Source organism: Camelus dromedarius, chromosome 7, assembly GCF_036321535.1.
Source record: "Camelus dromedarius isolate mCamDro1 chromosome 7, mCamDro1.pat, whole genome shotgun sequence".
In the NCBI taxonomy this organism is placed as follows: Eukaryota; Metazoa; Chordata; class Mammalia; order Artiodactyla; family Camelidae; genus Camelus; species Camelus dromedarius.
Window position 1 is genome coordinate 47,984,762 of NC_087442.1, and position 144,179 is coordinate 48,128,940.

Below are 144,179 nucleotides of genomic sequence, written 5' to 3' on the forward strand. Positions count from 1 at the left end.
GGAATAACACGCAGAACACAGTTTAAGTGTTGTTTCTTTTTTACTGAAAGTTGCAGTACTGAGGGATTCGGAAAGAATGGTTCTGAAGGAGTTAAATGTAGTGGCAGGTAAGAGGAAAGCTGCTTGGTACATTTATAATATCAGTTTCATTACATACAGAATCACATTTGATTTAAGAGGTGGGTGATGGCAAGGAGCAATATTGTCTGGAGCAAGATTTCTTTGGGGTAGATGAATGGGAAGAGATTATTCTGTGGTATAGATGTTCGAACTTTCACTTTCTTCCTTTGGCTCCTCCTCCCCATTCTAGCTTTGGTTTGTTTTGTTCTGATGGTTATTGAGCAGTATTTCTAGGTTTATTTTCTGCAAAGTGGGCAGGATTCCCTTTTGGGGATGAACATCTTTTTGGAGGACAGAGGGTGATGTGCACAATTGTGGTTTCTCCCTCTTCATCTGTGCTAAAGCACCTCTTAACAGTGCCTGGAGGCTCACTCAAATGAAGTCAAAGGCTGGGTTTCACTTTGAACCAAGGGACAAGCTTCCAGCCTTGCAGATCAAGGTAGAGTTAAACTAGTTGTTGACCTAGAGGTCAGGCCAGCATGTATCAGTCCACCCTCTGGAGACTGGAATAGGGCTGCAGCTCAGTCCAGCTTTTCTGGTGACTTGCCTCATTTCTTCCCCAAACTTGAGTGTTTCTTCCTTATCCTGCTCTCTCCTTTTCTGGCTCAACTTCTTTTTGGATGACCTCTTTTGCTTAGGAACATGATTGTGATTTGTTGAGGTTGGACTATCAACAAAAATATTTTTGCTAGAAACTTCATTTAAGCAAATGTGATGAGTTATTCTTCTGTATCAACTGATATTAGAAAAAAATTCCTGGATCGGTTTGCCCTCCTTCCACTCTCCTCTTACCCCAATCTTGGTATAACTTCTCAACTGGGCTTCCCTTGGGGACAGAATGCTGAAATTAAAAATTAAAGACAAGCAGGTGATGAGACTGGACTCCTGAGCAGGCAGATCGATAAGCCTGCCATTAACATTTTTATCTCCCTGTGGATCTTTTTGTGAGATTATTGAATGGAATGTTACCGAAGGCCTGTGGAGGAATTTTTTAAAATAAATATTTAATTTTAGAGGATTAGCTCAAAGGTCAGATGATCTTTTAGGCTGGTAAATTAAGGCAGGAATTTTACAGGGGGAAAAAAGTATAGATCTGCTTATTCTCTGGTTGCCTAAAATAGTAGAGATGAATATAACAAAAGAAATTCTACATTTTGCTCAATTTTTCATACAAATAGCCTTAGAGGGGTTAATTTGATGCAAGTATTTTGAATAAATGGTTTTTTTTTTTTTTTAAATTTTCCTGCTGACTTTTGCTGCTTTTGTCCAAACAGGCATTATTATTTCTCCTACACCCCTAAGAAAAACTCAGGTATGATGTAATCTCTCTTTTTCAACATATGTTTCTGTAGTTGTTTGCTTTTTTCCCTTTTCTTTAAAAAATAGCCCAGCAGGTTAATTCTATCACTGTCTTTAAAGAAAACCGTGTTAAGTAAGGAATCAAAGGGAGTGAAGAATACTCATTTTAAAGTTAGTTCTGTCATTCTGGGTGGCATCTTTTGAAGACTTCTCTCGATAGACAATTGTTGCTGTTGCTTAAAAATTAAGATTCAGAATTTGCTTTCGCCCTATTTATTCCCTGCTTCCGGATTAAAGGAGAGCCGGCAATTCCTTGCTGTCCTGGGCTCCAGTCGCTGCAGTTTAAGGGGATGCGCGTCAGTGGCCATCTCTTCAGGTTCGCAACATTCCCTGTGCGCAGAAGTGTTGATTTGCTTAGCGGGGCGGGGGTTGGGGGGAGGAATCTATTCTCTTTGGTCCCTGAGCGCGTGTTTAATTTAATTTAATTTTCTGCGGAGTCTCCTGGCGGTGAGGAAGCAGCCTTGTACATTTTGCTGTGGTTCCCAACGACAGTCAGGGCTTCTGGAGCTCTAGGGACAGGGAGGAGAGCTTGGGGTAACTGGGAACCAGAAATAAAGCGCCCGCCCAAAACTGCCGCTTTTCACTGTTCTTTCAAGTTCATTGGGATTCCTTTTAAGACCACTCCCTAACTTTTTACTTCTCAGGCAAGCACTTCTCGCCGCGCGGGAGGGAATGGAGAAGCCCTCTGCTTCCCTTTGCGGGGATCGTAGCTGAGGTCTGCGCTACTCCAAGTTTTCCTCATTCTCTTATTCAAGAAATTTAAGGGGAGGTTTTGAGCCCAGGAGAATTTCCCAGCCTTTCTAAATGATACCCCCTCTTTCCTCTCCCGACTCCTCGACATGCCGGCTGCTCTCAGAAAGACCCTTGGAGACCGCCGGGAAGAATTCGGAGCCGGCGAGCTGCGTTATCCGCCGTCTGGTTGCAGCAAAGGGTGGGGCGACAGTCAGAGGTCCCCGCGAGCTCCTGCCCCGGCCTGCCGTCCCGCTTGTGTTGCAGGCCCTGCCACCGCCCGCGCCGCCCGCGCCGCCCGCGCACACAAAGGCGTCGCGGCGGCCTCCGCCAGCTGCGCGGACAACGAGCGCCACCACGTGCCCCGGGCCGGCTCTGCAGCGCGCCGGGTGCGGGCGACACTGGCCCCACCAGCCAGCGCTTCCGGAGCTTCTCTGGCCCCACGCTAACCCATCCTGGGAATCGCCGCGGTGAGCCTCCCCGGCGATCACTTCCTGGCTCTCAAAAGACTCTTGGGCCGGACATGGGTGGGGAATTCCCTTCCCTTTTCTTGTCTCCAAATCCCTAGCATCCTCCCGCTGCCCTCGGTCATCTAAGTGCCCGGATCCTGAGACCTTTGTCTCACCCTCTGGTGGAGTGGCAGACCAAGAGCTGTGTCCTGCTGATGCTACCCGGACCTGCCGCGGTGTCGACCGGCCACGGTCGTTCTTCCCGAACTTATTTGGATTTCTCTATTGGTTTTAGCGACGACTGTGCTCTTGGCCAAACTGCTCGGTTCTCTCCACCACCCCTCCCCCCTTATGCCCCGTGGCGTTGGACAAAGTGCAGCGTCCTCCATCGGCGGGAAGTTTTATTCTTGTCATTTTATTGTGGGTTTGCCAGACTCGGATGAAGGAACTTGCGCACCTCTTCTCACACAGTTATCATAAGAGAAGCAAAATCAAGTCTGACTGGCTGTGAAAATTCTTCGTCCTTTTTGATTTCAGTAATCAAAAAACAGTTTAGCCACTTCGGTGACTACTTGGGAGCACCTTATCGGTACATATAGACATATAATGACTGTACTTGTTTAACAGAACTCATCTTTTCTTTGCTGCGTAGTACCTTAAAACCCAACAACCAACCTCTCCTGGGCTTTCTTCCCCTCCCTCCTTGCCCTTCCACCCTTCGGGCAGCAGGTTTTTGCGGAACATAGCAACATTCTTCAGGCCCCATATTTCGTGACATCTTAAGGGGAGGATGGATCAAACCCTCAGAAAAGAGTACCATACTCCTTTTAAAGATCTTTACTTAAAGAGCACACTCGCAGCTCCCTGAGGAGCCTCAGGAACAGAGCAGGCAACTAGTAAACCTCCTCCCGACCCCTGACCCTCTTAGGAACCTTTAGGACGTAGGCCCTTTGGTCTTCAACGCTCATTGTCCAGATTTGGATACACGGGTTCCGCTTTGTACGCTTGAGGTGTGCCAAGGATTAAACCTGATTTTTATTTTTGGTTTTGCATGCAGTATCTATAAGCGTTTAAGGCACTCTGTGATGGGCTGCAGTATAAAGCATTTTCCTCAATAGTCAGAGCTGCACACCTGCGTGTGATATGACTCCGTCCACGTCCTTCCTGTGGTTAAGTCCACGGGCTCCACTGACCCGAATCCCAGTAGCAGGGAAAGGACGGATGGTCTGCAATGAGTGTCTCGCGTGCCTAGCCCCTGAAGCTGACGGTAGAAGCAGTCTGGCCTCCGGGAGCTCCAGGATATAGTTGACACATCCACCTCCGGAGCCCTCTCTCTTAAACCAGCCGACGACGCGGCTCGCCCCCTCCCCGCCCCGCCCCCAATCCTCTCTCCAGGGTCCGGAAAGCCAAGAAGTGCTGGAATGTCTCGTTCTCTCACCCTATTGTGCCTAGGTGTTGCAAACCACTGGAGGACAGAGCTTCCTGCTTTGATCTAAAGTCTCGGTCATTCTTTAGCACAGAGGGGTGAGTTTAAATTAAATTTCTTTCTCTGCTGATAAGTTCTAATGGGCCTCAGAAGGTGAATAATTATGCAGTAACATTTCATGGGTTGTTGGAGTGGGAATTCCCACTGCGCTGTCACCAGAAACAGCATTTCCTCTGTACGCTCAATGCTAAATGAAGCTTTGCAAGTAAGCTACAAGTGTCTTTCAAATCTGCGTGCGGATGATCTCATCCTTCCCTGCTCTCACCTTTCTTGCCTCTCCAAAGCAGTTTGGCGTCACTTATTAAGTTTTATTTGTGGCTGAAAAGTACTTAAAATTTTCTACTAAAGGATCTTATGTTTGACTGTAAAAATTTTTTTTGCTTTGATGATTAAATATGCATTCCTATCAAGACAAAGTACACACTGATGAAAGCTGAGGCTGCATTTTCCTGGAAAAAGGCAGACGAAACACCTGGGGTTTACCTCCGAATACCTGGACTTAGTCTTGCCATCTCTCTTCACTTATTTTAGTGAATTAGTGCTTTTTTTGCTTGCTTCCTGAGAAAAAGGGTCAAGACCTGAAGCTGCTGCAATCAGTGTTCTGAACCTACCTGGTATGCAGTTCAGAAATGGATTTAACGGGGGAGAGGGAAGTTAAAAGGAATAATGCATTACTGCTTCATTCAAAATAGCCATCTACCTATTAGCAAATATGGGCTTAGTTCTTTAAGATTTTGATTTATATTTAATTTTCCTCCATGACAGATAAGAAACAGCATCAACACTTCAAATATTTAAATGGATCACGACATTTTGACAGACATTGAAAATCATACTCAGCCTAAATCAAAGAAATCTAAATTTGTAATTTAAAAGCACAATGGAATTCTTTATAGTTTTTTAAGAGAAAATCCTTTATACTCCATTCACGTTAGTGTTTCATTGCAGAGCATTTTCCCTGTTTACTTTTTTCCCTCTAAATTTCTTCCTTTAAATGAACCGAGCTCCCACAAGTTTTAAGATTTCTAAATCAGCATACAGAAACTCGAGCCTGCTTATCAAGTTTTCACTCCTCTCTTGGCAACTAATTTGAAAGGGCCCAAACAATGAGTTGATTTACATTATGCTCATTTCACCCTATATTCTATGCGAATGTTGAAAATAAAGCTCAATAATTCACCTGAGGTTACCTTTACATCTTTGAGGGAACTGATCCTTCCAGCTTTAAGTTTTTTAGCCACTCCATTTTAAGCACTGTAATAGAAGAAAGAAAAATGTTGTTCCCTCCCCCTCTCTCAGAGTTCAGGTGATTGTCTAGCGCAACTGAAAATAAAGGATTTGTACTGTCCATTTTGCACCCAATTTAATGTCTCTAATTATTTGAGTACCCTATCATCAAGTTTCCCATCATTTCAGGAAGTTTTGTGCTCATTCTTCTACACTGATCAATGCTTCATTTCTTTCTTACCTATCTATCCCTTATTTTGGTGTTTTTTTTTTTTTTTTAAATAAGCACTTTCCTCTTTCAAGTAAATAAACAATGGCCTTTGTAAGTGAGCGGGAACCTAGTAGGTGAAAATGCATTTAAAAGGTTTTAACACTGATTTAGTGATGTTTAAAAAATTATCAAGTCATATATACTCTTTAACAAAATTTGACTATAGATATATGAAGTCTCTAGGAAAAATAATTATTTTTATAACATTAAATTACATTTATCCCAAGCTTTTAGGAAAATAAGGTTCTTGTAGGTGACAGTTCAATAGCCTTTGTACTATGAGGCAAATTAAATTTTCCTTTTTCTCCCAATAAATATTTGGTTCAAAACTGTAATGGTTAAATTAGACTAAGGTACACATATATTTCCTATGCCCTCAATAGTGACATATTTTAGTTTATTATCACAATTTAATGTTGTAATAATAATGAACAGAAAGCAGTGAAACAGTCTTGTATACATTTTAGCAACAGAGCATTATATATTCTTCAGTTGCATACATTTTGTAGAAAGCATATGATATAATTTATTTAGTATATGGTATAATTGTTAAATGTGAACACACTTTGCTAAGTGACATGTTCACCTAAATGTTTTAATACATATACCCAGGAAAACTGGAAACACTGAAGTGTTTCATTCTTAAAATTCCACCTGTTGTTTGCAGAGAAAAACTTTAGTTTCAAAAGAGAGGTATAATAGTGATCCCCATCATAGAAAAGTGGTATTTATGTCTAAGTGGTTTGGAACAACTTTTATTATTTTATATTCCAAAAGCAGTGGCAGGTTTTTTTTTTTTTTCATTTTTTAAAGTAAACTTTTCACTTTGTTATAATTTTAGATTTACAGAAAAGTTGTAAAAGTAGTACAGTGGACTCCCATGGTTTTTCTCTATTGTTAACATCTTACATCATGATGATATATTTGTTGAACCTAGGAAATTAATATTGGTATCTATTTTTTCAAATGAGTAATTAAAGGCAACAAATGCCGCACTGCATATCAGTCAGTAGTAGATTGGAGCTTAGGAAAATGCTGACCTTTTTTTGCTCAGTCCTTATGGCTACTGCACCTTTGCAGAGCATGTGAGCTACAACAGCAAGTTATGCAGAAAGCTATTCCTCAGGGATATGTTTCTAAAATATTGTTTCTTAGAATGAGAAGTTTTTAAAAATTTCTTTCATAGTTAATTAAAATTTAAGAAAATATATTTACTTCAACTTGCATTTTTATTTCATGCATGGAAGCATCAGATTAAATTTGGGGTGGTTGACAGTTTCACTTCAAACTACCAAAAATGTTTTATTTGTAGCCTTAGCCTAGACCTATTTTTTATTCTGCGATTTAAAATGACTTATTTACTCATTATTATTGTCCATAATGTAGTAAGTACAAAATACGAATAACCTAGTGATTCTATTTATTTCCTCCATATTTTTCAAGTTAAATTTTAGGGTTATTTTTGCTAAGGAAGTGACTTTGTCAGAGTATAAATTTAAAACCTAATGGTTGAGTCTTTTTTTTTTTTTTTTTTTTTTTTGAGTAAAGATAACTATCTCCTACATTCCAGGGAGCAATATACTTGTATGGCTCTTTGCCTTGTTTAAGTGAGATTATAAGGAGTTTCATAAAAAAAGAAATTTCATAAAAAAGGAAAGCATTCTTTATTTATAATGTATTTTCACTCTACCTAAGATTGCTGGATAAAGTACAAAATACACAGTTGAATATGAATTTTAAATAAACAACAAATAATTTTTTGGTCTAAGTATGCCCCATGCAATATTTAGAACATAACTATACTAAACATGATTTTTTTTTGAAATTCAAATTTAACTAGATGTCTTGATTTTTCATTTTTTTCTTTTTGAATGAAATTCACGTACCTATAAGGACATATCTGAAAATAAAAGGCAATAATAAAAAAACAAAGTAACTCATGCCTGCTCATGAAAATGCTAGGGATAACATTCTGTATTTTAAAAGGGAAATGAAAGCCATAATAAAGTTAAAATTTACTTGTTATCTGTAGAGTGAAAATATAAAATTGATTTTCCTGTTACTCTTTCCTGTTTCTTATTTTCCAGTTTGTTTGGTTTCATTCTGGGTGATCTCCACACATTTAGACTATTCGTACTACTCTGACATACTAAGAAACTACACTTACCTAGCTTTCAAGAAAGTATTATGCTAATGTGTACTGGTCAGCACTTCCATACTTCTTTCTAATATTAATGCTATAAAAAAGAAGGTATCTAAAAAACACCCTAATTTCTACTGATTAGATTCATGCAGTTGAGATACTGAAGTTTTGCTCTGGCAAATTCTATTCCCCAGGTACTGTACACCAACCCCCTGGTTTAATTGCTCTTACTTAAACTGCCTAAATGTGGACTCCTATATTTCCAGAATGTATAAACTGTAGCAGCAGTACTCCATATAAAATTCAGTTGCTAGGTATTCCATAAATTATAGCAAAATAATGAAAAGTTAAAGTTCTCTAAACCAAGAGAGTTTGTTCTTTCTTCTGTAGAAGCATTGCTATAGGACAAAAGGTATTACCCACTTATTTATTCATGACATTTTCTCAAGAAGCAATCTATTATTCGAATATAATAGTTTTCTTTCTTGTGATTCATAAATGAATTAATTTAATTTTTCTAACAATTTCCTATCTTGATAATTATTGTTTGTGAATATCCTCAGAAATAATGAGTAAAATTCTGTGTAGCTTATACGGAATACAAGCTAATAAGTGAGGGGGAAAATGAACCTGGCATCTAAGGTTTATCCATCTTGCCTTCACACAACACAGACTAAGTAAAAACAACATTAATAGGCCATGTATGCCAATCAGATAAATCATTAAGAACAATATAGGCAGTCTTTCACCCATAAAAAGGGAATTTATCAAGGACCCAGGATTCAAAGGTAGCCACCCATTAGATTTTGCTTTTACCAGACAATACAGCTATCACTGTAAGGGCTCAGAAGAAACTGATAAGTGGGAAGTGTAGGAAAATTTATTTTGGAGACTGCCTTGATGGTAGCACTCCCTGGAAAATTAAATTGTGAACAAGTTCTTACAAAGTGCCCTACTTTTTTCCCCACTACTTTGTTTTATAAAACTAATCAGCCATTCATTTGGATTGATAAATATTTTAAAAAATATAATTACCTCTGTGAATTTTAAGGGAGGCATTCACACACAAATACAAATTTGTCAAATCATATTACCTCCACCTTAATCCAAAAACTTTCCATTTCAATAGTTTTAGACTTCATTTTTTTTTGGAGACTATTAGATGCTCTCTGAAGATATTCTAGAAAGTACAAGAAATTGTGAAGAAGCAGAGAAAACATATTATCTTAAAGCCACTTCTGAGATACAACAACTATGTCTTATCTTTTTTTCTATGTTTTTTTTCTTATATATATATATGTACAAAAGTGTAACCTGCTTTTTTCCCCCTTTAATATTAAAATAAATTTCCCTTACTATTTAAAATTATCTGCAAACTTTATTTTAAATGGTTATAAAATATTGCATGGACCTCATATATCAAAATTTTACTACTTTTCTAATACTAGGCATTTAGTTGTTTCCAAATAATTGAACATCCTCATGCATGACTTTTTGTTCTAATTCCTGATTATTTCCTTGATACTAAAAGAGGAAGGAATTCTTGAGTGATAAGAACATTTTAAAGGCTCTAGATAGAGATGACCAGATTACTGTCCCTGAAGTATGCAGCAGTTTATACTCTAGCAAACATCAGATGAGAGAATCAGTCTTAAGTGCACTGAATTCTTAATGTTTTCATTTAATAAGGAAGAAATGAATCTATTGCTTTAATTTGCAAATTTTAGACTCCTAAACCTTTCTTCTAGACTTTGCTTGCCATTTTTATTCCCTCTTTTGTGAATTGTCCTTCCATGGTTATGCCCTTTTCTGAATGAGTGTCCACCTGATTGCAAAATCAGGCAGATGATCTGAGCCAGTGGAGAACATTCTGGGGAAAGAGTGCTGGCTCTGGAAGCAGAAAGTCCTTTTAAGCCTTTGCACCATATAGTTCTCTTAAACTGTAACCCACAAATCAGTTTCCTTTTGTTAGTATTACATTAACTATGGGAAGTGGGCAGGATGGAACCTTACATATATTGTCATTCTACAAAAGAATTTTGGAAAGCAACCAGTTATATTTCCCAACTAAGAGTGGACACTGTTTTTGCTTTGTCACATGGTACTAAATATAGAATCACTTGAACATGTTAGCCATAACTGGTTGAAAAGTTAAAAAAAAAAGATTAAATCAATGAGTTTATGGGATCCCCCCCCCCCACCTCCGCTGCCAAATGACTTAAGAATTTTACAGTTTATTTTTTAAACTGAATTAGCCAGACGTTTTGGCCTCTTGATTGAATGAAGCTACAGCTCCTTATAGATAATGAGTCTGATTTGAATCAGCTGTTGTAGCAGGACAAAAAGATTTAAAATTCTGTATTTTATGGCCATTGGAGAAAATAGTGTCCAAGAGTAAAGTGAAGTCTACTTAATCACTAATTAATTCTAAGTTAAAAAAATTTTTTTACATAATTCTATATAATTAAGAGTTATTCTTTAGCAAGCTTGAATTTTTTGTAATACCTACATGACATATTCATTAGCCCTTGAAAGGAATGCTTAAATACAACCACTAAAGAGTCTCAAACTCTTGAGTTGTTGGGAGAAGGGAAGGAAGACGATGGTGAGTAGACTGGACATATATCATATCTCTAATATAGCCTCAGCTTGTAGTGGAGATAACAGATCTCATAGTGATACTTTAAATGATATATTTGCTTTTGTTAAAAACTTAAAAAAAATCAAATCAACAAACACTGTATGCCTACACTGTGTTCAGTACTTTGGGTTAAAAATAAGCCTTGAGCATGATCATGAATCACAGTCATAATTTGAGGACTTATAATTGTAAAACAAAAGTAAAATATTTCTTGTGTTGTTTCTTAAGGAAATAATGATCATTTGAAAAAAAATCACCCCATCATCCTGACCTGATGACTCTAAAATTAACTATTTAAAAATTTAAGAATATGAAGGCATTATAGTATTATAATTTAAAAATGCTCAAAGTGTGTTAAAATAACTTAAACTTTGCTCTGTGAGTGTACATGTATTTAACCAGAATTAAGACCAATCTATTTCTCTCTAAAATTGTTATAAGGGGACAGAGGTTAATTTAGTTTGTCCTTCAAATAAAGTTATTTGATCATTAAGTAAATTTAAGTATTCTATTGTGTATAACAAACTAATGGAGCTCACTGGTTTTGCTAAATAGACTTTTGTAAAACAGCTCTTTCTTCTAACTATATCTAGGAAATTCTGAATACACTGAAGAGAGACCACCAAAACAAAAAAGGATGCTAGAACCTATGTGTTTTAAAAACTATACTGCAACAAAGAAAAAAAGTTAACACTTATTGGACCTCATTAATTGTTCTATCCATGCTCAAATTTACAACTTTTATTCATGAAGCCTATATTTAAAGTGGCTGATTTTGGGGACAGGTTTTTTTTTTTTTTTTTTTTTTTTTAATTCTGGTCTAGAAGTAGGGCTCCCAACTTTGTTGTTGTTATTGTTAACAAGCCCCTTTTGACAATTTGATACAGGTTATGGATCTTATCTTTAAAATATGTTCATTTCAACACCTCTTTGACTCCTATAAATGGACACTAGATTTAGAGTTAGAGGTGTACTGCTGAGTCCTTAGTTTGTATGCCCTACTAAAATGTTACACATTTGAAAAGAATTTTACTTGAGTAAATCAAAGACAGTGTCTTTTATCTCTGGTTCTATAATCTCCCTTGAAAAAAATTAATGAGGACAAAGGAGACTGGAGTTTCTGTGAAGATTTCAATTTTTACTGAAGGAGCAACTTGAAATACGTATAACATCAGGGAAAAACCATCAGGGTTTTGTCCTCAGATTTCAGAAGTGTATGATTAAAATTTTGTGATGTTTGCACTTCTCTTGCTTGTTCAGTATATGATGGGTTTGTGATATACTAGTGGTCACTCCAAATGTTTTAATTTTGTCTAGGTTAATGTTATAGGCCTTCTGTTAATATGGAAATACATAGACTTTTATAGTCCATCACTAAACATCCCAATTTTAAAATAATTTTATTACTGAAGCAGTATTTATTTTTACAATATTTGGAAAGTCATTCATATGAATAGGAGCCTCAGTATAGTTGAGCAAACCTGAACAACTTTTAATGACACCACTTTAGCCAACACTACCCAACACATATGTTACTTTTTTTTCCCAGTTGCAACATTTGTAAATCTGTCTTGGTTTTTGCATGATACAGCTATCAAGATCTTTTTTATCTTAACCAAAGAGAGGAATGATACATCAGCAAGTGGGTTGCAAACGGAACAAAAGAGTTATGATAAACACCCTGAAAATAAAGATAGCAGGGATGATTCAACAATGAGAGACAATCTATGTAGATATCAGGGTCTAATCTTCCTCTACACTTGTGAGTGTGTGTATCTGAAGGTAGGGAAGACTAAAGGGTTGTGGGGAGAATGTGCTATTTATCCTAGCAGCTATGTTTTTAACTCTTTCAAATTGTAATTGTGTTGTATACGAGAGAAATTTTTTCAGAGTGTGGGTGGTCAGAAAAAAAATCCACCTTCACATCAGAATGTTAACCAAAGAGGAACCATGCACCTTTTATTTTTGCACTGTAAGGAGGAGGCACATAGCAAATTGTTTTCTATGTGAACAACTCAAAAATATTACCTTACCATGTCCAATTACATCTTAGAAGGATAATAGTTTAGTCGAGTGTGGATTATAAAGTCAGATTTTCTGGGTTGAATCCTTATTCTGTCACTTCCCTGGTGTTTGACCTTAGGAAGTTCCCTTAGTTACTCTGTGCCTCAGTTTCCCCATTTGGTAAAGTTGGAATAATGAAATAAATCCTGTTTTCAGTAAGTTAATGCCTATCAGTCTCAATCATATTGCCTAACAGATGACAGTACTCAATGAATGAATTTACTTTTATAAGATCTATATAAAAACTATATATAGTATATAAAAACTAGAACTTATTAACTCTAGCTTATTTTATATCATTGATCTTATCATTGCTACTACTAATGACAGGAAATGGAAGGCATTCTTTTTGTTACTTTGGAGGTTTTCTCCTTTCTCCAGTCCTGTTGACCTTGCTCTTATTTGAAGAGCCCTTTTGCTCCTGCTTTCCTTTGGTGTCCTGTATATACCATCCTTTGAGAGACAGACCTTTTCTTTTTTTGCTTATATGTTGCCCTTAACCCATCTCTTCTCAGGGGATATAGCTCTAGGAAACTGGGAAGTAAAGGAATTTATGAAACTAATGTAGGCAAAGGTGTAATTCTACATTAACTGGGGCTATGGAGCTAGGAATTTACATTTAAATTTGTACATCTTTTATTAGGCTTTCTGAGGATTTGGTGGTGGAATATTTCTTCCTTCTAGTCCTAAACTGATTGCTAGAGTGTATTACATTCTTTATTGCTTAGGTATTTTCAAATAGATTTTTTCCTCTTTCTTTAGTTCGCTCTTTCTCCCTCTCTTTTTTAATTTACAATTGTCTGGAATGTTCTGGTAATTTAACGACTTCAACTCTTTTCCTAGAATCTCTTCTTGACTTTCAAGTGGGCAGAAAATATTTTAGCCATATATTACATTACTGTGATGTAGTAATCACAGCTGATCATCAATAAAATACCTTCATTCAATAGCAAATTTTACTTGACTTATAAAGAATAGCATTCCATCATTTACTACGTCTACACAAACACAGATCAGTTTATGAGAGACCATTCTTTTCCTTAGTCTAACAATGCAGTAGTGATTACATTCATTTAGTTTTTTGCATCTAATTGTCTAACTTTTCTTTTTCTGAAATCTCAATAAATAAACATTATCTTTAAGCAGATCTTCAAGCTGTTCAAAAAGAAAAGCATTTCAGTATGATTAAACTGAACCTTGATAATTAAGTATAAATCATTAAGAAAACATGCCTAAGAAACTCAGTTACATTGGTGATGCTCTTCAGCATATTTTCAAAGACTATGATTATGCTTTTGTCTAAGAAGGGTGCCTCTTTCAAAATTTTTTTAGCTTGGAATTCTCGTATTTCTGCAATTTTGCCCATGTAAAAAGTGCCCAAATCCACATTTATACATGTAAGTAAACACTAAAGGAAAAACATATCTCATACCTTGGGTGGAATTCAGTCTTTTTCCAGTGGTGTGAATGTACAGAGTAGTTTTAGGGTTTGGCTGGTTAATTTAATTAGACCATGTAACTACCCCCAAAACTTTAGTTTGATTCTCACATTGCCCTGTGAGTATATTCCTGTGAGCAACGACTGCACCCTCAATTCAGCTAGCCATCTTCCTGAATAAATTGTGGCCAGAAGTCCTCGGTGCTATGATGAAAACTGTGTGGGCTCTGGAGTTAGACAAGGGTATGAATTCTAAAGCCCAAGCCTCAATAAGTTACTTAATTTCCTTAAGCTTCAGTTTTCTTCTCTTTAAAGTAAAGTAATAACCTATGCCATTATAGGATTGATATGAGGACTAGAGAGACAATGTATGTAACGTGCTTATTCCATACCTATGTGAAAAATTTCCCCCCAAAATGTTAGCTCTCATTAGAAGCAGTAGTTTAAAATGGTTTTAGGAAAATTCAAAAGTGTACTGATTCAGAAGTATGTGAAAGCTCATATACTTACAATACAAAGGATGCTTTTCCCACTTGCTAGCACATAAAACTATTTAATGGAAAGAGGATAAGGTTAAGAAAGTAGAGCTTGGTATAAACTTCTACTTAATAAGTCTGGTCTCAGGATAAAAGGAAATGCCAGCAGTAGCAGAACCCAGTAGCAAAAGTGAAGAAAGACAAACGCATTCCAAATCCTGGCCTAGTAATGAGGATAGGCACCATGTTACAGTGGAAAAAGCACAGGGCTTAGAGGCAAGATATGTGAATTCTTGCTCTCTCATTAACATATAGTGAGGATGTTGGATTGGATGTTTTCAGAGTTCTCTTTGAGCTTTTATTCAATAGAAATCTGAGAAAAATTGTCTGGTATTCTCCATGGAATAAGAGTTTAAATTGACAGGCTTTGTAGTAGGCTGAGTAGTGGCCCCTCAAAGATGTCCACATCTTCATTCTTGGAACCTGTGAATATGCTAACTTATATGTCAAAAGGGACTTTGCAGGTGTGATTAAGTTAAGAATCTTGAGATGGGAAGATTATCCTTCATTATCTGTGTGGGCCTAATGTAATGACAGTCTTTATAAGAGTAAGAGAGGAATGTCAAAGGCAGAGAGAGATGGAGATATGGTGAAGGAAGCAGAGATCAGAGGGATGCAGGCCACCTTCTAGACGTTGAAAAAGAGCAAGGAATAGACTTGTCCCTAGAGCCCACAGAGACTGATTTTAGGCTTTTGACCTCCAGAAGTGCAATGTAATAAAATTGTGTTGTTTTAATTCACTAAGTTTGTGGCAATTTTTTATAGCAGCAATGGAAAAGTAATACAGGCCTTATCAGTGTGGTTTTGCTAAAAGGAGGCAAGTTGTGTTACCTGAAGTACTATGTAGACATTTGATGATCTATGCATTTTTTTTAATAATTATGACTTTTAAATAAACTTTTAAATTTCTGGTAATTATTACTTCCAGTTTTCCCAGTTTCCTCCCTTAACTAGTTCTTATGAATGAACTTTCCAATCAATCTATGAGTCCACTTCACTAACCCTCTTGGAATAATAGCTCAGAATTAAAACAGTGAATACATAGGTGGACACTAACAGGTAATATTTTCATACAATAGGTCACATGCAAAGCACTCTATATGTACCATGAAAATGACACATTAAGTAGGCTAAAAACCATGTTATTAGTTATGACCTAAGTTGACTTAAATAAAAACATACCACAGCCTGTTTTAATGAGTGGCAAGATATAAAGGGGATTGGTTGGATTAGCTATAAAACAGGTGTGACATGGTGGTTTATTTTCGTTTCATTAATATCTGTGCCTTATCCTTGCTACATTATTTCTATTCCACTGGCCCCCTCAATGGTATTTCAATTATTTTAAGACTTGACCTCCTTCCCAGGAAGGAAAGGAGGTGCAAAGGATAAGATGTGGCCATGGCTGAGTGCTACTATAACATGTTAACATTTAAAGGACAACTCTGACAGATCCTGACCTCTCTGGTCAGCTGCCTGCACTGTATTTAGGGCTTTCTGGGCCAGGTATTTTAACAGTCCCTTGTCCCTCCCACCTTTTTTCCCCTACTGGTGCTTCATTTTTGTCTCTTGTAACATATTCAAGCCCAGAGGTAAAGTAGAAGCAGAGGGCAAGAAGGCCTGGACAAGTTTGGATTGAGGTCAGCCTAAATAAGTATTAGGCTATGAATCATGACTGGCAGAAGTCAGTGTTTTCCTGAGACCAGGAAGTCCTCGAGACTAGGGAAGAAGGTAGACTATAGGGAGAAGTCTTATGAGAAATTAGGCCCACAAGGATCTAAGAGGAATTTGGCGAGGTACACTCAAGTACTAAATTATTTCAAAATTAAATACATTAAACCAATTCATGCACTATGATAAAAGACTAAATTAATTAAATTAAAATTAAAGTTAAGTAAAGTAAAATTAAAATTGCTATGTGAATTGAAAGAAAACATTTTTATGGACTTAAGCTAGCATAGAATAAAACTAAACTATCCAGTGGGTTACCAATGATTGATAATACCCACAACAAGGAGATGCCAATATGTGATTGTTGAAGCAAAAACAATTTACAATCCACCAGCTCATCTTTTCAGTAAAATATAAGTCTCATTTTAGTATCAATGATGCATACCTGCTATGGTAGATATCTTTTTGAGGTGAATTCCCTAGTATTTATTGAATATAATTTCTAAGACACTGTAAGAAAACACGTTTTAAATTTGCTGATTTGATGCCCTGAATAATGTGGCATTCATTACTTAAATCTCTTAAGTAAATATCAAATTGTGAACTACAAACCTGAACACATTGTCATTTAATAATTAATTTATAAGAGCTTAAATGAGTGATTTAAAATTTAAAACCTAGATTCAAATCTGGTAAAGTATCTTTTCACTTCTTTTTTTTAAGGTAAAAGTCTCAATTCCTAATTTAGCTTCTTTTTCAATTATAGAATCCCCTGCTTTAAGAAAAAGCATAGGGATTAAAAAGTCAGGCTTACAAAACTGGTAAGATTTGTATAAATGAGTGTTCATTTTGAAAAAATTCCTACAAGTATTCTTAAAATCCTGAGCTTACTGAAATAGTTCCATAGCTGGTTGGAATATTTTTGGGGACAAGGTGTTTTGATTCTATTAAAAACACTGTTAATTAAAATCATATATTTAAAAGAATATTTTAAGAACAATACAGCAATTTTAAACTTTTAAATTGTGGCAGTCCCTAAAAGCAGCTGGTCTCTACTTACTTTCTTTCTGCCTTCATCAGTTGATAACCCCACAGATCCTTGTATATTATTTGGGACCCCAGTTCTCAGCATGGTTGCTTGTTCCTGTGAAGGCAGCTGACTTTAAGAGAATGCTGCCTGTGGAGCATCCTTTAAAATATTTTGAATAAAAACGCAAATTAAACAGTAGTTAGGGCTGTTAATTAGAAAAGTGTTTTACTGACCTCTGTAGGTATTGCTGTGGGATTGCTATGGATAGACTCAAGGGGAAAGTTGGCATTGCTGTATTTGCTAATCTAGGAGACATTACAAATTGGAGCCTGAGCTTGTCCTACTCTGAGGATTTAAGCATATCCATACTGTAATGCCCTATCCCTCCTGCCCACCCGACTCTGGAAAGAGAAACCACAAAAAGCTCTACAACCACACAGAGCAAAAGGGCCACAAGGCTTCCAGTGTCAATGCTTTTAAATGATACATCTGTTTCTCAATCCAACCCTATTTTTATTCTGCATTTTTAAAAAAGTGGCTTAATATGCAAATGGTTTTTCACAAGATTTCAGATTATTGGCAGAGTAAACTTTAGAGAGACTGGTTCTAAGTGTTACTGTAAATGGAAGAAGACACAATTAGGAATAGAGATAAAAATCACTGGGTGAAATTACATATTGAAGTAAATGGAAAATATGACTCAGTTTACCAATATTGTTATTTACACAGAATTTTTAAATCATACACATATTAAAGTACATATAAAATTTAAACAAGTTACTTGATTTAATAATAATAAAGACATTTAAAGTTTTTTACGCATAATAAAATAGCTCTTATTTTAAGTAAATTAAGTATTCATACACAGGTAAGTCTGTGATTTATTCTGCCAAACCCAAAGCTCGGAATAATGATATCTTCAGAATGGATCATGTGAAGCATTTCCACTTACTGAAGTGGAAGATAACTACCTAATTCTGCCAGAAATTTTACATTGTAATTCTCTCCATCCCCCTGACAAAGGCATATAATGGGATTTTGGGAAATAGTGGATATTTATTAAAAGAAGCATTGACAGAGATAAAATGAGAGAAAGTCCTATGGTCTGGAGAAAAGGACTAGCTCAAAATACTCTAATATGTGCTACAAAATTCGGGAAGTTCCAAATTAAAATCATTCTTCCTGCAATGTCACAGACCCAACTACAACTTACTCCCTCTTTGCTTAAAATCTTCCAACTTAATTAACTGGGCACTATATTCCCAATGTTATAGCAGAAGTTGATAGGAAAAGAGAGTGACTTTGCAGCAAACTGCTTTATAAGCAAATATGCTTTTTTATAAAGTGAGGGACATAGGCATTATCTCACTTAAATGAGTTTAGCAAGTTTTTGTTTCCTTTTAAAAATCTGAGGGGAAGATGGTGTGTAAACAGAACATGTCCGTACACGAATAGCATGATTCTAAGTATTGATACATGCAATAAAAGAGATCAAAGCCTGCCAAATAATTACTAAGTACTCTTTCTTTGCATTATACAAAGATCAAAATATGTGCTAAATCTTCAACAGCATCACTGCACTGACTGTGCATTTACTAATTTAAAATACATATCTCGATTTCTCAGGAGCTCTTGATGAGTTCCCTGTTCCTTTATTTTTCCATTGTGCAGAACCACTATCAAATCTGCATTCTGTATTGTGGAGAGTCTGTGAGCCACCACTAGGCATGTCCTCCCCTTACTGGCCTTATCAAGGGTGTGCTGAACCACCTGGAAAAGAGAAGGACCTGTGATTGCCAGCTTGGGTTAGATGCTAATAATCTTGCCCAAGTCAAATTGGTTAAGGTAATCTAGTAACTTTCATTGTGTCTATGCTATGCTCCAAGGAAACTACCTTACTTTGTGAAATACCCTACTCAACAGAAATCTAGAAAAAGTAATTATAGACACATTACATGAGGCTTTTAATTGGAAAAGATTTTGTGACAATTAATAAAAATTAGATGGTTGTGTGTAAGTTAGGGTTCCAGAGTCAAAGCCAGAAAGTAGTATTTCCATACCTAAATGAAATTGTCTAATTTACTTATTTCATTCCTTCTCATAGTTGTTTTTTTGTTTTTGTTATGTTTTTTTGTAGATTTTAGTTGTAAAACTGTCCTGGCTAAAACACCATCTCAGCTACAATGAGGATATAATGTTGTATATGTGAAATGAGACTGGAAGGTGAAAACCAACATTTGTTGACTATATAAAATATTCCAATGATAGATATCTCATTAATAACTTGCAATAACCCTGTAAAGGGTATTTTCATTTTTCTGATGAGTAAACCAATATTTGAAAAGTGCAGGTCACTTGATGCAGGTCACACTGCTAGTTACTGATGAATCCAGGATTATAGCCCAGATATGTCTAATTCCAAAAGTCCTGTTGTTCCTTTCATAACACACTGTCTCTTTGGAAATCAAGAATGAGAACCATTTATAAATGGCAGTCATGTGGTGATTAATCACATGGGCTCGTAGGTCAGACACCCTCTAGGAGAATTTAAGGAAGTGACTTAAATTTTTTAAGTCTTAGTGTGCTAATCTGTAAAATGAGCATGATAATAAAATAAGCTAATTCATCAAGCTGTTGTAAAGATTGAGATAATAGCATATAATTAGCCATTGATAAATATTAAAGATTATGATTCACTCAACCAAGGTTCATTTAACAAATAAGAACTTACTATATACAAGAAACAACCAGGGGACAAGGACATAGCAAAATTAAACATCTGGAGGAGCTTGCAGTGTAACTCTATTGTTACATGTCTTTTTGCTCCCTCCCTTCCTTCTTAAACCAAGCTATGATTGTCTATAGAAGGTAGAGTAAATAGCAGGCCCCAACAATGCAGTGGAGATCAGTCTTTTATACATGTGGATTGCCTTATTATTTTATTTGGCATCATTAGGATAATAATAAAGTAGGGAAGTAATTTTCCTTGGGCTTTTTTCTCAAGTGGAGAAATGTTTCCAGAATTGGATCCCTTTTGATAATGAGATCAATTCAAGTGAGAAAACTTTTCTAAAACATGAGATGCCCTGTGTCCCAACTCCTTCCCACCTCCCCACCAGCTTCTAACATTTTTTTTAAAGGCCAAAGCTTAATTAGAACTGGTGACTCAAGGACTACAGTTCTCTCCAGGTCTTATATTCCCCCAAACTGACCTTGGTCTCTTCCATGATACTCTACTCTCATATTTCACATTATATTCTGAGATGAAAGAAGAGGATATTACCTTTTCACTCTCATTGTCAAGGGCTGAAGTGGCCTCATCCAACAATAAAATTTTTGGTTTTCGGAGAAGAGCCCTTGCAATAGCTAGTCTTTGTTTCTGGCCACCAGAAAGCTGTGTTCCTTTCAGTCCAACTTGCGTGTTGTATTTCTGTTACAGGAACATGCAATTAAGAAAGCAAGGCTTGGTTATTTAAATTAGCATGGCAATTGTGGGCGAGAGCCATCTAAATATTTCAAATTTTGCTACTCTTGAAAATTTGTGTCCCAACAAGTACTGAAATCTATTTTTAGGCTTTGTTGCAAATAAATGCTAAACCAGCAGTAAACACTACCATCTCATTTACATATCTAATTTGATCACAAACAACAGACCTTTGCCATTTTGCTTCTACAAAGGAATTGTTCAAATTAAGGCATAAAAAATATTGGCAAAAAAGGTTCCCAGTAAACACAAATCTTTTCCCATTAAGTTAAATTATCTTCTATTTTCAGGTCAAAATGATTTAATGTATCATTTTGAAGGAAACTATTGGCTTTCTTCACTTTGGCTCTTGCTAAACACCTAGGGGCACATCTCTGCAAGACGCCAGGATGCTGTTCTCAGTGACATAGGTATCTTCCTGACAGTAAATTAGGCTGGTATCTTGAGACAGCCCGTTCACCTTTTCAGGCCATGAAAGTGACATTTAGCACTTCACAGTGTTTCCACACTCTCCTACTAACTAATGACCCCGTCTTCAGTATTACCCTACATGGAAGGGTAAAGGAAATTTCTCACATATCCTGAAGCCATTGTAGTCTGCTAAATCACAGTAGATCAGTTCAGTTGGTGCAAGCAGGCTCCCACTTGCTTTCTAGATTGTCCCATTGACTATGCTTCCCTCCAAAGTTCCACACTGCTTTCTAGTAGCCCTTGCTAGTTGTCTACATTGGTACTCAGACAAGAATATGTGGATGGACAAGCTCTGCTGGGAAAGCAAGTCCAAGTGCAAAACTTTCTAAGGGTGGGTCATACAGAAGCAAAGAGAAGATGCAGCACACGATTAATATGCTGTTCCTCTGTCTTAGTACCCTGGAGAAGCCTGAATCAGCTGACACCTCCACACCTGACTGCCTTCAGGAGGTACCATTTCAGCAGAGTGGATTTCAAGACAGCCTGTGATATAACCTTATAACAAATGTGCCTACTTCATCTCAAAGTTCATTTTTCAATTTAAAATGCACAGTTGCTTACTTTATATGAAACAATGAGTGTCTGAATTACTAACACGCAGTAAAAGCATCTTTTCTGAAGTGAATGCTCTACAAAGAAAACGGACTTTAGCTATTTCCTCTGCAATTTTATCTGGACTGCTGGGTCTGGCTAGGTCTCTTCCTCCTGAGATGCAATTCATTAAAATTGAAATCATAAGGCTACAGAATATCAGATGAAACTATGTAATTCATTTCTATACACCGCAAAGTTCCCATCTAAATTAGAGAATTTAATCTTACGCCAAAAATTGAGAGAGGATTGGATGCGAATGATAATGGGCTTGTAGCTCTTTCTGCCAGTTCAGCTTAAATTGTACACAGATTCCTCTAGTATAGCTGAAGAAGATACAATATTGGCTTGGAAATCATTTTGCATTTTTTCGCCTTCTCTGACTTGCAGGAAGATGTAAGTCTCAAGAATGAATGAATACAAATTTAATTCAGATATTTTTGCCCATCATTAAGCAGAACAGATTAAAAATATGAATATACACATTGTCTCAATAGCAACCTAAAAACATTTTCAGATACTTAAATGGAAGGCTTTGGTTTTTTTGTGTGTTTGTTTTTAATGAAGAACTATAGAATTTTATTCTTTCCTATTTAAACTGAGAATCTAAATAAATTTTCTAGCAAACATTGGGTTTGTGAATGCCCTGGAATCAGCTGTTTTATGAGACACTCAAGGGGCAATGGCTGTTCAATGTGAATCTGGGGCTAAAAGCCAGTTAGATCCTGGAGGGAACATCAGAGAGTCTAATCCTAAACCAACTGCATTTTGGAGAGTCCCTGCAGGCTTGGGAAAGGAGTTTCAGAGTGGTTCCAGTGGTCGAAGTCCTACTCAGGGAGCCGTGATGTGGCTTGACTGAGAGCTGCCACTGAGTGAAATTGTGGGGACTAGGAGACACCTACACCTGATATGTTTCTCAGAGGATCATCAAGACCAGGGCAGTATTGCTCCTCTCCCAGGCCAATATTTCCAAATGCCTGCAGGTTATCTCCATGGCATATACCATAGATGTGTTACCCCTGGCAAGCTCCAAGTTGACTCCTTGCTATTCAAGATCACTCTCCTGGTTTGAGTCAGGTCCATAATCCTTTACCTGAAACTCTTAGAGCTACATTTGTTTATAATTCCATGTTTTTTCACTTTAGAAGAAAATATACTATAAATTGTATATACTATATAATATATATATATATTTAACAAGTAATATATATTATTTAACACCCCCAGAAAAGGCTGGGGAAACAATCAGTAACCAAATATGTGAATATTTATATAGAAATATTTGATAACTCATCCTAAGTAGGATTAATAAAGACCACATATAGACTTACAGCATTTTGGCCACCAAACAAATTTGCCCCAAACGTACAGTCTTTGTGCATGACTGGAAGAGGAGGGCATGATGTTTAAGAACTTTTGGAAACTGGAACTGGGGGAAAGAAAATGTGGACCTTCATTCTCTCACTCAGACTGTTGTAAGGTACCAGGACTTTCATGCAGTCTCTGCCATTGCCGCAGTGGCCACAGAACCTCTTAGATGAGCAAACCAAAGGCTGTGCTTCAGCAGCAATTTTTTCCTTTAAGAATTTGATCATGTCATTTCTCTGCCTAAAAATGTCTAGTGGTTTCCTATTTCCAATTATACAGAGTCCAAACTTAGCCTGGCATATCAGGACCTTCACGTTTAGTCCCTGCTCATATTTTGTTTGGCCCCTTCTCAATTCCCCAGTTTATGCTTTATACTCAGGATTTTAAATTTATTCCCCCACAAACACCCAAAACTCTTTTCCATGTATGTGTTTCTACATGAACTTATTCTGCCTCCTAAGCATGGATTTATCCCTTGTCTTCCTAGTAAACTCCTACTCATTCTTCAAAACCCAGTTCAAAGCAACATCCTCTTTGTGATTTTCTCTGGGCTCCTGGAGTCTTTGTCACTTCTTCCTCTGTACTCTCATCACATGCTCTATGTGTTTTTATTCCAGTAGGCTGCCATCATGTAATTTCTTGCTCACTTTCAACAGACAATGTGGAACTAAGTCCTGACAATCCCACTTTTATGATATCTTTTAAAGCCTTTTCCTTGTTTTATTTCACCTTATAATTATTAATTCAAGCCTTCATAACTTAACCCTGGAAATAGCTCCTAAGTGATCTTTCAAATGCCCTGTCTCTTCTTCACTCCAAACAGTCATTTACATTGCTGCTAGACTACTAGTTCCACTGTCCTGTACCAAAATGACATTTTTGGCATCAGCTTTCTTTATGTTTCTACATATTTTGGGGCAAACAGTGATATGAAGGTAAACTAAAGTTAAATTTAAAAACATTTAAAAAAAGCTATTCTTTCTTTTGGAAATAACATCATCTTGATCTCAAAGTTTGTTGTAAAAAGCACATTATCTCTGCAATATATAATTTTGAGTATATCTGAGAATTACAATGAAAATAATGAAAGATAACACAGAATTTAAGAATAAAAGTCAAATGGTACAAATATAAAATGGATAGCATTTTACCATATATGTCAGGGTTATGTGGGTAATAATCTGACCGTGAATCAATAGTGCAATGAGTGCCTTGGTAAAAAATGGAAAGACATAAGGTCACAATATTTATAAAAAATATGTTAATCCTTCTATTATACTTAGTACTGAAGAACCTTACAGGAGTAAGGGAAATTGTGTTAATGGCTCATTTCTAGTTACAGGAACCAATTAGTGTGGACAGGAGATGGTGACGCAAGATCTAGTAGTGTAAAAAGAGTATGGTGACCATTATTCTCCCCCAAGGAACGGGACACTAAATTAGCTGTTTAATATAATAGTTATTAAACTTTGGCATTTCCTTTTAAAGTGAGCTAGAATACCACATTATGAAAATTTGTTTCCAATCTAAAGTACGTATCTATATTTTTATTTTATTTGTGTGTGCATATAGATATAATCAGATATTGCAAGAACTTTAAGTTGCAATCACAATTAGTGTCTCTGTGTATTACTTCTGGATTTGTAACAGTGCTTGCTATGCTAAAGTTATCTCTATAGTTTGCCAAGATTTTTAACTTTTCTGAGATTTTGTGTCATCTGTCACAGCCAATACAGAGAGATGACCAAAATGGCAGGCAAGGACCTAACACTTTAGTGGGGACAGGAGGCCCTAAAATAGTCAATAAACACCAGTGTAATTTTAGACTGTGATAAGTGCCCTGACGACTATGTGATAGGCAATAGGGGTGGTGAGGACTTTTTAAAATAAGGTAGCCAGGGAAGGCCTCTGCAAAGGTGACATTTGAAAGAGCTTGAAAATTAAGAAGTTGACTTTTCAAAGAGTCAGAGGAAGGGAGGTCCCAGCTGAAGAAACAACAAGTATAAATGTCCTGAGGTAGGAAAGAACTTGGCACGTTCATAACACAGAAAGGGCCAGTGTGGCTGAAGCAGAGTAAACACATGATGAGCAAGGAGCTGGACCAGCAAGCAGGGCCAGATCACAGAAGGTCTTGCCAGACATATAAGGAGTTTTGACTTCATTCTAAGTGCAAAGGGATGCCATTAGGAGGTTTTAAGCAGGGACAAGTAGGTTTTAATTTATGTTTTTAAAAGATCCTTCCAGTTGCTTTAAGAAAGAAGAATTAAAATGGGACATTACTGGAAGCAGGAAGACAGATTAAGAGGCTACAGGCATGGTCCAGGGAGGGATAATGGTTGTGTAGACATGAGTAGAGTATAAATGGATAGAAGGTGAAAAATCAAAATATGAAAATTAATTCAGTGAATATTAATACAGTTCAGTCTTGGCAAAAATAGTCACACAGAACTCTCAAATTTTTCTTTTCACATCTAACTTTACATTAGATGCTGGCAATAACTAAATTGAATAATCCAAGGAACACATAAGAACCACCACTTAGGCCCAGTAAAATATTTGGGCTTATTTAGGATTCTTGTAGTTCAAGATTTCAGACATTTTCTTACCTCGGGGAGACCCTCAATAAATGAATGGATATTTGCTGCACTTGCTACTTCCTTTATCTCATCCAATGACACAACACGGCTGTTATCACCATAGGCGATGTTCTCAGCAATGCTACAGTTGAAAAGCACAGGCTCTTGAGAAACGATTGCTATTTGGGAACGGAGCCATTGTACATTCAATTCCTTTGCATCCACACCATCAAACAGCTGCCAAAAGCAGAATGGAGAATGGTATGTGAAGATCCAGCAACTGTATCATGTCATGGTTCACTGTATTCAAACATACACAAATCATAACAAAGTTAGGAATTCAAGCTGTTTCACAGTACAATGTTACCCAAGGAAGGCTCATAAATCATAAGTTGTATAGAAGCAGACGGCATGTAACTGACGAAAGTGCAGAGTCCTAAACTTACTTGACATTTCTAGGAATGGCCATATATTCTAGAGACCTGCCCAGAGTCTAAAGTCTGGTGCTTTGTACTGAAGTCAGATGAAAAATGACCAACCTCCACTGTAACAGGATCTCACTTTATTAAAGCCCTGGGGAAGAGTAGATGTAAATAGTAGTCCACATGTAGAAATATGTCGTTTTGTACAAAGCCATGTTTATTCACAGGGACATATAACAAAATTCAACTGACATTTGATGAACACACTACTATGTGATGGGGACCCTTCAGGCACTGGGGAAACAGTAATAAATAAGACAAAGCTTTTGTCCTCCTGCAGCTTATATTCTAGTGAAAAGGCAGGCAATAAGCTCACTAATAAACAGTAAGTTCAGAAAAAGAAAGTGTCATGAAGGCAGAATAATGGGATAGAGTGACTGAGGATGTGGTGAGGATTTGGGAAGGAGGTGGGTGGATGCATTATTTTTTACACTATTACCTAAGGAAGTAGCATTTAGACTGAGATGTGAATGATGAGAAGGCACTGGCAGAGAAGTTAGAGTAAGAACATTCTAGAGAAAGGAATAGCAAGAACCAACACCCATCAGTGTGTTTAAAGAACATAAAGAAGCCAATGAGACTGACACACAGTGTATAATGAGGTAGGATTGATAGGAGAAGAGTTGAAGAGAGAGGCAGGGGCCAGATCATGAAGGACCTTGATCTAACAGTATGGACTCCAGTTTATTCTAACTGCTGTTGGAGAGTTTGAAGGAGGGAGTGTGCTATGCTATGTGTAAATAAATAGTTTTGGTACTCATTAGTTCATTGTTTTCACTAGTAACAAGAGAGCCATTTTGGAGTGTTCCATTTTGCATAGTCTTTGAGATTCCACAATGGGGAAATGGCTATAAATTGCAGCAGAAGGATGACTAATATGACAGTCTTTGACTTTTATGGACTTACAGTTTTTCGTGGGGGTAGGAGGAGGCAGAATCCGAAGTTGTCTTTGTGTATTTGTAATGTCGTGGTGGTTGCAGGGAAACAATAATTGAAATCTTGAATATTAGATAGATTAAGAAAAGTGCCAGGTGACAAAAACAGTCTTTGGAATGCAAAGGAGGGAGAGGTTGCATTTTTTTTTTGAGATCAGGATGCAGAACTAATGCAGCTGATTCAGAGAAGCTCTAATCATGCATAAAGTTTTAAAAGTTGGGTTGAGGGAGTGGAGATGGCCAGAGTGAATAGCAGGAAGCCTGTACCAGGGAGGCAGAGAAACTATCTCTGTCTTAAACCAGAACAGAGTAATGAAAGAGCCCAGAAGTGAACATTAGAACCATCTTCCAACACCTGTATTCTAAAATAATTCTATGGCTTCTAAGATCAAAATTTCTGCTAATAGTTGAATAATGTTTGGATCTTTGTTCTTAGCCTCAAAGTCCTATTCATCATTTCTGTTACTGGTTTGCTTGTCCTCTTAGTTAAGGGATAAAGTTTTTTTTTTTAACTAATGCATCATTTGCCTTCTCCAAATCAGTGATGATGCTTAAGCACAAGGGAATGTTTAAGAATAGCCCTACTAACCCCCAGACAAATTGTATTTAAATTCAGCCTTACCACTTGTCCTTTCACTGGGTCATAAAATCTCTGTAGAAGTTGGACAGAAGTGCTTTTCCCACAGCCACTGCTCCCAACAAATGCTACTGTCTTCCCTTTCTCAATACAAAGGGATAAGCTGCGAAGGATGAGGACATCTGGGCGACATGGATAGAAGAAAGAGACTTCGCGGAACTCTATATTCCCTTCACATATGTCCTGTGAAAGTTGACAGTGTTTAGAAGGATGACTTAGAAAAGTTGTGACAAATTATAGCACACTGGCTGAGTGCTTTCTAAAAATTGTGCATATTTCTACAACCAATTTAATTTTAAACATCGTATTTCTCTTTGTAGAGTTGATGACTGCACATTGGTTTCTGTCACTTTTGTTGAGATTTTTATATCTGTACTTCTTGTTGTCTTCACTACTGGACTTCATCAACTTCCTAAAAACACTTGTATCCTTTGGCTTCAGTACCAGTCACAATCCGATTTGCAGATGAACTGTTTGACCAGCTGCTCTAAATAAATGTATCTTTAAAAAATTAGTTTGTGCTTTATAGACATTTATTGCTTAATTCAGAATAGCTGGGGTCCTCATAAACTTTATGCATAAATGTTATTTTTGTAAGTTGGACCATGTTTTACAGTTACCATACATTCTATTTTTTACGACTTTTTGTATGTATATTTTTATTGAAGTATATAGTCAGTTCACAATTTTGTGTCAATTTCTGGTGGACAGCACAATGCTTCAGTCATATATGAATATACATATATTCGTTTTCACATTCTTTTTCACCATGTTACTACAAGATGTAGAACATACTTCCCTGTGCTATACAGCATGAACTTGTATGTTTATCTATTCTATATATTATCAGTTAGTATCAAGAATTCAGATTTATCTTTGTTTTTAACTGATCATTATTTGTCAGTGACACTTGCCTGAAAGTTCATTTTTCTTTCTATGCGTCAATCTATTTAGTGGTTGATAATTTGTAAACAAATACTTATATATACCAAGGATGTTTATAAAAGACTTTCCAGAACTATCACTAAATGATGATTAATTTTCCCTTTATATATTTGGTTCATAAGATTTTAGGTTCTTATGACCTTCATGTTTGCCCTCAATCAACTGTAGTTTAAGGTTTAAGAGTCATGCTCAGCACATTCTGAGCCCAGTGTATAGGTAGGAGGCAGGGGTAGATAGAGGGGAGGAGCACCAAAAAATGTCTGTCGATGAGATTATTCTGTTGTCAAAAGAAAGAAATGTTAACATGTGGTTAATTAAGGGTTCTAGAATTAGAGAAAAATATCTGGAAGGATATATGCCAAAATATTGTTTAGCAGTAGTTTATTTTTAGCTTATCAATGCTTTCTGTGTTACCTACTACAACACCTGAATGTTATTAGTGAAAAAAGTTTTTTAAAAAAACCCAGAATACTGCAGAGTAATGGAGAGTACAGTTATTTCTGTGTATGCTCTTGTGCCTTTTGGAAAGGCATAGAGAGATGTTCTACACTTCTAGACTTTAATATACTTAGAAATTTATTCTTACTATTTTAAACATTTTATTATGGAAATTTCAAACATCTGTAAAAGTAGAGAGAATAATGTAATGGACTACTACATACCTATTTCCCAGCTTCAATAGTTACCGATATTTACCAGTTTTGTTTTGCAAGATTTTAATTTTTTAAAGCACAGGAAATGATATTTAGAAGTATTTGTACATTAAACAAAATGAAGGTTAAATAACTTAATTTAACTTAACTTTATAGTCTTTGTAAGGAACATTTCCACTTTCTATGCCTTGTATACACTTCTATGAGGACATTTATCAGTGAGATGCTCAATCCCTCTATTGAAATGCTTAGAAAGAAATAAGCAGTAATATTATTATATATCTAAACCCTAAGGTTAAAAAAAAGTTTCCTACATACTTTACCTTCCAAAAGACAAGAATGAGGGTTTTAAGAGATTTTTTTATGGGGAAGGCAGATTTATTAATTTATGAAAAAAAAATTTTTTAATAGAGGAACTCAGGATTGAACCCAGGACCTTGTACATGCTAAGCGCACACTCCCCCAACAAAAGACAAGTATGAAATCTTATTTTGACTATGATGTATCTTAGAGTATTCTACTTTGAGATTTCAAGATGTTTTTATTTCTGTCACTAACAACTGGCATTCCTTTTAATAATTATGTAATTCTAGTGCTAATGTACTATTTTAAGCTGCTATAGATAAAAATCTTCTATTAAAATTCTAGAGGGGAATACTTTTAAATAGAAATTTTCTTTTAGGTATATACCTAATAGCTATTCCTTTAAATTTAAAATGTCTTGAAAGGTCTTAAAATTAAATATATATTAAATTTATAAGACTACTATTGAGAGGCTTATTTTGAAACCGTACAATCTCCCTATTATTTCTCTTTTGATATTCACAGTCTTTTAGAGTTTGTGACTAAATATGTGTTTTAATATTTAATAATTTAATAAATATAGTTCCCTTTTCCCTCTTCTGTTTGCAGATATATTTCCCATGAAACATGGGATCTGAGGCAGCAGGGCATTATTTACTTTGCTTATATTATCAGAGGAAAAAAGTGAATAAATCCTAATGTAAATCTTCATCCAAGACTAAAACTTTTGCTATCTAAATAAAATTAAATATATAAATCAATCCTTTGTTCATGAACATTCTCACGGCATCAGGCAAATAAACTAGAAGTGTATATTTTTAATATAAAATATGTACATTTTAGTAGTAGAGGTGAACATTTGATTGATTAAGACCCTCCTTTCTCCCTTTGTAGCTGTAACAATTATTTATATAAGCTTTTAATTCTTTATAGCACTATCTTTTGCAGTTATCAAATAATGCCTTCAGTTAAGTCTCTATTTAGAGAGCTTGCATATGAACAACTAATAATAAGTGAACATTTAAAATCATAGTTGTGCTTACTGGTTTTTTCCCTTCTTGACTATAGCTGTCTATAGATGGTTTCTTTTCCAACAAAGCAAACAGATGTGCAGCCCCAGATTTGGCTCTCGAATATTCAGGTGCCAAAACAAGTGTTTCTCCAGTGGCCATAGCTCCATATGCAATTGCAGTAAAAACTCTGCCAAAAGATAAAGCATTCAAATCTCAATTAGGCCCATTTTCAAACAAGAGCTCTGCAAGTAAAAGAAAAAGCAGGCACAGGTATATAATCTTTTGGCTCAGACAACACCACTAATGCTGAAGGCTCCCAAATGATACCTCTTTTGTAATTTGTAATTGTTTATCACACAGTGATCTTTCCTTGCTCTGTACACCAAAATAAACTTTGGAGCTCAGGTAATCTTGAAAAATTCTCTTTCAATTAGAAACACAGATCAAAGGCCTAACTGGTGAATATAAAACCTCTTTGCCTCCTTGATATAAGGCTCATTTGCTTGGGGATTTGACAGAGAATTCAACTAACAATAGGAAGAATGAGTCTCCAGTAGTAAGATCTGAATTTACACAGTAGATACGAATGTTTTTTTTCTTCTCTTTTTGCATACAATGTAATTAGAACAAATAATTGATGCCAGATGATTAGTTATCTGCCTGGAGTGCTACATGATTTAAAGAGAATAAAGCATGGAGATTGGACTTTGTTCAGGTCCTCAAAACAAAATCTGACTATAATACACCTTAGCAAGACTGGAAGAAGAGCTTTGATCTTTTCAGTCTGCTTTAGATTATTACCTCAGTTTCAAAATATGTTAATAATAAAATGGTAAGTATGCAAGCGATGTTTGGAAGCACACAGAATAGTCACAGAAATGTGGCATATCACGTGGCCATGGTTAAATATTTTTCTCTCATTTTCTTTTTCATTTTAGACATGAAAACATATTACTGGAATGAAAAATAATGCATCTCAGTGGCAGAGGTAAAGGTAAAATTCAGCTGAGACTGGACAAGTTTCACTGACAGTATTTAAACATTGGGCAGTAAAAGGACATTATAGAACCCAAGTGCTTGTTTGCTGTGCTGGATTATAGCAAGGTTAAACATTCTGGTCTCCTTGTGAATTTCTCCAGAGATGGAAACTACCAAGGAGTAGATTTTGATACAATCTCTTCAGTGACCTAGACCTCGGATTTTGAATCTTGTTGTCTTACAAAGGTCAAACACTGTATAAAATATAAAAACAACCAGTTTATGGGGGTATGTGATGCTAAAATTATTGTAGCCAATAGTTGTGATGTCAAGGTATTTTTAGTACCAATATTTACTGAAATTATTTAGAGCTCAAAATGCCATTCAAAATACTTAATACACAGCTATAAATATCAGAAGTGGTTATTGAATTAGGTAACATAGCAGAGTTTTATTTTTTTTTCTTTAATGCAAGGAAAAAAATCAGAACAAACAAGACTCAGTCTGATTCAAGAGTCAGCAGGTGAGATGGGAAAATAATTGGATTATAAGTCAGGAGATTTGAGTTCTAGTCCCACAGGGATGGTGGATTTTCAGAGCAACTTTCCTCCTCTGATTTGAGATATGCCAAGATATCTACCTGTCCTAAAATTTTTACCATTAAACTTAATTTAAGCATTTGGTATAAATGTCCACAGGCTAATGTCTTTGTTAGGTCTCCCCTAAAGTGAAATTCACTGAGAAGGGGAGAAGGGTCTTCCTTTCAGAACTTGTATCTGTGAGAGGTAAATGACCTGAAGGGTGCACAATAGCACAAGAAGAAGTTTTAGAAGAGAGGGAGAGTACCAGCTAAAAGCCCTGATGCTGTCCTTATTGTGTATGTGTTGAGGGGAGGCTAGGTGGGATAGGGGTTGATGTTGATAAGGATTATATTGAGGAACCTAATTTTGTGGTGATGGGACCACCTGGAGGCTGAGTCAGGGACATTCATTTCCTCTATACTATTTTTTCCAGGTGTATTCTTTATAAAGAGGCCAAGGCTGGTCTTCTACAGAATCTATCCTGGTCCAAATAGCTAGAGTGAACTAAACTGCCATATACTTTCACTTAAAAAGTATTTATTGCACAATAACCAGAGCTGTAACTCCATGAGACAGTTAAGCCAGATCCTTCAAATCAGTCTGAGCTCGTAGAGGCTTCTTAACCAAGAGCTTACTCCAGAGAAATGTTCAGGCTGACTGCCTATGCCACTGTTGGTCTTGGGAATTTCACCCATTTAGGATATATAAAGAGGAATAATTTTCTATAATGATAAATGTTTTAAAGTCACTAAAACGCATTTGTCAAAGTATTATTAATCTATAATAAAGGCTTATATAGCCCCTTCATGCCTATAGATAAGATTACAAGAAATAGTTCAGAAGTGATTTTCATGTTGAAATAACTCTTGAAGCAAAAATATATAAAGTAGGAATTAAAAAACCTAAAAATTAACTTCCATAATTTTCTTAAGCTTAAATTGTCTGTAGGAGAAGAAATCTTAACTACAGTTTATCTCTGTATGGATTTACACTGAATTTATACTGCTTTACTGAATTTATAGTAAAATCCTTTGGGTTGCCTGGGGTTGAGGGAGGAGAATGTTGAGCAGGAAGAGGTCTGGAGAGGGTTTTCAGGTGCTGGGCTTCTACTTTCTTAGGTTTATGGATTCTCAGTGGGTTCATGGGGCCATTGTCACTGCAACCTCGCTACAATGATCCTTTCAGGCATTTCCAAGCAATGGGGAAATCCACTTGCCCATCATTGCTGCTGAAATACAACTGGAATTTTAAAAAGATCTTCTGGCTAGAAACAATATGAAATAGCACAGAAATGAACAATCCTAATTTTAATACAACTGATCCAAATAGAAATACCCAGCATAGTTACTGGTTCAGATCCATTTGTTGTCCCTTAACTCTGTTCCCATACCCAATTTGTACACCTTTGGTGACTTACTCTAAGAAGAAGTACACTGGGGAGTTCAGGGACGGTGCTCTGATGCCAGACCACTGGGATTACATCCGAACCTCAGCATTTATTTACTAGCTGTGTGACCCTGGGCATGTTCTCTGTGCTTCTGTTTCCTTATTGATAAATAGGAGCTAACAAGACTATCTACATCTTATGGGGTTGTTGTGAGAATTAAACATATTAATAATATAAAATGTTTAGTATAGTACTCAATAAATGTTTACGTTATTACTATTCCTCTCATTGAACTGAAAGTTAATAGGACACTTTCTCTTGGAAAATAAGCTCTTACATTTTTATAGATATATGTAGATTAGCATTGCAGGTCAAACCAAAACTGAAGTTCCCACTCAGTAAGTTTAATTGTTTTCTTGTTTTTGTTTTTGTTTGATTTGAAGGCAGAGTATCTTGCCTCGCAGAGGCAGTGGTTAAATTATTCCCATACTCATACTGTTTTCCCTTAACATCCATATAACAATCCAAAGATAACTTTTCTTCCCAGCCTAAATGCCTTTCTCAATGGAAGGGAGCGAGAAAATACACAACTTATATTTATTTGGTACTTTGGGTTTTATAGAATATTTTTATATTCATGATACCATTTGATCACCTAGGAGTAAGGCAGGAACTCCTATTACTTTTTAACAAATGAGAAGACTCTAACTCAGATAAATAGCAATTTGTCCAGGATCACATAGCTATGAAACTGCAGGACTGGAACTTGAACCTCTTTGTTCATTGTGTTTTCCCTTACACAGTGCTCCTTCCAGTAGAAAGCCGACCTGAACTGTCTTTCCTTGAGTGTTGGGGTTTTTTACCACTTGTTTCCCACTTTAGAATCTTCAGAGAACTCTAGATATCAAGTCTCCCTTGATTTGTCTCCTTTAGGTCACTTCAGTGTTTGATTCCTCTATCTGGTCTCCTTACCTTGTCCTCCTCTCTTCTGGATAATCAGTCTGTGGGAGAAGTTGGGTGGCTGCCATGGCAGTGAACACTGAAAGAAGACTTTCCTGTTTTCCTTATTTTGGCTAACTAACGTTGCTTTCCTAATTTTAATGTCACCACAGTTCCATGACTGCCTGGTCTACCAGAGCAAACATGGTAGTGGAGGCATAGCTTGCTTCTTTCCATCCTTTTTTACTTCAAGCTATTAACCAACTATTAATATTCACCGAAAACCCACTGTTCTTTTGGCCATTAATCACATTTAATACTCAAAGTCCAATATGATTTCCTGTGAAGAACTACATTTGGATTTTTGGAGGACTAGGCCACAACACATAAGCTGCCTGGTTCTGCTTTTCAGGCAGTTTTCAAAGCTGAGGCTTGTATTACTGTACCGAAGCCTGTCAGGCCTTGATTTGTTTTACTCATCTGCTCTACCTAGGTTCCTGCTAATATGCATAGCAAAGAAGGAAGAAACAGAGAGAGAGTTAAGTTCTGAAGTGGAAGTATGAAGAGTTGCAGAAACCTCTGATGGGCACTAATGGTTTCTGGACTATACTGAAAAAGGTAAGTTGGCTGGAAGCTAACCTAAAGGCACTAAAAATCAGACAGGAGTAAAAACTTATGTTGCATTTCTCAAAATCTGTACATTTATTCTGAAGTAAATCCAAAGTGTTGCCAGGGCTAACAGAGGCAGAAGAGGAGAGGTTTACTGCATGTATGTGTATGAGAACATAAGCAAGAGATTTTCTAAAGGCTAATGCATTGACTGCAAGGCAGGAGAATGAAAATGTTATCATCTTTTAAAAAATGCTCATTTCAGAGAAATGTCTACAGTCACAGAGATAGGTGGAGACAGTTTCTACCCTAAGAAATGTATGTTGCCTTTATTTTTAAAGAAGAAAAAGCTAAGGCTGATAGTAGCTTTGCTGATAAACTAATATTATGAGTACATCAAGGGATTCTGCTGTTAAAACCCTCTTTGTGTGTCTTCCTCTATAAGACACACTGTCATTTCTGAAAGAGATACAGCTTACCCATCCCGGTAGCTATAAATCATGAAAATACATTCACATTTTATAGAGAGAATAAAACATTTTTATTTTACACAATAAACTAAAATATGACTTCTCAAACTTCTAGGAAAGTTTTTAGTAATGGCCAAAAAACAAAAAAACAAAAAACCCTGAGGTTTTAAGTAGCTATGGGGATTTAGTCCCTATGCTCATATTTCTTAAGGTGTGATTTTCAGATTCTGTGCCTCAGAATAATCTGGAATGTTTGGTAAAATGTAGGTTCCTGGCCCTACACCAGATCTACAGATCTCTGCGTTAAATTTGTGGAGTGAGCTCCAGGTATCTGCAGTTTTAACCAGCTTCTTGATTAGTGAGTTGGGAAACCATTTATTTAGAGAATGGTACAAAGTTCTTTTTACCTAAAGAGGGTTCTAGTAAGAAGGAGTTTTCTTTGTGAACATCTTCTATTTAATTAGCTGATCAGACAGAAAGCTGTCTGTCACCATAGATTCTGGAAGACACAGAGTCTTCTAGTCCAGGTATAATTTAGTGTGTCTAAAGGGACAACTTGTAACACATTCATGACAGTTGGGGGGCCACTTAGGTCTCTAAGAAAGAAGAAGACTTTGCTGTTGAAGACAAATCTCGTCTATTCACATTGTGCACAGCCCAATACCCATACTTCCCAGAGCCTCTTTCCTTTGTCCATGCTATGGAAGTATAGTTATCCTTGATTTGTTTGTAGTCTGGCTGAATAAAACTCAAATAACAAGTGATACTAGTGGCCCTAGTTCAGATAGCTCCTCGTTTCTTCCTTCCTTCAGGGTACTGGAAAATACCAATGTAATACTGTTCATTAATCAGTGCTCTCATGTTAATAGTCCTACATATGTTCACACAGCTAAAATGTGTATATGTTCAGAAATGATCCTTTATAATGAATTTAATGGAAAAAACTCAGGAAGTGTGTTAGGCTAGTAGGAGGAGAAATTTTTGTATGGGGGGGATCCTTCTGATTCTCCTGTATTTTAGGGTCATAAAATAACATTAAGCAAGTTACTTGTTCCATTTAAGTTAAGAATCAGCCCAGTTCTGGATATTCAAATGTTTTGAAAAATACACAAGGATTTAAAAAACAATAATTTTATAGAAAGGTTCTATGAAGGTTTGTCTACAGAATTAGTAATAAAAATAATAAATAATAAATGTCTACTAATCAAAACCTCTAGCACCTCGATTCATGAACTTGAATCTGTGCTCTGTCACTTGCTAATTAAGTGACTTTGGACAAGATAGGTAACCTCTTTGCGTTTTAATTTTCCCCAGCTGTAAGGTGGGAATCATAGTATTTCACAGGGTAGTTAAGAAGATTAAGCAGATTATGTCTGACAAATCCTTAATACTGAGTAAGAACTCAATCATGATTTGCTGTATAGTGATTATCATATGAAACAGAATGGCTGGCAGTCTTGAGAGGCCCCTTTCAAGAAATTTCCCGCCTCATGTTATTTGCAGGCATGATAGTGATTGCATGATTTTGAAGTTGTATCATTCTTTAACGAAGAACAATCTTTGTTAATTTTAATCTAAACAGATCTCAATATGGAGAAGTAGACTCCCAATTACAAACATCCTCTTTTTACATAAGTGGCTGTCTTTGACTTAGACCCAGTCCTTCTGCCAATGCACCTGGTATTAGACATTTGGATACAGAGGGAAGAAACAAAGAAGAATCTGTGAAAAACAGGAATAGTGTGGAAAAGTTGACTCTGGAAACATATTTCCAGTAATGACTTGACTGCCTAATTATGCACCACTCCAAATTACTCCCTTTATTTTTGATTCAGTTATTCATTCAATGAATATTTATTACGTGTCTATTATGTGCCAAGTTCTTGTTTTTGGCTCTAGGGAAACATCAGTGACCAAAATAGGCTAAGCTCTGCCCTGACTGACCTTAGAGTCTATGCACTTGATAAATATAGAAACAAAAATGATAATTTCACATAGTGGTAAGTGCTATACATAAATTAAAACATGGTACTGGGATAGAGAGTGAAGAAGAGAACGGGTAAGGGGACTACTTTGGGTCAGCAGCAGAAGTCTCTCTGAGGAGTGGACTTAGGAGCAGAGGCCTGTTCATTAATCAATGCTCATTGATTGGTGAGAAAGTAGCAGCCCAACAAAGAACTGGAAAATGATTATTCTAGGCAGAGGAAAGAGCAAGTGCAAAAACACTGAGATGGGAGGTCCAGGGACAGAAATGCAAGTAGGGGGCTGATGTGCAGTTCACAAAAAATAAAAAAATAGTGGTGGATGAATTTGGAAAGGAGGGCAGAGGACCAAATGTATAGAGCTTTTAGGTCAGAATAAGGAATGTAGTTTTATTCAAATTTCATTGGGAATTCATTAAAATATTTTAGTAAATTGGTAGAAATGGATTTGTGTTTTAAAAGATCAGCCTAGCTACTGTGTGGAGAATGGATTATAGGGAAGCAAGAGTGGGCAAGGGACATCAGTGGGGTGGTTGTAGAGGTCCAGTTAAGACACGCCAGAAGGTAAAAAGGAGGATAACATGAGTAGAGATGGTGAGAAGTATTTTGGAGTTAGAGCTGTTAGGACTTGGTGCTGTATGTGGTGGGTGAAGGAAAGAGAAACAGTAAGGGCAACTTTTAGATTTTGGGGCTGAGGAAATGCATGGATGGTGGTGCTGTTTATTAAGATGAAGAAGCCTTGGGAAGAGAACCTTTGGGGAGGAAAAACCTCAAAGTGTGTTTTGGACACATTAAGATATCATTAGATATCTAAGTGGACATGTCCAGTACGTAGTAGAATAAACGTATGGTGTCAAGGAGTAGGGTCAGAATTGGAGATACACTGAATGGAGTCATCAGGACACAGATAATATTAAAAACCATCAGACTGGATGAAATCACCAAAGTGTGTAGGTGAAGAGCACTGAGAGCTCTGAAGCCCTCCAACACGTGGAGGCCCGGGAGAAAAAACAAAAGCCAGCAGAAGAAATAGAGAAGGAGGGGTCAATATCAAAGGAGAAGATCCTAGAGAAGAAAATGTTTCAGGGAGGAGACTATCAAACACTGCTGAGAGGTCAAGTTAAGTGAGATGGCAGAACTGAACGTCAGTTGGCTCTGTGGGTGGCCAAGATGGAGGTCAGTGATGACCCTGATAATGAATCTTCCTATTGGCATGGTGGGAACCAAGGCTTGATTGGAATGAGTTTAAGAAAGATTGGAGGTGAAAACGTGTATATAACAAGCACAGGCAACTCTTTGGAATTTGTTTTGCTACAAAGGAAAGCAGAGCCATCAAAAGTAGGCAGAAGGAGACTTAAGATCATGGGAGAGATTTCTTTCTTTTTCTCAAGACAGGTGACTATACAGCAAATAAATAGTAGTGACAGAAATTGATGTGAAGGGATGATTGCAGAAACCCACTGTAGAAAAGGACTTTAGTTCTTCCAGGAAGATGGCAAGCATGGTGGATCATGTGGTACCTAATGTGTTTGGTAATGGAAAGATGAGGTGGTTGTCTCTTGATTGCTTTGTTATTCTACCTTCAGATAAACCCATTAGAAATGAATTTGGATTGTAATTGCTTTTAAAAAGGAAAGGTCTGTGAGAATTGATAAAATCATCAGACATTCTGTATTAGCACAAATATATTTAATTCGCTTGCTTTCTACTAATACCAAGGACCAGTTATTTGAAGGAATGGTGCCCTGGGGATTTAAAGATGGCTGCAGGAAGTTTAGAGCAACATTAAGGAAAACATGTTTTGAGTTTCAAACAACCGGCTTGCAAACAAACTTTTGGAATACAACCAACTTTTAACCTTGTAATTGCCTACATTACCTAAGAACATTGGACAAACCTTGCTAATATAGTGTAGGCTGGTGAACTGAATAAATTAATTCACGTAATTCTACATTTGCTTTCTTATTAATTTATCTGTGTAAACTAATCTGTGTAATCAGAATGAAGCCTAAGGCTAAACGTCATAATTATGGTTTATATGTTCACACAAGCAATACTGCATATTGTTTTAGAGGGTACAAAAACATGGTAGAATAGGGAGCCTAAAACTTCTGTTGAAATTTTAAATACAGAAATTTTACAAGGAAATCTCCTTCAGGAAACCTTTCAGTGGCCTTATAGATTCAAGAATATTGGATTGGTGAACTGTGGACTCTTCTTCTGAGTGCCTAGTAAAGAAACTTCCTGGGAACTCAGTCAATGTTTGATAAATAAATTAATAAATAATCACATGAAAAGGAACTAAAAGTTATTCTAAGTTATTCTTAAAGTATTTGGCTTCAAATGACTTTTGGTCATTTCCTCCAACTGAATATATCCTCAAAGTACAAATACGTGCCACAAATGAGGATATTCAAAAGAACGTTCCTGAGTCTTGAGAGGTAAATCCCAAAGAGGAGTTCTCAACGTTTTGCCAAATGACAACATTCATGACAACATTCTTGTAATCTCTCAAGTCATTATTTTGAAGAGGCTGATCTTTGCGTTGATGTGTATGTTTTGGTGGTCTTGTTAAAAAACCATAAAGTTACTTTTTGGAGTCAAATATTGTACAGATTTCTCTAGTCTGTATGTTTAGCATATTAGATTAGTGACAATCTTACATTTTAGGGAGACTTAGGAAGCTTAGCATTAACACTCAAAATTAATTTTTCCAATTTTAGAAGTTGAATGTACGTGTTTCTATGAAGGAAAGAAATTCATAACTATGTGAACAGAGTTCCAAAATAGAAGCCCCAGCAAATGCTTTGGGAAGAGGTAGCTTCATTGGGATGCTATGATCAATTCCAAATGTGGCCTTTCTGAAGAGAAATACTCATTTGCATGTGTTTCTTCTGGAGTATTTGCTTAGCAAGGAACCCACCTCACTGATTTACAGTCTTATTTGATAAAGCTATCTCCACCTTGGGAGTTCCATGAAGTCTCAAGTAAAAGGAATGGATAACAGGAAGGCATATTTTACCCCTATATTCCCACATTCTAGTAGACTGAAGCAGGAAGCAATTCATTTGGGAGTTTAACTCATATTACCCGTGTTATATCACTATTTTACCAGCTTGACAGTACTTATAGATACTAAATAACAACAAAATTTTTAAAAATTTCCCCAGAATGTCTTTCACACATATATGATTTAAATGATAATGCACTATAAACTAGACATCTTTCTGGTTAGTTTAAGTACATAACTAATTTACAGGGTTTATCTATTTATATGACTTACATGAACATGCCCTCTGGGGTCATTCGGCCAGATTGAATTAAATAGGTTCCAAATCGAAATCCTGCTGCATAGGCAAAATATACAAAGGCATGGCTGAATGCATAACAGACTCCAGTGATCTGTGCTTTCTTCAAGGTATTTCTGAAATGCACAAAATTTACTAAATGATAGGGCATGAAGTATAGAGAGATTATTTAAATAATAGTAGAGTAAAGAATATAGAAGATAAGACATGTTATCATTTAGGGGATGTACATTTTCTTCCCTAAGAATTAAAGACAAAGTGATCTTTTTAACTACTGCGAATTACTACAGAGAAAATAGTAAATATAATGATTTTCTCTGTAGCTATAGACTATAGTTCAGTGTGACAAAGTTGCCTCTATGTATTTTCAAATGAATAGGCAAGGTCTGTGAAAGGACAGATAATGAGTTAAAGGGATTTGTTTTAAAAATATTTTCTATCCTAATCTTGCACTAAGAGAATAAGTAGTGGAAATTAAAGGGCGGTACCAACCACAAGCATGCGTGTAAAAGAATAGAAAGCTATCTTTCTGATAAAGTAATACAAAGAGTATCACTAAGGAAATGTGATAAGGAGGAATAGTTCAAAATTAAAAGGAATGATCACATTTGTTGTGCATATATATTCATCTTAAAATGTGAAAAATTTTAGAGATTCAATATAAAGGGCTGAACAATATTACTGTCTTTCTTAAATATGTTATTTCCTTAATGTTGTTTCAGGGTATTAAGAAAAATATGCACACTTAGTCATAGTTCATGGCAGTGTGGGAGGACCTAAAACATACATTCTAACGGTGTTTGCTCTCAAACTCCTCTTCTAGTCTCTTGGTGGAGTTATATGAGAAATTATGACATGTTATCATTATTAGGGAAGATTCCAGAGCAAAGTAGTTGGGAGGAAAACCACTAGAGTCATCCAAGAGTACTACGTTTACAGGAACAAACTATAGTTAATACAATCAGTATGAATCTACGATCACCTGTGCTGAGTCTGAAGCATCTCTTCATACATTTGTTCAAAGGCTTTTTCCCTTGTTAATGACACTATAGTACGTATATTCTCCACGGCTTCGGTTGCTATCTTATAAAACAAGACAATAAAGTAGAGAAATAAAGTTAGTAGTGGCTAAACTCCTGGTTTTGAATTCCAGTCACTTACAATGGGAACATATTAAGTACATCAAGTCAGTAAGTTTTTCTGATGAGTTTTCTTAGCTCCTTTTTTTCTTTCCCCCCAAATAAAATAGGAAAATAATATTTTAGGATAAATGTCTCAAGGAAAATTTCTCTTGAAAAGATTTAATCCACTGATCTAAATTTAGCCCCCTTCAAGTCTTCACTGAATTTCCATTTAAACTGGTTCTATGGGCAGTTGGATCAAACATTACTGAGCACTATGTTCATACGCAATTAAGCAAAGGAGATATCCTATGAATTATGAGATAATTTAAGAAGACAGCAGAAAGAATTAAATAAATAATTATTTTATTCTAGCAGAGAAATGCAAATATCAATCAGAGGACTCAGGAACATTGCTATAAACTAACATGGAGTGTGGCTTTTGAATTCTGTATAAGATATTATGTAATTGTTTATCATTTTGATATCTGTGAACTTAAAAAGATATTTCATTCAAATATAATTAATGCTTATCCATATTTATGTAGTTTTCAAACAGAAGGCAGATCCAAAATGGAGGAGACTTTTTGCTCAGAATAACTTTTTGGACATGAGAACACATGTTGCCTTGAAAGAGAAACTTCCTGCTTTCACATTCTATTTCCAGACTGGCAGAGTGGACTGAGGGACAGAGGAAGACCCTGGTGGATACCCAAAGTTATCTGAAGAACATGGGTTATAAGAGAGAATTAGGTAACTAGACTATGGTCAAAACATGTTGATTCTCCTCTAAATATTCATAATTTTAAAACGAACTCAAAGAAACCTCCATTTGTAACATGTAGTTTGCGAAAATGGATAAGCATACTGAAAACTTGAGGAAAATAAACAAAAAACTCTTGTGGTCATTTTTTACAATGGAGAAAGGACTAATACCATTAGAGGACCTTAGAAAATAGTCTTTTTAAAACTGCTAATAGGGTCATTTTAAATCTGAAACATAAAACATTTGATAATTTATCCAAACCTACACATGCAACCAAAGAAGGACCAATATGTTTTATTGGTCCATATTCTAAGTTTTGGAGTATGGTAAATTGACTAATTAAAAAGCTGGTGGGAAAGGACACAGATTGCCTATTTGTTTGGAGTTACTGACAGTATAGTCCAAGGTTACTATAATAACAATAATAATAATAAAAGGAAAAATCAAAGGCACATATACAACGAAAGTACATAACAGAAAAATTAAGATGAGTAAATATAACTAATTAGGGCCAGATTATTTTGGAAATTGTGATAATTTGCACATAGGGAGGGCTGAACAACTTTTCACTGTCTTTAAGGCAAATATATGCGAAGTAGTTCAGTCTGTAATGCTCAGGCAGACATTCCAAAGATCCTGATCTAGTACAGGAAAGGTGGAAAGGGTCACGAAAACCAGATGTCCTTGAGTTCTCTGCTTGGTTGGATCCCTATCTGTGAATATTCATGTAATGTGATACAGTCACTGTGATACAGACCATAATGACATTAAATCATTTTCATATTCAGGAATGTTCCCCAATGTGATACAGATCTTTAAAACTATACCATTAAAGGAGCTGGTGCTGAATGGCCAAGAGAAGACTTGGCATTTACATGGTGCAGCTTCTTAAAGGCTGTCGTGAGAAACAAGTTTTGGACCTCTACCAAGATAAAAGCCAAGAAGACAAAGCTAGAAGGCTACCAAAAAAAAAAAAAAAAAAAGAAGAAGAAGAAGAAGGAAAAGGAGAAGGAGGAGGAAGAGGAAAAGGAGAGAAAGAAGAGGAAGACGAAGAAGGAGGAGGAGGAAGAGTAAGAAGAAGAAGGAGAAGGAAGAGGAGGAGGAGAAGGAGAATAAGGAGAAGGAGAAGGAGAACTGCCTGCCATCCATATCCAAGGGGTAGGCAACAGTCTAGGAAAGTAAGACATAGCCTGGCCCTGGAGGAAAGGGTGAAAAAGACACTTGACAGGGATATTGTATAAGAGATTCCTACTTTGGGTGAGTGGCTGGAGCAAATGACATTGCTTTCATTTTTTAGATGTTATGATACTACATTACTGTTTTCCTAAATCTCCACCACAATGTTTATTTTATGAATATGATTGATCCTGAGAAGCTTAAATATGTGAAAGCATTTTCCAAGTAAATAAATAATTCTTCTTTATCAGTACAAAAATGGTCCTTGTCTCTAAAACTTTGTTTTAGACACTACCAATATCAGTGCCTTGCCTTGTATTCAGTAACTATTATATTTCCTTTTTATTTTGAAAAATAAAATACCCAGAATTGCTCAAGAAATTTAATTGTTCAACAATCAGAGAATAGGGAATCATGATGTTAACAAATTCCCCAACAACTGACATTATTGAGTGCTTACAGTCTTCCAGATCTATTGCATATAACAACAATGCTAGCTGTTTTGTGTAATACTCTATAAAGATCTGTAAGTGAATACTATTTTATTCTCACTTTACAGGGGAAGAAACTTAAGTCCAGAAAGGTTGATATAATTTTCTCATACCACATATTTGTTAGTGATAGAATATGGATTCTAATTCAGCCTATTTGACTCCAGAGCCCATGCTCTAAATCACACACCCTATTGCTGTAACATGTCTATATCCCACCCTCATCCTAAACTGATCTGTATAAATTACAACACATTTATAGATTCCTAAGAAAGGCAGTCAACATATTGTAAAGATGGGACCCCTTATTAATTTTCTCTTAAAATGTTATGATGGCTAACAACAGTCTTTATCTTACCTTTCCAGCACGCTTAAGTTCTTGTTTATCCTTGTTGGCAAATCCAGTCATTGCTGCAGTTTCAATCATTCCTGACAGAGCAAGTACTGGAGCAATACTCAGAATCAAGAGTGTCATCTCCCATCCATGTATGAAAGAAATGATAACTGAAAGTCCCATGTTAGTTGCATTTTGTATTAAGACACCAATCCTTGAACCTGTTGCCTACATCAGATATATTTTGGAAAAAAGTCAGTTAATTTTAAATTTACAAGAATTGCTGTTACAGTTTCTTGCAAAATAAGGTAGTCTTTCTTTTTTTAGGATTTATATATAGATTTTATTTTGAATTTATACTTGGAGATTAAATAATACTCATAGTTTAAAAATGTCTTATACTAAGAAGTCACTATGTTTTATTTGTCTGCCTTATATCTCATATTGTTGTTCTTTGACATGTTCCTATCTTTATTTGTATGTTTTTACTTTCTGACACAAAAAGATTTTCCAGGCCCTCCCCCTGGAATCTGTCATTTCTCCAAGGAGTCCTGGCTCCTTTTAGTGGAGAATGTTATTTAGAAGTCAATATATAGTGCTAGTTGTGCTCATTATTAGTGGAATGTTAATGAGCAGAACTGGTAAGTATGTGCATGTGTGTGTCTGTGTGTATGGATGCGTGCACACACTGAAATCTGTATTTATTTCTCTATTTACATTTCTTGAAATCCATGAGTTTATAGCAATACCTTCAGTTCCAATCCAAAACCACAAGATTATTTCCCCCTTCTTCCTCCCAATCCTTGTTATTCTTTTCTTCAACAGTGAGAAACTTGGCTCTCATTTTCCTTATTAGAGCTATGTGATCAATCTCTTTCATAACCAATCTGCTATCATGGTCCCTGCCTCTTCCCTGTGTGGATATCCTCCTCACTCTGGTCTGGGCTGGCTTTCTCATATGAAGCTGCTTCCTTACATGGATGCCCAGCTCTCCATACGTGGGCTCCAAAACCCAGCCTTAACTGCTCCTCTTTCACTGAAAAAGGGCCAGTATTCCTAGCCACTATACCTAGCCACTATACCATAGTAGTGCTGAACTGAATGACTGTTATTCCTTGAGGTGTATACTTTGGATAGGATACCTTGCATTCTCCTTTCTGCATTTTATAACTTGGTTTCATTCAGCAAAGGTCTAGAGAGGCAATATTAAGATGGGAAAGGAGTTGGAAACATGATATAAGGTAAATTAAAAGAAATTCAGAAAAAAATCTTACGTAGAAATAGCTTTATAACTGTTTTATGAGAACAACATGTCTTATGAATTAACTTTTAGTGGGACATGAGATAAGTAATAAACTGAAATGCTATATTCCTTTATGCTGGGATGAAAACATGGAACCCCTATTTACCTAGAAACAGCTATAATTAACCAAGACATCAATTCACATTTTAAAACATACGTTTTGTTCTGATCATGGAAACATGGCCATTGGAAAGGGTTTAAATAATGTTAAAATTTACATCCTTCCAGATATAAATGCATACCCACATTCAGATGTGGATTATTGTGTGTTTACAGCTTTGTACCCTGCTTTTTTCCCTTTACGTTATATTGCAAGCTTTTTCCTGGGTCATTAAATAGTCTTCAAAAAATATTTAGTAGATTGTTTCCAATTTTTCACTATTAAAAATAAAGGCATACTGAGCATCTTTGTGCAAATCTTTGTGCTCATCTTTTATTTCCTAATGTTAAATTCCTAGCGTGGAATTGTATGTTAAAGGGTATATACTCTTGCATTCTTCATAGATATTGTCAAATTGCTTCTCTAAAAGATTACATCAATTTTCACTGAAGCACCCCCCAGATTAGTATCATCCTTAAAATAACAACAATAAAAAAGCCCTCTTTCCCCTCAAGGCTCTGACTAATTCCTAAAAAACTTCAGTGGTTTTAGTTTCAAGACTGTATTTGATAATGATCCACTATTTCCCCACTTTTCACTAAACTATCAAAGAAAACTCTGAAAAAGTAAAAACAAATAACAGCAAACACCAGACAAACCACTAAATATTGAAAACTCAGACAGGTAACCTATTTTAAATGCCTTAGGGTATTATACACTAACTCTAAGCTATGAAGCTGAAATAGGAATGTCATTTGGTATTTAATGCTGACTTACACTCTGTTTCTTGAGAGTTTAAGAATGATGCAGAGATAAATGATGCTGTATATTATGAACTGAATTGTCCCACAACCCCCACTCAAATTAATATGTTGAGGTCCTGACCCCCTAATTCCTCAGAAGGTGACTTTATTTGGAGATAAGGCCTTTAAAGGGGCAATTACATAAAAATGATGTCTTTAGGGTAAGACCTACCCCAATATGACTGGTGTCCTTAACAAGAGAAGAAAATTTGGATGTAGACATGCTGGCACACAGAAAAGACCATGTGTGGACACAGCAAGAAGACAAGTATCTACAAGTCAAGGAAAAAGGGCTCAGAATGAAACCAACCCTACACCTCTAGAACTGTGAGAAAATAAATTCTGCGTTAAGCTACTCAGTCTGTAGTACTTTGTTATGGCAGCCCTAGCAAACTAATATACTGTACTTCCTCCTCTCCTCCCACCCACACCATGAGTTCCAGTGTTATGCAGATCAGATAGCTGGATGAAGAGGCGTGGAACTTAAGCACTTGTACTGTTGGAGGTCCCACCCAACATCACATTAACTACTGAATGCTCCTACAGCCACATAAAACGTATGTGTTTTTGCTATAAAATAGTGAGAAGTATTTTTAAAAATTACAATTAAGTTTTTTTAAGAATAAGATATTCATTATTCTTTTAACATAACATTTATCTAAATATTACTAAGAAATTACTTGCCATTAGTTACACGTGAGGCTATGTTTTGTAAGCCTTTATACATTTATTAATTTCCACTTTAAAATTTCTTTTCATATTTTGACAGCAATGACTTTTCCTTATTCAGATCTCAGTTCTTGGCACAATATCTATAACATCAAAAGTGTAAAACATACCCAGTGGGCAGTTATTTTTTTCTGTTTGTATATTTCCTATTAGGTGGCCATAATATGGTTCCTTTCCTCACTGCCTTCCTCTGCTTTTATCCTATTTACTTTAAAAATTATGACTTTTGACTGTAAATCAAAAGAAAATGAAGTAAGAACTAGAAAATGGGAAAAGTAAAGACAGAAAGCATGCTGAGAATTGTAGTTTTTGTGTATAAAATTATGTAGTGTGTTGGAGAAAGAGGTAGAGGTACTTAACAGAGCCACACTAGATGAATATTTGAGAGTCACTTAAAATTAATCTAAGGACTATGCGTACCAACCTCATTTCTAAAACATCCAAGTGTAAACTTGGCAAATTTTTGATGGGACAGTCTTGTATTTAAGCTTTTTCTCGGAGACATAAGAACTTTCTACAAAGTGACTTGCACTTGCATAACATTGCTTATTCGATAAGCTTGAGTTACCCACTCTTGTACTAATCTGCTAAAATATGATCATATAACTTTCTATATGGCAATTTAGCTTAAGCTACCGGAAACTTACTGAACTCTTCAGTCAATGCAGCCAAGGCAGGCCACAAACTCTGCCTTTTGGTGATGGTAATAGGATAAGAAGGATCTGAATATGTATTTTCCTGTTTTAGGAAGAACTAACAGAAAACAACAGATATTTGGTCTTGAAAAATACTACAAGAACTAAAGGAAAATAAAAAATGATCTTAAAGACCTAAAGGAATAATGTACTTTTAGAAAGAATTTAGAACTGGAGTCAGAGAAAATTTGATTAACTTCCTTAGATTCTTTAGCAACATGCACAAAGATAGAATTTTTTTCTTGGAAATTAAGAGTGGAAAGCATAATTAAATAATTCTTAAGATAACAATTATTTATGGAGTATCTACTATGTCTAAGGTACTATGCTAAATGTGGGGAACACAACTTTGATACGAAAATTCCAGAGGAATGGCTACCATAAGAAAATAAATGAAAAGAAGCTCAGTATGCAATTATAGAAATAAAATTCTATATGGCAGGATTTCTGCTTTTGGTTAATATGAAGAAAGGGAATAGATTTGTCCTCCCATCTGAAACAAACAAAAAACAGACAAAATACATGAACCAATATTTTTCAAGATACTGCAACCAAGGGCAGAAATGGGAAGCAAATAAGGTGGGTACCATCTTTTCCCCAGCTTACCCCTTGAAAGAGCATTCGGGCTGCAGAGTAGGAAGAGTGAACTCAGACAGAGCCCAGCAGACTCCATAAGTTGAATAAACAAAGCTGAGAGTCTGGAGAGCACAAGTAAGCTAGAGTTTGCAGCACGTAATATGGAGACGAGAGGGGTACACAGAAAGAGAAATCTGGATATCTGCAGAGAGTCCTCCTTGAGTTCCAGTGAGCAATGCATGAGTGAGGGCCAGGAATAATGCTTGGCCATATGAGACTGACTGGATAACCTCATCATTCACTGGGCATTGGGTAGAGTATATAGAAGGGAATTCCCTTGGTAGTAGGCTCCAGTCCTGCTTAATAAATCTGAAAATCAAGACCCCCAAAGGATCAAACTGTTCCCAGGTAACTTAACTACATCACAGAACAAAAAAAGAGCATTTATAGAAATACAAGAATATCCAGTACCCCAAAATATTAAATTCACAATATGTGGCATCCAGTCAAAAATTACCAGGTATGCCAAAAAGCAGCAAAATAGGACCCATAACGAGCATAAAAGTCAATCAACTGAAACTGATCCAGAACTGACACAAATGTTAGACTTAGCAGATAATGACATTAAAAGATATTGTCATTATATAACATATATTCAAAAAGTTAAGAGATAAGGAAGATAAAAAAGACCTACATTAAAATTCTACAAATGAAAATTTCAGTGTCCATAAAGTTTTATTGGAACACAGCCAATCCTTTTGTTTACCTATTGTCTATGGCTGTCTTAGCACTATAATGAGAGTTGAGAAGTTGCTAGAGAAACCATATATGCCATTCTCCTCACTCTGTACTGCTGCTCAGCATGCTACAAATCTGTGATGCGATTATAATTTAGTCGCATGTTAAGTGCCACGTGTATTGCTATACTGTGACATTTTATCTTAGTTTTAAACATTACCATTGCATGTCCCTCATCTACAGACAAGAAAGGAAGAGAAAAGTGCACTTTGAATGTCCTGCTTTTAAGGCACAGTGGACTACGGATCACGTTGTGTTCTACTTAGATGCCACAGTGTTGTGTTCATTATGCCATGATACTATATAGTCCTAAAAATATACAAAACAGGTCAACATTACCAGACTAAGCACTCATCACAAAATTTCTAATTCACAGGAAAGTAATATTCATGGAAATTAGAAAATTTTAAACGGAAAATTCATCTTAGCAGAATTTCTTCGTAAAACTTAAAAGTGAAAATGAGACAAACTAAAGAAAGTTTCTGAGTGGCTCATTTATTAGCTAAGCAAAGAAAGTCACTTACAGATAGTGAGTTAATTAAATTGTGTTTGATTGCAATAGTGGGAGAAATGTGTTCAGAGAGCATGAACTCAGACAATAAGCCTTCTGATGAGAACAGTTGTTCAAAAATTTGAGAACACTGACAGCAACATCAATCATCAATTAAAAACCAAGACAGATCATTTTGAGTAGTTTTCACTGGCTCTTGATAGGCTGACATATGTTATTGATACTGCTCAATATTGTTGGTTTTTTGAGGAATCAATGCTGAGTTTGAAGTGACTGAAAAATTAGCTGCTGTGAATAGTCCATGTGGAACTACAGGTGAGAATATTTTCAAAGAAGTTGAAAAAAAAAAAAAACTGTGTGAGTACAAACTGAAGTGTCATCTGCTAAGATGTATTACAGCTCATGGTGGTAAAAATATCTGTAGAAGAAAAAAAGGCTTAGTTGGGCAAATTTACAAAGTTTCTGAAAATGTAAGGTGTTTAAAGCTTATTGTTTTTCATTGTATTATTCATTAGTATTTTGTGGAAAATAAAAAAATTTACCAGACATTATTGGACTAGTGTATTCAATGGTGAAGTTTATTTGCTCATATTGACTTAACCATATTTATTTCTGTTTTTTTCAAAAGTGGAAACTGAATATCTTTATTTGTCTTCCCACACAATAGTTTGAGGGTTTAGTAGTGGTAAAGTTTTACTTCAATGTTTTGAGTTCAGGGCTGAGATTGAAATTTTCCTTTACAAGAACCACCATCTTTAACCACTATGGTTTTGGATATTAGCTTTTGCTGTAGACTTCATAATGTCTCCTAATGAATTCAACCTAAAATTGTAAGGCAAAACAGCAATTATATGCTAACCTTATACTGTGGTAGTAAAGTGACTTCAATGATTACTCACACTGTCTAACTCATAAGTAACGGTAAGATATTTTATATACTATCCATGCCGAAAAGTTAAATCAAGAAGTGAGGTCACCACTGTCCAGGTAATGCTATCCTAGTTCTATCTAATCAGTCTACTGGGCTTTCTGTATTAATAAACAAAATTTTTATTTCTTGGGGCAATGTAACTATAGTTCTGATGAGAAGAATTCTTAGAACTAACATTGTGTCTGTCAGTGGTATAGCAAGTGTACACTGTGGTATCAATAACACACTTTCTTGTGGACAAAAGTGAGGTAAGACTTTTGAATGATAAAAAGGGGTTGCTAAAATATGCAGAAATACCTTGTAATTTTAGGGACTTTAGTCTCCCAAAGAATCTAAAATGGTCTTACACATTTAATAAAACTACATATTATGCAAAAAACAGTCTGTTGACAGATGTACTGGCAGTAAGTCATTATCTTGGGTTGAAAAAAATCAATTAAATTGGCTGTATTCAATCAACTATTTCAGGAATCATTTTGTCCCATAACTTTATTTCACTAACATGTTTTTCTCATGACTCTCAGAGTATTAGAATGCCTAAAAACAGCCAGGAGCTTACATTTTTGGTCATTAGTAAAGGCTTCAAAGTAGTATTTATCATTATTAATGAGCTATTTTATGAACAGCCACCCTAATACATTTGATAAAATAACATTTAACTGAAATAACATGATGAAGAAACTGAGATAGAATATGTCTTACTTAGGTTCATATGATAGGAAACATGATCCTGAATTTTTGTTTCTTGATTCATCTCTAGTGCAGTTTGTCTTTGTGAGACAAGAAATAGTGGACAAATAGGATTGGTAAATAATTCTTCCTTTGATTGAAAGAGTATCCATTCAAGTTAGATATGAATCTGCCTATATATGGCAAAGCAAGGGTTTATATGAATTACATGCTGGTAGATACAGTCTCATTCTTGGAATCCTTCTCTGGTTGTTTTGCTTTTTAAATTCTGCAATTTAAAATTTGCCATCAGCGTGCTACCCATTTAGTCTTTAGCTACTAGTTCTCATTTAATGAAAATGATTTGACTTGTCCAGATGTTATCATGAGACCAACATTTACTAATTGCAAAAGGAAATTTTCAAATGATCAACCAGTGGTATTAGTAAGATACTTACAAAGAATCACACTGACAAAAATTCTCAGTAATTTCTCTCAATGAGAGACAATGCTATTTATTAGAAACAACTAATGAAAGTTAGGAGAGTGATGATGTTTAGTATTAATTTGTTCTTTTGGTTGAAATAAATACTTGCTAAAAGAGATGTCTCACATATAATGCAGAGCTGCTACTAAGAATACCTATGTCATAGGATTTTTAAAAGATCTTAATGATGATAGGTAGTAAAGCAAAAACATTCACACAGCAAAGGGAAAAAAAAGTAAGTTTTGTGGAATGGAGATTCAAAGGGAATTATAGGGATTGATATTTCTGCCCAAAGTAGTGAACCCTGGAATTTCTAAACACAGATGTTGTCATTGAGATAATTCTACTGTGATATGGAAGATTAATGCTATGCTCATTACTTAACTATTAGCTGAAATTCTATCCATCATTTTTTTCACCTATACCAATAAAATAGAGCTCCTCAGCCTACTTTAAAATTTAAATACTGCCTAATGAAATTTAGAGCCTTGTTTTCAAAATTTCAAAAAGAGTTTCAGGAAGACATGATGATGATGATGCCCCCTTTCCTCTGGAGCTCTTTCTACATCATAAAATTAGTTTTCCATACCAATATCGAAGCATGTGAATATTCAAAACTGTAACCTACTTGTTTTATTCTCTGGTAATATAAACATATCCTTGCATGTATGTATTGAACAAAGAGGTCTTGCAAAAGTTACAAAAGTTAGAATAGTGGCCATGTCCTGTGGGAATAGTTTCCAAAAGAAAATACAATCTTGAAGAGCTGTTTTAGTTGACCATTGTTTTTTGGTAGCAATGCTATAATCAACATTTTGGTATTTCTAAACAGAAAAAAATACTTTCAAGACTTTTCTGTTATTCAGAGGTACATCATTGACTTTCCTTTCCTCCCACATGCATGATAAAGAAAAGGGAAAGTCTACAACTCTGCTAGAGTTCTTATTTTAACAAGGAGATAAAAAAATTCTCACTTAAGTTAAAAGTGGGAAATCTTGTTTTATACTCCTTTTCTCAATCATAGTTGAAATCTCCCTTGTGATATAAAGGTTAATTTTATTAAAATAATTGGAAGAAAATTAATAAATTACTCTTTATTTCTTCCATACAACCTTACTCCCTATACTTATTTAAGCATCACTTTGACATACATTCTGTCACTGATTTTGAATATGGTACATAAACATGCTTTTTATTTACACACCATGTGATCAGACATAATCACACATATCTTTTTAACTTGATCTGTATAACAACTAGCACAGAATCATTTCCAGATGTACATATGAATTTAACTTGCTAGGCCTTATGTTTAAAAAAATCCTATTTTCTGGGGGAAGGAAAAACTAAACTTCCCTCTTTTATTAAAACTTAAGTTATGTGTGTGTGCTTTCATGTTGTTATTTTTTCTTGTCTTACTATTTAATTCTGAGCTGTTTTCTCTAATTCACTCTTGGTATCTTCTTTAGTCCTCTGATTATCCTATTACAGGCTCTGAATCTCCTTTATTTTTGATTAAAATTATCCAGAACTGAAAGGCTTCCTTCTATCTTTCATTGAGAGCTCCTTGTCAGTCCTGAGACTTACCTGGTATCCTTAATGATGTGGGTCATCTCAGCATAGCTCACATATACGCACAGACATGTATGTATGTGCATGCACGTACACCATATACATAAGCTATTTAAAAATAAAAGCAATATACATACTCCTTGAATTTGTGCTATATCTATGGCTAATATTGTTGTTAAGGCTCCTGGGCTGTTTTCCTTATCATCAAACCAGGAAATATCCTAGAGAAAAAAGGGAATTAACATATGGTTATCAAAAAGATTCTTCCCTGACTTGTTATTTTGCTGTATTAACTCAGAAGGCCTCCTCACTCACAGGCATTCATTTCTTGTCAATACTATGGATCAAATAACTTTTGTTTCTTACTTTAAAAAGATCAGTATTTAGATACAAATGGAAAAACTTAAGCCCAACAGCTTGGACTCAATACCATGCTACAAAATTGTATAATAATCAGTGCTTAAAATGGTCTTTTTCAACTAGCAAGTAATTTGTAATTTTATTCCACAATTAATTTGTGGAGAGCAGACTCTATTTAAAAAGTAAGGTAATACAAGACACAGTTCAGAAATATTTCCAAACCTTTCTCTCTAAACTGATAAATGATTTTTAAAAAAGTCTATTTCCTTCTCTTTAGCACCTAGATAGGCAAGATTTTCCCTGACACTTCATATTACCCCCTAGATCTTATAAGCACTGGACATTGTGAGAAGCTAAAAAGGAAAAAAGTCTGCTGTAAAACATCTACAGTCAAAAAGCATGCAATTTGAAGAAAGAGACAGGTCAAAAATACAAGCAATAAAAGCATACTTTTATAACCAATTTCATTTTCAACAGCAAATAGAGACAGCACTTCTTAGCACTTCTCAACCCAAGGAATTCTGATTTCCTTTTATTAGCTATTGAATGTTTCCTCCCATGCACTCAAACCACTTATATCTCTTGTGGATTAAAACTATGTGGAGACTGTCTCTGAAAAATGACTTATTTTTAGTGAATGAAGAGCATAAAGCCATGGTACTGATGATGCCCAGGTTTCAAGCCTCTGCCAACTAGAGAAACAAAAGCAGAATAGATAAAAAGCTGTAAATTAATCATGCAGTCCTGTGAGAAGAAAGCTCCCGTGGAGGAATGTGGCTAGGGGGAGTACAACCCCAGCATGACAGCAGTACTCCATAAAGCCCTGCACTGGGAAAGTGTCCCAAAGAGTTTAGGGTCCTAAATGCCTGAAGGACTTTTTATAGAGATCATGATCTGCATAACACAGTAGCCACTTTGAAAACACAACCCCAGTCAAGAGCCTAACATATCTGGAACACATATCAGCAATGATAATAACTACAGCACTCTTGATATGGAAGACATTACCTGTTTTATATCATACACTCAAAAAAAGATACATTTTCTAAATATTTCTATATTTCCACATGACATGGAATACAAACAATTTTTAGACATAATATCAAGTAAAAGTATAGAAAAGAATTTAGTATTGAATATTACATTCCTAATTCTATAGTAACTTGCTATAATACACAAGGCGAAGGATACATATGTGACTAGTCTTAGTCATTATCTGATGTTCAGTCAGCAAGATATCCAAACTTGCTTTTGAACAAGCCAGCAATTATGTACTCTAGGAATTGTTTTCCAGCATAGACATTATGTGCTAAAACACTTGACAGAGTTTCTGGAATGTAGCTGGTATTAAGTTAAAATTAGCTTGCTTCTTCTCTTCCTGGTGGTAAAATGATTGTAAGTAAGGCTATCAGGGTTTTTTTTTTTTTTTTGATACTAGTAAACGCATTTTTTTCCTGCCAATGATTCCATTAGAAGTAAAAAATTACAGTAGCACTATGATTAAGTGCTTGGTATGACTTTTCGCATTTTATCATCACAACAACTCTATGAGGTAGATAATATGATTATTCGTATTTTTATAAATGAGGAAACTGAAGTATTGAAAGATTAAGTAACTTGCCCAACACCACAGCTGGCAAGTACTGAGGCCAAAGTTTGAACCCAGGCAACCAAATGCCAGAGTTTTTAATCAACTATCCTGTTCTGCCTCCCATTTAACTGAAGCATTATAGTTGAGTTTCATTACTTGTTTCTCCTGATTCAGGACTTGTTACCTTGAATCCTTTTGGAAATAGCTTCTTGGAAATAGCTTCTTGAGATCTCTTAGTGATCACAACTTATGATTAGAAGACCTTCTCCCCCCAACCCAGAAGCCCTAGCCAACCCAATTTAGACAGAAACAGGCAAAAATAAACTTCATGTCTTAAAAAAACTGAACAGATCTACAGGACAATATTTATCACTAAGAAATATAAATTAAGCTTTGAAACACAATAAGCAATGGATTATTTACAACGACTGAAGTCAGCAACAATTAGAACATTCTTTTCAACTGGAAGGATCTCAAGTAATCAAATAAAATATAGATTTTATACCTACAAAAAGACCACACCTGATTCCTTAAATACCTCTACCTCAAATGAGGTTTCAAAATGGTTATAAAAAGCACTGCAAGTCTCGGCATGTTTTCTAAGCCTTAAAAAATCTTATCTTAGGGAAAAAAACAGGTAGTAAGAGTTAGGCAAAACTGCACATTAGGAACTTCCCTTACTAGAGAAAGGAGTGAAATTGGTAAGGTATTTATGAAGAAAAGGTCAAATATATAACTCTTTTCTTTTCTTCCAATTAAAAAAGCAAGGAAGCAAGAAGAATGCTGAAGAATGAAGGGGGAAAACAAATGACAAGTTGAAAGGGGCTAAGTTGGATTTATGGGACAATTTAATAATATCTGCTGAATAGCAGAGTTTCTCTCTGTATGTCTTTGTGTGTGCATGTGTTTTGAAGAACCAGAGTTTATGGCTTACAGATTGGTGTATTCTTAGGGGCAGAAGTTACTTTATCCAGGAACATTACTGTCTGGTGTTCACATGGCTAATGCTAGGCAGAGGATTAGTGTCCAGAATCAACCATTAGGATATTGGATTAACAATATCCACTGGTTAAAATGGCTTGTGAACTTGAGACTCCTCCACCAAAGCATCCTGTGAACCTCTAGAAAGGAAGTTCAAAGTGATGCTTGGAAAAGTTAGTTTATACTCTTCCATTTAAAACACCTAGGGAACATTTTCAGAAGTTTCTGGAATTGAAAATAAATTTCACTGAATGTGGAAAAATACAAATACATTAAAAAAAATGAGCAGAAAGTGTCAACAAGCATGAAATATAATATTAGTTAATTAAAGTTCCACTTTATTTCATCAAAGGTTTGAGGTAAAGATATAAAGTGTTCATAAATAAAAAAGAAAACTAAAGTACAAGTTTAATGTGAGCAAGATGAGATGTGCAAATATTAAATAATTTTATGATCCCTCAAGTAGATTTTTGTTTTTCTGGATTAAGGAGTGTCTCTGATAGGACCTTTTTGAGAGAAGGTGTTAGTCATCAAATGCTTCAGAGCATCAAGTTGCTAGGGGAAACCTCCCATTTGCTTCATTTTGTATCTTGCAGTTCCCTAAGAGCACATAAAGGCAGAGGAGTTTTGTTACTCAGCAGTCCTTTGAACACTACTGCTAAAAGTCACAAGATGTAAAAACTGGTTTTGATGACTGGGCTGGAGTGACAGTAACTATTTTTGAAAAGAAATGACCCTGGCGGGAATCTATTTGCTCCTACACGGTGAGTTCTGATGACAGAAAGTGTGGCAAAGGGCTCCAAATGATTACTGGCTTTCAGGGTAACCCAATATACCTCAGCCTCCTGAAGGAATTTTAGAGGTACCAACCTGAGACATTCCTGCCATTTGCCCCCAAGACTTACTTTTCCAGGTTACTATTTGATCCACCTAGCTTTAGTTATTTCACAGGTGTGAATGTTTATCTGTGTGTGGCAGGCCAACCTGCCAGCTAGACTGATGTTATCTGAATTCAAGACTCTTCTGATGAGAGCAGAGAGATTGGTTGCTTTAAGAAGTGTGCAGTGAAAACACTTAAGCTGTGCACATGGATAAGAACTACAGAAATTAACTCCTCCTTTTAAAACATGTTCCTCAAGATACCGTAGCTCTTAACTCTCCCTTTTAGATTTAATTAGTCCTCCATTCTGATCCTAGAACACTACATTATACATTAATAGAAAGATTTGTAAAGATAAATGCAAGCGACAAGGAGTGGACTCTAAATCCTATTTTCGATCAGTTGCATTTTTGAACATAACAATTTTGGACTTGCTTCTACTAGAAAAATATACTACAAGAATTCTGACGTCAGATGCTGCTTGGGACACAGAAAGAATGCTTTTATATGATCAAAGGAAAGATTATGTCAAGAAATCGACTTGAAGAAAAACTAAAAGCTAGAATATTTAAAAACACATTTCAAACAAAATTAGAAAAAAATCAACTAAATACTGACCTGATATAACATGGCTTTAAATGCCAAGTGTCTTAATCTCATGGTTAAAATTTCCCCTGCTCTGCCATAAAACAATCCCTGGAAAACAAACAAACAAAAAACCTACATTTATTCTTAACTCTCTTCTCTATCTCTTTGTAACATTTGGATACTACATTTACTTATTTATATTTTGTTTAGTCATTATAATTAGTTACTATTTTTAACTTAAATAGGATGACATAAAAAAGTAATCATGTACAAATTTGTTTAATTCATTAAAAGCTTACCTGAATGAAATAACTGACAAAGCAAATAACACCCAAAATGACAAATATAATGGAATATATTTCTGCATCATGTTTTAATGTGGTTTTATCATCATTTTCAAACATCTGGAAAAGAACAGATTTTTTATCAGGTGGTTGGAGGAAAAACATAAAAGAAAGTGAAAACACTAAAACGTCTATCCAGCAGGATTTTAAAAATAAATTTCAACATAATAATTTGCACACATTTCTGGGAAAAAATGCACCATTATTCGTTCTATCCTCTACATTCATCACACACAAAAAAACCCTCACTGCTAATTTTCTCACTTAAGCTATATAAGTACGGCATCAGACAAATGAGTCCTCTAACTCAGTATATTTTAAAAGAAACTGAAATTAGTTTTCTAATTGAATTATTATTTCTAATAACTTCTAATAACTCAGGTTTCTTAATATTCCTCTATTAAAGTACTACCTGCAGTATGAGACCTTTAAACATGTCCCTGGAAATTGTTTCTAAAATTAATAATTATACATATATTGACATCTATGCTGACACAGTGTAGTAACAGTCCAGGAGACTGAAGACAACATGGCTCTAATAAGATCACTGAATCCGTCAACTCTCCTAGGTCTCCCAGAACAATCCCAAACTCTTGTTATTTCCTCTGAGTTGACTGGTAATAAAAAATGGCCATTGTTCAAACCGGTTGAAAGAAGAGTAGTTGTATTTGTCTATTTTATTGCTTCAGTGCTTTAGAATGCTGATACAGCACTAGAGTCAAAATTAGAAAACAAAGCAATTTCTTTACTGATTGCCCAGTCAACAAGGCCCAGACAAACACTTCACAATAGAGGGTGGCTTATCCCCTGAGAACATTAGTTAACCTTTCTATCGTGGATTCCACACTAGGGGTGACACACTACATGTTCCAATTTTCCCCTTGCTGGGTCAAAGTACAACAGACCTGTTCTCTCAGGTTACACTTTAAATTTGTTAAAGAGATTATCAGGTTAGTTTTACTTACAGTTACGATTTTTGCAAAGATGATAGAAAATACTGGATGAACAGTTCCATTTAGAATAGAAGCCAATGTCCCCAGAACCACAGAAGACCATTCAGGTTTGTTTAATTTAAAAATTTTTAATAGAGAAACTTCAGGAAGACTTGTCTATAAATAAAAAATCTTGGTTAGAACCCCAGTTTGAGAGCATAATGGAACCTAATGGAGAAGTTAGCCAGTATTGAATAGATTTAAGATGGAATATCATGCTCTAGCATAGGACAGAATCTAGGTAGAAACTAAGCAGAGACAGAAGGTAAAAGTTTTAGTCACATTTTAAGCTTGAGTTTTGCACTTCTGTGACTAATTTATGGAAACATTTTTTTAACATCTTGGTTAAAAGCTGGTTTGGGAGTTCCCATTTATAAGTAAAATGCCACAATATCAGAGTATGCTTATAATCACCAAGCCTCAGTTTACTCATCTTTCTGAGTTTCCAAGGAAGATAAAAATTCCTATCTTATAGGATTGTTTTCAGAATTATTAAGTCAGTGTTTGCAAAAATAAGTACCCAATAATGTTAGTTGTTGCTGATGCTATTAGAGGAAGGATAATGTTACACAAAATATCAGGTCTTATACAAAGAATGAACATTGCAAGAAGCTCTGATATCTGCCAGCCCTTCCTGGAATCCTTGGAGGATGCCATGGGCAGGTAGCAGTCATGATGATCAGAGGACAAATAACACAGTAATGATCTCTCTTCGCTCTTGTCTGGAATATGCAGGGAATTTATTTCAGAAACTTAAAAAAATCTTGTGAATAGCTTTATGATGAGTAATTATTTTGAATATAAAGGTAGATAGCAAACTTTTAGGCATTTCATATGTTAAAACTTACTCATGTCATTCACTCTTGAAGTAATAACATTTATGAACTTGATAACCCGAGAAAGTCCTCAGAAGAGACTAGAAAGTAGTTTATAATTCTTGGTTTAATCTTAGTATGGCAAGTATAATGTAAGCTCTATTGTTTAAACAATAGAACTTTTAAAATTCAAAGTCCTTGAAGTTTATTTTCAGAATGGCTAAGCTGAAATTATATTGGGTTATTTAATAATTTGACTATCTATTATCTTAGTTTTTAAAGTTTTCTGAAGATCACCCTCATAAACAGCCTCACTTTTCAGTTAAGTGACTGTCCCACAGAATATATATATTTTAAATTTTAAATTTTAATTTTTAAAAGTTCCATTCCAACTCTTCATGGAGCACTGAACACAGATTTTCTTTTTTGTCAAATTCTTTACAAAATTAGCTCAATTTGTAATGAAACTAGGCTTAATATGTCCCAGGACACAATGCCAGGAAATCACATGTAGAGCCAGTACATGTTGGAGGGCTATCTTGATTCTATAGAATAATTTATACTTTTGCCTCTAAAAGTACACAACAGATTGAAAAAAATGGGTAGTACTTAAAACAATGTTATCAAGGTAGAAAAGAATAAAATGAAATAAGACAGTAACAAAATGAAAAAGTTTAGTAAAATCATGAAAAATCTGTGCTACCTAAATATGCTACAGGTTATATAGCATGTTTTAAGAGAATGGGACATAAATTATACATGAAATTATAGGTATTTTGTAAAGAGATAGGAAAGAGCTTAAAATTTAAAACTTAATCTTTCATACAACAAGCTGCACATATTTAAAATGTACAACTTGACAAGTTTAGACACAACTGCATACTTACGAAACCAGCACCACAGTCAACATAATGGTTCTGGGGGGAGGTAATTAGGTTTACTTATTTATTTTTCAGAGGAGGCACTGAGATTGAACCCAGGACCTTGTGAATGCAAAGCATGCACTCTACCACTTGGGCTACACCCTTCCCCTACCACAGTCAATGTAATGAACATATCCACTATCCCTGTAAGTTTTCTCCTGCCTTATATAATCCCTTTCTCCCACGCCACTCAGCTGCCAGTGCTCTTCCCCTATAACAACTGATATGTTTTCTGTCACTATAGATTGTTCTGCATTTTCTAGAGTTCTATATAAATGGAAACATACAGTATATACTTTTTTCATCTGTCACAATGATGTTAGAGTAAAGTTCAGGAAAGACATATTCTATAAACTAGTGCTATAATAACATTTTACATTTAATAAATTCTAAATATTGTAAGGATTGTATCAAAATTCACTGGAGAACATGTGGGCAAAACTTGTTCTCAGTTGAACCATTACCTCTTTACATTGGATGGATTCCTCAGACTTGTCAGCAAAGTCTGACTTGATGCTATTCATAGAGCACAGAGGAATTGAACTGGTATTTTTTTCAGTAGAATATGCCATTGTTTCCATCTCTTCATCAGCTTTTTTAATATCCTTAAATGAAGAATATACATGTTACCACCAGAATAATGCCTTAAAAATTCAAAGGAACTTTATTAAGCATGCCTCTGTTATTGAAAGTGGTGTATTCTTCATGGGGGATGGCAATGGGAAGGGACAGACTGGGAGTTCGAAATCTGTAGATACTGATAGGCATATGTAGAATAGATAAACAAGATTATACTGTATAGCACAGGGAAATATATACAAGATCTTGTGGCAGCTCACAGCGAAAAAGAATGAGACAATGCATATATGTATGTACATGTATAACTGAAAAATTGTGCTCTACACTGGAAAATGACACAACATTGTAAACTGACTAAAACGCAATTAAAAAAAAAGTGGTGATTCTTGTGCAGTTCTTGCTGAAGTTTTCAGGATGATAGATATCTAGTAAGTCCAACTCATCCTATAATGTTAGTGAGTGACAATATCGTACTATGCCTTTTTTTCCAAATACCTGTATAATTAACGGGAGAAAACAATGTCTTAATCTAAATCAGTTATTCTACTAGCAAGAACAGGTCTTAGTAAAAGGAGTTTTGGAGGAAGATGACTCAAATATACTGTCTCTGACCCCTTCTTCCTAGCCTTTTCTAGAGCTTGTAAATTTATAACATGTAGCTAGCACTTAAATGTGAGGCTGGTCCTGGGCCTGAGAAAGATCTTAGGAGACAGTAACATTTTCCAGGCCTGCCACCTCTGCTCATTTCAAACTGATCAAAAAGAAAAATTGGTGGGACCAGCTCCAAAATAATAAGAAATGCCAAAGACATCAAGTGAATCTTAAAGACTATTTAAATCACAGGATAGAATGAGGTTCTAATTCTAAACCAGATTGCTCTAAGTTAGTTTTTGTTTTTCTTGCTCCTCCAAGAAATGAGACCAATTTTAGTGATATAACCGATTTACATGTCTGCTTATCTGAATGTGTTGTGAGTAAACTGTGACTTCCTCATGAAGAGATGGGAGGAGAGGTAAAGACAGAAATGAAGAGCCTAGTTAGGATGATGGGGGCCCAGATCAGAATGAAGTGAGGAGATGGACAAACTTAGATTAAGGTGCAAAGGAGAATATGCACACTGAAGGCTTCCCAGGGAAACTGGGATTCTTTAAGATTAACAACTGCTAATCAGTCATTTCAAAGTCCCATGAACTTTAACCAGCCTTATACTATCCTAACATCTTTAATCAGACATTCTTTTATGCTATCACTTTCTTTTTTTCCCTATGAATTTCTCTAACAAGAAGGAAATCTTTTATTTGGCTTTTTTTTCCCCAGGAGCTACTTACTTTGTGGCAAGTTTAAAATAAAATTTGATTTCTTCTCATAATAAATTTTTCTAAAGAGGTGCTTTAACAGGTCAAAGACCTGAGAAGGCTCCTAGACAAAGGAACAATGATGAGAAGTTTTGGTATGTATATATCTCTACCTGTTTTTATTCCATTTTTACATGGAAACTCACTAGAGGAAACTTGCAGACTCACTATGTTTATAAGTAATTGTACATTCTAGATAGATAATTTTACAACATTAGTCTATACATGATTATAGTTTATAATCATGGTTTGAACTTTTCTGAAAAGTTTGATTAGATAACAAATGCTAATGTTAAAAATAGTAATATAATAACATTTTTTATGCCAACAATAATTCTAAGCACTTTACATGAATGAACTCACTTAATACTCATTGTAATTCATTAATAGGTTACTATTATTTTTCCCATGCTAGAGATTAGAAAATTGAGGCACAGACAATTTAAACAACTTATCAAAAAAAAAAAAATAAACAACTTATCAAGGTCCTAAAACTATTAAATGGCTGAGTAGGGATTTCAACTTGAAGTGTCTCCAGAGCTTGTAACCTTAACCATTCTGCTATGTTGCTTTTTGGTACTGATTTTCTTTTCTTTTAAAAAATTTTAAAAAATATACTTAATTTTTTTTAGAGCAGTTTTAGGTTCATAATAAAACTGAGCAGAAGGTACAGAGATTTCCCCTATACCCCTTACCTTCACAAATGCACAGTCTCCCCATTACTAACATGGGGTTGATTTTCTTAGCAGCATTAACTTTGTAATACTTACGATAATCATGAATTGTCATAAATTGATTCATTTGGACACTACAGACATAGTGACAAATAAGTGCAGCTTTTTATAAATATTACTATTTATGTAGATATCATGTATGTTATGCTAATTACACAGTATCCAGAATATCAGAGTTGTTCACTAAAAATTAATATTTAAAATGATATTGTTATATCACAATGAATGTTATTTTAAGTAATCAGAGAGTACTAATCCATTTTGAATAAGGTGTTTTTAATTTTTATACACTTTTACCACAAACACTCCATTTTTGTTTCCCTTACATTGTGAAACTCTTTATTAACACCTTATAATGGAGTTTTAGTTTAGTTACAGTAAAAAATAAAGAAGTATTACTTCAAAGAAAGATCTTAGTGTAGTTTTTACAAATCTCAAAATAGGGTTTAGTTTGACTATAGTTGTGTTTTTTTATTGTTACAATGATTTGTTTGAAAATATTGAATTTAATAACTTAGTAAATTATTAAGTATACTATGGAATGAAAATCATGCAAATTTAACTGACAAATTACACCTATATTTTATCTTTAGAGGAAATGTGGCCTAAAATGAAACAAAATTGGAATCAAGCAGTTTTCAAATCAATGTAAAATTACATTTTCAATTTTTTTAAACTATCATTTCTTTATAGGATGTATTTACAAATTCTTCACTATAGCATTGTGAAGAAAGCTAGGGTTTGAAATTTTAAGTCTGATGAGATGGAGGCTCATAACTTACTGAATTTCCTAATTTGTAAAATAATAATGTTGACATCAAACATGTAATCAGATAGTTGAAGAAGTAAAAAACTGAAGAGTTGAGATTAGTTGTCTGTAGAAGACCTCCTGGAAAGAATGCTGCCTTCCAGACTAAGAGAAGAAGGCAGAATGAAGAAGATAGCTAGAGCCTAATTCCTACCATGTAAACTAAGGTGCCCTAACAAAAAGCTATGTGAAATTCAGTAGGGTAGGTCACATGGTTTGCAGAAATTTAGATCCTAAAAAACAGGAATTTGCCTTTGTGTCTCCATCATTATCATGCCTCCTCTGATTGCCTAACATAAGCTTTCTAGTCCACCTGTGAGAATGTAATATGTACATGGTATGGACATGTGTGTGCATCCTTTAACTCCACAGATATTTTTTGAGTGGCTACTGTGTGCCAGGTACTGTATTAGTCTCAACTTTTCCATTATCTGACTTTCATTATCCAACTCTTTTCCATTATTCCCTCAACACTCATTGTTACTTATGGAAGGCTGGTCTCCTTTCTGTTTAGTTTCAAACTAAGTTCCTTCTTACCTCCATACCATCTAGATTTCTCCTCCTTTTCCACCTCCTACTTCCTTGCCTTCAAGACTTCATGGATCTTTCCATGGGTAATCTACTTCCTCATGTTCCCACCAATTTTGCTTCTTATTTCTACAACTTGTAATATCTGTATGCATGACTTTGCATTTTGCCCCTATAGCTAAGCCTTTAAGTAGAGATTGTGTGTTAAGTGTCTCTGTGTTCTGAAGAAAAGATTACAGTATATATAGAGTATATCAGACTGTTTTGGATCTGCCACATACAAGCTTTGAAGCCTATTTGTAGTGTGCCTGAAAAATATTAGGTGCTATGTCTCAATTAGTTCTTTAACTTTCATCATATTATCTAGCACAGTATTGAGGATTTTAGATACACTGAATTTCTCCACTGAGGAACTATAAATAAATCTTGGTTCTTTGTGAAACCTAAGATTATAATTCAGGACTTCTGTTTTCTAGCATGGCATGCTCTCTGAAAAGTTTTTAAAAACCCTGCAAATAAAACATTATGTCATATAAACATTACCTGTGACATTGCAAGTGAATAATATAGACCTTGTTTTGCCATTAGTTCAGCATGTGTTCCTTTTTCCACTACCATCCCATCTTTTATGGTCACAATCATATCTGCACTTCGAATAGTGGAAAGTCGGTGAGCTACCATAATTGTAGTCCGACCTTTGCTTGCCTATAAAATAATAAGCATAGAAAATAAACGTAAAATTAGCAGAAATAACAAACTAAATATTCAAGAAAACCTCTAGTAGTAGTATTTAAATATCAAAGAGTCTTACCTTTGGATATAGAAGTTTGAAAACTTTAATCAATTAGGAAAACCAACATAAATAAAAATAAAAAGAAAGGCAGGAAGTTAGATTCCAAATGGGAGGATTTATAATACCATAATATCTTAGAAACAGACAAACATAACATCTTAGAAACTAAAGACCATTTACTCTGAGCCACCTACTAGCTGCCTGGTTATTAGAAACTAAAAGTAACTAAGAAACTTAAGCTTACTATTTCTCATTTTCTTCATCTCTAAAACAGTGATATTACTTAACTAGTTGGGTACAGATTCAAGATAAAGTATATTTTAAACTTTTTAACAAGTATTATATACACAATGGAGAAGTACATGTAAGTGTTAAGATCAGTTCACCTTTACAAACCAAATACATCCAGATGCACAGCACCCAGATTAAGAAACAGATCAATACCAGTCCCCAGAAACCTGCTTCAGGTTCTCTTCTAATCTCTGTTGCCATTCACCCACACCAACATTACCCACTATCCTGACCTCTAACAGCTTAGATTAATTTCGTTTAGTTTTTTCTTTTATATAAATGGAATCATGCAGTATATACTTTTTTGTTCAACATGTTTTTGAGGTTCATCCATTTTGTTGTATATAGTTGTAGATCATTCTTATTGCTGAATAGTAGTCCATTGTGCAAATATATCACAATTTATTTTCCACTCTACTGCTGATTGGCACTTGGGCAGTCTCAGGGTTTTTCCTATTATGACAAGATTCCTATACATGTTTATTTGGTGGACATATGTACACAATTCTATTAGTTGTGTATCTAAGAGGGGAATTGCTCAGCTTTTTAAAATTCTGCCAAGCAGCTTTCAAAATGGTTGTCCCAGGTTATGTTTCCTCAACAGTGCAAGAGAGTTATGGTTACTCTATATTCTCACCAACACTTGGTTACTTCTTTTTCTAGTAGGAAAATACTATCATAGTGTGGCTTTTATTTGCATTTTCCTGATGACTGATAAAGCTGAACAACTTCTTACACGGTTACTGACAATGTGGATAGTCTCTCTTGTGAATGGAGGTTTTTGCTCATTTTTCTTTTTTTAAATGCCTTTATTGTGGTATGGTTCCTGTACAGTAAACTACACATATTTCAAATGTACAATTTGATGAATTTTGATAGACGTATATGCTAATGAAACCACTACCACAATCAAGATAGCTAACATTTCCATCACTCTCCAAGAGGTGCGATTTTCAAATTCTCAATTTATTCCTTCCTACTATCTTTACTCCCTGGTAACCATCAGTTTGTATCTATGTCTGTGAGTCTGTTTCTGTTTTGTAGATAAGTTGATTTTTACCCTTTTGTTTAGATTCTACATATAAGTGATATCACACGGCATTTTTCTTTCTCTTTCTAGCTCATTTCACTTAAAATGACAATCTCCAGGTCCATTCATGTTGCTGCAAATGGCATTATTTTATTCTTTTTATGGATGAGTAGTATTCCATTATATAATTGTACCACATCTTCTTTATCCAGTCATCTGTTGATGGACATTTGGGTTATTTCCATGTTTTGGCTATTGTAAATAGTGCTGCTATGAATGCTGGGGTGTATGTGTCTTTTTGAATTACATTTTTCTCCAGATATATGCCCAGGAGTGGGATTACTGGATCACATGGTAAGTTGATTTTTAGTTTTTTAAGGAACCTCCATACTGTCCTCTGTAGTGGCAGCACCAATTTATATTCCCACCAACAGTGTAGGAGGGTTCCTTTTTCTCCACACTCTCTCCAGAATTTATCATTTGTAGACTTCTTAATGATGTCCATTCTGACTGGTGTGAGGTGATATCTCATTGTAGTTTTGATTTGCATTTCTCTAACAATAAGTGATGCTGAGCATCTTTTCATGTGCTTGTTGGTCATCTGTCTGTCTTTTTTGGAGAGATGTCTATTTAGGTCTTCTGCCCATTTTTTGATTGGGTTTCTTGTTTTTTGATACTAAGGAGTATGAGCTGTTAGTTTATTTTGGAAATTAGTCCCTTGTTGGTTGCATCATTTGCAAATATTTTCTTCCATTCTGTAGGTCGTCTTTTCATTTTGTTGATGGTATCCTTAGCTGTGCAAAAGCTTTTGAGTTTAATTAGGTTCCCTTTGTTTATTTTTGCTTTTACTTCCATTACCCTAGGAGCTGGTTCAAAAAATACATTGCTGTGATTTATGTCCAAGAGTGTTTTGCCTAAGCTTTCCTCTAGGTGTTTTATAGCATCTGGTCTTACATTTAAGTCTTTAATGCATTTTTTAGTTTATTTTTGTATATGGTGTTAGAAAATGTTCTAATTTCAGTTGTTTGCAGGTAGCTGTCCAGTTTTCCCAGCACCACTTATTGAAGAGACTGTCTTTTCTCCATTGTGTATTCTTGCATCCTTTGTCATAGATTAATTGACCATAAGTGTGTGGGTTTATTTCTGGAATCTGTACCCTGTTCCATTGATCTACATGTCTGTTTTTGTGCCAGTACCATACTATTTTGATTACTGTAGCTTTGTAGTATAGTCTGAAGCCAGGGAGTGTGATTCCCCCAGCTCCATTCTTTTTCAAAACTGTTTTGGCTATTCAGGGTCTTTTGTGTTTCCATACATATTTTAACAATTTTGTTCCAGCTCTGTGAAAAATGTCATTGGTAATTTGATAGGGATTGCACTGAATCTGTATATTGCCTTTGGTAGTATGACCATTTTAACAGTATTGATTCTTACAGTCCAAGAACATGGTATATCTTTCCATTTGTTTATATCATCTTCAATTTCTTTCATCAGTGTCTTATAGTTTTCAGAGACAGGTCTTTTGTCTCCATGGGTAGGTATTTTATTCTTTTTGGTGCAATGGTAAATGGTATTGTTTCCTTAATTTCTTTTTCTGCTATTTTGTTGTTAGTGTATAGACATACAACTGATTTCTGTATACTAATTTTGTATCCTGCAACTTTACCAAATTCATTGATGAGTTTTGGTAGTTTTCTAGTCACTTCTTTAGGGTTTTCTATGTATAATATCATGTCATCTGCAAACAGTGACAGTTTTACTTCTTTGTTTCCAATTAGGATTCCTTTTCTTTCTTTCTCTTCTCTGATTTCTATGGCTAGGACTTCGAAAATTATGTTGAATAAAAGTGGTGAGAGTGAGCATCCTTGTCTTGTTCCTAATCATAGAGGAAATGCTTTCAGCTTTCCCCCAATGAGTATGATGTTAGCTGTGGGTTTTTCATACATGGCCTTTATTATGTTGAAGTATACTTGACTTACAATATTATATTAGTTTCAGTTGTACAACATAGTGATTCAGTATTTTTAAAGATTATACTCCACATTCAAGTTATTATAAAATATTGGCCATATTTGCTGAGCTGTCATTCCAGCCATTGTTAAGGGCAAGATCTTCCTGGATCTGAGAGGCCAATTTCTTCTGTGTCACTATTCTTCCATGCTCAGAATTAGATTGCTTTTCTTTCTTGTAAAATAACATAATTTTATATCAATTTTAACCTTTTAAAGTATACAATTAAGTATACTCACGTTGTTGTGCAACCATTACCACTATCCATCTCCAGAACTTTTTCTCCATCCCATACTGAAACTCTGTACCCTTTAAATCATAATCCCCTATTCCCCGCTTCCCTCAGCCCCTGGTAGCCTCTATTCAACTTTCTGTCTATGAATTTTACTGTTCTAGGTATCTTATATAAGTATAATTATACAATATTTGTCTTTTTGTATCTGTCTTATTTTAGTTAGCATATGTGTTCTAGGGTCATCCATGTTGTAGTTTGTGTCAGAATTTCCTTTTCTTTTTAAGACTGAGTACTATTCCATTATAAGTATATATCACAATTTGTTCATCCATTCATCTGTCAATGGCTAATTGCATTATTTCTACCTTTTGGGTATTATGAATGATGCTGTGAACATTGGTATACACATATCTGTTTGAGTTCCTCCTGTCAATTATTTTTTGGCTATATATCCAAAAGTGGAATTGCTGGATCATGTAAGTCAGTCTATGCTTAATAAAAGGCTAGTTTTGGAGAATGATCTGATTTCAAATTTAGTTTCAGTCCCTAGCAGATTTAAAATCTTGATGGACTACACCACGGTAGTTATGTCAATGAGCTAGAGGGCCCACTGACTGGGTACAGGTTCTGGCTTCACTGCTTCCTAGCTGTTACTCAACCTCTCTGTGCTTCACTGTGCACATATGTAAAATAGGAGATTAAATGTTCATATCACTGAGTTCTTGTAAGGGTTAGTTATTATTGTCCACTTGTTCCTTTATTAAACCTAAAATAATGACTTATGAACAGTTCAGGGGGTCTATGAATCTCTCAATATTATATATAAATCTTTGTGTACAGGTGCATTTGTAGATTATTCTGAAGAGTTATAGTGGTTTATTTTTCACTGTCGTAGATTCTCTATGGGACCTTGATCTATCAAAGGGAGAGAAGCATTATTCTAAAAGAAGTTAGTGGACTATAATTTAACACCAAGCCTTTCAAATGTGAACTTGATTAAGCAAGCATATAAAATGTCACATGTTGCTTTTGGGATGAGATATTCTCTGTGTTACTTTTGTTCCCCTGGCTAAATTCCAGCCAAGAAAATTCTCTTGCAGAAATCCCCTTTCTCTTTTCAACTATTATAGGGTTGCTACAAATGGTAAAAAAAGGAATAAAGAAAGGAAAAAGGAAAAGGAAAAGGAAAAGAAAAAAAAAAACTAAAAAGTTCCTAATTCCTTTTTCTTTTTTCCTGTGGGCTAGGCCGTTATCATGCTGCAGGGTCTGAGAGTTCTTAGACGAGCAGAAATGAGACCTGCTGGATGTCCTACCTTCCTTAGGTGGGGGCCTCTTTAAAGACTTGATTCCATAACCACCATCTATGTGGTATGTGTAGAGAACTCTTATGGCACTGGAGTGTTCATTACTTTGCCTGTATCTTAACTCTCCTCTTCACCACAAGTCAATTATATACTGAGCTGTACATAATTAATCCATTTACTGTGCTACTTGTCACCTCATTTGTTACCAGTTACCCTCACTCCACAAAAGACCAGCAAAACCTACTTAAAGCAGCTTCACACCTATACATCTCTACCATGTACAAAGGGATGTATTGTAACCTCTTTAAAAACTGGAAAACAATAGCAGTAAATGAATTAAAAATATTAAATAAAAATAAGTTATATATGTGGAATAATAGCTTACAAACATTTTACATTCTCTTACACTTACGACATTTCATTTTAATCAGTAGAAAAAAATTTCTAAGTTTATTATGTCACTAAGCAAATATTTATTTTAAAAGTATGAAGAAGTTTTGATTGCCTGAAGTGATTAACAAAAGACAATGGGCACCTTTAAACTCTAAACAACTCTAGAGCCTATTATAATATTTTAAATCTTATATATGAATGTCAATTACATCTCAATAAAACTAGAAAAACAATCAATGTAATTTAAGAGACAGTTTAGTGTAATCATTTTTCAGTATGCTCAAGCCCTAAGAAAGTAAACATCACTATTAATAAACACAATTTGAGTGTTCTCTATAGAGCCCTGTTATTAAGTATAAAAAAATTAATAAAGCATTAGCCATACTTTTGAGGGAATTATTGTTTCTTCTCCACAAAAATGAAGGAAATTTGGCAAAGTGTCCACAATAAAGATGAATTTTTGTATCACTTATTATTTTATGGAAATAAGAAACATCATGAGCAATATGTGGCACTCTTATTATGGGATGGAAAAAAGGGTGAAAATTTATACAATCTGATTTATAAGTTGACAATAGTAACTAACAGATTTTTCAGTAAGCAGTGGGGTACTCTGGCTGCCAGTAACCATTTGTGGCCACACAAAATCAGTGTTTAATAAGATAAACCTATAATTTTCTTAGAGAGAAAAACACTTGATACATTTTCAAACAAGCTCAAAGTAATATGTGCCATTAAGCCTTCTGAAGGGTTTGAAGGCCATGATTTAAAAGGGTTTGGCCATTCAAAAAGGAATTCCATAGTTTTTCATATCACCACATGACTCTCCCAGATGCAGTGCAGTTTGGTAGAGGGCCATGGCTGTATTGTGGACATGAAGCATGTGCAGCAGCTTGCAGTGAGCAGGAAGTCAATGTGAGGTCTGAGGGCTCAGGACTGTTGAAGGAGGATGGTTCAAGGTCAAGGCAAACCACACAGTATGCTTCTCCACTTGAAGTGAAATTAAATTAAAAGAGTACTCTGGGGTTGCCCTAAAGAGGAAAAGTGGTCAGAGAAGAGAATCCCACAGGTGTGTACAGAAGAGTCAAAGGATGGGATATGGTTATAGTTGTGATGGTGGTAGAGGTATGGGGTTACTCTGAGGAAGAAAGTATAGATCTGTTGGAATGGAGGTATGTATAGGATGACTGTTTAAATATGAGCCTCATATATATTTTTAACACCAAGTACGTCATCCTCTTTTCTCCAAATCAATTCCTATAACCATCACATAAGTTTTTACAAGGATGAATACCTTGCATCTGTACCATAAGGAGGTCTCTGAAATTAATAAACAATCTATTATGTAGCCATAGTTTCTTATATTTAAAAACAATGCTGAACCAAGAATATGAAAATAATAAATGTGTCTACTCACTTACCTTCTCCAGTGCAGCTTGAACTAGTGATTCACTTTCTGTATCTAGGGCAGATGTAGCCTCATCTAAGATTAGAATCTTCGGGTTTCGAACTAAAGCTCGAGCAATTGCGATTCTCTGTTTCTGCCCTCCACTCATTTGAGCTCCCTTTTCCCCTACCAAAGTATTAAATTTCTAATGAAAAATATGAAAGAGCACAGAAGAAGGCACCACGATCAGATGATTAGAACAGGAAATGGCACTCACAGTTACGTTTTAATGCCAGCTTAATCACTACTTCAACCTATGATTTTGTTCTTTGTAAAAACAAACAACTGTTTTTAAAAAAAGAGTCTAATGAAGAGAGAACATAAAAAAAAATTGGCTAGGACTAAAAGGAATGAGAAAATAGGAGAATCAAGAATTTTAAGGGCGATTAATAATAATTTGAACCAAATTTCAAAGTTTTAGAGATATTTTTAGAGATATTTTAGAAGGCATTGGTATTTTTAAAAGAAACACTGTAATGCAAATACTTTACTATTATTTGAAATGCTTATTAGCAATTTAATATAGTATCCCCAATTTCCTTCCTGTATACTCTGAAAAAAAGTATGAAAAAATTACTGCAAAAACAAACTTCTTCTCAAAACTGTTTTTAATCTTGGGAGACTTTTTAGGTCTTATTTTACTTTTTTTCATATATGCATCTTTAATAAGGCAGATGTTATTAGAGATTTGAGGTTGGAGATAATTTCTAGAACTAAAGAAGCATAGTTAGTAATATTCTATTGAGTTACGTCCCTGATCCAAAGTTCATTTCTTTAAGAATTTAAATTTAAATACTCTTTTTAAATCTTTAATTTCTAAAACTTGACTTTTCAATTATATATATATATTCACCTTATTGAGGAGTAACTTATTTGCAATAAAATGCACACATTTCAAAAGAACAGTTCTATGAGTTTTACAAATGAGTATACCCATGTTATTATCACTCCAATAAAGATACAGAACATTTCCATCACCCTAGAAAGTTTTCTAAAGATGATCCTTTCCACTCAAAACCCACATTCTGCCTCAGGATACCACTGATTTGACTTTTATCACTATAAATTAATTTCACTAGTTCTAGAACTTCATTTAAATAAAATCATACAATATACCCTTTTTTTTAAAAAAAATAATTTTTTAGAGAAGTTTTAGGTTCACAGCAAAATTGAGAGGAAGGTTCAGAGATTTCCCATATACGCCCCTACCTCCTCACATGCGTAGCCTCCTCCATTGTCAATATCCCTCACCAGAGTGTTTGTTACAAGTGATAAACCTACACTGAAGCATCATAATCACCCAAAGTCCATAGTTTACTTTATGATTCACTCTTGGTGCTATACATTCTGAGTTAAACAAATGTAAAATGACATGGATCTGTCATTATAGTATCATACAGAGTCCTAAAAGTCATTCACTGTCCTAAAAGTCCTCTGTGCTCTGCCTATTCATCCCTCCACCTCTGCTGCCAAACCCTGGCAAACACTAATCTTTACTGTCTCCTTAGTTTTGCCTTTTCAAGAATATCGGTAAAGTTGGAATCAAACACTATATAGCCTTTTCAGATTGGCATCTTCACTTAGTAATATGCATTTAAGGTTTCTCCATATCTTTTCATGGTTTGATAGTTCATTTCTTTTTAGTGCTGCATAAAATTTGGATGCATCAAAACTCACTTATCTATTCACCTATTGAAGGACATCTTCATTGCTTCCAAGCAATTATGAATAAAGCTGCTATAAACATCTGTGTGCAGGTTTTGCATGGACATAAGTTTTCAACTCTTTTGGGTAAATACCAAGGAACATGATTTCTGGATAATTTGGTAAGAATATGGTCAGTTTCGTAAGAAACTGCCAAGCCATTTTCCAAAATGACTGTCCCCACCATCAACGATGCTCTGTATCCTCCCCAGCATTTGGTGGTGTTGGTGTTCTAGATTTCAGCCATTCTAATAGGAATGTAATGGCATCTCACTGTTGCTTTAACTTGCATTTCCCCGATGACATATAATGCAGAGTATCTTTTCACATGCTTATTTGCCATCTTTATATCTTCTTTGGTGAGGTGTCTGTTAAGGTCTTTGGCTTATACTTAATCAGGTTATTTTCTTATTGTTGAATTTTAAGAGTTCTTATTATATATTTTTGGTTAACAATCCTTTATCAGATGTGTCTTTTGCAAACATTTTTTCCCAGTCTGTAGCTTATCTTCTCGTTCTTTAGATGTTGTCTTCCACAAAGCCAAAGTTCTCAACTTTAGTGAACCAGCTTATCAATGACTTCCTTCATGGCTCGTGCCTTTGGTTTTGTATCTAGAAAATCACCGTCACATCCAAATCATCTAGGTTTTCTCCTATGTTAGGACTTTAATAGTTTTGCATTTTAATTAAGGTCTATGATCCATTTTGAGTTAATTTTTGTGAAGGATGTAAGGTCTGTGTCTACATTCATTTTTTTTACATGTGGATATCCAGTTGTTTCAGCACCATTTGTTTGTTAAAAAGACTGCTTTGCTCTATTGTATTGCTTTTGCTACTTTGTCATAGATAAGTTGACTATATTTACATGGGTCTAATTCTGGGCTATGTATTCTGTTCCATCAATCTATTTGTTTTTCTTTCACCAGTATGGCACTGTCTTCATTACTGTAGCTTTATAGTAAGTCTTGAAGCTGGATAGTATAGTTCTTAACTTTGTTCTCCTTCAATGTTGTGTTGGACATTCCGGATCTTTGCCTCTCCACATAAACTTTAGAATCAGTTTATTGATATACACAAAATACCTTGCTGGGATTTTGACTGGGATTGCATGGAATCTATAGATCAAGTTGGGAAGAATGGATGTCTTGACAATATTGAGTCTTCTTTTTCATGAACATGGAATATTTCTCCATTTATTTAATTTTTTTATTTTATTCATCAGAGTTTTATTGTTTTCTTTACACAGATCTGTACACATCTTGTTAGATTTATATTTAAGTGTTTCATTTTCTGGAGTGTTAATATAAATGATATTACGTTTCTAATGTCAAATTGCACTTGTTCATTGTTGGCATATAGAAAAGTAACTGACTTATGTACATTAATCTTGTATCTTGCAGTCTTGATATAATTGCAGTATGTACAGTTTTGGTCTGTTTTCTTTTACCTAGCATAGTATTTTTGAGTGTCATCCATTTTGTATGCTATCAATAATTCACTCTTATTTATTCACGGTGTAAATCTATCTTGGGTTGCCAGATTTAGCAAAAACAAAAACCCATGGAAATCAGTTAATTTTGATTTTCAGATAAATAATGAAATTTTGTAGCATAAGCATAGTTCATACAATATTTGGGATATACTTATACTAAAAATTATTCAATGTTAATCTGAAATTCAAATTTTACTGAAAGTCCTACATTTCATCTGACAACCCTATATCAATCACACTTTGTTTATACATTCAGCTGCAGATGAACATTTGGGTTGTTTCCAATTTTTTAACATGAATAAAGCTTCTATGAACATTCATATACATGAGACTCTTGTGGTCATACTTTCATTTCCTTTGGAAAAATATGTAGGAATAGAATTCTGAGTCACAAGTGTATGTTTAACATTATAATAAACTGGCAAATTGCTTTCTAAGATGACTGTACCAATTTCATTTTATTCAGAATGAATGAGAGATCCAATTGCTTTACAACTTCACCAAAAGTTATTATTGTTATTCCTTTTAATTATGGCCATTCTACTGAGAGTGGAATTGTATGTCACTGTAGTTTTATATTGGATTTCCCTAGTAACTAATAAGGTTGAATATTTTTCATATATTCATATATATATATTTGTTCATTTAATTCTTTGTGTGAAATGTCTATTCAAGTTTTTGTCCATTTTTAAATTTTTTATCTAATTACTGTGTTGTGAAGTTTTTTATATGTTCTGGGTACACATTCTTTGTCAGAGCTGTGTACTGTGAGTATTTTCTTTCACACAATATCTTGCCTTTTTATGTTCTAAATGGTGTCTTTTAACAGATTTTAATTTCAGTCAAGTACAGTTAATCATTTTTTAACAGTAAATGCTTTTCTATCTGAGAAATCTTTTCCTAACTCAAAGCCATGAAGATTTTCCTGTAAGTTTTTATTTTTGAACTTTGATAGCTTAAGTTTTTACATTTGGTCTAAGATTCATGGCAAGTTATATATTTATGGTATGAGGTAAGGGCCACATTTCATTTTTTTTTCCATATGAATATGAATTTATCTAGCACCATTAGTTGAAAAGACTTACCTTTCCCCCACTGAATTACATTAGCCTTTTCAAAAATCAATTGACTAGATATGTGTGGTTCTATTTCTGGACTCTGTTGTAGTCCACTGATTTACGTGTCCATTGTTATGCATTTAACACTGTGTTAATTGCTATCTTAAAATTAGCTATTGTAGGTCTTCCAGCTTTGTTGTTCTTTTTCCAAAATTGTTTTGGGTATCTTGGTCCTTTAAATTTCCAAATAAATTTTGTAATCAGCATGTCAAGTTTCTACACATGTAAAAAGGCTGCTGGGACTTGTAACTGATAAGAGCATTAAATTTATAGATCAGTTTGGGATGAATGCATATTTTTAGAAATATTCAACCTCTCAATCAATGAATTAGGTATGCCCTGTTTATTTAGATATTCCTTAATGTTATTTCACATATAAGCAATGTTCTATAATTTTCACATAGAAGATTTACGTATCTTTCATTACATTTACTCTATTTTATATTTTTTGATGTTACTGTGAATGCCACTTTTAGTTTTAATTTCATTTGTAACTGTTGCTACTATTTAGAGGTCTAGTTGATTTTTTTTCATAGTTATAGGTCTTATTAAGGTTATCTACTTCTTTTCGAGTAAGTTTTGGTAGTTTATGCCTTTCAAGGAATTGACTCTCATTTAAGGTGTCAAATTCATAGGCATATCTTTGTTCATACTATTCCTGCACTAACCTTTTAAAGTCTTTGGGATCAACAGTGATGTACCTTCTGGAAATTAATCCCTTGTCAGTCACATCGTTTATAAATATTTTCTCCCATTTTGTAGGTTGCCTTTTCGTTTTGTTTATAGTTTGTTGTGCAAAGGCTTATAAGTTTAATTAAGTCCCATTTGTTTATTTTTGCATTTATATCAGAGAATGTTTTGCCTATGTTTTCTTCTAGGAGGTTTATGGTGCCCTGTCTTATGTTCAAGTCTTTAAGCCATTTTCAGTTTATTTTTATAAATGGTGTGAGGGAGTGTTTGTTCTAATTTCAGTGATTCACATGCAACTGTCCAGTTTTCCCAACACCATTTGCCAAAGAGACTGTCTTTTCTCCATTGTATGTTCTTGCCTCCTTTGTCAAAGATTAATTGACTGTTAAGTCTGTGGGCTTATTTCTGGGCTCTCTATTCTGTTGCATTGATCCATATGTCTGTTTTTGTGCCAGTATCACACTGTTTTGATTACTGTAGCTCTGTAGTATTGTCTGAAGCCTGGGAGGGTTATTCCTCCAGCTTTGTTCTTTTTTCTTCAATATTGCTTTGGCAATTCTAGGTCTTTTGTGATACCATATAACTTTTAGGATTATTTGTTCTAGTTCTGTGAAAAATGTCCTGAGTACTCTGATAGGAATTACATTTAATCTGTAGATTGCTTTTGGTAGTATGGACATTTTAACAATATTAATTCTGCCAATTCAGGAGCATGAGATATCTTTCCATTTCTTTAAATCAACTTTAATTTTCTTAATCAATGTTTTATAGTTCTCTGTATATAAGTCTTTCACTTCCTTGGTCAAATTTATTCCTAAGTTATTCCTAAGTATTTTATTTTATTTTTTTTGATGAGATTTTAAAATGGGTTGGACAAGAAAACAAACAACTCAATCAAAAAATGGGTGGAAGACCTAAGCAGACATTTCTCCAATGAAGACATACAGATGTCCAATAGGCACACGAAAAAATGCTCAATATCACTAATTATCAGAGAAGTACAAATTAAAACTACAATGAGGATCATCTCACACTTGTCAGAACAGCCATCATTAAAATGTCCACAAATGATAAATGCTGGAGAGGATATGGAGAAAAGGGAACCCTCCTACACTATTGGTGGGAATGTAGTTTGGTGCAGCCACTATGGAAAACAATGTGGAGAATCCTTAAAAAAACTAAAAAGAGATTTACCATATGATCCAGCAATCCCACTCCTGGGAATATATCCAGAGCAAACTCTAATTCAAAAGGATACATATACCCTAATGTTCATAGCAGCACTATTTACAATAGCCAAGACATGGAAGCAACCTAAATGTCCATCAACAGATGATTGAATAAAGAAGTTGTGGTATATATACAATGGAATACTACTCAGTCATTAAAAAGAATGAAATAATACCATTTGCAGCAGCATGGATTAACCTAGAGATTATCATACTAAGTGAAATAAGCCAGAAAGAGAAAGAAAAATACTGTATTATATCATTTATATGTAGTATCTAAAAAGTACATGTTGTTCAAGGGTCAGCTGTAGTTCACAAATACTGATACCTTGCATTTTCATTTTTATTTAGTTCAAAATAGTTTTTAATTTTCCTTAAAACTTACTCTTTCATCCATAGATTGTTTAAAAGTAGGTTCTTTAATTTTCAAATATTTGTGGATTTTCCAGATGTATTTCTGTTATCGATTTCTATACTTTAATTCTACTATGGCTCAAGAACATATTTTATATGTTTCCTTTGAAATTGTAAAAAGCTTTTTCTTTTCATGGTCCAGAATATTGTTTATCTCAGTGAACATTCCATGTGCACTTGAGAAGAATATTTTCTGCTTTTACAGGATGGAGTGTTCTACAGATATCAGTTAGATCTAGCTGGCTGATAGTATGGTTCAGGTCATCTATATCATTAATGATTTTCTGCCTACATGTTCTATCAAGTACTAAAGACTTCAACTAAAATTGTGGATTTGTCCATTTCTCCTTTCAGACGTGTCAGTTTTTACCACATGCATCTGAAGCTTTTCTTAAGTACATAAATACTTAGATTATGTCATCTTACCTATGGATCATAGTTTCCTGTTTCTTTGCATATCTAGGTATTACAGAATATATACTGAATTCTGTGCTTGTCATGTTGAAGAGACTTTGAATTCTGTTTTCTTTTGAAGAAAATGTTGATTTATGTCCTAGTGAGCAATTCAAATATTGACTAATCCTCTTGAACTGTGTAATCTTTGTTTTATGCTTTGTTGGGGTGAATCTGTAGAAAGTCTCAAAAATTGGCAGAACCCAACATCCAAGTTCTGTCTCCTTCAGGGATCTTGTCATGGCTTGGGTTTTGGATTTGTTAGGGCAGGTCTAGAGTCAGCCTTACTCTAAGGTGTGGTCTTTACTCCTAAGGTGTGGCTTTTTTTTTTTTTTTTTTTTGGGTGTGTGTGTGTGTCTTAGCTATATGCCTGAGGTATTAAAACAGTGTTAATGTGATCTCTACACTCAGGACGGGTTGTGTTTTCAACATCTTCGCCACACTGCTTTACTTCTAGTATCTATGTTCTCATCTCAGATTTATATCAGCTGCTGTCTGGTAAGCCTTAGGTAGTCTTAGCCTCAGAGGATTCCCAAGGGATGCCTACATGGATTTCTGCCCCCCATGTTCTCATGTCCATCTCATAAACACAGCTCTCTCATTGCCTCCCTGGTTGTTTAAGCTGCCAGAAATTCTATCTCTGCTTTTCAGCTCAGTGGGACTGCCATATTCTGTCTAGATTCCATTTTACAGATGTGGTCAGGAATTTGTTCTCCGGCAGCACACTGAAAAATCATGGACTTTCTTAAGTTTCCTTTCTCTCAGGATTCACAGTTTTGTGCCACTTTTTGTCCAATGCTTGGAAACAATTGTCTCATGCCTCATGTATTTTAGCCAGTTTTATGGCTGTTTATGGGAAAAGGCTAGCAAGTATCAGTTAATCCTAATATATTAATTTTAAAATATTTGTATATCATGGAAGGAGTAATGGTATTTATTTGTGTGCTTTCCCTATGTTTTCACCTATATGAATTAACCACTTCTGGAACTTTTATTTATTATTATGCTTATTCTTATTTCCTTGGTTAACTGTGGCTGTGGAATTTAGTTTCCATCATGATAAGCCAGTATTTTTAATTTGTTCTTTGTTTTACATCTTTCAGATTTACTATTAGATTTATAGGACGGGACATACTTTGTGTAAATACTGGACTTTTAGCAAAAGCAAGTCATAAGTTACAGGGAATAATTTAAGAGGCACCAGAAAATTCCCTAATTCCAAGTGGGAAATTGAAGATCGCTGCTGTTTTGAGGACAGGAAGTCACTGAAAGTGTCAAAAAAATCAAAGAAAGGAAGTCTGAGTTTTCCCAAACTACAAGGCAAAGAATAACCTCAAGCCCTTAGTGTCCTAGTTATGACCCTAAATAACAAGGGTAGGAGGTAATAATTGGCAGAACAAAAGTTTTCGTGAAAAAAAACAAAAGTAAGTACAAAATTATCATGAGTGTGGCTTGTGAAATAGATCCTTTAAAACAAACTTTTTTGTTATTGTTGTCTTCTGCGATGGTAGAATTTTATCTGTAGTTTAATTTCAAATTTCATCCTTCATATTTCACTACAATTTCAAATGATACTGATGAACAGAAACTTTGAGAAATGTAAAAAAAAAAGTTTTTATAGCTCTCTAGCAATTCTAAATACCCATTAGGATCTTATATGTCCTAATATCAAAAATTCAACTATAATTTCACATTTCCTGTCCAATATTAGCTCCATGTACTTCTAAAAACAATGATATTTTTCCTTTTGCCTTATCACAGAACCGATCTGAACAGTATGTGACATTCCCAGTCTTAGCCACAAGATGGCCTTGCAAATCAACATTATGAAGATACATAATTTCTCAGCTGGGAGTGATAATTTTGTCTTCTATTTCTTTTTACGTATCCTCTTATGTATTTTAACGTATCCTTTATTTTTTTTTCTTTTACATTTGCAGTGTGAACCAGTAAGAACTAAATATGATTAAAAACTGACCATTCAATGATGTATTTCTTCTTTTGGATGTTACCATGCTCTTTCATTTATAGATGTTTCATCTAGGACAATGCAAAAACTAATCACACTCCCCTTACTCTGTAAAAGTTATTGTTTTGTTATTTTATTTTGGAATATTTTGGTGCTTTAGCTTTAAGCTAAGGACACAGGCTACATGTGTACTTACCCTGGGAAACTCCATTATAAAATCATAAGCATTTGCTTCCTTTGCTGCCTTCTCAATATCTTCATCAGTCACGCCATCTCGTCCATATTTAATATTGTTATTAATGGTGGTCCCAAACAAAACGGGCTCTTGGCTGACCACTCCAAAATGTTCTCGATAATGTTGCACATTTAAAGTTCTGATGTCATTACCATCCACCGTGATCTGCCAATTCAAAGCAATGAATCATGTTGTAATGCTTTTCACCACATTGGGTTTAGAGTCCTTTTTACTAATCCCAAACACAAGCTGAGAAGCAAGGTTTTTTAGGAATCAAAGACTGACTATATTTTGACAAAATATTTATAGCATGAATATTGCCAACAGACTTTTCCTGGTACATGGGAACTAATAAAACCTCAAAAAAAAAATGGCTTAAAATCTTGCCACCTGAATATCTTTATTCCAAGATCCACAAATTAGGTATTATGAAGATATGTATTCTAGGAGCCACAAATGTTATCATGTAGACACATGTAATAAACTTCTGTTTTGTTAAAGACTGATCTGACCTTCGCATTTTTTTCTTAGAAATACCCTACTTTCCCTTCAACACTCTACTCCGCTGCAAAAGGTAAAAGTGTATTCTACTCACTGCTATGAATAATAGTAAATTAACCCTGTCTTTCCCATAGATAATGCCATTACCTATTACTCCAACATATTCCAATGACAGAAGCCAAGGTTTGATAATTATAACTTTGGTAATTCTCACCAACTGGCATTCTGTCTGGGCATGGGTATTCTATGAAACTGCTTTATATATGGAATGCTTATCCAATAATTTATTGGTTCAATATTAGCATAGATACATGAGTCTACTATACTCCAAATGAAGACTTAAGAGGTCAAATTTAGTGAAATCAGGCTCTAGAAGAGTAGATCTTCTTTTAAAAATAACAGTTAAAAATTGAATAGAAGCATTAAGAATTATGCATCTGTGACTATCACAGTCTTGTTCTCTACGCCACTTACAAGGCTGAGAAAGTTAAGTGCAACATATACATTAAAGAAAAAATAGGAGAGCATATTTCCTACAGACATTATTCTTCTGGGATGTTCTGAGAAACTGAAACTCTTGATAAGTTCTGGGTACTACAAATCATTGTGTTATTTTTCTCCACAGCATTTATTATCTTTTCACATATTATTTAATTTACTTATTTTATTTATTGTCTCCCTCTACTTATTAAAATGTAAACTTCATGAGGGTAGAGAAGTTTTTATGTTTGTTCACCAATGTATTCCCAGCACCTAGAACAGTAAGTGGAACATAGTAGGTGCACAATAAATATTTGTTGAATGAATGAATATGCAGGAAGGAAAATAATATGGCTTCTATCCTAGCTCCATTGTTAAAAATTAAAAGTTGACATAGCTGTAAGCACTCATCACGTGGACTGTGTATGATTTTGCTAGGTACACTTACAAAGCCGTCATCAGGATCATATAACCTTTGCAGAAGTTGGACTGCTGTACTCTTCCCACTGCCGTTGGGGCCAACCAAGGCCACTGTCTCTCCAGACTTAATTTTGAGATTCAGACCTTTTAGAACCTATTGGAATGTATGGGAGAAAAGTTTCATAAAACTAGGATAAGTACGATTACTATTTATATGTTTTCAGAAATTTAATGTATAATTATAAATAGAAAACAAATTTCTTTGGCACTTAAAAACAAATTTAGATCTTATGTTTGTTTCATGCACCTGTATAGTAATAACCTACAATTTTGGAAAATAATAGTAAAAAAACTCTAGTCATCTTTCTATACAAAGAGGAGATCTAAGTTAAGTGTACTCACAGACTATTAATAGTCACAGCAAAATTTTTTTCATATTTTCAACTGAAATAGTTTATATGAATTTCATGACTACCAATGAAGTAGTACTTTCATTGAAAATGCTATTTGAAATAGCAGTACTGAAAGTTTTATCTTTTAACTTGTAATAACTGAATGAAATCTTGCCAGATATATCTTTGAGTTACTTATGGCAGTTCTTTCTTAGAATATATTTAACATTATTGCAAAATATATTCCAAAGTAAAGCAACTGGCAGACTTTTTAGGGACTCTTATGAATGGGATTTCACCAGTTGATCTCACAGGGACATTTCAATTTGGGTGGGAGCACTTTTAAAGTTTTTCCAATAACTGGGGGTTGCTACCAGCATTTACTGTCCCTGGGACCTGCAATATGAGCAAAACCTCACAAATAATTACTGTCCCAAATGATGATAGTAATCCCATTGAGAAAATCCCACTTATCTTTGCTTGCATTTGCCCCAAACATGGGACTATCCCCTTGGATTCTCTCACTTTTAACTCCTCATTTATAAAGAAACAGATTCTTTAAATAAGCCAAAACTAAAACCTTCAGAGGGCCAAGCATAAAATATTCTCTAAAGAAGGTGAGAAATCGGGGACCCCCAGTGGGAGTATCTTCTCTCCCACCTGCACTTTTATCTAGAATTTGTTCTTATTCTTTCTTTGGAAGAATCTGTTTTGTTTATTTAAAGTTGGTGGACATTTTTGGGTAATTATTCATTTTTCACTTAAAAAAGGTTATGTTTCAAATGTTCATGTTAAAAAAAATAGTTGTTTAAAACCTGGAGAGCGCTTTACCATGCAATATAATGGCCCAGTTGGTGCTTAAGTCTCCAGGAAGCCAACCCAAATGTAGTTGTAAAATGGTGTTAAAATGCTCTATTTATATTAAGAAAAATGATAGAAGACAATATTATTCCAACAATGGTAATTAAGTAACAAAATTTTTAAAAATCAAGGGCTTTCAAAAGAGAATGTCAGTAAAAGACTTAGAGACAAATAAGGGAGTAGGAATAGGTAGATCTTTTTTGATGCAAATTATGTAGGGAATATTTGGACACTTCAAAAGATATTAAAGGTTGATGGCATTAGTAAGTTTACCAATTTCACTTAAAATCATGTCATCCTTTTTCTATGAAACAGATGTTCCATTAGTAATTGCTCTTTGCAATCTTTAACAGTAACCACTTTTTTGGATAAATATACTAACAAGTTGAAAGAAGGAAGACAATAGAAGAGACAGACATTTTTACAAGAACTTGTCAAAGGCTGAATGGTAGAGAGAGGAGGATGCACTTTACGCTGAGTGTGTTTGCATGCCTTTGTGTGTGTGCGTGTGTGTGTGTAAAAGTAAGAGACAAAGTAACTGAGGCACAAATGTTGGTTTAGTAAAAACCCTAGGAAAGTAAGAAGGGAAAGGGACAAAACGGTGTGCTCCCAAATCCAGAGTGAAGGAATTCCAGGGAGTTGAAAATGCTTTAGTCAGTTGAATACAGACAAGATAATGCAAAATGTAACTAATTCTTCCAGAGTTATTCATCCATTGCTGATCTATCCTTCCTTCTTTCCTCTCTCTCTCTTTCTCCATCTCTTTCTCTCTCTGTCTCTTCTCAAGTCTCTAAGCAAAGTAGCCAAATCTTGGTCAAACTGACCCTAAGTATCTCATAAAAGGAGATCCTAGCCAGTGGAGAATAATATTAGAAAATGATACAATTCTGTAAATTAAATTTTACTTACCTTGATAGATGGTCTTGATGGGTAACTGAAAGAAACATTTTTAAATTCCACAGTTCCTTCTATCCATCCCAATTTATATCCTGTTGTTGAAAAGTTATCTATAGTAGGTTTCTTAGAAAAACAAAGAGGACATTAAAAATCTTAAAGGTACTGAGCGGACACTCTCTAGATCCTAAAAATAGCTTAAAGATGGGTTTTCTTTTGTGGTGTTTTCCTTTCTACTTTCGAAGTGTATTGAGTTAGATATAAAGGTTTCAGTAAACACAATCTCTTTGTAGAAAAGTTAAAACAATCTCTTTCCATAGCCAATTGGGCAACATAGATTTTGCCCATCTTTTTGTTTTAGTGAAATAAGTGTGCCTATGTTTTGGCTTCCTTCTTGCAGTAATGATAGTTATCTCTTAAAGCTATTAGAAGTCTTACCTTATCAATAATGCGGAAAATATTAAAGGCAGCTCCTCTAGCTATAGTGAAGATTTCAAAGTTAGGGGCTGCTGCTCCAATGCAGTAACTACTATGGATTACACTAAAGAAGACCTATGGGAACAAAAAATAATATTTATTCTTTTTCAGCTATATAAGAGGGACAACATTTTCAAAAAACCAGCTTTTGGTTTGGTTGATTTTTTCTATGGTCTTGTTAATCTCTATTGTATTTATTTCCTCCCTGTGGAAACAGCCTAAATGTCCATCAACAGGTGACTGGATAAAGAAGATGTGGTATATTTATACAATGGAATACTACTGAGCCATAAAAACCGACAACATAACGCCATTTGCAGCAACATGGATGCTCCTGGAGAATGTCATTCTAGGTGAAGTAAGCCAGAAAGAGAAAGAAAAATACCATATGAGATTGCTCATATGTGGACTCTAAAAAACAAAAACAAACAAGCAAACAAAAAAAACAAAGTGTAAATACAGGACAGAAATAGACTCATAGACATAGAATACAGACTTGTGGTTGCCAGGGGGGCAGAGGGTGGGAAGGGATAGACTGGGATTTCAAAATTGTAGAATAGATAGATGAGATTATACTGTATGGCACAGGGAAATATATACAAAATCTTATGGTAGCTCACAGAGAAAAAAAATGTGACAATGAGTGTGTATATGTCCATGTATGACTGAAAAATTGTGCTGAACACTGGAATTTGACACAACATTGTAAAATGATTATAAATCAATAAAAAATGTTATAAGAAAAAGAGGGACAACAGAATGAAGTACATACATAGTTGAGACTCAGAAATCAGATAGGAAAGAATGGAAGATGCTGCCAAATATAAAGGAAACATTAGTTAATTCAACTGCAGTTGGCCTTTTCCTAATAGAACAACTTCTAATTATCCAACAGTCTTGTTAACGCCTGCTGGGAAGTTGAGCAGAAAAATCTGCTTACTGAGGAGCACTGGCCATACAGGAACCTGGATGGGTGAGGAGGTCATGTGCACTTCCCTCCTTGCTGGTTAACTCCTCAACTTTAAGGAGAAGGATGTTATAGATTCCACTATCTTAGAGACAGTCTATTATTTATTCCAAAATTTGTCTGAATTTTTGTATTACTGGACACTTGTCCATTTTCAGACAGACACATCTCTGCCAAAAGTCGATAAGCAAAGAACTCCATAAGCTAAGTGTAATTTTCCCTATCGTATAGATGAGGAAGCTAAAACTTTGCAAGTCATTCACCTACAGTCACGCATAAACTGAGGAGAAAAGATGAGCTAAAAATTCCTCAGGCTCAAGTTTTATTTATAACAAATAAATGAAGAACTTAATGTTTTAAAAATAAAGCCTCAAGTTCAAAAGATGACTTAAGTTGAACAGAGCAGATGAATTTAGTTCAGAAAGACAAATGATTCTTAATCCTGAACTGATCTGTTTATTGTTGAAACTTGGGAGGATAACTGAATAAGTTATAATTTAATGCATAATCCTTAAGAGTTTAAAAAAAACTCTAAGTTGTGATGTTGGATAGAGCTGTATATAGTCTGTTTTTAACATTACTATATGCTGAAAGGACAGAAGAAGGCAGGAGAGTCCAATCTACAGAATATTTCTGGAAGACCTGTAGCAAGGTGAATGTAGGTGTCATCTTATCTCAGCAAGATGGAAAGGAAAAAGTCTCACTAGAGACTGGTCTTTTTTGACTGCTGGTTTAAGAAAACTTTATTTCTCAGTGGAGAATTCAATTATGATTTAGAAGACACTAAAACATGCTAGGTGAGTAAATCCCGCCAATTCATAACTATAATTTAAAGATGTTTACAAATAATTTGAAGGAAATAAACATTTGTTTAGTAAAAACATTCATCTTTAAATATTCACTGTCATTCAAAGAGAAATTCTTACTAAACTCCAGGTAAGGAAAGATTACCTAGGCCAGTTACCTCTGTTCTCAAACAAGACTTACAGCAAGAACAGTTCCGATGGTATAATCAGGTTCTCCACGAAGAATCAAGGAGGTTCCATACCAAAAAGCAAGTCCATAGGTTCCATTCATAAAGAAGTACACAGCACCAAGAGAGAGTTTTGAAGCTATAGCTTTTTTAATGCCAACATCCTTTGCATCTTTTAGATTCTGTGTATACCTTAAAAAGACAAACACAATGTAATAGCCGTGGGGGAAAACAAAACCAAGCACATATTGTCATAATTAAAGGAACAGACCTTTGGATTTCTTTCTCCTGGGCCCCAAAGGTTATGACTGTTTGGATTGATGATAAGACTTCTTCTGCTACAGCCCCAGCTTTGGAATAAGCACTTAATTCCTTACTGGACAATGTGATGACTATCTGTAATAAACAAAGATCACAGTCAACCAAAGAATAACCCTGGGGCAGTAACAGTGTGCAGAGAATTTAATTCAAGTAGAATCTAGAATAACATTTTATTATTGAGAAGGTACTTGTTACTTATTCTAACTCCATTACTTGGCAAATGAGGAAACCAATGGTCATAGATACTGACTTCTTAAAGTCTCAGCAGTGAAAGAGCTTAGCCTAATGTAACCTGGAATCTAAATCTCTACTTTTCCTTCTAGTAGAGCTTCACTGTTTTCTCTATGTATTTTCAAAACCTTAGAAAATGAGTATCTATATTAACATAGTTCAGAAAAACTTGATTTGAAAAAGGATATTAGGAACATAGTTCTTCTTAATCGCACTCTGGAAATTAGTAAGCCTGATTTGACTTGATCTGATTTGTTATTATGTAAAAACAATCAAGACTTCCAGAGGATATGAGAGACAGGGTTGTGGCAGAAAGAGGAATATGATCCTGCACATGTCTGGAGTGTGACTCCTGAAGCTATTACTGCATAATGCAGCCTGCCTAGTAAATGCTGTATCTCTATACACCAATACATGAGATTTCAGAAAGGGAGAGAAAGTTATCACTCTTGGTGATTTTAGGCAGGTTTACCTGCTTTCTTCAAAATTTAAATCAGAATGTGCCTTTTTCTCTATAACACATCCCACTTACCACTTCTTTAATTAGTAAAGGATTTAATTTAGTAATTTAGCACAACAGTTCAACGAAAAGGAGCAGGGAAATTGTCCTCAGAGTTGTGAGTCTGTAACTACTGCTTGCTAACATAAAAAATCTACCCACTTTCAAAATACATTCCACATAATAGGAACTGATTTTATGTTAAGACATGCTCAGATATTTGTTAAAGCAGAAAGTAGCATAAACTGAGCAATATTCATTATTTTCTGAATTCATCTAATAAAGATAGTTATTTCCTTAATATATCACTGGAGGGGAAGCTGCATGTAGCAAAATGCTTTGTACATACCAGTATTACATAAATGTGTGCCCAATTAAGTTGAACTGAAGGAATCTAGAAACCATCCAGGCTGGCTTCTTTAGTCATTTGGATAATTTTTACCTTTATTTGCTACCTATTTACAATCAGTCAATACAACAGCAAAACTTAGTTTCCCCACCGCTATTATTTTTAACTCCCGGTCCACTTCACTTCTTGCTCAGTTAAGGCCCTGATTTTAGTAACACACTGGGTTAATCTTCATACTTAGGGGTCTTCATTTCAAATAAGCTGGGGATGAAGATTTTGGCAAGGGTTACAAGGTCAACACTAGAAGTCACACTAAATAAAGATATGTTGTCTAAACACCTAAGTCTATTGTTAAGGAAGTATTCAATCATAGAATATTTTTATTGCTGAAAATTCTTGTTTGGTTGAATTTGTATACTGCCAGCAAATAAATTCAGTGAATGTTATGGCTTTAACTTCCATAGAGAAAAATTAGCTTTGGAAAATTTAAGACTCAAAAAACACCCCAAAACAAAACAAAACAAAACAAAACTCCATCCCTCAAGAATACGCTTTGCCTTCAATTTAGGAAATGGGTATACACTTTGGTAGAACTGCCAAAGATTTAATTTGGAGAGAGATATTAGGGATATATTGGTTGATTTTGCACTTCACATAGAACACTGGTTTAAAAACTAGGCTGTAAATAGATTAATATCTTATAAATAGATTAATATTAACTATATCAGTGCTGAAAATATAATTTAAAATGCAAATACAAAATTTGTTTTAAAAATTGAAACAGAAAAAATTGAAATAGATTTACATAGTACATAAAATAGACATTAGCAAATATTTTAAATGTCATCAGAGCCCTATAAAAATATAAACTTGAAATGGCTGACCTAAAAAAATGCTTAAGTGTTTACTGTTTTAGGATTTTCTCATTTTGTTCTAGTGAAATGAACTGAAACACATTTGTCTGGGAATCTAGCACACAAAGCTTTCCCAGTATCCAACGTACAATGGCATAAAATTGTATCCATACTGTTTGAAACTGTATTAGGCTCTAAACAAAGAAGGATGTTTTTTAACGTTAGTAAGATATTACAACTAAACCTCACTGTAGCCAAATAACCTGAAGATAGAAAGCGTACTGTATTTCCGACATACAATATTCCTGTCCATTTTGGGACACAGAAAATAAGTAGAAAAGCCTCTTTTGGATAAACTCAGTAAAATATCTAGTTTACATTTTTGCTTCCAATCAACACTGAATTAGCCATCTTGCCTACCCTAGAAAACATGGCTGCTGATGCAATTATAAGAGGAGATGTGGACAGAGTCACCAGGGTGAGTTTCCAGCCCTTCACCAAACCAATCGCCAGGCCAATAGAAAAAGTAGACATGTTTTGAAACAACAGAGCAATCTTGTCTCCAATACCATCATTGATTTTGTTGATGTCACTGAAACAAGTAAATAAATGCAGTTAATTCATTTATACGTCATATAAGAGAATAAAGTTGATGTATCGCACAATTATCCTCTTACTCAGTCATGCGTGTATTAAGTTCACCAATATCACAGCTGTCAAACCAGCTGATGTCCTGAGCCAAAATTGAATGAAAAAACTGTTTTCGAATTCTTTTGGTCTGTCGTGCTGCAGTCATAACCCAAAAGGAAATCTGCATGTAGCCAAAAACCCAGGCAGTAACTCCTATTCCAACATAACACAGGGTCAACCTGGAAAGAAAAAGATTATTGGAAATGTTACTGAGACCAAAGCAAACTTTTTCCCTTATTATCAAAAAAATGAAATCTGTCAGAATATTTGATGAAGAGAACTTGTGCTAGAATCTATAATAAGATAATTAAAAATAAACCACTATGAGAATGAGTGAAATATACTCATGTAGGAATCTAGATTTCCCTTGTAAGACATCTAGAGTATGTCTCTCTTACATTATTAGCCAAAATTAGTGTTTCAAAACATAATTGCTATTTATATCTTCTTTCAGTATTTTTTTAATACTTTCATTTGAAAATGTTACATTGTAGTAATTATGATAGCTGTATGTGAAACAGAAGGGTAAAGAAATGATAATAGTCAAAAGCATTTGATAAAATGCTTTAAATATAAATACAGCATTAAATTAAAATTTCAACTGAAGGAACTTAGCCTAAGGAAAATATGTACAAAGATTAACCAAGATGAATGTTCATTGTAGCATTAATAACAATACCTAAAACTGAAGATATCCTAATTATCTAAGAGTAGGAGACCAGATAAGCAATGTAGTCTCTTCATACCAAAATCTATGGGATGCAGCAAAAGTGGTACTAAGGGGAAATTTATAGCAGGCTTACCTCAAGAAAAATTTCAAATAAACAATTTAACTTAACACCTAAAGGAACTAGAAAAAGAAAAAACAAATGAAGTCCAAAGTCAGTAGAACAAAGGGAATAATAAAAATCAGAGCAGAAATAAATAAAATAGAGACTAAAAAGAAAACAGAAAAGATCAATGAAACTAAGAGCTGATTCTTTGGAAAGATAAACAAAATTGACAAAACTTTAGCTAGACTTACTAAGGAAAAAGGAGAGAAGGCTCAGATAAACAAAATCCAAAACAAAATAGGATAAATTACAACAGATACCACAGAAATACAAGGGATTATAAGAGAATATTATGAACAGCTATTTTCCAAAAAATTGGACAACCTAGAAGAGATGGATAAATTCTTAGAGTCAGAAAACTTCTTAAATAAACAAATGGGACTATTCAAATTAAAGAGTTTTGCACAAAAAAGTACATTATCAATGAAATGAAAAAACAAGCTACTGAATAGAAGATATTTACAAATTATATATCCCATAAGGGGTTAATATTCAAAATATAAAAAGAATTCATAAAACTCAATAACAACAAAAAAAAAACCCAATTAAAAATGTATAGAGGATCTGAATAGACACTTTTCCAAAGAAAATATACAGATGGGTAGATGGTCAATATTACCAATCACTAGAAAAATGCAAATGAAAACCACAATGAGGTAAAACCTCACACTTATTAGAATGGCTATTATCACAAAGACAAGAAATAATTAGTGTTGGCAAGGATGTGGAGAAAAGGGAATCCTTCTGCACTGTTGATGAGAATTTTAACTGGTGCAGCCACTGCAGAAAACAGAATGGAGAGTCCTCAAAAAATTAAGACTAGAACTACCATATGATCTAGCTATTCCGCCTCTGGGTATTTATCTGAAGATTACAAAAACACTAATTTGAAAAGACATATGCACCTCTAGGATCATTGTAGCATTATGTATAATAGCCACGATATGGAAACAACAGATGAATGGATAAAGAAGATGTGGTATATATACATATACACACACAATGGCCTACTACTCAGCCATAAAAAGATAAAATCTTGCCATTTGCAGCAACATGGATGGACCTTGAAGGTATTATGCTAAATGCAATTAAGTCAGATGGAGAAAGAAATGACCACTCATTTGTGGAATATTTCAAAAAAGCAAAATAAATGAAAAAACAAAACAAAACAAAAACTAAACACATAGATTCAGAGAACAGAATAGTGGTTTCCAAAGGGGGAGGATGAAATAGGTAAAGAGGTCTACTGTGTGGTGATGAATTCAAACTAAACTTTTGGTGATGAGCACTCTGTAATGTACACAGAACTCAAATTATAATGTATATATGAAATTAGTGTTGCTCTATGATGAAGGAATTAAATAGGGTGCTAGGTCAGGGAATAAGTGGTGGGTAAAGATGGGTTGGGAGAGCTCATGCAGATAAATAAAGCAGTTAAGAAAAATTTCTTTGAGGAAGTGGTATTATAACTAGGATCCAAAAGGACAAATGGAGTCAACCACAAAAAGGCAAGAAGAGCAATACTATTTTGACTTGAGCAAATGGGTGAATGGGGTGCCATTTACAGATGTGGAAGACTGAGAGAAGAACAGATTTGCAGGAGATACCAAATATTTTGATATAGACATAAGCATGAGATGCCTATTAAACATCAAAGTGAATATCAAGTAAGAAGCTGAAAATGGAAGCCTGAAGTGCTAGAGAGGGGTCTAGTGTGGAGATGGAAATTTGAAAGTCATCAGATTATAAGTGGCAATTAAAATAAAGTATTGGCTGAGATGATCCTCAGAGAAAGAGAATGATGTGTAGATAAAGAAGAGAAGAGGACCAAGGACTGAGGGACTCTCAGGGACTCTCCATACATGGTAGAGTTTAAGATGAAGACAAAGAGCTGGCAAAGAAAGTTAAGAAGTGGTAAATGAGGTAGCTGGAGAGCCAGGTTAATAAAGTGCTAAGAAAAACACAAACAAATATATACTTCAGCCTCATTATCCCCAGATTCTGTGTTGGCAAATTTGCCTACTAGATAAAATTTACTGGTAATCCAAAAATCAATACTAGGGTTGTTTTCATGATAATTTATGGATATGTGCAGAGTGGCAAAAATTTTGAGTCACCCAACAGAGACATTCCCCTGTACAATGAAGACTATAAAATATTGTTGGTAGAAATTTAAAAAGATCTGAATAAATGGATTGGAAGATACAATGTTGGTAAGATGATAATCTCCCCAAACTGATCTATAGATTTAATGCAATCAACCCCTGTCAAAAATCCCAGCAAGCTAGTTTTCAGAATTTGTAAGGTAATCTCGAAGTATATGTACAAATGAAAAGAACTCAGAAAAGTTAAAATAATGTTTAAAAAGATTAAATTTGGAGGATCTCCACTTCCTGATTTTATTTATTTAACTCTAAAACTGTAGTACTAAGACAGTCTGATACTACCATAAGGGAGACATAACAATAAGTGCAACAAAAATGAGAGAGCAGAAACTAACCTTTTCATTTATGGGCATTTGATTTTTAGCAAAGGTACAAAGGAAATTCAATGTAGAAGAAATAGCTTTCCTAAGGAACAGTCTCAGAACAAATACAAAGCCACATACAAAATAGAAGTTAGGCTCTTTCTTACCTCACAACAGTCACAAAAATAAACTCAAAATGGATCACAAACCTAAGAGTGAGAGCTAAAATGTTGAAAATTCTAGAAGAAAATAGAGAAAATCTTCATGATCTTAAGTTATGCAAAGAATTCTTAAATCCAAAAGAAAAATCCATTAAAGAAAAACTTGATAAATTGTACCTAATCAAAATTTAAAACTTTCATGCTTCAGAAGAAATCTTTAAGAAAATGAAAAGACTAGGTACAGACTAGGAGAAAATATGTATATTTTCTGACAAATCATATATCTGACAAAGAACTTGTATCAAGAATTTATAAAGAACTCTTACAATTCAATAATAAGAATAGAAACAGCAACTTATAAAATAAATAAAATATCTGAATACACATTTCACCAAAGAAATATATGAATGCCTAAAAAAGTAAGTGAAAAAAAATGCCCATTATTAGTCACTAGGAAAATGCAAATTAAAGTCACAATATGATACCTCTTCATACCTACACAATGAGTATAAAAAAAAAGACAGAATTGAAAGTATTGGTGAAGATGTGGAGAAACTGGAACCCTTATACATTGCTGGTGGGAAAGTAAAATGGTTTAGTTACTTTGGAAAACAGTTTGGCAGTTTCTCAAAAAGATAAACAAGCTTACTATATGACCCAGCAATTCCACTCCTAGGTATCTACCCAAGAGAAATAAAAACATATGTCCAGGCAAAGATTTATATATCAGTGTTTACAGAAGCATTTTTTTTAATAGCAAAAAAAAAAAAAAAAAAAAAAAGAACCAATCCAAAAGTCCATCACGTGGTGAACAGATAAACTAAATGTGATATATCCTTGCAATGGATTAGTACTAAGCAATAAAAAGGGATAAACTACTGATTTGTATTATAACATGGATGAACCTCAAAAAACATTACACATAATAAAAGAAGCTAGGTGCAAAACCCTACATTTTATTTGTTGCCATGCACATGCGATATCCAGAAAATGCAAATCTTTAAAGATAGCAGATAAGTAGTTTCTTGGGGCTGGGGGTGGAAGTGGGGATTGACTGTAAAGAAGAATCTTTATAGAATGATGGAAGTGTTCTTAAAGTGGGTTGCGGTGATGGTTGCACAACTCTATAGATTTACTAGAAATCATTGAATTGTACCCTTAAAGCTGGTGAGTTTTGTAAGTAAATTATACTTCAATAAGCTATTAAAAATCATAGAAACAATATAATTCCAATTATATTAGAATTATATATGTATATTTATATATGTAAAAAAGCTGTAATAATGTAAACCAAAATTAATATTCATTATCCAGTAGTAGTGGGATTATAAAGAAATTTATAGATTTAAAATTTAGTTTTCTTTTTGCATTTTTATCTCTTCACATCTTCTACAATGAGAATATTAACCATTTAATTAGAAAAAGTAATTAAAAGAATTTTTATAGAAGCACTGATTGCCTTTTAAAAAGACTATTCTTAAAAACAAAGAAACACATGCAATTTATTCTGCATGGCATTTTATTTTGCATCAGGAAATCAAACTATTCTCAAGGCCTAAGGCTTCTGATTCAAAACTGCATGCAAATTAAGATTGGATTTAACAGCTCCACTTACTAAGTATTTAATATGTGTTAAATACTATGCCAGGCCCTTTACATATCTAAGTATCACTGAATCTCCAGAAAGTATTATATCACATCTTACAGATGAAGAAATTGAAGTTATTATAGAAGTTGCCTGATAGACTCTTTAGCTAGAAATTGGTGGGGCCCATGACCTGAATCCTGATATATGATTTGAATCCTGAGTTTATGATCTGAATCACATTGGCAATATTTCTGAGGAAAAAGGGTTCCCAAATAGGTTCGGGAAACACTGCATACTTAGTGAATCGCCCTCCGCCCCCTGCCAAAATTGATAATACACACTAAAATACTAAAAAAATCCCAAAGCAATGAAATAGTTTAATTTTGTTCAACCCAGGATGTTTCAGACCAGCTAACCAATTAACACTACATCCCCTCACCCCTTACCCCCATCCTTTTAAAACATATCATCTATTAACATCCCTTTGTTCCACTGTACACAATTTGGGAATTATTTTAGGTACAACTTGATACAGCAGAAATTGCCACTTATCTAATCTATCATCCAATATCTGATCTGATCTTTTTCCTAAATAAGGGAACCTGTTTTTTTTTTTTTTTTTTGAAGTGGCTCATGCCCAGCTGAAATGGATGTGGTCATATGACAGAGGATCCTTAGTTTTTGATGACTTTTGAGTCATGTTTCATCCTTAGACTGTCCACTTTCAGAATTTTATGTGTGCGAGAAATAAATTTCTCTCGTGGTTAGGCCACTATTATGGTAGCTTTTACCTTAAATTCAGTTGAGCTTAACCTAACAAAGACTTGGTTATCTAGTTTGCCCCTTCATTTTCAATAGATTATAACAGATACATCAGAAGTAGCAAAAAAGAAGAAATAAATTGCTTAAAAGTTCATATAGAATTAATTAATTAATTCTTGACAGCAAAAGATATTCACCAGCAACAATCTTGGAACTATTTAGTCATTATGATCTGAATTCAGTAAGAAAAAAATTCAATTATTTTCAGAATAATTGTCTGATAAATAAGACAAAGGCAGAGACAACATTAAAACATTAAACCTATATAAAGCCATGAGTCATTATCTTTAGAAAATTACTTAGGTAGAATAAAATGCTTCAGTTCCAGATTATTATAAATGTTAGAGGTATTACCTTATCCCTACCAAAAAAGTTATATAAAACAGTGTTTCCCAGAAATGTGTTTGTTCATCAAAACATTAGTTCAGCAGGATGTTTAGTTTCCATAGTCAAAAAGGTTTGGAAAACATGGATTAAATTAAGTGTTTACTATACTTATCTGTCCTGTGTGTGTCCAAGGAAGCTGTCATACAGTGTTTCCTAAACCAATTTGACTATGGAATCTTTTTTTAACATATACCTCAAATATTCCAAAACAGTACACTGGTTTGAGAAACAACAGCAAAGTAAATACTATATTATAAATGTTAAGAATATGTGCCTCTTGGGGATGTACAACATGGACGCTTCACTTTTGGGGGAAAAGAGTAAGGCATCACGTAGGTCTGATAAGACTCTGATATTTTTAGTGAGACATTACCTAAATCCAGTGAATACAGTCAGTGAGTTTGCATTTCTCTAACAAACTCAACACATGATAGAAGAAAGCATATTGCTTAATACACAAAACTACAAAAAAAAAAGAATGTTCTTATAAATTATTTATTTCAGAATTTATAATTTTTAGTCTTAATAAAACTTTACTATAATAGCCTGAAAGATTAGCCTCTAAAAGTAGCCTGAGTAAAGCTCTACTATTTATATTTATTTTTTAATTTTTCTATTTGTTGTACACATCTTTTTGTCTTCTAAAGTTTACAGAAGTGGCATTTTCCTGTAAGTTTCGTAAGAAAAATAATTTAAAAAAGGAAAAGCAAGTTATTTAACCTCTAGGATATGTACCTTCAGTTCTAGGTAACAAAACTGGTATAAAAATGCAAATCCTAAAATAATTTTTCTATTGATGATGATTTTGTCAAATAAAAGTGAAACCATATGAACCTGTACTCTATTCAAATAGAGAAAAACTTATGTGGTAATTATATGCTATATACCTAATGAAAGAAGAGGACATGTTTGCTTTAAGCATTTATATGTAAAATTAATGATTAGACAGACTTTTCAGCTTTTTTCTTATAAATTTTGAATAATGCAGCATACAGTGAATATGATATTAATACTTCATTTGGACTTACACAATCATATCTTCATTCACCTTCTCTTGAGACTGAGTACAGTTCCGATAATTTGCTGTAAAAAAGTTTTTTAAATTGTAAAGAAAATTAATTTATAATTGGCCATGATATGTTTTATACATAGTCCATAAACCAAATATAGTGCATTCTCAAAAAAATGGACTTAATGATTACACACTGGTTAATGATCATCTTATTTGCTATTCTTTAACCTAAAATTTAAAATTATTATCTCTGGTATCAAGAAGCACACATGCAACATGAAAAATTACAAGGAAATATTAACCATTTAGCTCATATGTGATAAGAATTCCTTAGAACATCTTTAATTTCAGATAACAGGTGTGTAAGTAATAGTAATAGAATTTTCCTTTCCTGTTGAGATTATGCATTTAGAATTCAGTTTGAGATACCCAAGGGAATAATTTAGAAAGTCCAAGAAAAGCAAAGAACACAAGTGAAAGTCACAGAAGTCATCTGAAAAATTTAAAAGAAGTTCATTGAAATATGTTGGGTATAAGGATAGCAGTATTTAAAATAATCCTTGGGTTACCAGTTTTCCATGTAAATTTTTCTATATATCTTCTAGTAAAAAACTACATCATATATTAATTAGTATACCAAGGTTGTTACTTCACCAACAGCAAAAAACAGTGGTCAATGTCCAGTATTATAATTTTCTTTCTTAAAGGACTATAATAAATGTTTGTAATGAATTGCAGGCATCATGCTCTTCATTTCTTGCATAACCACAATATCATCACATATGATGATGTCTATGATCTTTATTTATGTGCAAACAATGATTTTTCCTTCATTCCATTCAAGGAATTGTGGGAGGAAAAAATTTAAAGCAGTTTATTACAAATATCAGAATTATCATAGAAGTTTCAAAACTTAGTAGAAAGTTTTAATGCGATTTAACTGAGCTAATAAAGAGAATAAATACTGTTTCTAAAAATGGTAAATAGAATCACATAAAAATGGCATAATCTCATTTTGGAGACTATATTAATAGAGGTAGCATGTACAAAAGTTCAGTGCTGGCATAAAAATAGGCCCTTGATCAATGATAGCTATTATTCATATTTTCATTTGCCGAAGCAAATAATCCTCTTCTATTATCCTTCAGAAAAACCAATGTTAGAAGGTTGAGAACATATTCCTTAAGATATACTTTTCTTTAATAGTATATTATACCGATAATATTCACGTATTTATCTAAATTTAAATCTTCATCAATCTCTTTATATGTTAACTACATTTGAAAAAACACAACAATGAAACTTGAGAAACATGGAAAAGTCTTAAACAAAAACAAAAATTAAAACACAGCAACATCAGTCAGATATGTACTGACTATCATATTTAAAGCTGACAGAGCAATCAATTATAGAGCAAATGTAACCAAAGGAGTACTCTCATTCAAACAGACTGCCTTAGGTTGCTAGGTTTATCCTTCCTTCCTCTCTCCCTCTCCCTTTCTTCTTTCCTTCCTTTTCCCTTCCCTTCCTCCATCCTTCCCTTCCTTCTTTTACTCACTCATTCAGAGAGAGAGAGAGAGAGAGAGAGAGAGAGAAAGAGAGAGAGAGAGAGTTGGCAATCAATAAATATTTGCTCAGTGAACTGGCAGTTCCATTTGTTTAACAAATAAAATGACATCTTTAGCCTCTATCACTAAACTGTAGAAAGGGTATCATCAAATGCAAGGACTCAGAGATGGAAGAAGTGAATTTATTTCACTCAAACAAGACTGAGACATTTGAAAAATTAGGCTTCAGGTGGAAAATAAGAGTATAAATTAGTAGTTAAAGTCAAACAGGACACAGAGGAAGGTACATTGTACCAAACTAGGCTAGTGTCTAAAAGACAGTGCAGGTTTTAATGAGACATTTGTCTCAATAATAATATACAGCTATAAAGATATTTCCTAATATGTAATTTGGGGAAAAGTATGTAAAATACCAGGGAATTACTAATATTTATAATATCTACCAGATTAAAAAAAGACTTGTATACTCACTATGTCAGTGTACAGGAGAATTGCTCGAATTTATACCTAAATAATGTCACCTCAAAGGACATGACCCTGAAATAGGAAGCTACCAAGGTAATGATACATGAAGGACACCTGTAATAATGAGAAATATGAAAACACTTGATTTGATTCCCCACACCTGATTACTAGATTCCCCTCCTATCTTTATCCAGGGAATTTGTCTGCATGTTCTTTTCTTCTTTCTTGCTGCATAATGTTCTATAGTGCCATGCACGTCCAAATACTGTAAAACTCCTAGTAGCAATATGATAGATTTAGCCATTTTTTTATTTCTTCTTTTTCAAGGGTACATTATATATGAAGTGGCTTGGAATGGCCCAAGCTTTTGATTAAATACTGATATAATTGCCACTTCTGATAGAAAATTACTAGAATTTCTAGAGAAACAAGTTGAGCTATAGTGGGTCTCAGATGATTTTTTATATACTGTGAGCAAACAGCCTTTGGACTTGAATGGCAATGTCAGTTCTCTCCTGGGTCTCCAGCCTGACAAAAAAAAAATTCACCTGTAGATTTTGGACTTGCCAGCTTCCATAATCACGTGAGCCAATTTCATAAGGTAAATCTCTTTCTTACACACACTCTCTCTCTCTACACATACACACATATACACACAGACCTTACTGGTTCTGTTTCTTTGAAGAATGCTGACAAATACAGATTTTGGTTATTTAGTCCCTGGTAACACAGAAGAATAAATGACTTAAATACATATTATATAGATACTATTTCACAAGACAACAATCTGTATTATAAGTTTAATGCTTGTTTGTTTTACTGAATGTTTTTGAGTCCCTAGCAATATAGAAAAGTAAATATTGTACTCACTTGTGTTGGTTTTGACTAGACATCCACTAATAAGGTTGTCACTCATTTCTCCTAAAATCAGTGACATTATAGGAAGACAGGCCCCATTTATTAGTGATGCCAGTAATCCCAACATCATGAGCGTGATGTCTAGTCCATCAGCAAAGCGAAACTGAGGAAAACAAAAAAAACATGGTAGAATAATAGCTGTAAAAAAACCCAAAACACCAAAAATTAACACATAGTTTTTGCCATCAAGTAAACACTTTTTTTTTTACAAATTGATGAAGAAATTAAATAGACATATAAAAGCATGGATACATATTTATATATAAAGTAAAAAAAAAATCTTCCTGATCTTAAGGATTCACAAAGTACTTTGAAGAAATTATTGAAAAATAAAGCAGAAAAATCAGTACAAATTGTAGATCTGTGACACAAGTCAGGTCAGATGTGGATATAAATCAGAAATTTCATTCCATTTGGTTGATTCTGAAATAAATTAAGATATTTGAAAAGTATGCAATGATAAATACCTTGGCTTAATGAAATATCATGGCTTATGAAAATTGATCTTCAAATTTTCAACTCCCTAGGCTTATCAACGTAAGAGCAATGACGCAACTGAGCGTGGTGAACAATAACTATCTAGTAAAAACTAGTTCATCAAATGTAATGGATCATAATTTTCACTTTTATTTTAAATTCCTGATATTTTTCTATCCAGGACAACATCTCTCTTGTAAATAAAGGTCTGTAATAATTTTCAAGTCTGTTTGGAATAAGAAAGAAATACCAGAAAGCCAATTCTGAATGCTTTGTATTGTATTCTATAGCGGGTTCCTACAGCACTATTCTAAAACCAAAAGATGAACACAACTTGAAACTGTGGATTATTTATCTTATTGAGAGAGGTTAAGATAAAATGTATAAGGTATTTAAATCAAATCAGATTTGAATAATAGCAATAGTAACTTAGTACATATTTTATGAGGGCAGATTGAGAAAATTCCATGTTTTTCTGCTTATTCATGCAATAGTTAATAAATATTTATGGAATTACTGCCATAGCACTGTTCCTGTACTACAGATCTAAGAGGGTATCTGCTCCTAAACTTTCCCTAGAATAATGTGTTATCTCCTTAATAAAGCTTGTTATGTTCTGCTATTTTCTAAGTTTTTAAAATTTAGACTTTTTAAAAAACAGGTACTATTTCGTGTGTATTCCTAATGACACTGACAGCCGGGCTGACATAGAGACTAGGATAGGTGGAAGGGATGCTTTAGGAACACATGCCTAGGAACACATGCCTTAAAATATTCCCTGAACATAATCTCAAAGAAATGTGCTGATACAGTTTTTGATGCATGGGGTTTATAAAATATTTAGATAATTATTTTTATTTTAAAAGGATTTATAAGATTTTAAAAATAATAAAAGCAACTCATATCAATATATTATCATTGGAAAATACTGAAATATAAACATACAATATTAAGAGTCACTCATAATTCCTCACTACTCAGAAATAAGTTCTGATAATATTTATGGATGACACACACACATTTGCATGCAGACACATACATAAACATACACACAGTTTTTTTTTTTTCAAAATTGGATCATTATATGGATATTATGTTATTTTTTTATCTCTTATTGTGGAATTTATGGGTTGTTAATATATTTTTCTATTGGAAATATTAGTTTGATGAATTCTTTCCTTAAAATTCTCTTTTCTGGCAAATAGATGTAAACTATCACACACACACAATCATTCTATACACTATTGACAATTCCCTAAAATTCTTCCTGATATACAGACATGCTTTCTAACTGATTTCACTTACTATCTCAATAGGTCCAACAACTTGCTGCCTTACTTTGGGCAGCTGTTCTTGCAGTTTTCTGAAAAACAAATGTTTAAAATGGAAAGGTTACAATGTGAATATAATTTGCAAAATTTTCTAATTAAAACTGTGCTGAAGTATCAAACTGCATCCTGGTAGGAAGTTTATATCAACACCAAAATTTTAAAAACAAACAATGATAGACCGTACAAAGATTTTTAGTAAAATCACTGGGAAAGTAAGTCATTACTGTCAATCTTTTCATTAGTTAGGGTAACAACTGGAAACTCACAATTTTTTTTTATTGTGGTAAAATACATATAACACAGAAATGACCATCTTAACAATTTTGAAGTATATAATTCAGTGGTATTAAGTACAATCACATTGTTGTGCTACCATCACCATCAATCATCCATAGAACTCTCTTCATCTTGCCAAACTGAAACTCTATATCTGTTAAATAATTCCTCCCCCCAGCCTCTGCAACTACCATTGTACCTTCTGTCTCTAGGAATCAGATAACTCTAGGTACTCCATTTTGGTGGATTCATACAGTATTCTGTATCTTTTTCTGATGACTTTGTCTCATTTAACATAATGTCTTCAAGGTTCACCGATGTAGCACATGTCAGAATTTCCCTTCTTTTTAAGGCTAAATACTCAACCATTGTATATTTTGCTCATCCATTCATCAGCAATGAACACTTGGGTTGCTTTCACTTTTTGGCTATTGTGAATAACGTTGTTAATGAATATGGGTATATAAATACCTCTTCAAGTCCTTGCTTTCAATTGTTTTGGATACATAACCAAGAGCAGAATTTCTGGATCATGTGGTAATTCTATTTTTAATTTCTAGAGGAGTCGGCATACTGTTTTCAATAACAGTTGCAACATTTTACATTCTATGAACCATGCATAAGACTTCCAATTTCTCTACATCCTCACCAACACTACTTATTTTTTAAATTTTATTATTACTATCTTTTAATAGTAGCCATTCTAATGGGTGTGAAGTGGTGAATTAGAATTTTTAACCCTTTGTTAAAAATTGTTCAAGAGCAACTGTGAGCTTTAAATGAAAGAAGTTCTATTAAGTACACATTAAACAAGTGTACTGGTAATTTTGTCCTCCATTGAAAATTTGTTTTCACTCATTTCAAGGAGTTTCAGATGAAAAATGTAAATTTTATCTATTGATTTCAGGGAAATCTGTAATCTTTCAATTCAACACACACACACACGATTCTAAAACATTTAAAGAAGAGTGAAGGGGATCAGATTAATTTTTCTAAAAAAGATGTCATAGAAGGATGAACTTCTGATTCTTCTTTTCAGCTTTATAACATATTGTTCTGGCAGCTTTGACAAATCACAAGTCAGTTGATTTTATTCTACCTGAAGTTAATAATTTACTTATGTACTGGGCAATTTTGCTCTGAGATGATTCATAGATGACAAAAAATATTGCTTTAAGATTATAAAGCCCCACAATCCCTTCTCCCAACCCAATGAGGATTTTAAAGCTTAAGATTCAGAAGGCTATTTTCTTTTGATAAATTTTATTTCAGGAATATTACATAACCAGTGATCTAGAGGGAGCCAGTTTTACAGTTCATACATTGAAATGTAACACAATTATTATAGTAAAAGTAGAAATAAAAGATTTTAAACCATTACCATTTTAAATCTCTAAATTAATGAATTATAGGTGTAGGAAATTTTATAACATATATACTTACACACACATAGACACCTATCTAGTGAAAAAATAATCATAATCCAATATTTTCTTTTACTTAATGCACTACATATGGAATGAAGAATTCATACAGAATTGAAATGAAAACATTCAAGCATTTTCCCTCTATATAGTGGGTAAGCTACAAGAAATTCAGAAGAATAAATATCTGAAGTAAATACTAAATCAATAAATTCTGTACCTACTACACTTCCTAAATTTACTATTAAACCACTTATTATGTTGAAGTCCAGCAAAATGCAAACAGCACTGATATTTTTAAAAAATTATAAACATTTTTTTATAGCTGAGGAAAGGATAAGGTGCATTTAAAGTTGTATAACAGTTTCCATAGAATTTAGGCAAAGCTTACCCATTTCTCTGGTAATTTTCTTGCATTTCTTCAGCTCTTTCACAATCTGCCATCTTATTTACAATTTAATTCTTCTGAAATAAAATATTAACAAGTATATCATGATGATGTGAACTTTTATCGATCAGCTGATATAAAGCATTCTTTATATCCCTAACAGCTACTGAAAAACCATGTTGCTGAGTTTTACCTTGCCTCTCCACTCCCAACTTCAAATGAAGTTTCTGGTTATCTAGCTCACCTATTCAGATTTTATAATAAATTTATAACTTCTTTGCTTCATTTCGGGCTTAGACTTGGAGCTGACAAAAAATTCTAAAAATGGAATAAAAGGAGGAAAGCCAGCTTTTATGGACAACACATTTTTTTCCCCCGGACATTGGATTTTATTCCTACCCTGACACTGATTTGACTGTTTTTGGTGAAAATCTTTAAATTATCTAGTGTTTAGTTTCCTCTGTAAAAAACTGATGCAGTAGTTTCTGTTAGCTGGCAGTTTGAGGGAGCAGGGTTTTCTAGTTTACCAAATAGAAGCAAGTTAGAACTTTCACCATATATGAATTAATAGCCCTTAAATATTAGAACATTAAAAACCCACTTATTAAAATAATATTAAGCATAATGTATTCTTCCTCTGGATGATATTTTAGGATCTTGTCTTAAGATTGCAATTATGTATATAAATTATACATAAATATACAGATGTTTCTGACTCAATCTGATTTGTCAGGCCATAGAACATATTACCTATATTAAGATGATTATAAAAATATGGATTTAAAAGCTTGAGTGGAATTAGTGATTAATTAAATACTACCAAAAGCATCTGTAAAAACCAATACATTTTCAAATAATAAGCTTGTCCATAAAGGAATGATCCTAGAGTGTCAGAAATAGTTTTAGCACCTGAGAAGGAAGTCATGATACAGATTGGCATATTCTTCCTTTTTTGTAAACCAAAGGTTGTAACTTCACACAAGAAATGTTCACAATTTCTATACTGATGTTACACCATCTCCAGTTATTTAACATATGTGTAAGTAATGAAATAGACTCTATGCATAATTGCATTTGATAGAAATTAACAATTATTTAATACAAGTCATAAATTCATAAAAAAACCCCAAACAATTTAAACTCACCTTGGTAAGTGCATGATCTGTTCATTTACATCAAACTCATACGTAGTTTCTCTCCTCAACAAATAGCTAACTGCACTTTCAGAACTGTGCTTTGTGAAGCTTATTTTCTGATCATGCCTTTATATCTGATTGTAACATGGTGAATTTCCAGGTGAAGTACACCATGTCCTTGTCATACTGTACTTGGGAAACAAGGTAAGCAAAGAAAATTCATTAAGCCAGATAAATCCTCTTTTTAAAGATCTGTAATGTCTATATAACCAGTTTTCTATTTGTTTAGTCTGATAATTTTTGGTTAGCTGAATTAGCAATTACAGTAAGTAAAATAAATCTTTTTAATATCAATGGCACATTTGCACAACAAATATTCATTGACTAATAGTTTTGCAAAGCATGAATTTAATTATCTCATTGTTGTTACCTGTAACAACCTCCTTCTCTGATTTGCTTTTGAACTTTGCACAAAGCTCCATTATGTTCACTGAAGCATTCTGCCTTATATTAAGATCCCTAGTTACCTGTTAGATTATATTTATTTACGTATCCTTCATGAATTCATCAAAGCAAATATTGAGTTTATATATCAGCTACTAGTTTATAAAAATAAAAAGGTATGTTCCCATATCCTAAGGAACTCACATACCTTTTTTCTCTATACTACAGCTTTGCTACTCAGCGTGGTCCCAAGACCAGCAGCATTAGTAACACTTGGGACTGTGCAGAATTAAAAAAAATTTTTAATGTGGTAAAATATACATAACATAAATGTAACATTTTAACCATGTTTAAGTGTGCAATTCAGTGGCATTAAGTACATACACAATGTTGTGCAGCCATCTCTCTATGATGATAGAACTTTTTCATCATCCCAAACCAAAATTCCATACCTATTAAAATAATAACTTTACATTTCTTCCTCTCCCCAATCCCTGGTAACCTTTTTCTACTTTCTATCTTTATGAATTTTCATGTTTTAGGTATCTCAGATAAACTGAATCACATAATACTTGTTCTTTTGTGTCAGGCTTATTTCACTTAGCATAACGTTTTCAAGGTTCATCTATATTGTAACATGTATCAAAATCTCCTTTTTTAAGGCTAACACTATACCATTATGTCTACATATATATATATATGTATACACACCACCATATATATACATATATATATATATACACACCACCTTTTGTTTAGCCATTCATCTATTGATGGAAATTTGGAATGCTTCTACCTTTTGGTGAGTGTGAATAATGCTGCTATGAACACTGGTGTATAAGTATCTGAGTCATTGCTTCCAATTCCTTTGGGTATATACCCAGAAGTAGAAATGCTGGATCATATGGCAATCCTACATTTAACTTTCTGAGAATCTATCATACTGTTTTTTACAGAGGCTTTACCATTTTACATTCCCATCAGCAATACACAAGGGTTCCAATTTTTCCACATCCTTATTAACACTTGATATTTTCTGGTTAGTTGACAACAGTAATCCTAAGAGGAAGAAGTGGTATCTTATTGAGGTTTTGGTTTGCATCTCCCTAATGACTAATGATAATGAGTATTTGTATATCTTTGCAGATATGTCTTTATCTGTTATTTGTATGTCCTTGCAGAAATGTGTATTCAAGTCAGTTGCTCATTAAAAAAATATTCTTTTGTAGTTGAATTGTAGGAGTTTTTATATATTCTGAATATTAAACCTTTATCAGATATAAGATTTGCAAATATTTTCTCCCCTTCTGTGAGTTGTCTTTTCAGTCTTGATAGTGTTCTTTGATGCACAAATGTATTAAATTTTGATGAAGTCAAATTTATTTGTTTTTTTCTTTTGTTGCCCAGGCTTTTAGTGTCATAGTCAATACATCATTGCCAAATCCAATATCATAAATTTTTTCCCCATATTTTCTTCTAAAAGTTTGATAGTTTTAGCACTTTAATCAGGTCTTTGATCTGTTTTGGGTTAATTATTTTACATGGTATAAGATAAAGGGTTTAGCTTCATTCTTTTATATGTGGATCCAGTTTTGCCAGAATTGTTGTTGAAATATTGACCTTTCCACATGAATGGTCTTGGCATCCCTGCCAAATGTCATTTTACCATATACGTGAGGGTTTATTTATGGGGCTTTTTATTCTATTTTATTGGCCTATATGACTGTCTTTATGTCAGAGCCACAGTTTTGATTACTGTAGCTTTGTAATACATTTTGAAATCAGGAAGTGTGAATCTTCTGAATTTTTTCTTTTTCAAGATTGTTTTGACTATTTGGGGTCCCTTAAGATACAGAATGAATTTTAGGATAGGTTTTCTTATGTATGAAAAAATGTAATTGGGAATTTCATAAGGATTGCATTGAATTTGTATATCACTTTCAGTAACATTGTCATGTTAATATTAAGTCTTCCAGTCCATGAATGTAGAATGTCTCTCCATTTATTTGTGTCTTCTTTCATTTCTTTCAGCATTTTTTTTTTTTGTAATTTTCAGTTTACAAGTCTCTTGCCTCCTTAGCTAAGTATATTCCCAAATATTTTGATGCTACTGTAAATGGAATTGTTTTATCAATTTTCTTTCCTGGTCACTGTTAGTGTACAGAAAACCAACTGATTATTTTTATAATCCACATATAAGTGAGATCAGACAATATTTGTCTTTCCATGTCTGGCTTATTTCACTTAGTACAATGTCCTCCAGGTTCATCTATGTTATTACAAATGGCAGAATTTCTTTTTTTTAAGGTTGAAAATATTTTATTGTACATACATGTTACATTTATTTTATACATTCATCTGCCAAAGGATGAACACTTAGGTTATTTCCATATCTTAGTTACTGTGAATAATAAAAAGCAACTGATTTTTATGTGTTGATTTTGTATACTGCAATTTTGCTGAACTCATCTATTAGCTTTGACAGTTTTGCGTGTGTGTGTGTGTGTAATATCTGGGTTCTCTACATATGAGATCTTGTCTGTGAACAGATTTAATTTAAATTATTCTTTTCCAGTTTGGATGTCTCATGTTTCCTTTTCTTGCCTAATTGCCCTGACTATAACTTCCAGTACTATGCTAAATACGAGTTGTGAAAGTGGGCATCCTAGTCTTGTTCCTGATCTTAAGGGAAAACTTTTCAGTCTTTTACCATTGAGTATGATGTTAGCTTTGGGTTTTGTACAGAGGGAATTTATCATGTTGAGGAAGTTTCCTTTTATTCCTAGTTATTTTGAGTGTTCTTATTATGAAAAGGTGTTCAATTTTGTCATATGCTTTTTCTGCATCAGTTGAGATAATTGCAAATTTTTCATCATTCTATTAATGTGGTGTATTAAATTGATTGCTTTTCATAAGTTTACATATTCTTGCAATTTGGCAATAAATTCCATTTGATCAAGATGTAAAATCATTTTAATATGCTGTTGAATTTGATTGCTAGTATTTTGTAGAGGGATTTTGCATAAATATTCATAATGGATATTTGTAGTTTTCTTTTCTTGTAGTGTCTTTGTCTGGCTTCAGTATCATGGTAACATTGGCCTTACAGTATGAGTTATGAAGTGTTAACTCATCTTCAATATTTTGAAAGAGTTTGAGAAAGACTTGTGTTAATTATTCTTTAAATGTTTGGGAGAATTCATCAGTAAAGCCATCTGGTCCAAGGATTTTTTTTATTGGGAGATTTTTGATTACTGATTCAGTCCCCTTACTAGTTATAGATTTATTCAGATTTTCTATTTCTTTATGATTTAGTCTTGTGGGATTGCCAAGATAGCAGAGTACGATGCATACCACATCCTCTCCCATGAATACACCAAAAATTACAACTACAGACTGATTGATTCACATCAAACACCTACTGAACTTTGGCAGAATATGATTTAGTCTTGGTAGGTTGTATTTCCAGGAACTTTTCAATTTCATCTAGGCTATACAATTTGTTGGTGTGTAATTGTTCATCATATTTACTTATTCTTTTTATTTCTCTAAAATTGGTAGTAATGTCTCCTCTTTCACTTCTGACGTTAGTAATTTGAATCTTCTCTTTTTTGCTTAAAGATTTGTCAATATTTTAATTTTCAAAAAGACAACTTTTTATTTCATTTTTTCTGTTGTTTTTCTAGTCTCTGTGTGTCTTTGTTCTAATATTTATTACTTACTTCCTTCTCCTAGCTTTGGGTTTAGTTTAACTCTTTTTCCAGTTCTTTAAAGTGTAAACTTAGGTTGATTTAATATCTTTCTTTTTTACTGTTAGTATTTATAGCTATAAATTTCCCCTTTTAGCACTGTTTTCACTGCAACCTATAAGTGTTGAGATGTTGTGTTTTCATTTTTCGTTTGTTTTAGGATATTTAATAATTTCCTTTCTGATTTCTTCTTGGACTCATCAGTCGTTTAAGAGTGTTTAATTTCCATAAGGCTGTGAATTTTCAAGTTTTCCTTCTGTTATTGACTTCTAGTTTTATTACATTGTGACTGGAAAAGACATTTGCATGATGTCAATCTTTTAAACATTATTAAGACTCACTTTGTGGCTTAACATATGGTCTTTCCTGGAGAATATTCCATATGGACTTGAGAAATATATGTATTCTCCTCTTGTTGGGTGGAGTGTTCTATTCATGTTTGTTAGGTTCAACTGTATTATAGTGTTGATCTTCTGTCTGGTTGTTACATCCGTTACTGCAATCAGGATACTGAAGTCTCTAATTATTATTGTGGAACTGTTCTCTCTTCTGTTCTGTCATTACTTGGATCATATACTTAGGAGTTCTGATATTTGGTGCACATGTTCTTAATTATGATATCTTCTTGGTAAGTTAACCACTTTATCACTCTGTAACGTCCTCTTTGTCTCTTGTAGAAGTTTTTGTCTTGAACTCTAATCTGTCCGATATTACTGTAATCATCCCAGCTCTATTTTAATTACTATTTGCATGGAATATTCTTTTCCATCTTTCCACTTTCAACCTTCTTGTGTCTTTAGATTTAAAGTGAATTTCTTGTAGATAGGATATAGTTAGATCATTTTTTCCCCCAGCTTTATTCAGCTATAATTGACATATAACATGTAAATTAAGGTATACAATGTAATGACTTGATAAATGTTTATTTATTGCAAAATTAATAGCACAATAAGGTTAGTTAACACATTCATCATCTCTTAGTTACATTTTGGGTGTGTTTATGTGTATGTGTGTGTGTATGGTGAGAACCCTTAAAAACTATTGTCAGCAACTTTCAAATATACAGTATTGTTAACTACAGTCACCATGCTGTACATTACACCTCTAGAAAGTATTCAATTTATAACTGAAAGTTTGTAACCTTTGATTACCCTTACCCATTTCCTTCATTCCCTACCCACTGGCCCTTGCAATCACCAATTTATTGTTTCTATGAGTTCAGTTTATTTAAAGATTCTACAAATAAGTGAGATCACACAGTATTTCTCTTTCTCTGTCTGACTTATCTCAGTTAGCATAATGCCCTCAAGTTTTATCCATGTTGTGGCAAATGGCAGGGTTTCCTTATTTTTTATGGCTGAATAATGTTCTGGTGTGTGTGTGTGTGTGTGTGTGTGTGTGTGTGTGTGTGTGTGTGTGTGTGTGTGTGTGTGTGCGCATCACATTTTCATTATCCATCCATCAATCAGTGGACACTTAAGTTGTTACCATGTCTTGGCTATGGTAAATAATGCTGCAGTGAACATGGAGGTGCAGATATTTCTTCTAGTGATTTGATTCCCTTCAAATATATATCTAGAAGTAGAATTACTGGATCATATGGTAGTTATATTTTTAATTTTTGAGGCACCTCCACTCTGGAGGTACTAGATAATTTTTTAAATCCATTCTATAAATGCAGATCAAAAATTCTATGCAGAACTACTGAATAGAATCTGCATTTTAATGAGATTCTCCAGGTGGCTTGTATGCATAACAAATTTTGAAAAGCGCAACTCCACAGCATCTAGCACAAAGCCTTGGCAAATAGATAGCACTATTTATCTAAAGGAAGTTTTATCTTTCTCTTTGCTAAATCCAAGAATATAAAAATAAAATTAAAAAATACAGGGTAATGTTAACAATATGTTCTTATTTAGTTCCATAACATGGTTTTAAAGCATGATTAAAGGACATCTGACATCAGAATTTCCTGAGGTACATGTTAAAAAAACCATATTTCTAGGTTTTCTCTCCATGTTCTAAATGACCAGCAATGTTAATGTGTTAGGAAATCTACATTTTTAACTAGCCTAAATGATTTTTTTCACTTCGTTCTGTAAGCACATATTTTGCCTGGTACTGTTTTAAGCTCTGAATAGCCTAGAAACCTCTGCCATATATAGAACTTACTCTCTTACTTTATTATATGGAGAGTCATGATTTTAAAAGATATATATAAATTCAAAAAATGAGATAGTGTTAAGTTTTAGGCATAGAACTAAAACAGGGCAATGTGATGAAGAATAAAGTAGTAGTTATACTGTTTGGTAAGGAAAATGTTTAGGGTAAAACCTGAATACAAGAAGGAAGTTGCCATATAAAATCAAGAAGAGTATTCCAGGCAGAGGGAGTATGATTTTCACATGGTGGAGAGGAAAACTGTACTAAGACAAAGTGGCATGAGGTGAAAGAAAATCACGGAACAGTAAGGAGGTCATCATTATATAAGAAGGTATAGGTTTTAGCCATGATAGCTGCCTCCTTGTTCCTCTTTATTACCCATTTTGAAAGGAAGGTAAATTTGGTTGAAATATGTCAAATGTGAGATACTGATGAGATAATCAGCTAGTAATATCTAACATTATGAAGGTAATATAAAAACAGAACTCTGAACATTGTACTTGGCCAGTCCTTCCTGTCTGATAACAATGTGGGGTTATTATTGTAAATACTATACAGGATATAAAGAAATACAAAATTAGAAAGAAGTATTTTGTTTACAAGGGATCTTGCTTTAAAAAGACATTTCTGGGTTCATGTTCCAAGATGAAAATTTACATGACAAAACATCTGTGTGGGAAGAAATTTCTGAGTGGCACTTAATCTTCAAGCATCCTTGGTATGATTAATCTGATGCATAGCTAAGATAGACTGGTTAGATGGATGGCGTGGGATTTTTGACTAGATCAAGGAAGATAATGAATTTTATGGAGGCTCAAAAAGCAATAAACTAGAAGTAGGGAGATCATTGTTGAGTATGGACAAATTTCACACAAAAAAATTTTGTTTCCATCTTTTCCCTAAAGTTATTCTTTCTGAACTGAAGGAGTGTTTTATACTCTTCACAAGATCCAACTGTTTCCATGTTCTCTAATATTTATACTTTGACTTACTGCAGTTCCTCAAATGTTATTACCTTCTTCCCCCCACATGTCTACCTGGATTTCAGAGTTGAGAATTACATATAAGAGCTCTAAAAGTATATGTATCTGATGTGATGGTTAATTTAATGTGTCAGTTTGGCTGGGCAATGGCACCGAGTTGTTTGATTAAGTACTAATCTAAAGGTTGTTTTAAAGGTAATTTTTCAGATGTGATTGCACTGAAAGTAGTAGATTTTGAGTAAAGCAGTTTAATCTTCATAAAGTGGGTGGGCCTCATCCAATCTGTTAAAGCCCTAAGAGAGAAGACTGAGGTCCTCTAAAAGTGAAAGAATTCTGCTTCCAGACTGCCTTCAGACTCAAGACACCAACTTCTTGCCAGAATTTCTAGTCTTCTAGCCTACACTGAGGATTTTGGACTTGCCAGCCACCACACTCTGGTGAGCCAATTCTTTAAAGTCAATGCCTGTCCCCCTTGCCTATTTTTCTCCCTCTCTCTCTTTATATATATATGCATATGCATATATATATATATATATATACACACACACACACACACACACACACATATACACACACATACACACACATACATTCAAATATATGGGTACATACATATAGATATGGATAAAATATATATAAATGTGTAAATATATACATACATATCCTATTGGAGAATCCTGCTATTACATCCAGCAACATAGGGAGTTATGTGGTGAATAGTACATAGAATGACTATTCCAGCGTATGAAAAGAACATTATGGCCTGAAATGGTTTCACTACACAGATGAGGAGGGCCCTGAGGTTAGTCCTTGGAGGATGATTAGGATGTCAATAAGTGGAGATGTGTAGAGGAGGAAAAAGAACATAATTTCATGAATGCAAAGGTGAATAATCTCACAATAGAAAAATGAGACCAGTCTGGTTAGAATGAATAGTTCATGCAGAAACAGAGAAAGATATAAGGTAGATAAGACTGTAGAAGGCAATGAACCAAGTTTTTAGGGCAACTATTACAGTTCCCTGAGAATGAAAGTGACAGGGCCATTGATAATTGATATAATTAACTTGATGTCAAGGGTTGGCTGTGAAGATCTGGAAAAAGATAAGACTCAGGTAGATCCATTATGGTCTAGTTTGACAGCAGTAAGAAAGTCATGTTTAAGAGACATTTTTAAGGGAAGGTTGACAGGATATAGTTTCAGAAGACAAGAAAGAAGGAATGAAATATAAAAGTTCAATGACTAAACTTCAGAAGCTGAGAATAAAAGAGTAGCAAAGATGAAAATGAGGAAGTCTGAAGAGGAAGTTAGTTTTGGGGAAAAGGTGACATTCAGTTTAAAAGTAAGTGTTTGGGTTGATATTAAGGTGTCCAAGTGAACGTATCTGCCATACAGATGGAGATGTGGCACTGATAACTAGAAAATCACAAAGCTAGATATATATATATAGATATATATATATATCTATATATATATATACTTGTAATAATCATCTGCACAGAAGGAATAATTAAAATCTTGAGAATAAACTTGCTTTAATAATCTGACGATGTTATTTTAAAAGCACAGGCAAAATGGTGTAGTGCAGAGGACAGGAGTTTTGCTTCTAGAGCAGTGCTATCCAGCAAAAGTTTCTGCAAAATTGGACATATTCTCCATGTTGTCTGAGATGGTAGTTACTAGGCGTGTGTTGCTAATGAGCACTTGTAATGTGACTCTTGAGGGTACTGATTTCTAGTTTTATATAATTTAATCTATTTAAAGTAAATGGCCACACTTAGCTTGTGGCTATCATATTGGAAAGCACAAAGCTAGAGTCTTACTACCTAGACTTGAACTCTGGATTCCCCACTTACTACATGTATAACTTTGGGCAAGCCACTAAATCCTTACTGTACACCATTAAGCAGTGTCTACAACTCAATAACACCTCTTTTCCTTTTTTGAATTGTGACTATTTGTTTCATTTTGTCAGTTTAGGGCAAACAAGACATATAAATTACCACAAGATGTCAGTGTAACATCATGATTAAAAAAATAAGAGCAGGCAGAGCTGGAGAGAGGTTAAAATGGTGTAGAAGCTTCCTACCATCTTCCTTTGGACTGCCTTTGGAGAAGTTTGTGGGAAGTCCAGCAAAGAAGTTCCAGAATACTTCTGGAGAAAAAAAATCTGATACTGAATGGATTAAAGAGGGTAAGAAAGATGGTTTCACTTTCCCAGCTGTGCAGGAAGACACTAAAGGTACCCATTTCTTTCTTGCTCCGCCTAGAATACTGAGGTATGCTCTGTAACTAGGAGCAAGGAGTGACTGGGATAACAGCAGCTAGAGTTCAGAATGGAACATATCAAAGGGGTGCAGATCTTACTAGCCATATGGCAAGGTCCAACAAGAAGCCAGCTCATAAGCTTCTGGGGATGCCTTGCCTATACATCTCCTCAACTGGCACATGAGCACCCAACATTTTGCAGGCCTCACCCACACTCCACCACCTCCCAACTCTGTGGCTGGACCCCCTAGTGCACCTCTGAGGGTGTTCATGGAAGCAAGCCTTTGCAAACAGCTAGTGAGCATGCATGCATATGCACAGAAAGCTGACCCAAGACTGTGGGTTTGGGAAAAAGCACACAAAACTGAGTACTGACCTAGGGAAATCAAGCAAATGAGAAACTCTCAGCACGTGGTCTGGCTTTGCAGGATCAAGAGAAGGAACAGAATCTTAAGAATTTTCCTCCAAGAGAGCAAGAAATGTGGAGCAGACATACTCATAGAAAAGGTCTGAGAACACCTAACAGGTCTGATGAAGTGTATTTCTCTCCTGAAGTCAGTCAGTAAAGACTGGAGGACATGACAGCTCTCTTAATGCAAAGACAGAAATGTAAGAAATATGAAAAATAAATGAAACAGGACACCACCAAAAGAACACAATAATTTTCTAGTAATTGATCCCAAAGAAGTGGAGATCTGAGATTTGCCTGATAAAGAATTCAAAATGATTGTTTTAAGGACACTCAGTGAGCTACTAGAAAACAGAAAGACAATTCAACAAAATCAGGAGTATAATACAAGAATAAAATGAGGAGAATAAAAGAAATAGAAATCATAAAAAGTACACCAAACAAATTCTGGAGCTGAGAATAAAATGAATGAAAAAAGAAAAAGAAATATAAAGCATCAACAGCCCATTGATCAAGCCCTATAAAGTAGAAGACAGTTAATTTGAAATTACCAGTCAGAGGATAACAAAGAAAAACATGAAAATAAAATGATAAATGAATGAATGAAAAAGTGTGAAGAAGGCTTTCATGAACTGTAGGATACTATCAAAAGAAAAAAAAAAAAACTATGCATTTTTAGAGTCCTAGATGGAGAATAGAGGGAGAAAGGAGCAGAAAAATTATTTTAAAGAAATAATGAGAACTTACTAAATCTGGGGAGAGATTTGGATATCCTAATTCATGAGGCTCATAGGTCTCCAAACAATATCAACCTCAAATGATCTCCAAGACACATTATAATAAAAATTGTCTAAAATGAAAGAATTTTAAAAGCAGTAAGACAAGAAATTCCTCATAAGACTAACAGCTGATTTTTTTAGCTGAAACTTTGCAGGCTAGGATAAAGTGGGATGATATATTCAAAGCACTGAAAGAAAAAAAACCTGCCAATCAAAAATACTTTACTGGCAAAGTTTTCATTCAGAAATGAAGATGAAATAAAGGTTTTCCGAGATAAACACAGGCTGAGAGAATTCATCACCACAAGACCAAACTATGCTGACATAATTTATTAAAGTTGAAATGAAAGGATACTAATTAGGAACATAAAAATATATGAAAATATAAAAAACACTGGTAAAAAATATAATAGTCAAATTCAGAACACTCCAATAGTGTTAAATGATGCATTAATCACTTTACTATAAAGGTTAACGGACAAAAGCATTAAAATAACCATAGCTATAATAATCAGTTAAAAGATACAGAATATAAAAAGAGTTAAATTGTGACATTAAAACATACAATGTTGGCAGGGGAGGAGTAAAAGGATAGAGTTTTTGGATGGGATCAAAGTTAGGTTGTTATCAGCTTACAACAGACTGACATAAGATGTTTTAAGTAACTCACAGATAATCATAAAGTAAAAATCTACAGTAGATACAGTAGTTACAGAGAAGGGAATCAAAGCTTACAACTATAGATAATCATTAATTCACAAAGGAAGACAGCAAGAAAGGAAGAAAGGAGCGATGGAACTACAAAATAGCCAGAAAACAGTAAGATGCCATTAGTTAGTCCTCACCTATCAATAATTATTAAAATATAAAAGGAGTAAATTCTCCAGTCAAAAGGCTTAGAGTGGCTGAATGCATAAAACAAAGCAAAACAGAACAATACCCAACTATATGCTGCCTGCAAAAGATTCACTTTATCTTTAAGGACACACAGAGGCTCAAAGTGAAGGGATGGAAAAAGATATTCTATGCACATAGAAATCAAAAGAGAACAGATAAAATGGACTTCAGGTCAAAAATGATAACAAGAGACAAAGAAGGTCATTATATAATGATAAAGTGGTTACTTCATCAAGAGGTATAACAATTGTAAATATTTATGCACTCAACATTGGAGCCTTTAAATATATTAAGCAAAAACTAACAAACCTAAAGGGAGAAACATGCAACAGTATTATAAAAGTAGGGAACTTCAATATCTCACTTTCAACAGTGGATACATAGTCCAGACAGGAAATTAATAAGGAAACATTGAAAGAACTATCTTTTAGACCAAATGAAACTAAAGGATATATACAGAACAGTCTATCCAACAGCAGCAGAATAGACATTTTTCGCAAGCATGCACAAAACATTCTCCAGGATAAACTATACATTAGATCGCAAGATAAGTCTTAGCAAATTTAAGAAGATTGAAATACCAAGTAGCTTTTCTGACCATAATAGTATGAAACCAGAAATTAATAATGGAAGAAAACTGGAAAATTTCCATGCGTGGAAATAAAACATACTCCTGAAAAATCAATAAATCAAGGTAGAAATCAAAAGGGAAATAAAAAATCTTGAAACAATGAAAATGGAAACACAATGTACCAAAGTTTATAGGATGCAGCAAAAGTAGTTCCAAGAGAGATTATAATGATAAATGCCTACATTAACAAAAAGAAAAATCTCAAATAAACAACCTAACTGTACACTTCAAAGAACCAGAAAGAGAAGACCAAACTCAAATATATACAATGGAGAAATGACAGTCTCTTTAATAAGTAGTGCTGGGAAAACTGGACAGCTACATGTAAAAGAATAAAATTAGAACATTCTAACATCATATACACACATAAACTCAAAATGGATAAGAAGTCCTAAATATGAGACCAAATGCTACAAAAATCCCTAGAGGAAAACAGGCAGAACACTCTGAAAAATTGCAGCAATATTTTTTTGAACTGTCTCCTAAAGTAAAGGAAACAAAAGCCAAAATAAACAAATGGGACCTAATTAAACTTCAATATTTTTTGCACAGCAAAGGAAATCATTGACAAAGTGAAAAGGCAACCTACTGAATGGGAGAAAATATTTGTAAATGATATGACCAATAAGGGATTAATATCCAACATATATAAACAGCTCATACAACTCAACATAAAAAAAAAACAAATAAACCAATTAAAAAAATGGCAGAACTGAACAGATATTTTTCCAAAGAGGAAATACAGATGGCCAACAGGCACATGAAAATATGCTCAACATTGCTAATCATCAGGGAAATGCAAATCAAAACCACAATGAGATATTACCTCACATCTTCAGCATGGCTATCATCAAAATGAACACAAATAACAAATGTTGGTGAGGATGTGAAGAGAAAGGAACTCTCCTACAATGTTTGTGAGAATGTAAATTGGTGCAGCCGCTGTGGAAAACAGTATGGAGGTCCCTAAAGATGCTAAAAATAGAAATGCTATATGACTCAGCAATTTCACTCCTGGGGATATATCCAAAAGAACCAAAAACATTCATTTGAAAAAATACATGCACCCCAATGTTCATAGCAACATTATTCACAATTGCCAAGATACAGAAGCAACCTAAGTGTCTGTCAGTAGATGAAAGGATAAAGAAGAGTTATAGTTATACACAACGGAATACTACTCAGCCATGAAAAAGAACAAAATTTGCCATTCACAGCAACATGGATGGGCCTGGAGGGCACTATGCTAAGCGAAATAAGTCAGACAGAGAAAGACAAGTACTGTATGATATCACTTATCTGTGGAACCTAAAAAAATACAACAAACTAGTGAATATAACAAAAAAGAAGCAGATTCACAGATATAAAGAACAAACTAGTGATTACCAGTAGGGGGTAGGGAGGGCTAGTGGGAGGTCCAAATTACTGGGTGTAAGATGGGTTCAAGGATATATTGTATATAACACAGGGAATATAGCCAATATTTAAAAATAACTGTAAATGGAAAGTAACCTTCAAAAATTGTATACAAAACAAAAAAAAATTAAAAAATCATAATGTTCAATAAGTGTAGAAAAAACTTTTGATAAGATTTGGCATCTTTCATGATACAAGTTCTCAACAAGTTAGGTACAGAAGGAATGTACTTCAACATAATAAAATCTGTCTATGATAAGCCCACAGCTGTATCATACTCAGTGGTCACAGGTTGTTAAGTTTTTCCTCTAGGATCAAGAACAAGACAACAGTGGGAACAAATATTGGTTCAGCTACTAAAGAAAACAGTATGGAGGTTCCTCAAAATATTAAAAATAAAACTACCATAATGATCTAGCAATCCCACTTCTGGGTATATATCCAAATGAAATAAAAACAGTATATTGAAAAATATCTGCATTTCATGTTTACTGCAGCACTACTCATAATAGCCAAAATATGGAAACAACCCAAGTGTCCATTAATGGAAGAACTGATAAAGGAAATGTGGTATATGTATACAATGGACAACTGTCGAGCCATGAAAAAGAAGGAAATATTGCTATTTGTGACAACATGGATGGACCCATTATGCCAAGTGATGTAAGTCAGACAGAGAAAGACAAATACTGCATGATGTTACTTATACAGGCATAACTTCTTTTACTAGACTTAGTTTTATTGTGCTTCGCAGATATCGCTATTTTTACATATTGAAATTTTGTGGCAACTGTTTATTGAGCAAACCTATCAGTCCCATTCTTCCAACAGCATTTGCTCACTTCATATCTCTGTGTCACATTTTGGTAATTCTTGCAATATTTCAAACTTTTTCATTGTTATTATATTTATTACAGTGATCTGTGATCAGTGATCTTTGACGCTATTATTGCAAAAAGATTACAACATGTTGAAGGCTCAGATGATGATTAGCATTTTTTAGCAATAAAGTATTATTTAATTAAAGTATGTACATGCTTTTTAAAGACATGCTACTGCACACTTAATATACTTTATAGTACAGTGCACCTATAACTTTCATAATTTCTTGGAAACCAAAAATTTTGTGTAACTTGCTTTATTGCAGTGACCTGGGACCAAATCTACAATATCTGAGATATGCCTGTATGTGAAATTTTAAAAAAGCCTAATTCATAGAAACAGAGTAGAATGGGAGGTGGGAGAAATGGGGAGATGTTGGTCAATGAGTACACATTTGCAGTTAGAAGATTTAAGTTCTAAAGATCTAATGCACAGCAGTGTGATCATAGTCAACAATTATGTATTATATGCTTTCAAGTTGCTTAGAGATTAGGTCTTAAATGTTCTCACCACAAAATGAAAGCATAATTATGTGATGTGCTAATGGTAGTAGCTAATGCTACAGTGGTAATCATCTTGTAATACATAAAGGTATCAAATCAACACGTTGTACACCTTAAACTTATACAGTGTTGTATGTCAGCTGTATCTCAATTAAAAAAAAGATAAAAGAGTTAATAAAATAAATTTGAATGTTAAGAAAAGGTACTTTATTTAGATAGATTTAGGAAAATTATTGAAAGAATCACTACATGATTATCAAGTACAGTGGAAATAAAATGATATTATTCTTTCAATCTTTATAGAATTATTAAATACTAACATTCATCCTAATACTAAAAAATGTCACCATTATAAGACATTTTTTAACTTTTAAAATATACTTGAGCCATGAGTTCTTTCAGGAAAAAGTCCCTTTTGGGATTCTTTATAATTAATGAGAATGAAAAGCAGAACATCAGTTTGCCATCTCAAATATTCCTGAGGGTGAATTCTCCAAAATTGTATATAATTTTTAGACATAATTAAGAATATAAAAACTATGGAGAAGACAAAAAAGTTTGTGAGAAAATATCTCTTTCACTTAGATAAATGTCTACTTAGTAAGACAGATGTGCTGTATGACTGTAGGGGCTATTAGCAGCTGACAGTGTTTGGAGAATTATGATTCTTCACTGTCATGTTAGACTTAAATTTTCACTACCATTTTCACTAAAAAATTTAGTTATTCTTTTATATTAGAAGTTTATTTTATGATATGATATGCAGCAAAATATCAGTTTTATGACAACTTTTGGCATTGGTACAAAGTATATATATTATGTATTGTGTATATATATTCAAAACATCTCTAATATTATGGGAGCATGACACAGTAGAAAGTTTAAAAAAAAGTCTTTGTGAGAAAGTTTCTTTTAGTGACACCATGGTCACTCTATGGCCCACAGTATTGACCAAATTCTCAGTAGGTTTGCTTACCACATTTCCTCTGAATTCTAACCCTTGTTCCTCTAAAATCCATGGGAATATATTGGTCAGTTTACTTTGGTTTGAGCCTAAATGAATGCTTTAAAGCATCTCTTTAAAGAAGCGCATTAAAAAATCCTCCCACTCTGGAAGTGTTCTGCCAAGACTAACTCAAAGCCACAAAAGATTCAGGGTTGTTTCCAAACTGGAGCCTGTAAGAATTGTGTGGGCCTTTAACTCAGCAAAAATTCCATCTTTAACAAAAACTGAGAATACTAAGCATCAGAGTACAAAGAAAATTTCCATACCCAAGAGCATTTGGTATAAAACCATGGAACTCTACAAGGGAATTCCCCAAATGAAAGTTTTTCTTTTGAGTGAAGTGAAAGGATCAAAGTGATCTCTGGAGAAGAGACAAGGTCTTGGACAGGGCAGAAATCTGATCCTGCCATAGAGTCATTTTGTGATCTGGGCCTCGGTACATAGTCTCCACATGTTTACTCTGTTTCCTAATAAATTAAGTGGTTATAATAGTGACTAATCATTTGTCCATTAGGTATCTCTTCACATTAAGAAAAAATTTATTGCTTTATTCTTTTTGTCAGCAATAGTAATACCAGTTTCACAAGTCAGTAGTACTTGCAGCATGTGTGGATGAATGGTTTCTTATATACTAGCTATAATCTGAGCATTACTTTGCTATGTATTATGAAAAACATTTTATGGAAGCTTCAATAAATATTAGATATTATTATTAGTATTATGAAAGTGATCTTATTTAATCATTCCTTTATTAGCCCCATTTTTATAAGAAGCTTATGAGGCTTAAAAGACTTAAACAGCATTGTCAAGTTAACACAACTATTAAAGTGGCAGAGCCAAATTTGTCTACTCTAAAGCCTATGTTCTTAACCACTGTACTACTCTGCCATTCTACAAATTTGAAACTCACCTTGAATTCTGAAGATTGCAGAAGCATCCCAGGGTACACTAATTCCTTGGCTTCAAAAGGCAAAACAAACTCCTACCCTCTCATCTGCTTTGAGGTTCCCTATGAGTCTGTGGCAGTACTGTTCATGGCAGTAGATTGTGATTGAATCTTATTTTAAAATTGGAGCAATATTCTATGCCCTTTACCTCACATGCACATTGTGAGAATATAATTAAATGATGTGTGTGAGAGAGCTCTGGAAACCATATAACAATTTCTTTACAAAAGTAAAACACCAGTGGGTTGTACTATCTCCACTCCTATTCTTATTCTTTGCTGAGTACTGGCTTAAATGCATTATATACAGTTCGTTTAACCCTTATCATAGTTCAGTGAAGTGGCACTGTAATCCCATTTTTAAAGTGTGAGGAAACTCATTTTAAAATGAGATTCAAAGTGTTTTACTTGCCTTGACTTGGATAGTCCATAAGTGACTGAGCTGGGTGTTTTACCCATTTACGTCTGGATCTGACGAGGTGGTATCAATAACATATCTGTATCTGTATCTAGATATCTAGATCTCTCTATAAATGTATATAAAATATATACATGCAACTAATATTATCAACCCAATGTTTAAAGAGCCACTGCTACTAAGAGATACTTTAGGACCCAAAAGCTGACAGCTAACTGCACATATGGATCAACAATGACTTTTTAGAAGCAGGTAAAGTAGGCTACTGGTTTACTAAATAAATTGTGATTCTTAGAACACCTGTGTCAGGATATAGACTGCTTGATAAAAATGAAGATTCTTAACCCTCTCCTCAGACTACTGAATCAGAATCTCTGGAGAGTATGGCCCATGAATACACATTTTTAACAAGCTCTACAAGTGATTTTATTCAAATTAGAGTTTGAGATCTACCGCATAAAGTAATGGGCACCTGGCTCTACCCCTGGTTGCTTTTTTATACAGATTTTTTTTTTAAGTTCCTCTTCTAAATGGAGGAAAAATAACTTCTCTGGAATAATGATGTTTTTAATTTCATAATATGAATTATGAAAGACTACATTAATGTAGCTCTTGTGTGTTAATCTCCCAGCCAAGCAGCCAGGCATTCATAAATGTATTTTGTACACCACCAGGCTATCAACTCCATTCTCATTTAAACATCAATTAAAAGAAAAGATATAATTGGCCACAAGATTAAAGTCCTCCAGGGAAGGAAACACTAGCCAGTCACATGTGTGGGCCACTTGCTTCTTAATAGCTCCTTTGTAAATAAATTACAAGATTAAACCACCAGATCTGAATGAACAATTAGGCAAGATGTTACAAGTAATGTCTTTCCCTTTGAGTGTTGTAAAAATTTCTGAAATCATTTCTAATTCATAAGAGGGAAAATTATTTTTCCTTAGATGACTCACAGTATTTTATTCATATCAAAGACAGATTACAGAGACTTCTGTAGACCATTAATCCAACTTAATGGATTTTGATTATTACTGAGTTTTTCCTAAAGAATATGGAAGTGGCTTATTCCAAAACAGTCTCAGTGGGGTTGAATTTTCCTCTCTCCTTAAGTCTTACTTAAAAAGAAAAATGTATCTCAAGAAAAACCTCTGAATATTGTAGAAAATATTAGGTTAATAGTATATTTACTATGAGAAGCTATTTTGCTGAATAGTTAAAAGAATTGGGAGGTATTTTATAATGCACCCAGGATTTATTTTAGTTAGATATGGTAAGACTTACAGACATGGAAATAACTATCATGAAGGAAGAAGTTCATACTTACAGATCCCTAGAAATATGAAGCATACTACTCCACTCGGGTTGGAAAGGAGGCAGAGGGAACTGAGGAAACCGTGTGCAAGAGTCTTTACTGCAGTTTCTGTGGAAAAGGCAAGACAAAGCAGGATAAGCAGGCTTAGAATTGGCCAGTTTGAATAAATTCAGCGGACTTTGGGGTGTAGGGGCCATCTCCAGTTGTCTGGTACCTGACATTGTGGTGATTAGGGCAGAGGGATAGTGACTTGATCAGCAATGTGCTAGCCTAATAGAGGAGCTGGTTGAGGGTAGGGGCTCTGGATTTCACATGGTTTGCATATAAAAGGAGACTGTCTGCTATCTCTAGGAATTAGCTAACCCTGGGAGTAGGTAGTCCCTCTAGGGTGAATAAAGCCCCAAGATGTCAAAGCATCAGAAAGTACAGAAAACAAAAAGCATAATTAATATGGAGGAAGTTCTTGGGCTGTTGCTATAAAACAGGACAAATTCTTGAATTCTTACATTAGATATACTTGCAGCATATTTGAGAGGGTAGTTTTCTATATATTAACTCTATTCTGAGGTAATGTGTTAATGTTCTATCACTTCTCAAGGAGTTATGCAGCACTTTTAAAAATAATAGCTCTAAATTCTTGATATACTAAATATTATGGTGACATTTTAAATTTAAAGGAAGAAAAAAATTAAACTTTACAGCAACATTTGGCATCCAGGTACATTTGTTCTGAAATTTTATGTATGGCCAAAGAGATGTTGATAATTGGAGCAGCAAAGACTTGAATATCATGAGTTAAAGATGGAGGAGACCTACCCGAGGAACCTGTAAATCTGAGGAATAGCTACATCTCAACAGTTGCCACTATAGGCATTTAGATGGGGGTGAGCTAAGATTTGGTTGGTTTCTTGATGAAAGGGATAATTTCTCACACAGAGCTAACGCTGTCTAAAGAATCTCTGAGAAAAGTGGAGCTGGGTAAAGGGCCCAGCTGTGGAGCAGAAGTGATCAGAATGCAGACAAAAGGAACAGGACGTAGGATTCAGAGAAGCCTATAAGGAAAGCTCTTTGAGCATAGCATCCCTCCATTTTCCAAATGTCGTCATCTGATCAGAAAGGTGGTTTTCCTTTTGCCTTCCTAGAACACCTACAACAAGTATGAGTACAAGTCTGGCTTCCAGTACCATAGAAACTTCTGCAGGTGACTGAAGGGCCTCAGCATGAAGGACAGCAGTGGTATGGCGTAAATTGTTTTAGCACTGGTAGTGTGACAATGGTTACCTACCTGGCTTACCCTTCAAATTTTATGTATTAAAAAAACAATTACACCAAAGTTGAATATTTCTGAGGAGAGTGTATTAGTTAGGACTCTCTAGGTAACAAGTGACAGAAATCTAGTGCCAAATAGCTTAAGCAAAAAACAAAGCCTTTGGGTTTGCTAGGACTAGGAAACAGTAGTATCTTCCTCAAGTCTCACTCTGCCAGCAGATGTGGAACTCTGGTGGGCCAAAGAACTTATGTTGGAAGTCTCAAGCTGCTTACTAGATTAGGATCACCTTTTTATAGGTTCTCCAGGGTGAGGATAAAGAAGAATTCTGAAAGTTGGCTGGAGAAGAAAAATTCTTCCTGGTGGACACTGAGATCATGAGTCAGTCAGGCAGTCCTAACTTTTCTTTTTAAATTACCTAATAAATAATTTATTGGCCACTTAGCTTGTGTTGCTTACTGAGGATGTGATACTGAATAAACCAACTAGAGTCTTTGCCTTCAAGTTGCTCCAAGGCTAGTAACAACTATATTAGATTTAAAATGATAAGAACAAATACTCTTCTTGATCTCAGCAAAGGGCCAGAAATGATTATGGGGAAATGGAGTGGCTAGATGACCTCTTGCTCGAGGCATTCTCTGAGCCTGGCAACAACATAGGGAACAGGATAACATCTCTTGGATAAGTCTGCTGTTCTAATAAAGCTTTCTCTCTTTGGGAATGACCATTGATTTTTCCATTGTTAAAACACTCTTTTTGTAAAGAAAGATTCCCTAGTTTTTTGTTTTGTTTGCTATTAGATGGCCTGCCTATTGACTGATTTAAAATAAAAACAAATACTTAGTTTAAGGAAGCTCATCCATAGGAATCAATGCCATTAACTCATTATTCTAATTTGATAACTCAATCACCACTGCTGGATCCTGTGCAGAGTTTAGGGTGGAAAGTGAAGATTCACGATCCAAAGACTGGCATGACAGAAGTACTCTTTTGTGAGAGATGTGATGGCTAACAGATGTGGCCACAGGACAAGGTGTGCCCTTATCAAAATATTGGTATTAGCAATGTGACTTTCCACAAGAATCTTAGGAATGCTTAAAATTATTTTAGATGGTTTAAGCCATAAAATTGTGACAGTCACCTCATATCTCTATGTTTCAGATTGCTCATCAGTGAAACAAAGTTTCATGGATGTAACTAAAACCTTTGGGATTCAAAATTTTATGATTCTAGGGAAGCTTCAGGGATGCAAGGGCCTGTACATTAGTTTGTAGCTGGACGATGTGGGTCTGAGAGTACTTTTCTACATCACTTTAGGCCAGTGGTTCTGAACCATGGATAATCTTGCCTGTCCTCAAAGGACATTAGGCATCGTCTGAAAACACTTTTGGTTGTTACAGTTAGGGGTGGTGGTACATCTAGTAAGTAGAATGCACAGGTCCTGCTAAATATCGGGCAATGCACAGGACAGAGCCCTGCAACAAAAATTATCCAGACCAGTAACACTTAAGTTTGGAAATGCTGATTTAGACAAATCACCTCAATTTTGGCTTCTGCATTTTGTTGAATCCTGGTTCTGAGGACAGTAAATGAGATAGTTGTGAAATCACATAGTAAATGATAAAGTGTAGCAGCATTGTGGTCATCAATCAGTGTGTTGCTTTGCAGTGACAACAGCAGAAAGGGAGGTGTGGAGGTGGAACAGAGGTCTCTGGGACACAACAATGAGGTGAGATCACTGGAATTCTCCCAACTGGGAGGTGTTCTGAAGTATAAAATACTGCTTCCTTGACGATTTTGTTACTGTTTGCTCCCCTTCCTTTTGTGGCCTATTTAATGGAATTTCCTAGAAGGCACAGGGAACACTGGGTAGTGCTGTGGCTGAGATCCTGTGTTTTAAAGTTAGACAGACTTGAGTGTGAATCCTGCTTTACCATTTCTCTGTGACTTTTCGGGCACTCAGGTTAAGATAGGTATAATATTTTCCACTTCATAAGGCTATGCTGAGGCCTCAGAGAGATAATACAGATTAAGCCAGATACTGTTATCACAGAATAAATGGGCACCCTCATCATTGTTATTTTCTGCACTCAGTACTATATAGTCACTGTAAATATCTCTCCCCTTTACTTTTCTTCTTTATTCTTCTGTTACCCATTTCTTTCTTCAGCTGAGCAAGCTTTCATTATGACTTTCTTTTGAGCAAATCAGTACCTGTTCTTCTTCCCTGATAAAAAAAATCAGCCAACTCAATTTATATTAGATTGAGATACAAAAAATGAAGTATCTAACAGAAAGCTACGTAAGCAATACAATAAAAATCCTCTGCTCCCTGCAAAAAAGGATGTCACTGACTATAGGTTACAGAATCTTGCTGCTAAAAAGGATCCTATAGCTCAGGGTGTTCTGCCTAGTTTTACATCAGAATCTCCTGAGGAGCTTTTAAAAATACAGTACCTAGAACTTTATCCCAGTCCTAGAGAATCAGAATCTTTGGCATAAGACTTAGAAAAAGTATGTATTTTCTAATACTTCTGTGCGTCCTGAGATTTAAAAATACAGACACCAGGGTTCCACATGAGACTTACTGACAGATCTCTGGGAAAGGATAAAATAACATACACATAAAATATTCATAGTCTTACTTGATCTTTACCACAATCCTTAGCTTAGGCTGGAGAGGATTGTTACTTCCAATTTTGGGGTTGAGTCTTAGGACTAAGACACCATTGGTGATCTGTTTATGGTTACAAAACACGGTATATTTTATTATTTGTTCAAAATATTTGCTGTTCTGTTGACATAAGGCTTGTCCCTATAACTTGCTCTGACTGAGAAATGTGAGTGGAAGAGGTCTACTCTACTTCCAAGCAGAAACCTTGAGTCATCTCATTTGTCAATTTATTTTTTCCCTCTGCCACCAGACTAGCATGTCCCTGTTAGTACCTGCTATTTCAGTCAAGATTGCAGAATGAAGAAGACCTGGAAAGAGTTGCAGTCAACCTTCAATGGTCATTAATGTGAGCACAAAACATACCTTTGTTTAACTTTATGGGGTTTGGGGACGATAACCTCCACTCCCTACTCTCTTGTAACAGATGAAAGAATGAGAATTAGACCCCGAGTCTTCCATCCATGCCTTGCTGTTTCTGTTATAAAACTCATCAGGAGAAGAAGAGCACTGTGTCTGAGGTAGGTGAAGAAGGGATTATTTGCTTCCATTGCTAGGGTGGCAAGTGGAGGAAGGTGTGTTTCTGGTACACTTCACTGATATTTAGAGTAGGTATCTCAAATTTTTTCCAACCAAGAAATTATTTGACACTTCCAAAGAAACATCTCTGGCCAATTTTGCTATTTGTGGGGTTATACAGTTGAGGCTTAACTGTGGCATTAATATGTGGGATTGACAGGAAAATGAATCACCACATACATCCCTTTTATGGAAAAAACATTTTCCAAGTTACAAACAATAGACAAAAGTAAACTTCTGAAATAAGCTCTTGCTTTACCTTAGGGTTCAGATACAACTTAGAATATTCAAATAATATTTTCTAAAAAAAAACTTTTAAAGGGTGATTGTGATTCACATTCTGCCCACAGGGGGGCACCCAAATCAGTACTTCACAATATTTTCTAGTGATAAATTTGTTCACATATTTTCTCCTTGTGCTTTTTTTCTCCCTCCTGAAATCCAAGTTGTCCTCACAATTTAGAATTTGAGTTAAAGAGGTAGTTCTTCAAGTTCTCTGTATAAAGATAATTTCAGTCTGTTCCAGTCCTTCTGAACTCTTCATTACTATTCAAATTTTGATGTGTATGGTAGATTAGAATTCCTATTTCATTTTCAGAGATTTAAAGTTGTTTTCTCAAACTCATTATTTTACAGCTTAAGCATATAAGAGAAACCAAGAGAGATAAGGTAATTTAATCAGAATCAAAATTAGTTATTAATGTTCCCAAATTTAAAAGCCAGGATATTAGTTTTTTAAGATATCAAATTAGAAACATGAAGGTAATTATTTTTAGCATAATGTAAATAATAACAACTATCATTTCTTGACTACCTACTCTGGACCAGAATTTTTTGGTACACAGTTCTATATAATCCTCCCCAAAGCAGCTTGGCAAGTTATACGTCCTCTTCACTGCCTGGGATGAGGAAACTGAGTCCTAGAGAAGTTAGCTGTCATAATTACCATAATGACTTTAATGGAAAGACGTGATATTTGATGCCAAGTTCCTCAGAGGCCAAAGTCCACAAGCTTTCCTCTACACCACACTGCCTTTCTCATTTGGCTTTGAAATGAGTTTCTACTCTGGCTATCATATTTATCATCTCAAGTTTCTTCCTCAATTACGTATTTTATTTCCAAAATAAATATTTATGCACAAAAACCTCTATTTCAACAGGAAGCAGGGAATTAAAAATCGCATAATTGCCACGAAAGCTTCTAGTGATCTTCCTACGGGAAAGGGAAGTTGTGGTTTTCAAGGAGCACATGCAGGGACCCCTTACCAGCAGTTTGTGGGCCACTGGACCAAAGGAGGGTGGGGAAAGCAATGGGAAGGCAGAGCACATAAACATGCATTTGAAATCTCTTCAGCAGCAAGCGTAATTGATGGGAATTATTTGAGTTCATTACATAATCTATTTCATTCTCTATAAACACAACTATTAAATTAAGTTAGAAGAATCCATGCAAACCACCAGATGTCACTGTTGCTTATGAAATGGAACGGTCCATTCTCAGGTGAACACATGTTTAATAAGAGATTTAACATATGGCTCCTGTCAAGAAACTTGTGTTTTCTTTGGAAGAGCCAAGAGAAACCCATGTGAATAGTCACAGAGTATCACACGAGTGTACATTCATTTGTTACTGGTGCAAATAGGGCAGAGGTAACAGGAGCTGTAAGATCTGAGAGAGAGAAATAAATGTAAACAGGAGTGGCTGTGGAAGGTTCCACAGATGTAGGACATGGGTGATGTTCTAATGATGAGTAACAGCGCCCTATGGCAGGAAGACAGCAAGATCATTCCTAGCAGGCGGAACTACATGAGCACAAGCAGGAGGTAGAAATAAATATTGAGTAAAGGTGAAGGGGAAGATTCATTTGGGGAAGAGTAGGAGCTGGTTGTGGAGGAGGCAGACTATATAGAACCAGAAATAACAAAGAGTAGGAACTTATCCTCCCTTTCGAATTTGCCTCTAAAAGTTTTTGAGCAGAAGAATAATGTGAAGAACATTTCACTGTAGGAAGATGAACTGTTTGGGTATTGGGGTCAGGTGCGGATGAAGGATCACGAATTCTCTTGTTCTTGTAAACCGTTTTCTGAGGTTTTTTTTTCCCCTGTGTAATTACTTTATCCTGTTTCTTTTGTCATTTTTCAAGTTCCCCTCCTGCCAAATCTTGATCTGGAAGGAGCAGCGATATCTCCTCCCCCTATCCCACGCCCAACATAACACTTGCACCTGTCTTAAGACACAGGGGCTTCTGCTTCTGGTCTGCTCTTGTCCCCGGAGGCTTCTCTACCTCTGATTGACTTTTTTTTTTTTTTTAAACGTAATCTGAATTTGTGCTTAGAGATATTCAGTCAGCTCCCCTTAAAAAAAAAAAAAAAAAAGATGCACTCTCACCTCAGTGAAAGAAACGTCTCCAAGCAAAGGCGTCTCTACTCAGCTTGTCCTGAACCAAGTGGACGACTGTTTCAAGAATTTTCTTTTTTGCCCGAACTCCACCTAATAAAGTCCTTAGAGCACGGTGGGTGGGGTGGGGCAAAACCTTTCAGCCTTTCAGGCCCTTTAATTAGGTGCTCTAGGACGAGGGCAGAGGGCAGAGGGCGGCCAGAGAGAGGAGTCGGCGCTTCTTCAGCCCCACTGGACAACCCGGTCAGTCCTCATCCTCCGTCAGGCAGCTGGACGGTGCTGGGGCGGAAGCAGTTCCTGAGGCCACTGGCCTCTCGGACTTGCACAGGCTTCTCAGCTTCCCGGGCACCCCACCCCTGCATCCTGTCACCAGGCAGACAAGCCCCGAGGGTCGGGCTTAGGACCGACATGCTAGAGAAGCCAAAGAGGGAGACAAGCCGCCGGTTCCGGAAAGCCACAGAAGGCCGGCGCCATCTCTGTGGGAGCCGGAGGGTGCGTCTTCAACATCCGGGTTCTCTGCGCGGCGTCCTGCCGCTTCCTGCGTCCACTTTCCCGCCAAAGCCGACGCACTGGTGCCGCCGGCACAGCCCTGAGGGAGCCGGATTCCGGCCCTGAGGTGTGAACGTGGACGACGGAAGGCGCTGGGAGAGGAGTTCACGGTAAGAAGAACGCGTGCGGCTAAACAAAGCGGTAGTGACTGAGTGATAAATTATGGCAGGAAACGTGTACTTTCAACGCCCGAACTGCCGCGCCGCTCTCCCTCGGTTTTCTCTTGTTGAAATTGGGAGTTCGAGATTTACAGATACTTACTGGTATATATAAAATAGACATAGCACAAGGAAATATATTTGATACCTTGTAGTAGCTTATGGTAAAAAATATGAAAACGAATATATGTATTTTCACGTATGACTGAAGCATTGTGCCGTACACCAGAAATGGGCACAGCATTGTAAACTGACTCTACTTAAATTAAAAAAAGAAAACAAAGTGCACCCCCCTATCCCCCCCCCCCCAAAAAAACCTACGTGATGCAGAATGGACTGAACTTACACATCTCCAAACTTAAAACTTGTTAATGGTTCCTCGTCCTCAGTACTGAGGCCCTCCAGCCTCACCTAGTCCCGCACTTCCAAGCCTCTTGTGTGCTGCCTTCTGTCCTGGCATTCACCAGGCTCCAGCCTGCCAGGCCCCTGCTCCTTATGCTCTGTCTGGAACACCCTTCTATCCTTTTCCTCCTCTTGCCCCTAATGCCTGGCTAACTCATACTCTTTTTTTCAGCTTCAGCTCAACTGTCACTTCTTCAGGGAAGTCTTCCCCATGTATGTGTCCACATCTTTATGCTATGCTTTCATAGAGTCAGGTGCTTTTTCTTAATAGCATTTATCTTCTCAATTATATCCCATATTTGCGTGACTATTTGATTTACCTCTGTCCCTCCTATTAGAATGTGTGTTCCTTGGTAACAGGGTTCCTGCCTACATTTTCTCACCATTTCTACTCTCATCACTATGGGAAACAGTAAAAACACTGATATTCTGTGTTCCTGATGATTCCATGGGGATGGTAGGTGAGGTAGTTAAGAAGTTGAAAACTTCACAGCTAGATTCTTCTAGATAAGAGGGTTTTAATCCTTTTAGCTTCATTCCAAGTTACCTGAGAAAAGCACCTTTACATTTTATTAACATGAAATGAAATACTGAACCACTGTACTCTGAGTCCTGTAGGATATCGAAACCTCAGTGTCTTACAGTTAGACTGTTACAATTAAATGGCACAAGGCTAAGATTGTTGCACCCAGTAAGTGAGATGAAGCTAAAAACATTCAAGCCATTTTGAGGACATTTCCACAAATAAGAAGACTTTTCCTGAAAACCATTAGGGATTCTTGATCAAGACTTACAGAATACTACTTAGAGAAACATAGCCATCCATGCAAGCCTGGGACAGATAGCTTGAGATGGTCTTTCAATTGCAAGAATCAAACTCAAGCCTTTGGATACAATTTTTAGCTGTCTTTGTTGCAGACAGTTCATGAATGTGTTGTTTGAATTTTGTGCAGTAATGACAGGATTTCCCTGTGCCCAGCTTACAGTGTGGGTAGTGAATAACTTAAAATTCTTTTCTTGTCTTTATGCTGGTAACCCCCTTCTAGGAAGATATGAGTCAGTCAGTGATCTCATGCAGCTAATAGTGTGATTGGATCAGAAAAGAGCATTGTTATGGGAGAGGGCTATCTGCATTTTGTACTGTTCTTTCATGTTTAGAGCTGTGTCAGATTGTATATTTAAAAATGATCACAACCATATTTCCAGTTCCACATGCTCCTCCAGAGCCTTATCATACCCCATCAAGGGTTGAAATCTTTGCTTCTCTCTTTGAAATTGGGTGGCATTTTGTGGCTGTCTTGACAGAGAATGTGGTAGAAGTGACACTGCATGAGTTACAAGGCTGGGTCAAAAAATATGACATACTTTTACTTGGTTTACTCTCCTTTAGGATGCTTGCCCTTGCAACCCAACCACCGTATTGTGAAGAAGCTCAAGCCATAGGGACAGGCCAGGGCTAGATTTATCAGCTCACAGACCCAGCTAAGGTCTCAGGTTATTGCCATTATCAACTCACATATGATGAGCTTTTGTTGCTTCTAGCTCCAACCTTTAAGCTGTCCAAGATGAAGCCAGGCAGAGCACAGATACGGGATCCCCACAAAGGCCTGTCCAAATTGCAGGTTCATAAGCAAAATAACCTGTTATAAGACACTAAGTTTTCAGGTAGCTTGCTACACAGTAGTAGATAACTGGACAAATAGGCCTAAATAGGAAGCAAACCATTCTATTTAAGCTTGCCTCTGTGGTTCTGTTTCTTGGGCCTGAAGTACCCTTTCTTTTCCTTCCTTTCCCATTTCTTTCACTTGTCTAACCTTCCTACTTATCCTTCTTAAATTAACTCAGATATTAATCTCTTTAGGAATTCTTCCATAATACTTAGTCAAATACTCCTCCTATGTGTGTAAATCTCAATAACACCTAGCCACGTGGGCGATCAGTATTCATTTAAATGTCTGATGTCTACACCAGTTGGTGTACTCAACTTTGTATTTTTCATCTTCCTGTCATTAATCTTTGTATACTAAGGGACTAACATAGCGTCTGGCTCCACCATCTACTACCTGTGTGAATTTAGCCAAGTAGATTAATTAGCATATCCAGTATTTCCTTTCCTTATCTGTGAAAGGTGATAAAACCTCCAACTCATAGTGTTTTGTGAGAATTAGAGGATAAATTTATCTAAGGTGCTGTCACATAGTAAATGCTACATAAACGTAGCTATTACAATTATTAGGGTAACCTCAAAATAGGAGAAACACCAGCATTCCAGAAAGCATATCCAACAAATAATAGTTTGAAATACATTAGTCAGAGTTCTTGACCCCGCTTTGCTGCTTCTCTGCAGGGAAGCTTTGAACTCATTACCTTTTCCCCACAATATGATTTTCTTTATGCACCTACCACTCAGGGAGGGCATGAATAGCTTCCAAAAGGGACGTCAGTTGGATTGATGAATGGATTTTGAAACTTAGAGCAGAGGTGAAATTCTTGGAAGCCAAGTGCTTGAGAAAGATAAGGTACTTTAAATGCTGGGCTTTAGATATCAGAATCCAAAGTCCTGAAGATAATAAAGCATAGAGATTATGCCAAAATTGAAGAATGTATGATGATGGGTAATATAACAGTTAGTGAGAGAGACCCAAACCCTGCCCTGTATTCCCTCACTCCCACCTCCCACGCAGAAGGGAATTGGTGCATCATAACCTAGGGTTCTAAGGTGTAGCCAGGGAGACTAGAAACCTGTTAGAAGGCACTTGGTTATCATGGGTTTGGAATAGCAGACCAGTCACGGCCTGATGAATAGCCTGAGCTAATAGCTCTAAGGATCTCCTCGGAGTCTTGTGTACCCCAAGGGTTAGAGAAAGGATCCAATCAGAGTGCAGAGAGAGAGCTCCAATGGACTTGAAGGAACCTAGGGGCAAGAAAGGAAGACAGAATGTGTGTGTATGGGTGTGTACGTGTGTTTGCATGTGGTGGGGACAATGGCTAGAGACCATTAACATCAGCCCCTGCCTGCATATGCCAGTAAGCACCTGTTGAAAAGGTTCACAGCTCAGCAGACACCATACACTGTAATAGTTACTTCTTTTTTGTATGATTGGTATAAATTCCCAGGTGTGGGTGAGTGAGTAATTTGAATACAGTTTATTTAGCAGAAGGTCTTTGTTTCTTTAATTACTCCCGCTTTTGAAAGGAAGAGCCTCCATTCAAAAGTCTTCAAGTGAATGAATAGTATGGTGCTGTCCAGACTGTTGCATCAGCACCCCTCTGCAAGTTCAGTGGATTTAAGGCAAATTAGTGACCATTTCCTGTTGACAGCCCTTCCAATAGCATGAATCTGTTCAATGTAGTTTCCCAACAGACTTAGCTAGCTCCTTCCCAGGAAACCATTGCACAGGCTTTTGTGGAAGCCAGCTGAAATATCCCTCTCATGGATACGTGCAGCTTCATTAGGACTTGCAGCTCTTAGCAACATTGACCTTTTTATCCCTAATCTGAAAAAGCACATTCTGTTCTCAACAATCTTGGCAACAGGCTTTATGAGAAAATTTTGTGTAAGTTGTCTTTTCGTTATAGCTAAACCACCAGGGTCACTTTGTACTTTGCACTGAAGATTCACTGATGAATATAGTTGCAAAGCCTGCAATATCCAGAGATAAAGTGTTCTAAACTCTGAATCTTGTGCAATTCAGAAGAGAAGCACAATAGGGGGAGCAGTCTAGGGAAGCAGTTCTAAGAGGTTTTTTTTTTTTTTTTTAATAAGATTGTCTCAGTTCTTGTCCTAGCTCAAACAAGTTACTAGCTCTAAGGCCCACAAAGATATTTTGTTTCTGTGTTCTTCAGTTTTGTCTTCTATAAAAGCGACAAAGAAGCACTTTCCTTTTGGGATTTGGGGATTAAATGGCATATGCATATAAAGCACAGTGACTGGCATTTTGTGAGTTCTCAATGAATGTTGACTACTATTGTCATGTTTCTATTATTTCCAGCGCTGATGGCAGCAGAAAGTTTTGGTTGCCTACCTATAGATATATCCTTCTGCTCCATCTTCCTTTTAATCTGAGCACTGATTTTGTGTATTTATCTGGGGGCCATGTGCTGATAAATCTTGATAGAAAACTTCTCACTAATAAGTAGTTCTCCTCTATTTCTGGTGGCACTTCCCCACCTGTTTGAAGGTAGGCATGGCTGTGTGACTTGTGGCTAGTGAAGTAAGAGAGATGATGCTTGTTTTCTCAATCAGTGGCACTCCAGATGTTGAAAGTCCTAAGAGAAGTGCAGAAACCCCTGCCAAAATGTGATAGGCATGTGGCATGAATGAAAAATAAACGTTTCACCGTCACTTCACTGAAGTGATTGAAATGTGGTTGTCATCGGTTACCATAGCTTTACTTGTCCCATCCCAGCTAGTATAGACAAGCAAACTCCATAAAACCTATTTTACTTTTTGACAACTATTTTGTGTAGTATACTTTTGTCATTTAAAATGTTTTTTCATTTTATTTTTTTCAGGAGTCATTTTTGCTACAGTCAATTGGTTTTGTGTAAATTCCCAGAAATTATTAATTCATAGTTGTTTTGTTCATATCATATTGCACTGATTTAACTTTTGCATTGTGGGTTTTCTTTTGTGGCTATTATTTCTAACAAACTCAATTTACTTGTGTCAAAATTTGCAGGTATAAATTCCGTTTAGGAAATGCGAATGTTCTGTAGTGTTCTAATTAATAATAAAGGTTTGTTAGAAAGGAAGCAGTACATAGAACAAACTCAAGGACTAGATTGATTAATTCCAAACCTGCCTCTGCCACTGCTGGCTGTGTCACTTGAGATAAGTTTCTTACTTTTTCTGTTTTACTGCTTTCCTATATGAAAAAGGGATATTATTTGCATCTAATTCATAGGATATTTTATAATATCCTATGCTAATTCTATGATTACTCCTGTGATGAGGGTTAATACAAGCATACCTCATTTTATGTTCTTTGCTTTATTGCCCTTCGCAAATATTACATGTTTTACAAACTAAGGGTTTGTGGCAACCCAATGTTGAGCAAATTTATTGGCACCATTTTTCTAAAAGCATTTGCTCACTTTGTGTCTCTGTGTCACATTTTGATAATTTTTGCAATCTTTCAAACATTTTTATTATTGTATTTGTTACGGTGTTCTGTAATCAGTGACCTTTGAAGTTACTATAGTTATTGTTTTGGCATTTTTTTAGCAATGAATTATTTTTAAATTAAGGTATGTACATTGATTTTTTTAGACATAATACTTGCTATTGCATAGTTAATAACTTATAGTATAATGTAAATATAATTTTTATAATATGCACTGAGAAACCAAAAAATTGTGTGACTCACTTTATTTGCAGTATTCACTTTATTTTGTGGTAGTCTGGAACTGAACTTGCAATATCTCTGAGCTGTGCCTGTAAATTACCTTTTTTTAAAGCTCTCAGAATACTGCCTGGAACTATATAAACTATATAATTATTTTTCAGTGAAAGAAATTTACAGGCTTAACTACTGTCAGCTTTATTTTTTATTGTTTGTATAAGGTATAGTTGTTATTTGGTCTGCTCTTGTAGCTATAAATTCTATCAATATAAGTTTTAGTCAGTTAATCTATAAAAACTTTACCATGAATAGAATATTTATATTATTTCTACTAGTAACATTTATAAATTATAATTTATATATTAGAAAATTAAAATGTTATATTTAAATTTTAGCTAAACTATGAGAAAACTGAATAATTTCCCATAAATACTTTAGAATTATTCTATGTCCATAGCTTATTGCATGCAAGTGTAATTTTCTGTATAGTTTGAATCACTTTGTAGTTTGGGTCCTTTTGAAGCAAAAAGCAAGCAGCAGAGTCAAAATGTCAGGTCAAATAACACTGGGGTCAAAAAGGCAGACTATATAGAGGTGGAATCAAATTTCCTTTTTTCCCACATATGTGTGCATCTTCTACACATTCATTCAATCATTATTTAGTTGTCCAAAGATGGTCATTCAGTGGCTGCTACATGCCAACCACCATTCTAGGCACTGGAGATACAGCAGCAAACAAAAGACAAAGCCCTTGCCTCTTGGAGCTTGCATTTTAAATGGTGGGGAAATAAACAAAGGCAAAAAAATACATATTTAGGCAGGAATAAATGATCTGGAGAAAAGTAGAGTGGAAAGATGGGCAAAGTCTAGGTGTGAAATAGGGAAGGCAGGAGAGCAAGCCAAATGTGTATGTAGAAGAAGAATGCTCCAGGTGGAGGGATAGCTCCAAGACCCTGACGTGGACTGCTTGGTTTGTCTGAGGTAGACCGGAGATATGTAGGACCTGGTAAGGCATCGTGGGGACTTTGAGTAAGATGGGAAGATAATGGATGTTTTTCAGGCAGGGGAGTGACACTGAGCGAATGGACAAGGAGCTAGACTGCCTCGGTTGTCTTGCCTCCCTGGCAAGACATGTTAGCTGGGTGACTTTAGACCAGTTATTTTTTCCCTGTGTTTGTTTTATTACCTGTAAAATGGGATGACCATGGCACCTGCAATATGAGCTTAGAATGAGGATCCAAATAATTAGTATTTGTAAAGTGCTTTGAATGGTTCCTGGCACATACTAAATGCTATGGAAATATTTGCTATATGAAAAAAGGTATTTTGAAAAGTATTTTGACTGTGATGCAGGTAATTTATCATGTGTATGACTATTATATGGAAAACACTCCGTGACTAACACTCAACTCCAGTGTTTTTAAAATACAGGTCGTGATCTGATTCATGAAGTATCAAAGATATAATTAAGAAAGCAAAGAGTACTGTGGAAAGAATGATGAACTTCAGGAGACCTAATCTTTTGATGTTACTTTTTCATTGAGATTCTGATTTATCCAAAGTCATGTAGTTGGCCCATGTTTGGATTCTGTGATTTTCATATTCAGAATTTAATTTAGGCAATATAATATTTTTTCAATAAGTGATTTGAAATGGAGCAAAGAGCAGTGTCTTTGCTTTTTTCTTTCATAGGGAATATCATGGTAGTGGACAGGGGGAGGTGGGGTGCCATAATAACATCCAGATGAATATGGGGAAATCTGGGGACATGTCAGGACAGGTGGCCTGCTTTCCCAGGCAGGGCCTCTAGGACACTCTATACATTTACAGCAGAGTTAAACATCCTGATTCAGAGCCAAAGTGCGTTATCAGCAGACAGAGATTTCTAGATATATGAACCTGAGGTAGAGACTTCTATTTCTACATGGCCTAAACTGTCATGCTAGGGATTCAGAGGGAATGAGAATATTAGGGGATTCTCATGAATCCTACATATGCATGTGTGTGTGTGTAGGGGAGTGTAACTTATGTAACTAGTCTTTTAGGCCAGGAGGAATTTAATACTTTTAATTGGAAAATAATGTTTTTCTCTCTTGATACCTAGCAGTGTATGGCTTGAGAACAAAATCAAATCAGTTATAGAACAAAGTGAACCGCCTTTTCTTGGCATATGTCCTTGTAAGAGAAAAGTTTGCAGACCATTTCTATTTGTAGCCACATAAATCTGTAATATTTGTCTTTCTTGTTGAAATACTGACTATACAAGCTAAGTTTTTTTTTTTTGTATATTTGTGTGAAAGGGAGCTAGTTTAGTTTGCTTGCAAATCTCAAAGAACATTTCAACATCATAGAGTGCTGATATTTAATGTATTTAAAGAGTCATATGATAGTAGGTACAGAACCATCAGCAGTTTGTGGAGCATGTAAATTAGTGGCAGAAGTTTATATATCTAGAGCTAGAGTTAGATCTACATGATTATCGATCATCTATCTATCAGAAGATTATATATCTAGAGCTAGAGCTAGATCTACATGATTATCTACCTATCATCTATCTATCAATCATCTATTTTTGAACCCAAGCCTTTTACTTATAACTCCCCCCAAATATATCTACCTTAGAAAGTATTGATTTCTAGGATTTTGACGTAATTCTACTTTTTGAGAATCTGGGAAAAGCTAAGGACTGTATTTCTAGAAAGGAACATACTCACCAAATTTTGCATACATTTTTAGTGATTCTCTAAAATACAGCCATATAGCCATATGATATCCTTCTAGCAACCATAAACAAACACTTTTGATTGTATACATTTTGACACTATGTTCGCTGACTCATATTCATATCTATTTTGCTACAAGTTTAAGTACCAGGGATATCTTTTATCAGTAATATGGGAATATTTATTTTTTTAGGAAGGTCATTGGGGCCTCCGCCTTGCTAAGACTTTATCATCCTGTATTCTACTTGCCATTCAAATGTCTGTGTCCTCTTTTAAACCATAAACTTCTTAAGGCTAGGGATAGGGTCTGGTTTCAAGAGGTGTCACCAGACCATATCTGGCCTTAGTAGGAGGCCTTGATAAATGCTTCTTGAGTGATCAAATGAGCAAAGTATTGTTCTCATTAAACACTCAAGAAAGCTCAGATTGTATGAAGTACAGTGATTTTCCCAAAGTCAGATAGCTAATAAGTAGCATAACTGATATGATGCTCAAAGACTGCTTACTCCCTAAGGACTTTTCCAATACTTGTCAGGGATAAAAAGATAAGCTGCAGAATAAGTTACTACCATTGTATGATTCCTTTGTCAGGGTTAAGTTCTCAACAGCTTGGAGCTGACCATAAGGGTGGGTTTAATTGTGTGAAGTTCCCTGATATGTATCCTAAAGGGGAAGGGGAAGGGGAAGGGGAAGGGAATCTTGAGGTTAAGAGAGGCTTCTAGAGAGTAAGATGACACATGTGTTTGGAGGTTTTGTTATATTCTTTAAAACAGTGGCACATTTAGGATATGTGGAATAGTCACTCAGAAAGCAGTTGAATCTCCTTAGAAATTAAAGTATTTAAGAATAAGAGATACATAAGTGTTTTCTTCTTTCATTATTTTGAGAAACATCTCACCTGACATCAGATTGCAAGCTCAGGTAACTGGTTAACTAGTTGACCCCAGTTAAGTATTCTTGTTGACTCATGTCTCCCACCTATACATCCACCCAATTTCCTTAAAAGAGATCTCTTTAATGTCTTTTGTTCATGACATGTCTGTGTTGTTTCTATACTTTTTATGTGGAGTAATAATACATAAAACAGTCCTTGTTTTATAAATGAATGTAAAAACAAAAGATGAATTTTACTGATGCCATAGCCTTTATCAGTTTGATCAACTAAAGTGATCACTTTATGGTGAGTGGCACAGAAGACCCAAAGTGTCTTGTTTAATAGCTGAAAAAACCCTTTAGGCCACTGATTTTCTTATTTTATTTCCATTTAAATTTCTATAAGGTATTTGCCTCCTTCAAAGTAGAAAACAAGCCAGCAGAAGATGTTTCTCAGAAAAGCCAGCCACTAATGTGAGCAAAATTAATTTGAACATATTACTCTAAATTTGTTTTAAAGAGTGATCTCATATTTAGCATGGACAGTTTCTAAATGGGAAAAGTTGAGGATATGCTGTTCAGAGAATAGTCTGACTTTTAGAGGAATTTCATTCATTTCCTGTTTTGGGGCTACGTAAAATATTCATAAAAGTTGTGCTTTTGTTGACTTTGGTTGAAAGTCTATTTGATTATAAGGATCTTTTCAGTTTCTTGGATGATCCATTTTGAAGTCCAGCATTAAGAAAGAATTAGGAAAATGTTGAGGAATGAGAGGCTCACTACATCTAGCCATAGTGCATTTGACATTCATCTCTTTGTCTTTTTAGGTTAATTTCTTAATTTTTAGATAATCATCTGCTGACAGTGAAAAGTCACCCTCAAAATGCAGCAGCAGCATTTGTGAAATGTCTCTTTATGTTTGAAATATGTTCATAGCATAAGATCAGAATAAATTTGTTTTACATTTGGCTTAAGCTGTACAAGGTGTGAGCTTTTGTCAGGAGGTACCTTTGTTTAAGATACATCAGAGTATTTCTTATTGCAAAGCCTATCTCCTACCAGTACCTAAGATTGCCATCATTAGTGTTCTAGGGAAGTTACCCCTTCTTATTACAGATATGGTGGTCTGCAGTGTCCTGCATATGTACACACACACACACGACATTAAATTAAGGCAAATTTAAAGTACTAAGAAAAATAAACTTATAAGCGTTGTTGTTAAGATAACATACAGGAGAAAATCAAGTGTTATCAAAGACTTAAAGTCATATCAAGGTTCTGCTGTTGGTTTAAATTATAATTTTTTTTGCTTACTTGGAAGATCAAAAAATAAAACCATTAATTCCCATTAGCTGAATAGCAAAATTGCTTTGATAGATTAGCTGGCCAACACCTGATCAGACAAGGGCACTGATGAAAAAAACATAGTGCATGTGAGTTTCTTTATCTTTTTTTCTACTGGGGCCTCAAAGAAGCTGGAGGAGAAAGAGTATCTCTGACAATCTAGATTTTGTAGCTCTGAGAGGGGATTAATGGCTAGGGTGAGGAACCTAGAGTGGAAATTCCAACAGGGGAGCAGGCAATGCCGTTCAGCATCATGGCCTCCTTTAACAATGCACTGAGCTCCAGCCTGAAGAAGGTAGGCTTCAAAGAGACAAGTGGGAATTGGGTGTGTTATCAGGGGTCACTAGAACTGTATGAGGCCATAGCAATATCACTGCCATTTTCTCTTTGTTTGCCAGGTTGGTGGAAAAGGTATTGTGAAAGAGCAGTTTCAACAAAAAGAAAAATGGAGGGATGGTGATGGACTGAGAGAAAGAGGGCTTCACATGTAGATGAGAGAGGACACTTGACAGGAGATCGTTATAATAGTCAAAGGGAATACTGACAATATGCTAAGCACTTCTTTAAATGTTTTTCTCATGAAATCCTTAAAATAAACCATATGAAAATGGATCCTATTTTCATCTCCACGTTATAGAGGAAAACACTGAGGATTAAAGATACTGAGTAACTTTTCC

General features: G+C 34.8%; 1 protein-coding gene across 1 annotated transcript; it reads right to left on the reverse strand.

The window, feature by feature from the left end:
• Positions 1-18,736: 18,736 nt before the first annotated feature.
• Positions 18,737-105,304, reverse strand: ABCB5 (ATP binding cassette subfamily B member 5). The gene is made up of 27 exons (XM_010984669.3): positions 105,252-105,304; positions 103,135-103,192; positions 101,305-101,455; positions 98,418-98,472; positions 91,119-91,310; positions 90,862-91,033; positions 88,459-88,583; positions 88,202-88,379; positions 86,209-86,322; positions 85,786-85,896; positions 83,652-83,777; positions 82,184-82,387; positions 72,894-73,064; positions 65,960-66,121; positions 61,877-62,017; positions 59,648-59,791; positions 58,638-58,742; positions 58,369-58,446; positions 54,076-54,159; positions 44,789-44,992; positions 41,859-41,959; positions 40,852-40,992; positions 30,653-30,809; positions 27,694-27,891; positions 25,685-25,891; positions 20,448-20,594; positions 18,737-18,934 (listed from the first exon to the last, which is right to left on the reverse strand). The coding sequence occupies exons 1-27, from the start codon at positions 105,302-105,304 to the stop codon at positions 18,737-18,739; spliced, it is 3,777 nt and encodes a 1,258-aa protein (XP_010982971.2).
• Positions 105,305-144,179: the final 38,875 nt, after the last annotated feature.

Bases quoted from the DNA above. Each gene is read 5' to 3' on its own strand.
- ABCB5 (XM_010984669.3), bottom strand. From the start codon at position 105,304: ATGGCAGATTGTGAAAGAGCTGAAGAAATGCAAGAAAATTACCAGAGA. The intron at 58,447-58,637 runs GTAAGCTTTTAA...TTTGTTTTCCAG, and splicing joins TTGTCAGTTATTTCATTCAG to GGATTGTTTTATGGCAGAGC. The intron at 18,935-20,447 runs GTAATATCCTCT...TCTCTTTTCCAG, and splicing joins TTGACAATGAGAGTGAAAAG to GTGGTTCAGCACACCCTTGA.